Raw genomic sequence first — 122,500 nt, 5'->3', positions numbered from 1 at the left:
CATAGACGTGCATTAATAGATAATTTCGCAAAGCATAAAATTAATGAGATTTCGTTTTGATCGAAAATCAATGCATAATTGTCGATTAAATCACTGAAAAATATAATGCATATATAGTAATTAAAAGCCAATTAATTAGCCCAAACGAAGATGATCAGAAAACAGGGCCAAGCAAATATTTGGGTTGACAAAGAACATCAAGAAGTAGATCATCTATCATCACCATTCAAGGAAATTAAAGCATCCGTTCTAAATTCGTGTTACTATTTGTTTAACAATTACATGTGCATACAGATCAATATTTTGCTCAGTAATTCTTAATTATCAGGTCACCATCAAGCTGGTCTTTTACAAATGGAATACCACCGACAAAAAACATGCAGTTTTCATCAACCCTGCAAGATTGTTGACAACTATCTTACTACTCCAGCATATAACATGGGACATGGTTGATATCATAAATATTCTTATTTCGGTTCTATTCATGATTTAATGTCAAAAACAGTCTACAGAAAATCCAGATGATAACTCCAAATGATAAGAAAGAAGCGCGGATGTATATCCTCTGTGCATTAAAGTGGTAGCAAGTTTCATATATATCTCACCAAATAACCAGAAGGATAAAAAGGTTCCTCAGTACTATCATTAGGCCTACGTACTAATATCGTTTTTCCCCTTTCTAGCTCAGATGATAGGTTTGTGGCTGAAGTATATATGGACAAAGTTTATATTCCATGATTGGAGTTCTTATATATAAGTACTTCCGGCGTTCAGGGGGTGTGTAATTTCACACTCTGAACGCTTTAAGCCTAGCTAGCTACCTCTGTCTTTCGCTCCTTTTTAGTGTGTGCAATTTTTTCTTGCTCCTCTTCATGTAGCGGGATATCAGTCAATCGCCTTGAAACTTTGCAAGTTTGATAGGTTAAAGTTCAGTGACAGATGTGTTCAATCAACTATAGTTAACAAGAACTATATACAAAGCTTTGACGAAGTTGAACTTGTCTGCCATTAATCTTAAATTCTTAATTACTGCTTCTCTAGCCAGCAAATGGAAATCCCAAAATAATTATCCTAACAGAAAACTTGTTATGATCTATGCATGCTTAAAGGCTTTATATGTCTTTTTTTATACTATCTCGATCTACTATTTTTCAGACAGTTAAGTAGGAGAAGTGGCAACTCAAACGATCGAGGGAGACAACTTAAGGGTCCCGTCAGAAGTAATGACACTTGCAGAAATGAAATAACAGACGATCATTTACAGTAACGCAACCATTAAACAAAGTATATTTAGTGCTAGACATATCTGACGTGAACGTGATCCTTGTGTTGAGGTCCTTTCAAGCTTAAAAAACTTTGGAACTGAATTGCCATCAATACATCCATGAAAAATAGGAGAAACGGAAAAAACCTTGAGAAAAGAGATGAAACTTGAAAGCCAAGTACATGATATGCAAATTTGGGTAGATGGATATTCAAGTACATAAAACCATGAGCAAAATATATGCCCAGTTCGACATAGACCATATCTTTTAGCCAGTACATTTTTTTAAATTTCCTCCCTAACACTTTTCCAGTGACAGTCTACTTGCAGTGATACTAGCACTGTTTTCTGAATCAAATGCATATTCTTGATATCCCAGATCCATAATACTGCTTCTGTAAAAGCTAACAGAACACACAGAAACACAGTGTATAATAGCTAGCACCTTTTAGAAATTTAACCCTAAATACGCCAAAACACCCTAGCTAGCTCTTTAAAAGATTCAAGGGAGTACCCATTTTGAAATTTGGCAATTTAAGATGTCTAGCTGAGAGTACGTAGAATCATGGACAATGGGGATTTCTTTATTGGCTTGCACCTGGGGGTGGTAGCTGACCTGGTGGAAACTGTTGACGGGAGCGCTTCCGCTTCTTTTTCTCATAGCTGACCCCTCTTGCTTTTGACTGCAAATCACGAACCTCACGGAGATAGAGCCTAACTGCTCGAGCCCCAAAAGGATTAACTTCAGGCTGCCCTCCGTTCTCTTCAAAGGCGGCTCGGAGGCGTCCGATGAGCGCGTCGAGGCTGCCCCAGGCCTGGCGCAGCGGGCATGGGCAAGGGGCTGGAGGGTTTGGGAGACCATAGAAGGGGCAGATTGGAGTGTGCACTTTGGTTTTGCCAAATTGGTCAAGGTACCTGTTGAAAATAGATAAATCACATAAACTTTGCCGTAGAATTCTAAAGTCTAACAGTAGAGCTTAAACTTTTTGAACCGATTAGTGCTGCTTAATTTATGCTGTACCGGAGGAATTCGAGAACATGGGCACCGCTGCATCTGGAGAGTGAAAGAGGTGGCCGGTGGTTCATCAGGTACTGGCCGAAGGTGTTCCAGTCACGGCGCTTCTGGTTTTCATAGCGGCTGCTTGGAGCAGAAGCTGCTGAAGAAGAGCTTGCGGCAACTAAGGTGTTATTGGTAGTACTAGAATCCGTGATGCCGGTGTTCTCGGAATTAGAACTCTCAGTTAATTCTGGGAGTGAATCCATGGATCTCTTTTGGGTGTGTATTTGGATGGATTTCTTGGATCTTAAGAGTAGCTAGCAGTAGTTTTCTCTTGGAAATTGGGGTGATGTTGTATTTATCGCTTCTACTCTTACATTCAAGCTTTCCACTTCTAGGGTTTTGCTTCTTAGAGCTAGAGGTGATCTTTAGGAGTTTGGAACGAGAGAGAAGGAGATATATATATTAGTTCAGGATCAGAGGAAATGCATATAATATATTTTGCTTTCTTATAGTGGAGAAGTGGATGTGACTAATTTATTCAAGGAAAGAAAAAGAAACAAAGATTCAAGCTCATGGAATCAGTTGTACTGCTGATGGATATTACAAATTTCCATTTATGAAGAAGAGAAAGGAGAAGAGATCAGGGTGAGGGAACGGAGTTGCAAATGTTGAGGCAAAAAGATCATGTGAATATGTGATGACTGATGAGACTGATCGGAAAGTGAAAGGACTTCTCCTGTTTGCCTTCTCTCTCTCTCTCTCTGTGCCCGTCCTTTACTCGGTTTTTCTTTGTTTTAACGATGCTAAGCGTGAAGGGTTTTTAGAATTATTCCTTAATTTTAGTTTGATCTATTGTACTAATTTTCCTTTATCAAGATTGTATATTTTTTTTTTAGTTTTGATTTTAAGATTTTTTGTAATATTTTGCTTGTTTATGTATTAAATATTCATTTTCTATAATTGAGAATTATTAATAAAAATAAGCTAATGCAATATTCTCTTTATTTTTTTAAATAAAAAAATAAAAATAGCAATTCATTTTTCCAACAAGCAACCATATATAATAGGTACAAAAATATCGACAAGAAATCCAACAAATATTTTAATTATAGCTAAAACAATGTTTATAAAAATAAAAATTATACATAGCGATGTGTTATTGTTATGTAATATTCATGACAAAGTAATAATTACTAATATAATAAAACAAACATATTAGAATATGTTTGGAATAAAATGAAATAAAATGTGAATTTTATGAATAGTAATAAGATAGTTTGTGAATAGTAATGAAATAGTTTTGAGATGAGTATTTTTTGAGTTTTGAAAAATGAGAGAAAAAATTGAATAAAAAATATTATAAAATTAAAATATTATTAGAATATAGTTTATAATATTATTTTTGTTTTAAGATTTGAAAATATTGAATTATTTTTTATTTTTTGTTGGAAAGTTTGAAAAAGTTGTAATGATTAATTTTAAAATATTTGTATTTGAATTATGTTTGGAAATGAGATGGGATGAAATTTTTTTTCAAATAAGCCCTTTTAATGTTACTAATATAATCAAATTCTAGAATTTTCAGATCAATTACCTAAAATTCCCATTCAAGTTAAATAAAAAACAGAATAATAATAATAATTCTGCTCATGTATGGGTTACGACCACCGGGGCCACCCCTTGGACAGCCCAAGGGAGGGATGGCCACTTCATGGCGTTAGCCAAGATCGGACTGCCCATGGCAACCTTAATAATCATGTACATATGTATATATATGCCTTGGTTAAAGTGGATTAATGAAACAAATTTGGGGCAATCCCATTGCAATTTGTGTTTCTTTCTCACAGCTAGAAGTAGTGATAATAATATCAAAAAGCCCTTTAAAATTTACATATCATAACTAAATCCAAGTACTCCAAATTCGCAATGAAACCAGTTGGCCATTTCAGATAGACATATAGATAATAGGCCAGGACAGTATGATCAAGCATACCTGGTCCTTTCCAATGGTGATCAGCGAATGAATGAAAGTGCATGGAAACATGACACAGATCGGTCGATCCAGCCTGCTGGAACATCCTTGCGTACACAATTACCAAGCAAACTTTGGATACAGCTTAAGCCATGCAGAAGCAGTACTAGTACTGCTGGGAAGTACATTAATTTTAGGGAAGCAGATTAACGTGGTAATTCTAGCTGAGTTCTGCTAGCTGCTAGCTAGAAGAGATGCATAGATAGCCAGAGGCTAGGAGACCAGCCAAAAGAACAGGTAGCTAGGCAGGGGAGGGGAGGGGACTTAGAAAAATAAAACAAGATGCTTTAGCTAATTAAGGCGCAAATGGTTTTACAATTTACATGAATATTATATGAAAATAGTGTAGCATATATGCACGGTTCTCTAACATTAATACTCATCTAGCATGAAAGTTTGAAACCACTGTTTTTAAGCAGAAAGGTCCTATTTCCTAAGCTAGCTAGCTAGCCCATTTTATGGGCGCCTTATGCTAAGGAATCGCCTTTATTACATTTATATATTCGTAAACCATGCATACACCTAAGTCGAGACTAGAGACAACTAATAAGATAGGGAGGATAGAATATAGAGCACTGACTCCAATTGATTTGGTGTCTCATGAGTAGGAAAATGAGGGGCTAATGACTATATACTCTTGAAAAATTATATCATCCATGATACATATACAAGAGGATTACACGTAAAATTTAAAAAAAAAAAAAAATAAGGAGGAGGGTTAAAGTGATTTACTCATGTATGTTCAATGTTCATATTTATATAATTAATTATTAATTAATAATTCAAATTAAAAACTTTTATATCACACACCATTCACGTAATATAATTTAATTTAAAATATAAATTTTAAAATTTAAATCTTACGGCACTTCTTACCTCCGTTTATTTTTCGTCCATGTAAACATCCCTTGTATTAGGTATTTTTCTTTGCAAAACGCTGGAAAATTAAATCTAGGGAAAAATGAATGGGTGCTTAATATTTCAAGTACCGTATTTGAACATGGGCTTTGTTGATTTGGGCCACTACAAGTTGACGATGCTTAAACTGGGCCTTATGCTCTTCACTATCATGATCAGATTAATGTTTTTTGTTTATACAAGTTTCTTGGTCTCGGGTTACATCATGGTATAAACATGATAGCAACATGCATGCATCAACATGTTTTTTGTTTTTGGTTTTTTGTTTCATGCATGGTGGTTGGTGAATTCTATATGATATTTGAGAAATGAGATGATACGAGCATTTATATATAGTACTGAAATGGTCTGTAAATGATAATAAAATTATTTAAGTTATGTTGTTTTTATGAGACTTTGAAAAAAAAAGAGAAAATTAAATAAACATATTATAAAATTAAAATATTATTAGAATATAATTTTTTAATAGTTTATTTTTTTTCAAGATTTAAAAAAATTATATATTTTTTATATTTTATTTGTAAGTATGAGAAAATTATAATGATTATTTTAAAAAATTATTATTATTTATAAAATATATAATGAGATAAAATTAAATGATATGAAAACTAAACATCCAAAGATAACATTCACAAAAAAGAGAATGAAATGGACGTTGTTGGACATGCACAGTGCATGCATGCAGTATTCGCAAATTGTATGGATGACAATTTTTGTTAGCCCCAATGTCGAAACTTGTCTTTTAGCCCCACAATGGATGCGCTGCACATCTACCCCCAACTGACTGTATTAATTACTATTATAAATAATTATTTTTATATATTTTTTATATATTTTATTAATATAATTGATTATATTAATATTTTTAATAATTAATCAATCACATTAATAAATTATATAAAAAAATATATAAAAATAACTGTACATAAAATTTTTATTAATTTATTAACAAATTCTTTATTTTCTCGTCCCTGTTCATGAACATTTCTACCCATATTCATTATTTCCTAATTTATTATATCACGTCAGGTTAGTTTGTGAGTATATTTTATGAAATATTTTTATGGGTTAGTTTGGTTATATAAAATTAAACTATTTTATCTTTATAATCATTATAATTATTCTAAACTCTTACATAAAATAAAATAAATAATTTCAACCTTTTCAATTTTCAAAAAAAAAAAAAAAAGATTAAAAAAATTATATTATAATAATATTTTATTTAACTTTTAACAAAACATCTAGACATCTAAATTGCTTAACTAGACGGACTAGACATTGCCCATATCTCCTTTAATTGCATCCACTACTCCAATTCTAGACATTAAAAACCCAGTTCAGAAGTAAAATACACTGCTGCGTAAGCTCCCCAAGCTTCTAGTATTACAGACATGGGATAAAAATCTTTTGGGATCAATCTTAATGCAAGAATTTTGACCCTGATTACCTATGAGCACAATTCCAATACCCATTTTGCACTGGTGAGACTGATATGGAGTTATATCCCAATTGGCTTTAACCATATCATCCTTTGGTGCCTCCCACTTTTGAGTGTGTAATTGTCAATTGATGCTGTTGCTATTCTGACTTACATTAAAGCATGAAAATCCTTTAAAGACATCTCTGCTGCTGCAACTAGATGATTAGGATGTTGGGGCTTTCCTTCATGAACCAGCTTGTTCCTACGTAGTCAAATATGCCTTGTTGTAATTGACAAATTATTACGGGTAGCTGGTATATTGTTGAGAACCTTCCACATGAAATTCTTAGCAACATTTTGAGGGTTCAAATTTCAAATTACTTGCCAATCTGTTGTGAAATCCCCATTAATATATATGTGAAGAACTCCCTTTGCAGCGATGCCGAATTTCCAATTGAAGATGATTTGCACTTCCAACATTACTTGTACCACCCCCATATCAGTTTATCTTTCTCCATTTAGAAGGCCTATTTGCAGTTTTAGAATCTCCTTGGCAACCTCGTTCACACATTATTTAAGAGGGAGAAGCTCTTACTCTTTATAATGAACTCCAAATGTGTAGTTGATTAATCCCTTTTTACTATGAGCCCTGTAATAGATTAATCTTGAAGAGCACAAGCTTAGTAAGGAAGTAAGAATTTTGACATCTGATGCAAACGTTTCAAATTCTTTTCTATCAATATGCATAAAATCCTGTCGCTGGCACGACTATTATCTACGAGGAAAAGCAAGACTAATTATTTTCTCCTATTCAACATCCGGCTGGGATTCGCTTTCCGGCACGTAAACAGAATCCTTCGAAAATAAATTATCTCAGTATTATGATGCTGCTAGAGGCTAGAGCACCAGAAGCATTTACTAAACAGTAACACAGTTCCAGTGGTATTTTCTCCCATTTTTCCAGGAGTATTGTACGCACCAACAATAAATGCAGTTCAAATTCACCAAGAAACGGTACCCAATATTCACAAATGTTAACTAGTGTAGGGTTGTTGGTGTTGACTCTACATGCTAGGTATTGCCAAAGAAGCTGCAAAAGGGACAAATGTGTTTTCCAGACCAGTAGTTACATGGCACAATAAGTATCACTAAAGTTGAAACTTTGGTGCAAACAATTGCAAAAGCTGATATTCTGAGCCCACAGCAGAAGACGAGTATATGACATATATAGCATAAACATGGTAGGATATATACAATACAAATACAACACTGATTGAGGACCTAAAAACAACACATCATGCAGGCCAAGCTATGTTATCAGGGAAACTAAAATTAGTACCGTGTCCAAAATCCAGTCCCATTTTGCACATCACCACAAATCCATCACTATCACAAGAACGAAGGATAAGGGAGAAAAAAATAGTTCTATGCTGCAAAGGCCATATATGAAACTAAAGAATGTGTTGGGGAAAAAAGCTCTAAAGGAAAATCTTGAAGAAGAGCAACTGACAAGTATAAAAGTGCAAAACTATATATATATAAAAGAAAACCAACAAAATTTTTCTCTTCATTATTTTCCCTTCCCTGCAACCTCTTCTCGCTGATTACGGAAGTGACTGAGAAGCCGTTGAGCCTGCAAGATAATAAACAAAGTATATTGTCATATTTATTCCACAAATTTAGATCATTCTCACAGAATCACAAAATCTGGACATAATTCATGCATCGAGACATAGTCGCTGGGAATAAACACAGTGTTAACCTGCCTAAGCCAATTCCAGATTTCCTAGATGCAGCAATAAATCAATACCATCAGTAAAATGTTCTGGTTTTCCAAGACATCTTCTGGGCATACAAAATGCTTCCTCTCATGCTTTCCAGCCATTTTTTCTTGCTTTTGCTAGATAAATGCATCATCATATACTGTTAAAGCATCGACATCTTATAAACACGCACAAAGTATTACAGAGCTGATCACATATGCTTGGGCTGTAGGGCTGTTACTCTTAAAAGTGGATATGATTGTTACTAAACTGTAATGTGCTTTTCTTATTTGTTGGTGGTGAGTAGGCACCAACAGCCCTCGATGGCACACCAATTGGTAACAGATGTTCAGACCCTAAGGAAAAAGATTGGAATGCAGAAAATAGAAGAAGCGGTGTACCTTTTCCTTTGCTCTGGGTGTGCCAGACTGAGATAAGGCAACCAAGGGAGGGACAGCGCCTTCTTGCAGCACCAGGGTACAATTCTTGGGATTGTGGAGGCACATTTGCAACAGTATGGAGGCAGCATTTTCCTTTCCCCTCCGAGATCCCGCTTCAACAATCTCAACCAGTAAAGGGATACCCCCTTTCTGATTAATTGCTGAACGCCCCTCCGCTATTGTCGAAAGGTTTGTTAGAAGAGCGACAGCCTTGTCAACCATCCCTGTAGCAGGGTCCATCAACTCAATAAGGTGCTTCACTGCTCCGGCTTGAACTATGCAAGCCTTATTTTCATGAAAAATTGATAGGTTAAACAAAGCAGCAGCAGCATCTTTCTTCCCTCTAAGAGTCCCTGAGCCTAGAAGATCCACCAATGCTTTAACTGCACCAGAACGACCAATTTTTGCCTTGTATTCTTCTAATACAGAGAGGCTGTATAGAGCGGCTGCAGAATTTTGTTTCGCTCCATCATTTCCCGTTTTCAGAACATGGATAAGTGGTTCTATAGCTCCTGATTCAGCAATCATGGCCCTATTGTTTTCATTAATTGATAAATTCAAAAGGGCCGTAACAGCATGTTCCTGGGTTAGCTTCATTTCTGAATACAGCAATGAAAGCAAAGGTGCAATAGCCCCACACTGGCCAATAATGGTGCGATTCTCAATGTTGTGCTTTGTAAGAAGCCGCAACCCTTCTGCAGCTGTAGCTTTCACTTCATTTGATGGCCTCTTAAGGTCTTCAATCAATTTCTTGATATGGGAAATAGTGGTCAATTCATCAGATCCTGAGTCCAAAAATGGGAGCGAGTTTTCTCTGAAGTAATTATGGTTTCTATTCCCTGCTACTTCAACTTTCGTTTGGGAGCTGTCAAATTTCTTTCCTGATAACCAAGGGGTAAATCCCAGTGCATTATAATGAGGAGAAGCAGCAGGAAATTCAGTTGTGATTTCTCCAGACAGTTCATTCACATTTTCATGCTTGTTAAATGTTCTTGATGACTGATCCGTTGATGGAGGCATATAATCAACACTGGAAATGGCCCGTGAGGCCGGTTCATTCCTGTGATGAATATACGACTGATCAGGGGGTGCATGGTCAAAGTTTTCTGTATCCTTGATTTGGAATCCGCCGTTGGATTTCTCCACACCTAATCTATACAAAACCTCACTCTTTTGCTTCTGAAATTCATTTCCAACTTCGGGAGAGGATCTTGATGTCATCTTGCTACTGTGTAAAGAACAAGAGGAACTATCTGTATGAATTAAATCTCGTGGAGATGCATGATCTGATGGTGATGACACTGAGACAAAATTAGTGCGCTCAGAGTTATGAAGTTTTATATTGTTTTCTTCACACCAGTTTGCTATCATGGCTTTTACTGTATAATTGGGAATGAGGTTTGTGTGTGTGAGTGTCTGACGAGTTTTTGGGCAAATAGTCAACCCATTATAAAGCCACTTTTGGATGGAAGACCTGTCGTAGGTTTGACCTGAAGCCACAATTACAGGATCCAACATGAGTTCCAATGATAAAGGACATCGGAAGTATGAAGGGACAAGGACTCCAGTTGTGGCTTCAAACCGTTGAATTTTAACCATGCAATCACGAATGTGGGTGACAAGATTCACTATTTGGAAGAGTTGATCTGATTCCCCTTCCACGTTATTAACCTGGGTATTTATTCTCTCTTTTTCCACAGAAATACTTTCTTTTAGAAGTTCCCGGTTTGTTGTCAAACTAAGGAACTCAGTAATCTTCACCAGATTTTCTGTGCAGGGAACAATATCATCTCTTTCACTTCGAAGAGCCTCTCCTATATATTCCGTTATTCTTTCCAGCTTCAGAAATTGAAGTTCCTGCATACAGTGCTGGAAAAGTACCAGAAATTAGTCTCACAATTGCCCTGAATGATCAAACACGAGTTATATATATATATATATATTTAAACAACACACTTTTGGCAGAAATGCGAAAGTTGTGGAAAAAGAATCAGCAGTACTAGAAAGTTTGTCAACTAAATCAATTTCACATTGGAAACTATACACGAAGGCATATACCTGCACAACAGTTGAACTTAAAGTAGATGGAGATGACTTTGACAATCTATAGAGAAGGTGACAAATCTTGAGCGATGAGCTCCAAATTTTCATCAACAATGGCTCACTCCTCAGAACCTGAGATGTGGGCATTGGATTGATTTAGAATAAAAATACATATAAAAAGTAATAAAAACAAGGAAAAAGAAAAAGAACACACAGAGGCAAAAACTTTATAATGCTCCACCTGATTTAAAGAGCAGATAGAGATAGAATAGAAGTTTTCTTCTTTACTTTACGATATTCTTAATATTCAGATAAATCATAAAATGATTTAGTAAATTCATAGATGAGATTCCTTGAGCATGAGCCAAAAAAGAAGTTTCAGAACTTAAAAACGAGGTATGCCCAAAATATCATACCTGTTAAATAGTGTGTTCCAAGTAGCATTATTCCCCCTTTTTTTTCTGGTGGGGGTGGGGGTGAGGGTGTTAAGACATTACTTACACTGCAAATTTTGCTCATGGTTGGAGACCAGTTTTCCATGAAGTCCCTTGTCTCATTAACAGCCACGTCAAGTTCTTCACATTCTTTATATAGGAATTCATCTGTAGGAATTTTGTAATCAACAATTTCATCGAGAACTGCCTTCAAAAGCTTCAGTACACCAACTAGTTGCCTGTAATCCTTCTGAAGAGGCATAGCTTTCATTGTCTGAGATGAAACTAGATTAATGAATCGAGAAATGTTGTTGATAAGACACGTTACAGATTTTGTGTCCATCTGACCTGTTCTGATAAAAAAATTTAGCAAAATTAAATTAAACAAAAATAAAGAAAATTTATGAACATAAATCACGTTAGAATATCTTGGTAAAAGTAGCTTACAATCATAAGAGTTCCCTTTGGCAACCACTAGATTTGCATTGTTATAACTGGGGCTTGATGATTCTAGAGAAAATAAGGTGCTCTTATTACCTATTATACACACCACAGCATGAAGAATTTCTTTAGACTAGTAACCAACAAGTCAGGCTGTCTTTTCTTTCTTGTATGTTCTTGTAAACAATGATTATCCTTAAACATAGCACACAAGAGCTAAAGAAGACTGTATAATAAATATGGGGATAGAATCATCCGGGATAAAGAAAAGCAGAAAATTGAAGCAGGTTGAATTTCCTGGCAGATCAAAAAACTGCAACATGAAAGAACAAAACGGTGATAAAACAGTTAATACTTAGTTTCACTATGTAAGTATGCCTCATGGTGGGACGCAAGGGGAGCCTACCAAACAGGACAGGGAACGGGAAGCTGAGTGGGTTTAACGAAAGCAGCCTGAAGAGGAGTAGAAAGTAACAGGAGATTTGGATCAAGGTGGAATAGTCTGTATAAAGTTCCCCCATAAGGTACTGGAGAACAAACAAAGAAAAGCTGGTACCCAATGACAATAACCCTGAAGGCAATTTGTGCATAAGAGTGTCTACGCAACAAGCTCTATAGAAAGGCTAAAGCAAAGCGTGAAACTCTTATAGCTAGGGGCTATTGTCTCTGCAATGAGCTTATGATCCAGCCACTATGTCAAGACAACCAAGTTATCCCAGGGGATGACCGCTTAAATGAGAAATTATTTACAGAAGGAAGCATTTCAAAAGCTGCCTCAACCCTGATTCTAACAATGCAAACATCTAGTGCTAGGTGCAGTGCTGCATATTGAGGCAGCTCAGCATACAACTGTAGATTACTTTTGAACTGCAACACTGACATACTAGAACAGACACCAGAAGCATGCACATAACTTAATGATGTAAATTCCAAATGCCATACACATCGGACTTTGAACCATGGAAGCAACCACACATCTTACAATCAAATACTCATTTCCTTAAAAATGCATAATTTTAAAACTTTTCACTTTACCTGGGAAAACAAGAACACTGCTGAATTCAGCCTAAAACAGCTATTTGGATAGACTGGCCATAATCTCCCATTTAGGGGAAATCATTCGAATAATAAAGATTCCAAACATCATATTTTTCTCCTTCAAGCCTTTTCAGCGACAAACTAGACTGTATGTGAATTTGCCGAAAACAACAATTATTGCTTCACACATTACGAGTAGAAAAAGGGGTCACGATCTTATCACACTCCCTTTCTTTGATCAAGTCCTAAAAGTTTTACCCAGAAGAGTTCCATGGCTTAAATCCAATATAAAAAGGGAACACCGAGCTCATTGATCTCCCACCCATTAACATATTCCACAAAGCATTCACATATTTATGACAAAAGCCAACATTTCATTAAAAAAAATCAGAAAGTTAGAAGAGAAGTATACCAGCTTTATTCATGTGGCTTAAGCCTGCAGGTTACAGCATGGACAGAACTTGACGAACCCGAAACTCGAAACTTCATCATGAAAATCCATATACGACTGGTAAAGATGAAGTCTTTGATTACACGTACAGGCTCTTACGCTCTGCAGCTGTTTCCCTCGCTCTCACAAAGCTGCATTAGAGGGGCAGAGACGAGAGAGGAAGGAGAAATCTTTTTTTTTTTTTTTACCTCAACAAACACTACACAATTTTTTATGCAACTACCTTTTAAAACGACTCATGTATCTATATAAAGCGATATTATTTTCATAAATGATTTGATAAAAGAGTAACATTAACAGAATTTATAAAAAAATATATATATATATAAAAATAACAACACATAAAATTTTTATATAAAAAACAAATTAAAATCTTTTCAAGATAATTTCCATTTTATCCTTCTTTTAGTCAGAGACTTCTCGCCTACGTGGTCTGAAAACAAGTCTAAGGCCGGTTTTATTATACCGGATATGATAAGGTATGATAAAAATTAAAAATTAAATAAAATATTATAAAAATTTAATTTTTTAATTTAAATTTTAAAATTTTAAAAATAAATTATTTATTATATTTTATATGAAATTTTTTTAAAAAAAATTATTGTATTAATTTAATAAAAAAACACGCTAACAAGGAGACCAATCAGGATTATAAGTTTGGAGTTACAAATTAAATATTTTAATAACTGAGACTTCTAGGAATGATTGAAATAAAATAGAAAATGAAAAGCTCTTTTCACAGACAATTGGGAGCCATGCCCCCCTTCCCCTCGTAATTGAATTACTCACTATTTCACCCAAAATAATATAAAATGAATAAAACATTTAAAAAAATCGATGGTGAAGAAAATTAAATAAAAATAGCAAAAAAACAGTGAAAGATTACAATATATGAATCTAGCTTTTCAAGGATTTAATATCCTTCATTTCATATTTCTTACGTATGATAAATGATCTTCATCAAGACAGTCTTTTTGTTTTTTATAGGCATAAAATGATAAAGAATATGAAATTATAACACTTTAATTTAAATGATATATTGATGAATTTAGGAATTTAATAAATATTGATATATGAATGAGCTAAAATTCTAAATGAAATCTAAATGGTCATATGTCAAGTTCATGTGCACATATTTTTTAAAGAGATTTTATAAAAATAAATTTATATTTTATGTAGTATGATAAATTTACTTTATAAAAAAAGTAACTTTATAATATGACTAAAAATACTTTCTTTTTATTTATAGAAGAAACTATGCCTAAGAACAAAACCATAGAAGTATAAAAGGAAATCGTACTCACAACAACAAAAGAAAGAATGAAAATTTTTCTTGTAAGTAGAGTTCGTGCACCAATTTACGTACCGATATTAATATGTAACGTATATGTTTAACGAAATGATGTAAATCAAAGATAGAAATAATTTTTATTAGATAAGACATTTTTTTCTTCTCTCAAATATTTTTTAAATAAAACAAATCATCAGTGCGTGAATTGATATACAAATTTATTTATATATAGCAAAACTCAGTGCGTTTTGATCTCCTTCTCCATAAGAAGAACTGTTGTTAGATACTACCAAACCCTAAAAGTAGCCAATTGATTAACAATGTTGTATATAGTCAGCCATCTAACCTTATCCGATTAATGTTGTCCAATAAAAAGGGGAAGCCTTAAGAAAGAAACATGTGATCCATTTCGTTAGCTAGGCCTAATAAATCTTAACATGATCCATGAATCTAATACGAAATTAATGAGTTTGATTTGTTTATTTTAAATGAGTGAGATTGTGATTAATTTATACGTAACCAAAACTCAATTTTACATAACTCGAACATAACATGCGACGTTTAGAGCTATTTTTTTTTTTTTTTCAAATTTCAAATCCAATGCAAATTTAATACAAAATTAGTTAATTATAGCTGAGGGGTATGATCCTTTTAATTAAATGAGTTTAGTTAGAATTGACTTATATATGTTTTACTCCACTTGACACCCTCTATATCTTTTAGATTTACTAATTGAGCATTAGCAAATAGCAAATTACCAATCCCATTTCTCCTATAGACTTCTTGTTCGGTATATGGTAGCATTTTAGGACAAGTTGCAATTAAGATAAGACTGCACATCATATTTTTCACTATCTTCTACTAACTTTTTTTTTTTAAACAAGCATGCTTAATATTAAAGATAATTAAATTGGATACATATTGTCTCAGGGTTGATCTTTTCTACTACTAATATACAGAATATATCTGGAAAGATTATTTAAAGATATTCAACTAGAAAACTAAGTTGGTTGTCACCCATTGCACTACTGAATATGCACGTCAACTTTGAAAACGATGAATTTTGGCTAACTCTCTTCTAATAACTTAACCCAATGGCAATGCATCATCAGTCGTGATCACCTTTTGTATTTGTTGGTAGCCACCCTGATCCCTTCAATGATCAGAAGATAACTCCTTGTTACCCCTTGTGCCATGCTTTGTATTCAATTCCTCAGTAGTAGTCCAATAAATAGATAGTCCATCCCAACAACTCCATTACTCATTCGGGATTTGCTACATACAGTCGGGAAATGCAGTCGGCGTGCAGTCGGCTATACGGAATGAATAAAAAAAAATTATAAAAAAATTATTTTATATTCAGGGGGACCTATATGAATTATAAAAAGTTATAAAAATAATTTTTTTTTTATGTAGGTCCCGTATTAATTTTTTTTTAACAGCTGACTGCACGCCGACTGCATTTCCCGACTGTAAAAATTATTTCTGTACTCATTAATGAGTCGTCTTGGTGTGAGATATGTTAGAAGTAGCATGGAATGCGCCGTTTGAGGTCTCTGTTCATTTATGCAGCTGTGTTCCTACATCAAATAAAATATTGATAGGTTCATATTACGAGACAGAGCTGACCCTTCTCAGTGCCGTACACTCACCCGATCTTCCCAAATATCTTGGCTGGGGCTAGGCAAGCTTTAAAACAAATATTGGCTGGGGCTGGGGCTGGGGCTGGGCAAGCTTCCCAAATATCTTTTTGGTATACCTATTTAGTATTTATTATGGATTCTGACAAAATTGCAAAATTGCAAGCCACAAGTACAATAAAAAGGAGTAGAGGACTCAGTCTCAAGCAGAGGTATTTCTCATTTGGATCATAATTGCAGAACAAAAATGACAATAACCCGGATTTACTTCAGTTTACACCTGCTTAACATCTAAATATTGAAAGTAGACAACTGGTAATGGCTCTGAAACCCATTTCAGCCAATTTGGTGAAACCTGAGTACCAGACCCCTTGAAAGTCTTCAGTTCAGTTTCCTAGCTTTGAAGAATGTCAAAATAGACGTTTTACATAATAAAATCCATGCAACTCTATTAAAGGCTCAGGATTTTTACAAAACAAGATAAACAGGAGCTTTTTCTGAGCTTCTATTTTTGTATTAGAGAGCTCTACGAGCATGCATTACTCAATTGGCAAAGCTGAATTAGTGGGAAGTTTTATTTATGGTACCTAAGGTCCTAAGCTTTGTTTATGGCACCCTGATTAAATTAAGAGTCTCTTCTTCAACTAAACTATAACCTATCCATCTTTTAGTTGATGATCAATTGCCAGCTTAAATCTCACTAGTGTCCTCTAGACGGTTGCATCATCGCACCCCACATCATACTGTTGGCACACCTTCCATTTTTATTGAAATAAAGCAAGAATGATTGACTTCTCAGCAAAATAAAGCAGAAAGATGAACTTGAACAATGGGTCTAGAACTCTACATACAGTTGCTTAAAAACTCAGATATTATACCATAGAACAATAGGTCTAAACTTGAGCAATATAAAATTAGTGAATATGCTGGCCGTTCAAAGGACAGATTCATAGAAGGATACGTTCCCCTTGTGGGGAATGAGACATTAAAGAAAAGGATAGGAGTATAGGACCAAAAGGCTCGGAGTCTAATCAGTGGCTCATACTCCAAGCTTTAAGTTTAGATTTTCTCATTCAAAAAATAAAAATAAAAAAAGTTAAGCTTTTCCAGCTCGGAATGGCTATGAACAGGAAAATGCAGTACAGGACTCGCTTAAAATGGTGACTGCAGAACTAGTGCTCATTCAAGTGTTACTGCAAGTAAAGACAACTTAAAAGATTTAAGTGAGATTCTATGAAGCATGCCATGTGCTGGTTTCACCTGTCTCCTTTGAGATCATGGAAAGTAGGGTCATTGAATGGGCATACATCATTGAAAGTTTGGGACACATTTTGGCATTGCAGGTGGGCATTAAGGCTTCGTTGGAATGTCACCAACTTCATTGCTATGTCACAAAATAAGTAAACATCCAATTTTTTTATTAGCTTTGCATGAACCCCAGTTATTTATCCGAGAACAGTAAAACATGAAATGGCAAATCAGAGTCCTAAGAACCCTCATTTCCAAATGTTTACTGTGGTCAAAATTAGCAAACAAAACAAAGGAAGTGCTGTATGCCAAGTGCCAACATGGTATGGCTGCATCTTTTTCTCGAAATTGTATTGTACAAGAAAAGTTCAATAATCAATGTCATCTTCCAGGTTGGAACATTGGCAAAAATGTGTACGGCATATTACACACAGAGAGAGAGAGAGAGAGAGAGAGAGAGATTACACACCACCGACACCACTTAAACAGAATCGTAAAGGCTACAGATTGCATGGCCAATTTTCATTTAATTGCAGTAACACTGAAAATAACAGCCTTTCCAGAGGAGTTCAATTATAACGTGAGCAGTTCTTGCCATACAGTACCTCCTAAAAAAGACCTTGTTGAAGCCTGTACAATTATGTACGAAGCCCCATTAATGAATGCACAAAGCTCATGAATAATAAAAATATAGATATTGATGTAGAAATCTTGAATGGATCCCAGATCCATCATACTCTCTGCACTTATCAGACAGCATGGAAGCCCTATGACCTGAATTTTTCTTGGGCTCGGCATATGGGGCAAATACCTTTTTTTAGGCCATATTCTCATCCAAACAACACATGCAACCAGCCATATGAGCACATGGTATGGATGCCTTCCCTACACATGACACATGAGGGAAAATTGCCTTCATCTTTCGCATTATTTGTTAAAGAAGCTCCATCCTCTCTGACTGAAACAGACCAGTCCACTGGGCTTGAATCAATGAATGGATAGTGGATTGGTTCCTCGTCCAAAAACTCCTCAGCAATAGTTGGAGCAGATGGAACTGAAGATGAAGGAAAAAATGTAGAAATGCAATTTTTCGTAAGAACAGGGGGAAACAATATCACTTGTTGGCCATGTTCAGTTGAATTGCACACTTGCCACAATATTCCTTTACTATAAGTGAGAACAATTAATAAAATTACGAAATACCATCATCATCCATTACAGACTTCTTATGTGGTCCATTCCTCCTCCTATTTCTTTGCATTTACATTTTTGGGTTTTACAGCTGAGCCCCACCCATTGGGAGTTGCATTCACTGTAGCATCTCCCCCCATCCATTTGTGTTGATTGAGTCAGAGCTGTGGTAGGAAATTTTTTTTATTGAGAGAGAGGAACTGTTTGGTTTCTAGAAAGAGAAACTCCTCATTCTCTCAAGAAAAAACTCATTCGAGTATTTTTGCCGGAGAGGAAATGAAACTCTCACAAGGGCTACATACACCTTTTATAGTTTATATAAGAGTTGATAATAAATAAGTTATTAGAGTACACTCCTTAATAAGTGAAATGAAAATAGTATAATACAAATTATATATCTCTCAAACTGAACAAGTGTTAAGGCTCAATATTTAAAAAATAGAGATTATAAGTTTTTTTATGAATGAATGTTGTAAAGCTTATGGTTGATATGTTATGTTGTAATTTTGAAGATCTCAAATGAGTTATTATAGACATATGAGACTTCTTTTTTTGAATTTTAAAATATTCAAATGTCAAAAGGAGCATTACATATTTTTCAAATATTTCAAATAAAAGTTTTTCCTTTTTGTAATTGTTAAAGACAATATCATTTATTTTTCAAATTTTTAACCAAATCTTCTACCTTTTTCATATATAAAAAATAAAAAATCAATCACTTTTCATGTTTTTAAACATATCATGCAAATGTGAAAGTTTTACATTTTCAAAATTCAAACTTTCAATCATGTTTTGAATATATGAAAGATGACAATTAATCACTTTTTAAAAATCTAAATTTCTAATTTTTATATATATCATGCACATGTAAAAAATATAAATTGATGTTTTGTGAGAAAATATTATTTTTTAGCCTTAATCATTTTTCGAGTTTTGAAAAAAATATATAAAATTACTCTAAAAGCTTTATTTGTAAGCTTGTTCCCTTTCTTATTCATGCTTGATATTTTGTAGTGCTTGGTTCCATTATATTGATAACTTGAGTCTGAGACTTATTTATTATCATCAAAACCATATGCAGATATATATTTATATGATATTTGAAACTTTAGGTTCAACAATGGGTATAATATACGGAGTATTATACAAGAATGGACAATTCCGAGAACATAATTGGCCTAGTTTGGTTACATAAACAATCTTATCTCATTTTATATTATCATTACAACTTTTTCAAATTCTAGGGGTGAGCACGACTTAGTCGAAGTTGGATTCCCCTAAATCCGACTCTGTCTCCAACTTGTGTAAGTTTCGGTCCGACTCCGACTCTGACTTATCAGAGTAGAGTTGAATTTGGGCTTTCAGTTTTGGGCTTATTAAACCTTCATATTTAGCCCATTTTAAAAAATTTAAAATTAAAACTAAATTATAAACTGCTAATTTACTTCTATACTAATATCTAACTTACTTTTTATACTAGACTTATACTATAGTGTCTAATTATATGTTATCATACTATCGTATTACATATTATTTTTAGTTTCTAATTACATGTTATTATACTATCGTATTACATGTTATTATATTATATTAGTATCTAACTTATTTATTATGTCGTCAATTTTTATCTGTTACATAATATATTCTGTCATGTATTACTGTACCTTACAAGTACGTCATGCTAAGTATGTCATCTATTACATGTATGTCAAGTCATGTAATATTCACTGTTGCAAATATGTCATGTTAAATATGTTGTCTATTATATGTTATGCCATGTTACGAAATGTTTTTATCTCAAGTTGGTCATGTATTTCAAGTTATGTTTAAGTCACATTATGTTACGTCAGGGCTTCAGTCCTTTTGTATTCCAGTCACGTTTCATCTTGAGTACATTATGTTTGTGTAGAATACATGGGGCCACAACAACTGTGGAGTATGTATTTAACTACAATTGTGATGCGTAGAATATATGGGGCCACAACAACTGTGGAGTATGTATTTACACGTAGAATACATGGGACCACAACAACTGTGGAGTATGTATTTTTCATGTTAAGTCAAGTTTGTGTAGAATACATGGGGCCACAACAACTGTGGAGTATGTATTTATACGTAGAATACATGGGGCCACAACAACTGTGGAGTATGTATTTACACGTAGAATACATGGGGCCACAACAACTGTGGAGTATGTATTTTTTCATGTTAATTCAAGTTTCAGAGCAAGTTCATGCTAAGTCAAGTTTCAGATCAAATTCATATCAAGTCAAGTTCAGTTCATGTTTCAATTTAAGTTATGTCAATTATACTATGTTGTACGCTAAGTTATGCTTTAATTATTTATGAATTTGATTATGCATTTATGCTTTTACTGTCATGCATGCATCATTAGCTTGTGTGGAAGTTTTTTGTTAACTTACTGAGATTTGTAATCAAATCTCACTTTGGTAGTCCCAACTACCATTCCCCCTGAATGGTAGATCTTGTTACAGGACCTGAAGGAGAATCAGGAGCTGATCAACTAGACACAGTTGACTAAGTGACGGTGCAACGTCAATGTTAATATAGTAGTTAACGTAAATTACTACTTGTACAATGTAGTTGCATCTTTAGTATTTTTTGGATCATAACCATTTTGGACTAGTGTTGTAATCTACTCAATGGGTCTTTATGTATGAAGTATGTTTTAAGCATTTGGGATATTTTCAATTTGGTGCATAGTATTGCTAAAGAAAAAAAAATTATCCGCTGCGAATATTGCATAATGTTAGATGCATGTTAGGAACATCGCATCTTATATGTCATGAACGGGGGCAGGTAACCTTGTGTTGCATGTCTCGACGCTTCAAATGTCCGTCCGATCCCAAACAGAATTTGGGGACGTCACAAGGTGGTATCAGAGCAAATACGTCTCTGGGCAGTAAATCCATATGTCCTTAGGAAATGCACCAAACATTAGGCTTGAAATTTTAGTCGTCAGTAGGCTTGAATTTCTTAAGGTATGAAAGGCAGTATGTGGTTTTTATACATATACTCGTGTGTTTCAAGAAGGGACACATGACTCGTGATAGAATACATCGGAATCCTAAGGGAGATAACAATCAAGAGGATCAGAATTTTCCGATGGATGAAGGATTAGTTGAGGTAAACATAGTTAACGTTGATCTGATTGCAATTGATGGTAGTATTGCATTATTGTTATTTTGGAGTAAGTCAAGTCTTTGGGGTTGGTAAATTGTACATTGTTTGATTCAAACGAGTCATTGTTTCTATTAATTGTGGTAGTGCTTGAGAATTCAGTTTGGAAGCTGAATTGTTACCCTAGTGGTAAGAGTAACAATTTTCATTAGAAATATTATTGTTCATATCAATGTAGATATAGAATACCTTTTAGTAATATGAGAAAGGATATGTAGGATTGATGAATGGTATTCCACATATTTGGAGGATTGTTTTGATTCTGAGAATATGATAGAAATTGTGTTTGGAAGAGTAATTTGATTAGGAGAAGCTTTAGCCTTAGTAGGATTCATTTATGATAATAGTATTACCACGCCGCCAATAAATAATTTCTGGCAAAGCACTATCTTTATGGATACATAGATCGATCTTCTTTTGAAGACTATTATATGGGGAGTAAAATCTTGGTCTTGAGGATTTATGTGAACATTAGGAACAAATCATTTAGAGTTAAAATAATTGATAACTCATGATGGATAGAAGAGTTATGACAATCATAAGAGAGAAAGTCTCAAGTTTAAGTTATTAACTGGTCGGTTATCGAAGTACTACCTAGGAAGATGACTGATTGTTGCGATTATAAAGAAGTAAATTAATCCTAGACCAGTAGAACTCCTTGAGGTTTTTATTAACTTGAAGATTACTGAGAGTTTGGATATGCATGATTAAATGCATATTTATATGAGTTATTGGATCATGTCATATATATGAAAATCCCTGAAAGAAATAAAATGGAGCACATAAAACATCTACCAGAAGATAGAGACATAAATATGAATATTTGTGAAGTATTATTTTATTATCATAAAGCAAAATTACAGAAATTTGAGGCTCTTTGCCTCAATCTTTAAACGCTCTTGCTCTTCAAAAATCTGCATGCCTTTCCTATCTAAAGGAGTAGCCACTCGAAAAGAAGAGTTAAGCAAAGATTTTAAATCTCTGTTCTCTCGCTTTACTGCTTCTATCTTCATGTTGGATTCCATAAGAAGCCTCTGAAGGATAGAAATTTTCTCCTGGAGTTTGTCAACCCCACCAGTCCTGGATTGCAGTCGCTGAGAATATGCGACAATGGCTGATGAGTATCGAGTACCGAGACTCACAAGCTCGTAGATAAGTTCATTATCTGACTTATTAGTCAGATCATTATTGGATTGCATTATAGCACCTACGGAAGAAGCATAAACAACTGGTGAACGAGGTACAGAATACCTCATGTTTTGGTAATGAGAAGATTGCTGAGCCATTGCAAAGTGATTAAGCAGAAAGAGATTGCAGAGTAAGAATGTAGACTAATTTCAGAAAAGTGAAGAAGATGAGATGAGAAAGACGATGAACTGAATAATTCTTTTATAGAGAAAATTATGACGAATCATCTCTCGTGAATCATTTCTCTACAAGAGACAAGAGCAATGTAGTATCATAGCTGCGGTGCATGACAATTACAGAAGAACAAAGTAGTGTCGTAGCTATGCGGCGCCTGACAACTACAGAAGACCTATAAAAATCATGCGCATCAGAGTTGTCTGGTCTAAAACAGAGGGCCACCGACTTAAAAAAAAAATAGAGAGAGAGAGGATAACAGCTTAATTTTGATGAATTCTCTACTAACTTTGGTATTTACAAGAACACTTAAAGTATATCGCCTATGTTTTTCTAAAGAAGAGTTTCGGAAGATTATTTACTTGAAATTTTAAGTTTGGAGAGTGTGTCGATACAACTTGGCCAACCTTGTGGAAAGAAGTATAATATAATTGTTGATTAAAATAAGAGAGTTAAGGAATGACATAATCTCAAAGGTAAATATATACGGGATAGACACCAGGTTGGTAAGCAATACATATTCCTTAACTTGTTATTTCTTACTTACTTCGATTTCGAGGACGAAATCTTTTTTTTAGGAGGGGAGATTGTAACAGCCCGCTAGAAATTCAATTGTGAAATTTCTATTAACTTTAGAAACCTCGTGAAAACCCCATAAGTTTTCACGAATCCAATAATCGTATAGGTTTTTGTCTAATTACATAGTTAGTGTTATTATTTACTATGGTATCAGAAGTGTGTTTTTGATTATTGGAGATAGTTAGAAGTGTCAAAATGTATTATGGTTTGTGCCATTAAACTCGGAGGGTTATTTAAAGTCTTATGGGGCAATAACATTTTTTTAATATTTTCGGACAAAACGTCTGTTCAAAACTGTAGATATTATTGGATAAAAAGAAATATCTTGAGGTAATTTTCATGAATATTATTGGGTAAAAATATTTTGAGTTGATTTTTATAGATATTATTAGATAAAAATATCTTAAGTTGATTTTTGTAGATACTATTGGATAGAATATTATGAGATAATCTTTTATAGATATTTTGGGTAGGAGAAAACTACACTCAACTCTCAACTCCAGCCTCATCTCTTCCATATCTCATCCATAAGTATCTCCAGCCACCTCTCCCCGCGAAATTATCTTCATTTACACTTTCCATTGAAAGAATATCAAACACTCTCTCTCGGACAGCTTTTAAGAGGTCCTTTGCACGCCCATTTCGAAGCTGTTGTAAGTATTTTATCATAAAGTCTCCTTCATATAAGTTGTTCCTTTTTGAGTCTAGTTTACATGGATATCTTATTTGCCCCATTTGAAGATCATTTGGTCAGTCAAATATTATGTAAACTAGAGAAAGGTCATTCTGGGAGATAAACTGGAGAATATGTTATAGTTTGGAGTTTTTGACCAAGCTAATGGATAGATATTGGTCTGAAATTTTTATGGAGTATTGTTAACATGTATATATGACTATTGGTTGAGGATTTTTGCATGATTAAAGGTTTTGATGAAAGATTTTCTTAGATTTAGAAACTTAGAAACTGGAAGAGGAAAAATAGTTTCTGTTTTGAGAAAGTTTAACTCTTTGGTGGTCTAAACCTATTATAATGACTTTGATAATTTTATTGGAGGATCCTAAACATCTTATATACATGTTATATTATTATTTTGAAGATATTTGATGTTAGTTTCAAAGATATGAAATTTTATGCAAAAAGATATTCAGATAAGCCAAAGTGTGGATATTCTTGGCTAAATTTATGTTTTGGTTAATTTCTAACCATGTGATTTTGAATTAGAAGCTTATATATGTTTTAGGACATCTTTTTAAACCATGTAATGGTTTGGTTTGAAGATCATATATTTATAAGTCATAGATCAAGAGATTTATCAAAACCAGTTGAGGAAAAAGTTTCTGCTTTTGGACTAAGTGTAAAACCAGAAACTCCAAATGTTATTTTGTGATTTTGGTGACTTTAGTTTGATGATTAAAGCATAGTTGATGTTAGGATGATATTATGAATATGTTAGAAGTAAGATTTGATTTTTGAAATTCTTGGAGATGTTTTGATTTAAGGTCAAAACTTGTGATTCAAGTGCTTGGATCTTTTTACAAAAAAGTTTGGTGTTAATTATTAGTTTTTTCTAAATGGATGTTTTAAGTATGGTTTTGAACTTAGGATTGGAAGATGTTTGTTGCAAAATTTTGGTTTAAGCATGAGTTTTGAAATTGGAAGGAATTGCAACAAAAATCAAGGGAAATGGCCTATGGATATTTCGGCCATAGTGTGTTCTTCATAGTTGTGTTTTGTTTTAAATTTTTCTGAGTTGATATTTAAGTTTAGGACAAAATTTACATGAGGAATGTAAATTTTAGAAACTTTTGGAGTTAGTATGCAAAATCCTTAAGTTATGGGTAAAACGGTCATTTTCCCACATATAGAGAGTAAAATGAAAATTTTACTCTTTAAGTTAGTATTTTCCATATTTCAAATTATTAGTGATTTAGTTTTAATTTTTAGAATCACTAATTACAGTTTCTCGTGGTTGCACTTGAAGTTTATAAGAAACGCGGAGATCGAGGTAAGTTAGCTTTTAACTTACTAGCAGTCTACTGTATATGTGTGCTAAGTAAAGGAACTACATTGTATGTATGTATGTTATCATATATGTCATGCCATGCCAAGTTATCACGTAATTGTCTATTATACAGAATTTATTATGTCGTCAATTTTTATCTGTTACATAATATATTCTGTCATGTATTACTGTACCTTACAAGTACGTCATGCTAAGTATGCCATCTATTACATGTATGTCAAGTCATGTAATATTCACTATTGCAAATATGTCATGTTAAATATGTTGTCTATTATATGTTATGCCATGTTACGAAATGTTTTTATCTCAAGTTGGTCATGTATTTCAAGTTATGTTCAAGTCACGTTATGTTACGTCAGGGCTTCAGTCCTTTTGTATTCCAGTCACGTTTCATCTTGAGTACATTATGTTTGTGTAGAATACATGGGGCCACAACAACTGTGGAGTATGTATTTAACTACAATTGTGATGCGTAGAATACATGAGGCCACAACAATTGTGGAGTATGTATTTACACGTAGAATACATGGGACCACAACAACTGTGGAGTATGTATTTTTCATGTTAAGTCAAGTTTGTGTAGAATACATGGGGCCACAACAACTGTGGAGTATGTATTTATACGTAGAATACATGGGGCTACAACAACTGTGGAGTATGTATTTACACGTAGAATACATGGGGCCACAACAACTGTGGAGTATGTATTTTTTTCATGTTAATTCAAGTTTCAGAGCAAGTTCATGCTAAGTCAAGTTTCAGATCAAATTCATATCAAGTCAAGTTCAGTTCATGTTTCAATTTAAGTTATGTCAATTATGCTATGTTGTACGCTAAGTTATGCTTTAATTATTTATGAATTTGATTATGCATTTATGCTTTTACTGTCATGCATGCATCATTAGCTTGTGTGGAAGTTTTTTTGTTAACTTACTGAGATTTGTAATCAAATCTCACTTTGGTTGTCCCAACTACCATTCCCCCTGAATGGTAGATCTTGTTACAGGACCTGAAGGAGAATTAGGAGCTGATCAACTAGACACAGTTGACTAAGTGACGGTGCAACGTCAATGTTAATATAGTAGTTAACGTAAATTACTACTTGTACAATGTAATTGCATCTTTAGTATTTTTTGGATCATAACCATTTTGGACTAGTGTTGTAATCTACTCAATGGGTCTTTATATATGAAGTATGTTTTAAGCATTTGGGATATTTTCAATTTGGTGCATAGTATTGCTAAAGGAAAAAAAAATTATCCGCTGCGAATATTGCATAATGTTAGATGCATGTTAGGAACATTACATCTTATATGTCATGAACGGGGGCAGGTAACCTTGTGTTGCATGTCTCGACGCTTCAAATGTCCGTCCGATCCCAAACAGAATTTGGGGGCGTCACACCAGCCCATCAAAAAGCCATTACTAGAGGATAAGAGAGAGAGAGAGAGAGAGAGAGAGAGAGAGAGAGAGAGGATGGAGAAGTAAAGGAAGGCAATGTGGTGTCAGGAGGAAAAGAGAGGAGGGGATATAAAAGATGGATGATGTAACATAAAGTAAGACGAGGCAAGTGATAAAAGGAGAGGGACTTTCAGGGGGCTCTTTTTGGTAGGACATTTTGGCCAGGATTATAGGGAAAGGCTTCTTGAACATCTAAATATGGGTTTAAGCAATGGAGTCGGGAGTAGGAAGAGAGACCTACGGAATTTATAATACAGTGACGATGAGAGACTATGAGAGGCTGTAAATTAAGTTTATTATAGTGGATTCTCCCCTCCCCAAGTCTGTATGGACGTAGGCCAAGTGCTGAACTATGTAACTTTGCGTGTTCATCTCTCTCTACTTTCCCTGCGTTTATTTACTGTTCACCATGTAAATATGCATTGATACGGTATAGTCGCACCGAATCAGTCGTGGGCTAAGACAGTACCGACTTAGGTCCAAAACAACCTCAACGCGATTGGGGATGGATTCCTCTCCCCTTCCATTGCGCCGTTTTTGGACGTCAACACTTTGAGTCAATTTTTATAAAATTAAATTTATCTTGAATTGATTTATATAATTACGTTAATTGATTGAATTTATTTTCTTCTAAATTATACAAGAAGGTCATATTCTGAAGTTTTTTAATTTAGATTCAAAAAGCAAAAAGAAAAGAAACAATATTATAAAATTGTAAGGGTATCATTACCCTTGTGAATAGTAGTGAGATAGTTTGAGTTAAATATTTATTGAGTTTTGGTAAATGAGAGAGAAAAAGAAAAGGAAAAAAATTATAAAATTAAAATATTGTTATAATATAATCTTTTTAATATATTTTTGTTTTAAGATTTGAAAAAGTTAAATTATTTTTTATTTAAAAGTTTGGAAAAATTATGATAATTAGTTTTAAAAAGTTGTAATGGTTAGTTCGAAAGTGTTTATGTTTAAATGATATTTGCAAAGAAAATGTGATAGGATAAGATGAGATGAAAAACTTTTCCAAACATCCCCTTAGGGTTTTGGAGTAAGGGGATGTTTGGAAAATCTCGAAAGCCACAACTTCCGAACATTAATACGAAAATTGAAAAACAAACAAACCCAGCTAAAACTTGTATCTCTGTGTTACACGGCAGACTAGAGTTGTGGGAGGCAACTAGGGTGCCTTCAGCAGCAGAGGAGAAATATAGGGTTAGTGACAATGAAGTGATGAGGTGATTTTAAATAATTTGTGAATATTAATAAAAAAAATAGTGAATAGTTTGTGAATAATAATGAATTATTTGTGAATAGTAGTAAAGTAGTTTGATACTACTTCACTTTCCAAATACAACCGAAATCTGTCGGGAAGAGATTAAAGGGCTATGTTTGGATTTTAACATGAGTTGAGTTGTGAATAATAATATTTTGTGGGTCCCATTAAGATGAGATTAACTTTTCTAGGTTGAGATAAGTTTAACTTTTTAAGTTGAATTGTATAAAGTACGTTGAGATTAGTTTAACTTTTTTACAATAAGTTGAAAAAGTAGTGAGTCTCATTAATAATTGGTTTGAAATGAGTTGAGTTGCTTAAGGTAGTTGGCTGATGGGCTTGGGTTCTTAAACCTTTTTTAGTAGTTTCTTGAGTCCAATAAAGATTTAGGCCCCGTTTGGTTATACAAATAATCTTATCTAATCATTATAATTTTTTTTAAACTCACATACAAAATATAATAAATAATTTAACTTGTTCAAATTTAAAATAAAAATAATATTAAAAAAATTATATTCTAATCAACTTTCATCACATCTCATCCCATTTTTGTAACCAAATGAGGCATTAGTATTTTTTTTTTAAATGAGGCATTAGTATTGGGTTATGTTTCGTATCAATAAGGGATATGTTTGGATGTTGAGATGAGTTGTAAATAAGAGTATTTTGTGAGTTGCATTGAGATGAGTTAAACTTTTTTAGGTCGAGATGGATTCAACTTTTTAGATTGAAATGTATGAAGTATGTTGAGATGAATTTAACTTTTTTTTTTTAAAATTTTTTTATAGAAAGTTGAAAAAGTAGTGAGTCTCATTTATGATTGGTTTGAGAGGAGTTGAGTTTGGTTCAACAACTAAACACAACCTAAGCGCATTCACAATGGTCTCTTCATCCTATCATTTAAAATATATTACCAAAACTCATTTTTTCTATTTTTTATACTTACTTTTACAATACAATTCTGCTACAGGTAATTGAGCGGCGAAATCGTGAGGGAATTGGCTTATGCCATGTCAATTGATATATTAAAAAAAGATAAAACATTACACAGACGAAATGAAACGGAGGGAAGAATTTAGATTTCTCATTTCAGAAGCAAAAGAAGATGGAAGACTAAGGGGAAAATCACGATTAAGATTTGGCGGAAAAACCTTGATAACCAAGAAATGAAATAGTTTGTAACAATTTGTTTGGATGTTGAGAAAATAGTAGAAAATTATGCAATAGTTCGTATTAGTTTGTTTGGTTGTCGAGAAAACAGAAAAAAAATCATAATCGACCGTAATAGTCTGTAATAGTTAGTTTAGTTGCCGAGAAAACAGAAGAAAATGATACAATAGTCCGTAATAGTCTGTTTGGTTGTCGAGAAAACAGAGAAAAATCACAATTGACCTCAAAATTTTTAATAGATGTCGAGAAAACAAAGAAAAATCACAATCAAATATCCTACAAATATGAGATTCGAGACAACAACTAGTAGATCTCGTGCATCTTTATTTGTCGGCATCGTATGGGTGTCTTTGTGTGCATGTGGTTGGAAAAATAAAATGGTTTGACACAAAAGTGATTAGCTTTGCTGAGTTTTGTCGATTATATGTTAACTCGATCGCTTCATTTGTTAAAAATCAAAATGGAAACAAATGGATGAAACAAAAGCAGTGAAATAGAAGAATATTCTAAAAAAGATGAAGGTGAATGATGGAAAAGGAAATGGAAGATGGAAGGGAGCTCTGAAAATGGAGGAAATGGGGATTTCAAGTGGGAAGGTGGAAGACGAAAAGAATTCTGAAATGGGGAAAAGGGCAAAAAACGAAGGGGGAAAAGAACAAACGGCATTGTTTGGTATTTTGTCAAGTGGGATGCGGTTTCCCTGCGGTTTCTTGGTCGGTTGCATATAGATTTTTTCTTCACAATATACCATACATCATCTTATCTAATTTTTCTTTTTATCATTTAAATATTACACTTTTTAATATATTTTATTCATTTCAAATAAAGTTTAAAGTAGAAAGAGAAATGATTAATGAGTACTTCTTGCGGTTAAGAAAAAAGTGAAAAATAGAAAAAGAAATTAATTAAATATTTATACAAATGTGTATAATTATTATAGATGTAGAGGTCATACCGTACCAAACTGAATATTAATGATAAAATAATAAACTTTTTTTTAAGGCAAGCTTGCAAATAATATAGATAAAAAATATTGCAAAACATTAAGGAAGGTCTTTCCCACTATCAATAAGCAAAATACAAAGAGGGATAGTATCTAATGAAATGCTACTAAACAAGGAGTTTGTAGCTGTTCATTGCGCCACTGAATACTCAAGTCGATTTTGAGATCAATCAATTTTTTTAAAGCTCCAGCCACTGTGGGGTTTCAAGAAGGTTGCAATATCATCCGAGATTGAGGATATCTGCCAATACACTTTCACTTCGTTGATAGAGGAAGTAACCAACTATGAGTCACCAATGATGGAGATGAAGGGAGAGTTGTGGTATACTATCATATTGAAAGCGAGCTTAGCCGCTAGTGCTTCTGCAATCACGGGGATTGTAGTGCGGTTTTCCTCAGTCTATATTTCAATCACTACTCCTGTTGAGTCTCTACTTATAGCTAAGGCTAAAGAGAAGGAGTTTCTGATTGCTGCATCAAAGGATATGGAAATTTGATTTGTGGAATGTTTTTGCCAATCTTTTTCCACTTTGGTACTAATATTTTCTTGCCAAGCCTTTAAGTTTTCTTTATAAGAGAGATTCAACTATTGTGATATTTTGTGGATAGATAGCTCTTTTTGCTTATGAACAATATCATTTTGAAGCCTCCAGATAAAATCTAAAAACAGCACAGCAAAGATTTTGAAAGGATGTTCTTCTTGGGAACTGAGACCAAGCTTTTGCTTTGGATTTAAGATGAATTGAAATAAATCCTTCATTGAAAGCACACCTTAGGAAGATAGGTTTAAAGGCCAATCACTTAAACTCTAGAGAATTCTAGAAATGGGGCATTCTATGAAAATGTGAAACAGGTTTCTTCTTTTTCATCACAGAGAGGATAGTTTATGGAAGAAATGTTTGGGATGGATCTTTTAAGGTGATCTCTTGTAAGTAGAATATCCCAAAGAATTTTCCATAAAAGGAGTTTGTGACGATTGTGGATTTTGAGTTTTCAAATTTTCCTCCAAGGGATATCAAAAGTTGTTTCCCTATTTGGGTTAGCAGAATTTGAGGCAATGTGGTGGGCAGTTTTGACAGAGAATCTCCCACTTTGGGTTTTCATCCAAATGAGGCAATCTGGATTACAAGTGGAGTTAGACAGAGAAATTTTTAAGATTTCCTTGATGTTATCTTATTAGAAAAGAGATGTTAAAATTAGAAGATTCTAGCATCTATTGACTTGAATGATCAGATCTGAGACTTTGAGAGAAGATGATGTTTTAGCTATAGGGAGGAGGGGGGAAGGCTTGAAGGTTTCCAAAGATGGAATCCAAGGATCAAGCCAAGCTCTCACAGATATACCATTAGTAATGTTGAAACACATAGCTTTTTCTAGCAAAGGTTTGGTCTTTAGTATTCCTTTCCAGAGGTTTGTGTCGGAAACCTTTGGGAGGGTTTTTTCAAAAACACTAGATTTCAAATATTTTTTTGATAAAAGGTTGTGCCAAATACCATTACTTGGTTGACACATTTCCCATCATGTCTTTGCTAGCAGTGCTAAATTCAGATTCTCCATCAGCCGTAATCCCAGTCCCCCATCTTGCTTTGGTTGGCATATGATTTTCCATGATTTCAGGCAAAGCTTTTGCTTTTGGCCTTTCCCACCATAAATTTTTGAAGCTAGCATTCAGTGTCTTGTAGATGGACTTTGGTAACATGTACGTTGACATTTTGTATGTGGGCATGGTGCTTACTACTGTCCTGATAAGCATTGTTCTATCAACTTGAGAAAGTATTTTTGATTTTCAATCCTCTAGTCTTTTGTTTATTTTCTCTAGCATTTCTTTGTAGTCCTCTTTTTTGGATCGACTAAAATTTGTCAACATTTCCAGATATTTCATTTTTTATGTCGATTCTTTGTATGGTAGATTTGCCAAGATTTTCCTCCTTGTTACTTGACTAGTATTTTGGGTAATGAAGATCGAGGATTTGCTTTGATTGATACGTTGGCCTGACCATGCTTGGTATTTCTCTAGAACGATATTGATAGCTTTGATTGACTTTTTGTTTTGATTTTTCGAAAATAATTAAGTCGTGCAAAAAGAAGGTAAGAAATTTGGGGACAATTTCTACTAATGTTAATGCCGTCTATCTTCCGTTGTGCTTCCGACCTAGCCAATAGTTTTGAGAGAACCTCTGTGCATAGAATGAAGAGGAAAGGTGAAATAGGGTCACCTTACCGGAGACCTCTTTGAGCTTTAAAAAACCCATTTGGGGATCCATTAATAAGAAGAGAGAAGGAAGCCGTTGTAATGCATTCCTTGATGAGATTTATTCAGGCCGAGCTGAACCCTAAAACTTTCATGATGGCAAAAAGAAAACTCCATTCAATGAAATTGAAAAATTTTTCCATATCTAACTTTAAAACCAACTGTCATTTTTTCCCTTTATGATTCTTTAGATGATGAAATATTTGATGAGCAATTATAGAGTTTTCCTTGATATTTCGACCAGGAACAAAGGCTGTTTGGAATGGGGAGATTATGCCTGAGAGAGAAAGTTTTAAACGATTTTCTAGGATTTTTGTGATTACTTTGTAGATGACATTGGTCAGGCTTATAGACCGATAGTGTTGTGAGGAGCTTGGGCTTGCAACCTTTGGAATAAGAGCAATATGAGTATGGTTCATTTGTTTCAAGAGCTTCCCACTTCTAAAGAAATTTCGCACCACCACAATCACATCTATCTTGATGATATGCCAATAATGTTTATAAAAGAGGGATGTCATCCCATCTGGTCCCCGGGCTTTATGGTTTGAGATTTGCTTTAATGCTCCATAAATTTCAAGTTCCAAGGGCAGAGCGGTTAGGAATTCATTTTCAGCCTCTGAAATCTGACTATTGAAAATATGTTCAAGATGCCCAAGGAAAGGAGGATTTGAAGAGGTGTAGATGAATTCAAAATGGTTTATAAAAGTAGATTCAATAATATCCTGATCCATAGTCCAAATACCTGGGCTTATCTTGATTGATTCAGTCACATTTCTTCTTCGACGGATTGTCGTTGACAGATGGTAGTACTTTGTATTCAGGTCAGTTGTGGTGAGCCAACTTATTCTTAATTTTTGTCTCCAAAGAGTTTCTTCATACTTTAATTGTTCTTGTAAATTGAGGTGAAGGAATTTTTCTCTCTACAAGCTCTACTGGTTTGGTAGGTTGCTCTGAAGATTTCTAAGCTCTATTTCAAGTTGTTGAATATTAGTTTGAATTTTTCCGAAATGATTTTGATTCCAAACTTTAAGAGTGTTTTTTGTTTCCTTGATCTTTTTGAAGAGTATGAAAGCTGGGTTCCAATAGAATTGTTGATGCCACACTTCTTGAATGATCACATTATTAAGGGGCTCCCGAGTCCATAATTCTTCAAATTTGAAGGAGGAAAAGTTCTTCCTTATCTTTGTAGCATTGAGTAGGTAGGGGTTATGGTCTCAGGCCACAGAGACTATATGTTGAATGGTTGCTTATGGGAAAAGCAGTCGCCATTGAGTATTTGCGATGATCAAAGAAAGGCTAGATTGTGGCATCGCTTTCCCATTTCGATTGTTTGTCCAGGTAAAGATGGGCCCCGAAAAACCAATGCCTATTAGGCCATGAGAGTCCATTAAGTATTATAAGCCGCCTATTGAAGATGACGTTATTGGCCTTCCTCCATATTTATCTTGTTGGCTTAATAAGTCATTGAAGTCCCCTATGCAAAGCCAATGACAGTAAAGGAACTATGAGTTGAGTCCAAAAGATTCCAAAGATTTACCTTTTGTTTCCATTGAGCCGGTGCATAAACAAAGGTTGTTAATCAATGATGATTTGAAGGATCAAAATAAACCAAAATACAAATAGCATTAGCATTGTTATAAACCGGTTCAATATCCACACTCGGTTGCCATAATAACAAAAGCCCTCATTTTTTTCCCGAGGTAGGTACATTAACAAAATGGTGGAAACCTAGTATATTTACAATAATATGGGTGTTATCATTTGACACTAATGTTTCTGACAAAAAGCTAATATCCAGATTAAACTTATTTATAAAGGCCCTAATACTCCTGATTGCTTTAGGGCAAGCTAAACCCTGCAATTCCATACCAATGATTTCATGGAATATTTGGAAGCATGGTAGAGCCCACCTCGTCAATTTTCTTGGACTTTCTAGACATTGATGCTTTTGATGTAGCTTTGCCATATGGTTTTGATCTTGGATCTTCCTTAGATTTTTTGATTTTTCTTGAGTGCTTCGACTTCATAGACAGTAACAAGATTGCAGCTTCTTTTTCCTCATCACTAGTAGCTTTGATAATGTTGCCTGACTGTGGGTTACCAACCTCAGATGTTTTTGTGCTTTAAACCTCAACGAGCTAGATTCCTGAGCAAGAATAGGAGCCACCCTTTTCTGTGAAGTTTCCAACTCTGAATAAGGAATTAGTGAGAATGAGCTCTCTGGGGGGTGATAGGAAATGTCGTAGGCTAGAAGGCCTTCCTGAAGAGAGGGATTACTTTTTGCCACATAGCGTTTGTTGGGCCTTGGCTTCTTAGGGACAGACTGATGGCTTGAAGTTTCTTAAGAGACACTTAGATTAATTGGGTGATAAGTAATGGAGGGCCTGAAGTATAAATATTTTGGTTTTGAACCCAATGGATTCAACGCGTTGAAGGGTAGGCCATACTTCCATTTGCTACTATGAGATCTGCCATCCAGATGGGCCGTTTTTGCTAGTGCATGTGATGGGCTCTGAAAGACCTCAATATTCCTTTATAGGCCCAGCTTTATAGGACTAATCAATTGTTGCTTTAAGATATTTTCTTCCCCCAGCGAGAAGCCAGCTGGTTTTGTTTGCATAAAAGCTTCGGCACTGGCTTTTAGCTAGCGTTGGACCCATTCTTCCATATTAATAGTTGAAAGGAGAAGCAATTCCTACTGTTTCGTCATTGTAAGCTTACTGTAAAGAGTCTGTGGATCAGTAGATTGAGAGACTTGAGTGTCTTAAGTGATTGATGGGATGTTGTTTGGTGGAGGTGAAATTAAGCCTGAAGTGAATGTGGAAATCCCGGTTGTTGGAGATGAAATTAATTCTTGCAAGGAGCTACTGCAGGCTACAGTAGAGGGAGTTTTGCTTGCTGGCACACCTCTATAATGGGCTGAAGTAAATGGCTGAGACTCCTAGAGTGATCAATCTTCCCCTTGCCCAGTCGTTTTTCAGAAGATAAGGTCTTTAAGATTACTTCCTCCACTTGCATCTGCTTGAGATTTGAACTGAAAAGCTTTAAAATTTGGGTTTGACATGAGCTCAAAGGGTGAAGATACCCTTCTCGGATGTTTATGAGAGGTGGAAATCTTTTGAGTGCTCTGATTCCTTTCTTGATGAAAATCCCAGCTATTCTTTGGTTCTCCTCTAACAAAAGCATTACCTCTAATCAAGAAATTTTCTTCTACAATCATATTTTTTCCTTTTCCAAGCATGTCTGCTATTAGAGAATCTTTCTTTTTTTCATTTAGAGGGGGCATATGGAACATTAGTGCTAACAAACCGAAACCCCCATTCTCTAACATTTCAGAGTTAGAGAGAGAGAGAGTTCTCTTGATTCCTATCTTCTTCTAGAAAGCGATCCATTGGTAGCCTAGGTACTCTTGCTTGATCTCGTTGAATTGGATTAATCGACATGAAGATAGGAGATTCCACACGTAGCCAAGGCCTAAATGGCATCTGTTTTGAGGTGGAATTAAGAGATTTATAGAAGGTTTGTGAATGCCCAATTCTACCACAAGCATAACAAAAGTAAGATAAGCACTCATATTTAAACAAGACCCATGTGTTGAGATTGAAGTCCCTTAGTTCCTAGAGGCCTTGTTTCAAAGGTTTAGTAACATCAATATCCACCTTGATTCAAATAAATTTCTTACTAGCTAGACCAAACAAGAGATCAACATCCACTCCTGGATAAGTTCCGAGAGCACTCCCTATTTTATGAGCATTTTTTTCTATCATATGATTCTCTGTGAGTCCATGAGTTTGAACATGGAAAGGAGATGTATTGAGACTAATATCTCTTCATGTGGATTCTGCAGGACAATTTTTGAGTAAGAGGAAATGTCCCTTGAAGTTCCAAGGGATTTGGCTTAGAATCCTCATTTTATCACCAGCATTTTGGAATGTAAAGAGAAAAAGATTTACATTAAGGTCTTCAATGTGAAACTTGCTGAGGAAGCTCCATGCTGTTCTGAATGAAGCATGTAAGGAAATCATGTTTAGAGGACGAGTAGCAACAATTTTCCCAATGAGAGCCAACTTAGGATCACCATTAGTTGGTTCATTTTTAGGAGATAGATTATCCATCGAAAGAAAGAGCTTCTGTTTGGGAGATCAACTGCTCCATATCCATAGAAGGACGAGAAATAAAAAAAGGAACTTTGTAAATTTTTGGGAGGTTTACAAGCAAACTACTAGGAGATGCTAATAGAACTCTAGGAGAGCAAAGCGGGATGTTTTTGTTGCAGTTGTTAGAAGCGTTTCCTTGGAAATATGGTGTGCAAGATCCATTCTTTTTATAAAATAAAAAACTGTTAGAGCACTGTGTTGAACCCAATGTTTCAAGTTTCATATGATTATAAATCTACATATGGATTTTGATGATAACAAATGAATTCAAAGAATAAAGGAGTTTCAAGCTCAAGTTGTTCACACAATCGAATCAAGCACATCAAAGAACCAAGTATGAGCAAGAAGGAAACAAGTTCACATTAAAGTCATAGAGTAATGTTGTAAATCTCTTAAAATTCGAAATTAGGATTAATACTCAAAATTAATATTTTATCATAAAGCATTAAAATACATTTTCCACATGTGCATGAATATTTTTGAAAATTTTGAAAGATGATTGATTGTCATCTTTTGCATGTGCATGCCTTGATTAAAAGGTTGAACTTTGAAAATATTAAAGATGATTGATTGTCATCTTTCACATGTGTATGTTTTATTTGAATATTTTCAAAAGTGATTGATACTTTTTTAGACTTATACAAAAGGTAGATGATTTTGTTTGAAAAATTTGAAAAGTAAAGTGTGCTCATTTTGTCATATACAAAAAGTAAAAGATTAGGTTTGAATTTTTTGAAAAGGAAAGTGTGCTCATTTTGTCATATGCCAAAAGTAAAAGATTAGGTTTGATTTTTTTGAAAAAGTGAATGATGTTGTCTTTGACAATTGAAAAAGAAGAACTTTTTATTTGAATTTTTTGAAAAAGTGAATGATGTTGTTTTTGACATGTGAATCTTTTTAAATTTGAATATGAAGTCTCATATGCTTATAAATAGATCATTTGAGAGCTTCACATTTACAACACCAAGAGCATACAACATTCATTCAAAGCTTTCATTTTCTCTTTTTTAAGTATTGAGCCTTAATCCTTGTTCATTTTGAGAGATATAGTTTACGCTGTATTGTTCTTATTTCACTCATTGAGGAGTGTTTTCTGATAACTTACCCACTATCAGCTTTTGTATTAGAAAAATGGTGTATATAACCCTTGTGCGTGTAGAAAATATTCTACACGGGGAATAGTTGAATCACCACGTGTAAAGTGATTGCAAGTGTAGAGGGTGTTCTACACGGATCCTTTGTAGCGGTGTTGTTCAAAGGTGTAATAGGTTTCTATCTCCACCTGAAGGAGGTTGAATAGTGAATTTGGCAATCCTCAAGGGGTAGCTTGAGGCGAGGACGTAGGCAGTGAGGCTGAATCTCATTAACATACTGAGTTTGCTTCTCTCTTACCCTTACTCTTTATATTTATTGTTATTTCATATTTTGTTTATATTTTATATTATATATTTGATTTATAATTGTTATTTTTTTAATACAATTCAATTCACCCCCCTCTTGTGTTAGTCATCTGGGCAACACTGGCATTGGATTAGCCAAATGCCAATGCTTTTCATATTTTAAAGAATGTTGATGAAATTAAATCCATATTGAATTAGCTAAACACTTTTTATATGAACTATTAGCTATAGTAAATTCATCTCACATTCTATATATGAAAACAACCATAGCTTCTTCAAACTAGTTTTTTATTATTTCTTGTCTCACATTCATCCCACATTTGATATTATTATATTATATATATGGAATTTCTATGGATGGTACATATGAAATTTTTATTTATATAATATGAGATTTCACTATCTATTAACATATGAGATTATTATATTATAGATTGTTAGATTGTGAAAATAAAAATAAATATGATTGTTGGAGGTTATTGAAGATTATGAAAATAAAATAAAAAAGTATTAAAAAATTAATTAAAGAAATATAAATAATAAAAAATAATAATATTTTATTATTATAGAGAATATGATGGCTAATCTAATGTAAATTTTAAGTGTTGAGTGGTTAGCTAAAAATTAAAAAGTTACATATTCTTCAAATTTTAAAGATTGGAATAGCCAAATCCAATCCAATGCCAATGCTCTTCAAGCACTAGCATTGGATTAGCCATATGCCAGTACTTTTCATATTTTGAAGAATGTTGATGAAATTAAACCCACGTTGAATTAGCTAAACACTTTTTATATGAACTATTAGCTACAGGAAATCCATCCCACATTCCATATATGAAAACAACTATAGTTTCTTCAAACTAGTATTTTATTATTTCTTGTCTCACATTCATTCCACATTTGATATTATTATATTATATATATGGAATTTTTATGGATGGTACATATGAGATTTTTATTTATATAATAAAAATTTTCACCATCTATATACATATGAGATTATTATATTATAGATTGTTGGATTATGAAAATAAAAATAAATATGATTATTGGAAGTTATTAAAGATTATGAAAATAAAATAAAAAAGTATTAAAAAAATTAATTAAAGAAATAAAAATAAAAATAAAAATAAAAATAATATTTTATTATTATAAAAAATATGATAGGTAATTTAATATAAATTTTAAGTATTAGATAATTAACTAAAAGTTAAAAAATTATATATTTTTAAAATTTTAAAGATTAAAATAATCAATCCAATACCAATGGACTTAACTAGCTATTTTAAGCTGTTTCTTTCCAATTTTACAAAAGCACGAGTTTTACATACCCATTGGAAATGCTCTGATTAGACTTCTCAGTCAATTGAATCCTGTTTAGCCCATGTCAGGGCGTCTGTCATTTTTCTTTGTTGCACAGCACAGTAGCTTTCTCTTTTAGAGTTTGTTACAATTCAGGAGCACAAAGCATGCGGGGGAGGATTCCCTCTTCAGGCAAAAAATCAATACAGCAAACCATTTTCTCTCTTTCCCCGTCTCTTTCTCCTTCATGCAAAAAATCAATACAACAAACTATTTTCTCTCTTTCCCTATCTCTCTCTCTCCTTCTCTTACATTCTGCAGGCACTCACCCTCATAGTGAGCTTATTCCTTCTTTACTGATCAGGCGTATAACACTCTGTTTGCGATGGTTTCCCTATCATCGTGGGCCCGGTACATATCCCTCAAGCTTGAGTATTCCGCCTCTCTCATAGAGAAGGTCCCTCACTTCATCTACATTTTTCTCTTGTGATTTTCGCGAATGGGTTTTTGTTCATTTTGATTGATTGCTCTCATTGGAATTAACTTTTTTCGTTAAATATTTATTTGGGTCCCTGTTTATTTTCCGTTTGGTTTTTGTTTGTGGGGTTTGTTCTGAATAGCAAACTAGTTTTCTGTGAATGTTTATAACAATGAAGTGCTATTCAATCTAAAATGGGAAAAGAAGGTGATGGTTTGGGTTCTTATGAATTTTAGATTATAGGCGAAATAGTGGCCCAGTGAAATACACAGACATAAGAGGTGCTATATGAGGGCTTTATCCTTTTAAGTTGTGCTCCGCACTAGATCTAAACCTCAAGTCTGAAAGTTGAGGCATCTTCTTTATGGCTTGCCTCATCTTGTAATCCTGACAAAATTTTTGATCATGTTAGCTAACTTATACTTGTTACAGTGTGGTGTATTCGGGGGTTGGATCCCCGAGGGTTTCATTCCTTCCCCCAGTTGCCTGAAAAAAATTTACTTTTGGACTACACAGAGGGTATACATGGTTAAGTGATGCTTAATATTCTTGATGGGTTTACTGCACCTGTTTTATTTTACTTTTTTTTTTTTTTTTGGAACTTCTTTAATACAAAAAATAAAATAAAAAACTGTTTTCCTTGTAGATTTCCTGACCATATCTGCAATATGATGCAGCGCTTTGAAAGAGGTCAAGTAACATCTGGAGAAGCAATTGATGCTATTTTGAAGAATTTTTTTCTGGGAAAGTTGACATACTTATACTGGACTAGGGGAGAAGAAATGGCTCCGACTATAGGTGCTCCAAGAGGGACTGTTCTTGTCCGGAAATTACTAGCTGCAGACCCAAAGTAACTTCAGCTTTCTTTTACCAAAGAGAACTCTAAACTCAATAATTTTAAACTCAGTTTTTCATAGGGTTTTGTGTTAGGGTTGGATTCTGAATTCTATTTAAGCATAACAAGGCCAGTTTGGCTACCCAAGTTGTTATTTTTGAGTATAAATTATAAGAAATACTCTTTGAGAGAGTTTTCTATCAATTCCTATCATCGTAGGATTGTTTTCTGGGTTATAGAAGAGTTGTGATGTTATTCAATGATTCGACTTCCCAAACACCCACAATACATCAGTTTCCTGCACTTTTGTTTGATGGCATATTTGTTGTTTAACTTCTTTATATCTCTTGTTTGACTTATTTATTGATTTACAGCATATGTGTTTCTGTTTTAGGCATGTTTTCACCGGAGATGTGGTGGTGTTGAGGGACCCCATGAAATCGTATAAATATATAGTCAGAAGATTGGCTGCCATTGAAGGGTGTGCAATGTGCTCTAAGGATGAAAAAGAGGAGCCCTTTGTTCTTGAAAAGAATCAGTGCTGGGTGTTGTCCGATAACGAAAACTTAAAGCCCGAGGTAGATGGGATTTTGTTATCTAATAATTTAATTATTTCCTTGAGACTAATTATTCTTAAAATGCCTGGCGTGAACGGATTATTTGCTTTATTTTTCCTCTAATAACAGGAAGCAAGGGACAGCCGGAACTTTGGTCCAGTTCCCATGACAAACATCGTTGGCAGAGTAATCTATTCTATGCGAACAGCTGTGGATCATGGCCCTGTGCAGAACAGGTTTAAACCTCATTTTACTTTACCCAGTTTTTTTCCTCCTGTTAGAAAAAGTGCTGGTGATGATTGAAAAATATGGGTTCCTCTTACCAGTTCTTCCAGCGTGAGAGAGGATTTATTGGTGTTAGAAATCGAACTAGATGTGGAGGAGATGAGAAGAACTCACCACTTCCAGGTCTAAACTGTTACAATTTGAGGCAAGGACTTGGTCTCTATGTATTTTTTTCCCTCCCTATTTTCATTGTTAGATTACTTTCTGTTTGAGATGCAAGTCAAACTTTAGAGAGTGGATTTTGAATTTGTAACAGTTATCACTTGGGTTCGTGGGCCTTATTTTATTACGAATGGCAAGGGCAAGCTCGAAGCAAGGGAGCTGAGTTGAAGTCAACTAGTTCATTTCACTTCGCTTGAAGGACGGGCTCCAGACGGGCCACTATCTTAGTTTAGGTTTATCTAGCTTTTTACTTTAATAGGCCGGCCCAGTAGCCTACCTAGCCCCTTTGTTTAGACATTAGGACTCTAGCTGTACAATTTACATTTCAGTTATTTGTCGTGTGTTTGTATTTCGGCCCATGGCCATGAATATTTGTACCGCTGGGAACCTTTTGTAAGGTTAACTTTTCCTAATTTCTCTCAACTGCCTTTTCCTTTTGATCGTCAGACATAGAAGGTTGGCATATTCATCACGTTTATTCATGAGCAGGTGTGCCAAAGAGAGCAATCTGGTCTTTCATCCTTCCGAAGCATATGATGCGGCGGGCACTGAATCGAAAGTTGAGCTATATTTGAACTGCCGAAAGTGTGAAAGGAATGAATCTTCATGCATCTGTTCTGGATGTTCTTATATGGCTTTTGCCATTGCGAAGCTTTCAAATGTCACATCTGATTCTATAAAACTGTACCTTATCTTTCAACCCATCTGCCTGCCATAGTCGTTTTTTATGCTCTAAACTCAGTGTCTTCTAAATAGGTCGGGACTTATCACTTGCCCCCATTATAAATAGACAACTGCTGAGGCTTCGATTCAAACGTGCAGAAATCAGGAAAGACCGTCGAGAAATCGTGTATCACGTTTTCGTTCAATAAAACTGGCGTCATTACGTGCGTAAGGAAGAGCACGTTTTTAACGCCTACTGGTAGCATAATCACTCAAATTTAAGGATATAGTTATAAGTGTAATTATATTTATATTGTGCACAATTTATAGTCAAATGGAGGATCTGTATGCAACAATTTGTTGAGAAATAATATTTGTAATTTTAGGATGTATAAATTCTGAACACTTTTTTTAAGAAAATTGAATAAATCTAAAATTCATATGCGGGAGTCCGGGACTTGCATATCTTAAGCAAAGTGCACGTTTGTACTTTTACTTTTTGATAAAAGAAAAATGATATGTATAATCGTGAGTATGCAAGTACCGTGCAATCACTTTAAAAAAAGTGAATAAATATGAGATCTATATGAAGAATTAATTAAATTTTTAATAGTAAATTCATTATTTTTAAAATGACTATATGACACTTGCATAATTCACGATTGTGTGTAATATTCCTCTCAATAAAATGCATTCCAGAAATTTTGAGTACTTAAAAAAAAAAAAATTGAATAAATCTGAACTTCAAATGCGAGAGTTGCATACTCTCTTGATAAAATGCATTCCTGTCCATTCACATCATTTTCAACGAACTTCTGGTCCCAATTCTGTGTTCAAACTACCATGAGTTGTGGAACCTTTTTATGTAATGTTTATTCACATAAAAAAAAAGAATAATTATAAATGTAAATTAATTTAATATCTTTAAATATATTTATTATAAAAGAATTGTAAAAAAATTAGAGGTAATATATATTTATTTGATTTTTATGTCTTCCAATTCTTTGTTATTAACAATCGTACCCATCAAATTGAAAGCATTTTTACAAGTCAACAGATAAAAAAGGAAAATTCTAATAATAATGGCTACATAAAGGAAAACACTAATTACAGCTGGTGGTTCTTGCTGGGGTCATTGTTGGCCAATTTTTATTTTTTATATTTTTTTAATGATTAAAAAAATTGTTTAATATTATTATAAATTTTTTATATATTTTTAAAATATTTTAAAATATTAAAAAATAATTTGAAAAAAAAAAAAAAACAATGACCAACAATAACTCTCAGCGGGAGCTATCAGCGTTGCCTGTAGCACCGTCCCTACAGAAAAAGCATCGTTTGGTACAGAATTGTTTTAACAATAATGCTGCCGCGTTTAACATGTTCGGCCCACAAACTGATAATAGTAGCCACACGTACTGGTACTGTTGTTCTAAGGCCGATAAAGGGGAGAGCAAGAGCCGAAGAAGCTGAAAAAAGAAACAAATACACAATCACAGAGAGAGGAGATTGAGAATGGCGAGTTGTGGTGGTGATGAGGAAGTGAGGAACAAGCAGGTGATATTAAGGGAATACGTGTCTGGTTTTCCAAAGGAGTCGGACATGTCTGTAAGAAGTGTAACCATGAAGCTGAAGGTTCCGGAGGGCTCCAACATGAAAAAGGCGATATTGGTGAAGAATCTTTACTTGTCGTGTGATCCCTATATGCGTATCCGGATGACCAACATTCAGGGTCCTAACCTTTTTAACTCCTTTCCCCTTTCTTCTGTAAGCACACCATCACTACTTTCTCATCTCTTTCGATCTCACCTTTAGCTTTCACTTTCCTTAAGGTGATGCATTTGGAATCCCTCTAGTTTTTGTTTTGTTGTAATGCTTTCAGATTCCTCCTCCGACCCGCCGTGAATTAGTGCATATGTGATCACTCTGTTTAGTTCGTCTGTTCTTTCAACTCTTCTTCTAATCTTCTTATCCATTTTTTTTTTGAAAAAATAATTATTTTCCACGTTGAAAAGGATATCAGTAATCAATATAACATGTCAATTGAGCACAAACCGGTTTAATTAATTTTTAATCATTACTATTTACCAAATTTTAAGATATTTTATTGAGTTCTAAAAAATAGGAAAAAAATGATTATTATAAAGTTAAAAATTATTTGAATACAATTTTTTATTTTGAAATTTATAAAAATTTTATTGATTTTTGTATTTGAGTAATAATTTGGTAATGATTAAATGAAAATTTTGAAAATTTAAAATTAAAAAGTATTTTGTCTAGTGATGTTTAAGAATAAAATTATAAGAAATTTTGAAAATTTTATTCATTAGTTGTCAAAATGCATGAGATCAGGATGCATCTAACTTTTGAACTAGTGTCATGTGATAAATAAGTGCCAGAATTAATATTTGGGAGTTCACGTAGCATAAGAGATGGTAATTAAGAACGGGATAAGCTTAATTTTCCAAATTAAGAACAAAAAAGAAAATATGCTCAATTATAGAAAAAATAGGAAAACATATATTGATGAGACTGGAAATTGTGAAATAACTCAGTTTGTAACGTGTAAGAAGAAGCTTGCAATGATAGATTTTTGTGCTTTGGTCATAACATGCATGATGCAGCCATTAACTGGGTTTGGGGTGGCCAAAGTTTTGGAATCGAGAAACCCAGAATACAAGAAAGGAGACTTGATCTGGGGCACAACCGGATGGGAAGTGTACAGTCTTATCACGGAAACGGGAGCCCTCTTTAAAATCCAGCACACTGATGTACCCCTTTCCTACTATACTGGAATTCTTGGTAAGTTGTCTCTTTTGGCGGATGAATATGTTTTACATACTCAGGACACACTAGATTGAATTGGCGTTGCATGTCAATGAATGCTGCAGATGTGTGCTTTGGTTTTATTTGAGTGAGATTACCTCTCAGTACTTGCGCTCCATAACATGGGTTTTCGTAGTTTTTTCTGCAATTTGTCGACTCTCCTCATATTAGTTGTATCTATCGTCCCTGTAATTGTCTGTGCGTTTGGGTTTTATTGTAGGTATGCCTGGTTTGACTGCTTTTGCCGGTTTCTATGAAATTTGTTCTCCCAAGAAAGGAGAATATGTCTTCATTTCTGCAGCATCCGGTGCAGTTGGTCAGCTGGTTGGGCAATTTGCAAAGCTGATGGGTTGTTATGTTGTTGGAAGTGCTGGAAGTAAAGAAAAGGTTTTGTGTTTCTCTGTTTTGCTTGCTTAATGGTTTAAGCCCCAAGTATTCTTTATTCAATGGCTACCATCTTTGAAAGTTTGCCTTTCATAAAGCAATTTAGTTACATGTCATGGCCATGACAGAATAGTTGAGCTCATCTTGTCACGTGTCATTTGGTTTCTTTATAAATTTTAGAGTCGATCCGAGCCAACTCGTGGACTCTCAGTACAATGGAGAGAGTTTTGTCTGGGAAATACGTGTACTATCCCATCCTGGATTCTTGACACTGGAATGCATGTATTTCCGACATGAATCTTGCCTTTTCCTCTGTTGATCAGAATTCCTTTTTTTTTTGAGATTTTAGTGTCACAATTTTTGTAGTTTTTCTACACTTTTTTGATTTTCTCTGCCCAATGGAATGACTGTAGGGTTTATGGACCACGATGTTTTGGCCACTATGTTACCTGTGTTCCTTACGAAAAATTTGATGGGAAACATTAGGCATATCAAAGATCTTTTTTTTTTTTGAGGAAAACACTTTCATATACTATAGGTGATTATCGGTAGACAGTATTCTTCACAAGGTTTCGAGGTTTTATCTCCCCAATATCTTCCTTTCCCCTCCCTGTCTCTGTTTCAGAAGGGAGTGACCAGATCATTCAATGCCCCTCAAGAAGTAATTTAAATCCTTTATTCTGTTTGTTTTGCTTTGGTTCTGTGCAGGTTGATCTGCTTAAGAACAAGTTTGGATTTGATGGGGCTTTCAATTATAAGGAAGAAAATGACTTGGATGCTGCTTTGAAAAGGTCGGTTCATATGCATCACAGATCACAATTTATCATTCTATAGGTTTAAGAAACATCTGAACATCAGATGGAAATGAAGTTGTTCCATTTTTGCTTCATGTAAATCTATATGTCTATAACCATAAATGGCACGGTACCGATCACCTTAAATGATAATAGAGAAGAAGAAGAATATAACATGAGACGGTAAAAATGTAAAACGCACAATTTCACAATTCTGTTCAATAACTTTACTGCTTTTCTTCTAATGAGGAGTCCTATATCTCTCATGTAACCACTTATGATTATGAAACTGCATCTTCTCGAAGTGATGTAGACATGTGGAAAGAACACACTCATGGAAAATCCTACTAACAATTGAAGATTAAGATTATGATGGCAATTCATAAGATTTGTCTTATAATCTTATTTTTTTGCAATGGTAAATCCTTCTTATAACAGTGATTGTGCTGTATGCATCTAATTTGCAAATAAAATGGAGTACTAAAATGAGGCAGAGTAGGGACGACGAAAGGGAAGGGAGACATAATTCTTTTAGCGAAAGAGGGTCATATTTTTGCATGATAATAGCCAGGCCATACTATACAACCATTAATTATAACTTGTAGCCTGTAGCATTGCTTTCTCGAGCATTTGGTTACTGCCTTTACAATTTATGAGTCACCAGGTTCTTCCCTGAAGGCATTGACATCTACTTTGAGCATGTTGGGGGGAAAATGCTTGATGCTGTGCTCCTTAACATGAGAGACCATGGCAGGATTGCTGTATGTGGAATGATCTCACAATACAATCTTGATCAGCCTGAAGGTGTTCACAACTTGATGTGCATTGTTTATAAGAGGATCCACATAAAAGGATTTGCTGTCTTTGATTACTTTGATCTCTATCCTAAGTTCTTGGATGTAGTGCTACCGTATATCAGACAAGGGAAAATAGTGTATGTGGAGGATATAGCCGAAGGACTTGAGAGTGGCCCGGCAGCTCTGGTAGGGCTCTTCAGTGGCCGCAATGTCGGGAAACAATTAGTTGTGGTTGCTCATGAGTGATCTAGGCTTATTTTTTTTGTCCTTCTGCAACTGTTGTGTTCGGTTTCATGTCCCAAAACTTTTGATATCTAGTGATTCACCTAATTGTGGTATGAGAAAGCTCTGTTTGAAGCCAGAGTCAGGTTTATGGTTTGTCGTCTGTTACAGGAAATGTACCATTTAACTAATGGATGGTACATAATTTTTCATTAAGAAAAGTGTATTCGATAAACCCTACCTAAGTATACTTTATGAATGTGATAAGATCTCTAATACAATGATATCTTTCAAAACACACAGGAAATCAAAATGTTAATATGGACCCTAATGAAGGTTCTATTTATTGTATAATGCTAATTTAGTTACAAATATTTTCTTCTAATAAACCCAACCGTTTATAACTATTTCTCTGTAAATAAGAAGCCTTCACCTCTGTTCAGCCACAATTATCAATTACTTGACACTTAATGAGCAACAAGGTCATGTGCTCTTTCTACTGTTCCCTAACATAGATTTTCCTGACATATGGTTGAGAGAAAGACCCTCTGCATAAGTTAAAAGTCATCTTGGAATAGAATGAATATGTAGGCACTAAGGAACTTCAACTGATCACTGATAATATCTGCCTAAGAAAACCCGGTTAAGTTCGCAATTACTTTGTTTTTAGAACCTTTTCTTTTTCCTTTTTGGTTTTGGGTGTTAATGATTTGGATTACAACTGGTCGGATGGGATGTGTCCCATAAGGAGTTATTTTCCAGAGGATATAGAAAATGGGAAAGAATATTAGAATTCATTCTGCATTAGTGAATAGAGAAGTTAAATCCGACTACAAAATAGAAATTGTGAACAGATTACCAGATTCTCATAGGCTGTACTCTGAGAATCGGTCCCTCATCTGGAAGTTACCAAAGCATGAGACAAAAACTACTGCTACAATATGGACAACTGACTGAGACATTTTGCCTTGTGAAATGTTATATATCAAATCTTGAACAGACATGCAAATTAATAGGCAGGCATATTAAAAGAAAGATGTTGCAACAGATTCCTGAGATTTTATAATCATATTACAAACTCTGCATCAATTGTAAATTTTCATATACAATTCCATTTTTTAAAGGCTTTTATTTACTTTGATCTTCCTATTGTCATATTTTAGGGAAAGGCTTTTATTGTCGAGTCTAAGAGCCGATCGAGCAACCGAGAAACAAAACTACGGGCAGCTTGCATGCATGGCACTAAGATTACATCTTAACATTAAGCTGCAGCCCTCCCCTCAAGAGGAAGACCTTGACCTCGAGCGAACCCAAGTGCTCTCCTGCCTGTTAAGTTTGAGCCTCCTTGCTTCCTCTTTCGAGATTTGGAAGGCATTTGCCAGCACTTCCTCCGGCAAGGCCCTGAAGGCTGAGGTTCTTCCTGCAAGTGGACTAATCATGGCGTTCACATTAGTCTTGAAAGCAACCCACTTGAAACCCTCATCTCTTGCTCGTTTTACAACACCAAAGTTCTGCGGGATTGTCAGGATCTGACCCTCTCTGAGTTCGTCGTCGAACACGGTCTGACATTAGTTGTCGACCACCTGAACCTCGGCGCGACCCCTTATGGCATAAACCACGCTGTGGGCATTCAGGTTCCAGTGTGGAACATACAGAGCATCCGGCATATATACATACGTATATTTTCAGGATTCAGTTTTATGATTCGATTGCCATACATGCAGCACTGACAGTAGCAGAGTTCATTTCTCAATTACCCTGTAGAGAACTCCCCTCTCGGCGCTGAGTTGGAGACATCGGAGGACTGGGAGATTGTGGCTGTTGACGGTGCTGATGCGACCGGCTTCTTCCATGAAGATGTCGGCGCGGGAAGGGTCGCTGATGTTCTCCCTTAGCCTCGCAGCGCAGATAGTCTCCTCAAGACCATTGTCATCACGTCCACCACATCGACCCTATTGGCGCTCGCGTTCCCACTCTCTCTCACGTTCTCTCTCTCACCTCTCCTCTCGCTCCTGCTCATCCCTCGACCATCGCGGCCTGATCACTTGAAGGTCGCCTTCCACTTTCACTATGCCCCTCCTGCTGTCTTCTTGTCGCCCCTGAAGTCTTCTCGCGGTCTCAACATCCACGTTGAAAGCGTCCGCCGAAAACTCCGCATCGAAGCCACTGAATACATTGTTGCCTCAGCCCATCCCACGCTCACCTTCACGCTGCCGTTGTTGCTGGTGGCGATGCTGCTTGTATTGCTGCTGCCCTTGTGGCCGGAATTCGTCATCGGGGTTTCCAGTGAGGTAGAAATTCTATTGCCCGCATACCAAGCAACACAGTAATTAGCACATCCATCCAACTCGCATATATATTATATGCAAATTTTGAAAAAAAAAAAAATACTGAAGACCTCAAGTAAATTAACAGAGACAGACACGGAATTGAGGCATGCATTACTACGACGTGAGCTGCAGAAAATGGCATCATGAGGGATGTGAATTTCTTACTCTCAGGTTCTGGTCAAGCTGATTGCAATGTTATTGGTGTCAAGTAGACTGACTGCAAGGACAGGGCTATCTCCGTCGTTGTAGCACCAATGGGCTACTCCTGCAAGGAATGCAAGGATGTCACCCTCTCGGAAGTGTCGAATCTTCTGATGCCGGTCTTGCTGGAACCTACGGCTCTGGCCTTGTCCTTGTTGAGATAGTCGTTGAGATTCTTCGAATGTTTCAGGACACCCAGGAAATAGAACCCCGGTGATACCCCTACTTGTACACTCAAAAAGTAACCATGCATTACCAATCACGACCACGCACATTGTTTTAATTAAATCGCAGATCATCGCTAGTTTCTGAATTCATGCACCTTTGAGAATGTAGACGAGTTGAGGGGCGTTGCTGTATTGAGGCAAGAGAAGGCCGTTGGGCTCAATGGTACGCCGAACGACGGCCACCCCGGCGCACTGAAATTGCTGGTGGTTGGGGTCCTAGGACTCGATCACACCGGCTTCAGCCTCAATGCGGTTAGTGGGTTATCGAGCCTATTAATTTGGCACTGGCCAAACCTTTGTTGTTGACGTCCACTGCTTTGAGCTAGGCAGCCATTGAAGAGCAGAAGCAGGCAGAGAAAGAAAGAGACGAGTGAGAGAGGCTTGGCCATGGTGAGGTCTGATGGCCGGGGATGGATGCTTTGGGTCTTGATGAGGTGAAGTGGTGGAAATTTATAGGAGAGAAAAGTGGACGAGGGAGAGACGCGCATGAGAAGGTGGGTAAGGAAACTCTCGCCATTCTTCAGCTTGCATGGCTATCACCTCCTGGTTTCTTTACACCTCATTTGGTTCTGTAGAGCGGCAGGTGGCTTTAAGGGACGTAATTCAGAGAAAGAAAGAGAGGTTACTAGAATTATGCAAATTAATAATAACTTTGATCTTATAATTTACCTAGACGCTTACATTGTACGTACGTGGTTAATCGTGTTGTGCTGTAGATAAATAAAAGTTTTAAGATTTCTTATAATTTTGATCTCTCTCATATTTTATACACGTTGAAAAGAAACAAACACACATAATTTTCCCAGCATTTAGTGCTGGCTCTACGCATATCTTGATTTGGTACTATAAATCCACGTATTGAAGCTGTATATTTAATATACCATTTGGAATAGAAAGACGTTGTCGGAATCTTCATCAGAAGTTCACTCAAGAAGGGATAAAAAAGGTGGCAAAGCATGTGCATAAGTTGTTTGGTGAGAATCACATAGTTGGAATATTAGACGGGCATGATATTATTTACAGAGCCGCTTCTAAGCGGTCGGTCTGATTTTAAAGGAATAACAACCCTCCACTTAGAAAATGCCACCTCAGAAATTACATCACAATCATGTTAGACTCGTGCACATGGGATAGGAATTGATTCACACTTCAATTGAGAGAACTTCACTCTATTTCAGCTTAGCCCGACATCGATCCCGACCCTGTGCATCCAGAATTAAAACTGAGCATACCTCCACCGCTAGCATCCACCGCCAACAGTCCACTACCGCTAGTCCATCATTGTCCTCCTTAGCCGATTTCTTCCAAACCGATTACTCCAGATTTCACCCAAGCCGTGCTGATTTTCATGGCTAACATAAAACCTTAACCTAAAAAAAAAAAAAAAGAAGATCATCGGAGAGATGGGCGGGAAGTCATCTTCATCATTCTCAGTCTGTAACATAAAACCTTAATCCTTTTTTTTTTTTTGTCCGTTTGATTTGGTAAGCAACTCATAGAAGCTAAGGGGAGGCAGCTTACGGGAAGGGGTTTTTTTTGGGGGGGGGGGGGGTTTCGTTCTCTGAGGTAGCTTACGGGAAGGGGTGGAGTTTCAGTTTATGGGAAGGGGTGGGGGGTTTCGTTTCAGATCACCGGAAGGGGAGGGGGGTTTCATTCACGAAGGGTAAGGGGAAGGGGGTGCTGCGAAGGGAAGAAAGGGATGGGGTGGGGTGGTCTGTTTTCGTGTCAAACACTTTCTGCTATATCCAGTAAAAATGAACCCCAAGAGAATATAGCAATGAAGGGCCTTACAGAATATATCTCTTCTTGATGATGGACAAGGCACAACACTTTCTTCATTGACAGTGAGGTTTGGGTTTCTTTTTTATTTTTTCTATTTTTATTTTAACACAATAGTACCTTTTTTTTTCAAAGTGGTTTGAGTATTTGGAGCCATTGATGTCAAAAGAGCTTCTCTATTAATTTCCCAGCAACTTGGTCTGTCGGATTGAGATGGTTGCGGTTGAACTTCCAAAATTGTTGGGCAGTGGTGCAAACGGACGGAAGAGATGACCGACCCCTCACAGCGAGCAATGGTCTGTTTTGTAGAAGTGACACTACAAGAACTGAAGGGCACAAGCACCGAGTATTCGGTGTAACAGAGGTTCATATTAATTATAGTGGAAGTCTTACGTGTCTAAATACTAGTGGGTGGCTGTTAAATGGGGAAGGCCAGTCCGACCGGCTAGAAGGAATTCTCTATTATTTATAGAACGGTGCTACGGGAACAGCTGATGACTCCCGTTGGATTCACTGTTAGGTAAATTTTTTTTTTTTAATTTTGTTTTTTTTAAAATCATTTTTAATACTTTTAAATATTTTTAAAAAATTATAATAATATTAAAATTTTTTTTCTTAATCATAAAAAAAAAAAATTAGCCAACGGTAGCTCTAATGTTTTCCTTATTTATATATGTGAGATGATTCAAAACTTCTGACAGTTGTCTCAGTACCGCGATTCCCGATCCTTCTTAGATCGGCGTGTCACTGAGCTCGGCCGCTACCCGGATCGGACCTTCTCACGCGGCGAAATCCTGAACCAGCAGCTCGGCCTCTACCCGGATCGAAGCGGCTAGACGCGATCCCGATCCTCTCTCCTGATCCCGACCCCAACTGGATCTAGCCCTTGATCCCGGTCCCGTCCTCTCTCTCAGGCGTCGAACCGGGAGCACTGGCGGGTCCTTCCGATCCGGGTCAACGGCGACGAAGGGAGCTCGGCCGGGGAAGGCAGGGGTTGAAGGGGGAGGCAGAGGATTGAGAGAGGCGGAGCTCGGTTTGGTGTGTGTGGTCGGCGATACAGATCGGTTTGGCACCGTGATCGTTGGATCTGCCTGTTTCAGGGGGAGGCAGAGGGTTGGGGGAAGCTTCTTGATGAGGGATGGGGTCGAAGTAAGGGGGAGCTTCCTCTTCCTCTCTCTCTGATCGGCGCGTTGGAGGGGGTCGGTGAACTGGTTTTTTCATCTTTGAACCTGGGGCAGCGCCGTATGGCTGCCGCTGGGGGTCCTGGGCCAATAGCGAACGCTGGACGGCAGAGAAATTTTGCGGATATGGTGGCTCAATCCCCTCAGCCATTACCGGAGGTTGAAATTCCATTTCGCCCGGCAAAGGTTGTTGATGGGGAATTTTGTGTGTTTTTTTCCAAAGAGGAAATTGAGAGGTCTGCTGTACCTTTCAAATACTCCATGGTTTTGAAGTTTCTCAAGCAAAGGCCATCACTAGATGTCATCCGTGCCTTCATTCGGAATAGATGGGGCTTAGAGTTTCAACCTGTGATTTCGGCTATGAGAAGAGCTAGAAACGTATTCATTCGGTTCTCTAATGAACCGGATTTTGTCAAGGCTTTTTCGAGGGAAGCAACGGACGTTAATGGAGCTCCTTACCGAGGCTTTCACTGGCACCCAGAATTTGATGAGGAGGCCGAACCATCCCTTGTCCCGGTGTGGGTTTTCCTTCCAGGTTTGCCTCCTAACTTTTACCATGAATCTATGTTGAAAAATATTACTTCTCCTCTTGGGCGTTTTCTACGCCGTGACAATGCCACAAGATGCGCCACCAAGACGGACGGAGCAAGAGTTTGTTTGGAGATGGATGCTGCTGTAGAACCAATCCGAGGAATCTGGATTGGCACGCCCAACCATTGCTCCAGATTGTACGTGAAGATAGAGTGTGAAACACTCCCTGCTTATTGCTCAAATTGTAGAGTCCAAGGCCACAATTTTCAGAAGTGTAAACGGAAAGAGGGGGCCAGGAACATTGGAGCTAAAAAGGGAAAAGAAATGGAGGAAAATAAAAAAATTAGTCAGATTCAGAATTTAATAAATGAAGAAGAAGAAGGTAAAGAAACAGAGTTCTTACCGAAGATGAAATGGGTTGAAATTGGAGGTGCCGGCCCGAGTGGTTTAAAGAGGAATAATACCGTGGGGTTACAAAGGGAAGCAGGAAATTGTATGAAGGAAATGGATGTGGAAAAACCAATTATACAGGCTGAAGACGTAGAGGCCGAAACAGGTGCTAACGAATTAGTGGTGTGGTCGGAAATGGGGGAAGCAGCTAACGGGGAAAATGGTGAAAATAATGAACCAGTTATCATTGACTTGTCGAATTGCCGGACGGAAATGGGGGAGGTAGCTAATCGAAAAAATGGTGAGAATAACTACCCAGTTATTACTGAATTGCTGAACTGCCGAAATACTGAATCAATGAATGCTGAACCAATCCAAGAGACAGAAACTGAAATTCCGAGAATGGGGACCAACTCGGCTACAGGGAAGAAACCTATAACAGAAAAGCCTTTGATGGAAAGAGAAGAGGTGCAAGATCATGCTAACAGGGAGGTAAATACAGTGGAACTGTGGTCGTATGAAAGGGAACAGGAAGTAGTGATGAGAAACACTGAAAATCAAGTAACGAAAGATCAAGGCAATTCTCGTGAAACTCTGAAACTCTCACCGATAGGGGAACAGACTGCAAATTTGCTCATTCGATTAAATGGGGATGCCATTGTGAGTAGTGATGAAATAAGTGTGGAAATGGTGCCGGAAACCAGGCCAGAGGAAATGTTTGTTCAAGAGTCGCAAGATACCGGACAAGGGGACCTATATAATCCCGGAAACATGCAAGACGGTAGGGCCGAAGAAAGTTACTCGGAACCAGAAAATGGAATTGCGGAACATCTGAGTAAAAATAAACAATACCCATCGGACAGTGATGAAACAAAAGAGAAAACTCAAGGAAAGGGTAGAAAAAAACTCAGAAGCTCAACTCGGGTTCCTCGCAAGCCCGTATGCCTGAATCTATGAATTGTAGTCCATTATATTGGAATATCCGGGGACTCAAATCATCTCGGATAAGACTGGGTAAGATGGTCAGAAAGTTGAAATTAAATTTAATTATGCTTGCTGAACCTTTTGCAGATGAGAATAGTTTGGATATGTTGAAAAATACACTGAAGTTTGAACACAGTTTCTCCAATCAGTGTGCTGGTGGGAAACTCTGGGTGCTTTGGGGAGGTGCCTTACATATCACAGTCACTAATGTCAGCTCCCAACACATCACCATTTCTTTGGTTATAAATTCTCAACAATATGTCATATCAGTAGTTTATGCCAGATGTAGTTATTTGGAAAGGCGAGAACTCTGGAGGTCGTTACATTTGGATGCCGTGCAAGATATTCCTTGGCTATGCCTTGGAGATTTCAACATTACTCGCAGGGAGGAGGAGAGAAGAGGCGGGCGACCTCGTTTGAGGATTGCTATGGATGATTTTAATGAGTTTATTGATACTTGTGGACTCATGGAAATGAAGTCAGTAGGAAGTAAATTCTCTTGGTGCAATGGTCAGAAGGGTCTCTCTAGAAGTTGGTCTAAGATTGATAGATGTATGATGAACTCACTGGCTGTCACCTCTTTACCAGATGCCTTTTGCAGGTACTTGGCTCGCACGACTTCGGACCATGCCCCAATGTCGTTTGTCCTAAAATCCCTCCATACTCGGTATGGATCCACCCCATTTAAGTTCCAACAAATGTGGGCCTCTCATGAGAACTTCATAGATGTGGTAAAGAATGCGTGGAACGAGCCAATTTTGCCCAGGGGTATTTTCAGTTTGACTACCAAATTGAAGAAAATGAAAGGGATCTTAAAGGAGTGGAACAGGCGAGTTTTCGGGCACACTGAAACCAACATACAGAATCTAGAGAAGCAGATAGAGGATTTAGAAAACCAACTACAGATTGGTTTTTCGGAATCTGTAGAATCAGAATTGGTAGTTGCTAGAGAAAATCTTGATACATGGCTTCAGAGAGAAGAGATTAGACTAAACCAACAGGCAAAGATTAACTGGACAGAAAAAGGGGAGGCATCGGCACAATTCTTCAGGACCTATGTTTCACGATCCAAGCCTGTAGTTCAAGAGATGCGATGTCGGGATGGTTCACATCTGACCACTCCGGAATCCATTCATTCAGGTGCAGTGGATTTCTTTAGCACATTCCTACAAGCGAGACCTCATAGAGATCTTCCAGATTTGTCGACCTATGTTCAGATAACTATTCTAGAAGAGGAGAATGATAGCCTCCTGAAGTTTCCCTCGATCCAAGAGGTAAAAGAGGCTATGTTTTCCATCCCTGTGGACAGTAGTCCTGGCCCTGATGGGTTTGGCTCAGGATTCTATAGAGTATGTTGGGATTTGGTTGAAGCTGATGTGGTGGCAGCAGTCAGAGACATGTATAGTGGGGTCCCAATGCCAAGATTCTATTCAGCCTCGTACATCGCTCTCATTCCGAAAATGCAACAACCCACAGGTTTTGATAAGTTTCGACCCATAAGTTTGTGCTCGGTCATATACAAGGTATTTGCAAAAATTCTTGTGCGACGGATGTCCCCTATCCTAAGCAGAATTATATCTCCTGAGCAAGGGGCTTTCTTGCCAGGGAGAAGCATCTTTGAAAACATCACTTTGGCCCAAGAAATGATCCATATGATAAACAGAAAGGTCCGTGGGGGAAATGTTCTCATCAAAGTCGACATAGCCAAAGCGTACGATAGTCTTGACTGGGATTTCTTATTACATGTTATGACATCTTTTGGTTTCTCAACCCGGTTCTGTGAATTAATCAGACAATGCATATCGACTCCATGGTTCTCAGTGGTCATGAATGGGTCGGCTAAAGGTTTCTTCCCCAGTGGTCGTGGATTGCGTCAAGGTGACCCTTTGTCCCCTTACTTGTTCATATTAGTTCAAGAAACCTTGTCTCGCTTGATAAAACATAATTTTGAGATGGAGAAAATTGCACCTTACTCCCACCCTCGGGGCACACCCCTGATCTCCCATTTATTTTATGCTGATGATATAGTGGTCTTTGCAAACGGGGGTAGAGCTTCCATGCAAGCCATTTCTGACGTATTTGCCTTGTATGAAAGCTGGTCGGGTCAAGTGGTTAATAAGGAGAAGTCTTCCATTTTTTTCCCCAAGTATGTCAACTCGGTTCGAAAAAGAAATATCCTTCAGTTGACTTCCTTCTCGGAAGGTCTATTTCCGGTTAAGTACCTGGGTGTCCCTCTATTTAGTGGAAGGTTAAAGGTGGCTTATTTTGAGGATTTAATGAACCGTATCCGTGATCGTCTAGAGGGGTGGCAAAATAGGCTCCTATCAGCAGGTGCTCGTCTTCTTTTACTACGCCATGTGGTATCAAGCATTCCGGTCCATCTACTCTCAGTGTTACATACTCCCAAGAAAGTGGTATCCTCGCTAAACAGGATTATGAGTAATTTCTTCTGGGGTATCTCAAATGGCAAACAGAAACGTAAGTGGGTGGCCTGGAAAAAGGTTTGTATGCCGACCAAGGAAGGGGGACTGGGCTTAAGAAAATTTGAAGAAGTTCAGTCTTCACTTTTTATGAAGCTTGCTTGGAATCTGTTATCCAGTGATTCTCTATGGGCAAATTTTTTCAGGAAGAAATACTGTAAAGGAGAACATGTGACATTAGTTGATAACACTAAAGGATCACCTCTCTGGAGGTGTATAATGACCGTGGTTCCGAATATTCTTAATAATGCTTGGTGGCGGGTTAGGGAAGGACAGGTTTCCTTTTGGCGGGATCCTTGGTTAAAGACTGGCCCTTTGGTAGAGTCTTGCGAGATGACTGCACAATCGTCTTTAAGGGTAAGGGAGTGCAGAATACAGAATGGCTGGGATGTGAATTTGCTAATACGTCTGGTGGGGGAAATAAAAGCAGAAGAAATTCTAAATAGCCTAGGGGCACACAAAGAAGGCACTGATGTGCTAGTCTGGAAACCGGCTTTGAATGGGGTCTTTTCATCTAAGTCGGCTTGGGAGTGTATTCGGGTTCACGCGCCAAAATCGGAATGGGCAAACTGGATATGGCACCCCGTCCTTCCCAAGAAGTATTCGATTACAATCTGGAAAGCTTTGAATCATAGCCTTAGTGTGGATGTTCGCATTCGACACCTGGGAATTCCCCTAGCTTCCAGATGCGAGTGTTGTGAGCATAGGAGTATAGAAGATCAAGACCATGTCCTTGCTACAGGGAAGGTTGCTTCAGACGTATGGAGACGCGCTTCTATACTTATGGGCATGCCGTATGATCATAGGAGACCGTGGAAGGCAAATATGGAACTATGGTTTCGCAAAGCATCACTTTCAACCCAAAAAGGTACGCTTCTAGGCATTGTTCCTGTTATTATAACTTGGTCTCTTTGGGTTTGGAGATGTAAAGCTCGTATGGAAGGGAAGATGCAAAATGGGGATCGATTGTGGGGGACTATAAAAGCTGCCTTAGCTTGGGTTGGTTTAAGATTACGCACCAGCAAAAGGTTTAGTGATGGGGATGACAAAGTTTTACGTAACCTTGGTATCCCGATGAAAGTGGGACATAATACATCACCTTGTTTGGTGAAATGGAACAAGCCAAATGTGGGGTGGGCTAAACTTAATGTGGATGGGAGCTCTTTGGGCAATCCGGGTCAGATGGGCGCTGGTGGCATAATTCGTGATGATAAGGGTCGTATGATGTGGGCCTACGCAAAAGAGATGGAGGTTGGGACTAATAATGAAGCCGAACTACGAGCGTTGTATTATGGGCTAAAATATTGTAAGGATTTAGCACTTGAGAAAATAGAGATTGAAGTGGACTCTTTGTTAGTTGCAAATTGGTTGAGAGGAGGGAGATGTAGCATATGGTACCTTGAGGACTACTGGGAAGAAATACAGGGCATTCTAAATACATTGGTATTTAAGGTGATGCATGTTTTTAGAGAAGGTAATGCAGGGGCAGATTTTCTGGCCCGCTTGGCTTCGGAAAAGAAATCTGGAACTTGGGATAATTTCAACGATGTTCCTCACATACTAAAAGGAATATTAAAAGTAGACAAAATGGGTCTGTATGCACTCAGAAAATAAAATACGGATCTTTTTTTGGCTTTCTTTGTTGTATGGTTCTGGCTTTAGCTTAATATATCTTTTTTACACTTGGGTTTTGGGTGCTTCTTGTAGCCCCCCAAGTGTTTGCTTTGTTCTAAAAAAAAAAAAAAAAAAAAAAAAAAAAAAAAAAAAAAAAAGATTCAAAACTTCTGAGCCGACTCAAATCATTGTACTGTATTGACACATCAGCATTTATTATAATATAAATAAAAATTGTAAGTAAAACATCTTCCAAGCCAAATAAATAAATAAAAATTGTTTGAAAAACAGAACCGGCACGAGGACAGCTCCAGTTACCAAGGGACACTGGCACACTGATGTCGCTGTCAAGCGTTTTGAATTTGAGTGGAGCAATAATCTCAGAGGCCCAGATGCCGGATAGCAGGTTATGCATAGCAAACGAAAGCACATTAGTTCAGTGCGGAAGGAAGAGAAAAAATGGGGAGGCTTTATCCACCGAGTCCACGCATTCTCTCTCTTCTTCTCCTCCTCTTTTTTTCTAGCTTTTCAGCTTCGTCAGAAGCTACGGTAACAGCGACAAGGCTGGCTCAGAAGGGAAGGCCTGGGTTTCTCTACACAAGAACTAGAGGAAGATGCACTCCCCTGTAAGATCTCTCTTTCAAACCAAAACAATCTGTCTTGTAGATAGCGAGTCTTTACCACCATGTATATTTGTACGCATTTTTTGAATAGATACTTTCACATACCTCCGTATGTATATTTAGAATATATTTAGAAGACATTTTTTCAAGGTACCCAGAAGGGGATTTCTTGAAAACACGACTCTGATGGAATCGTCCGAGTTCGACGTAACAACTCGGAGTCGTTTGGTTCAAGAACATTTGAGTAAAAAAAAAAAACACATTTTTATTCATGAAAGAAAATGGGGTGCATATAGTTTTACCGAGTCAAAAGTCTCGGCGGGGTGGACTTCGATCTGACTCCGGTAGTTGTGGCGGCGTGGATGACCATATATTGCAGGTACTGGAGCAGCAGGAATGAGGCGTGGCCGAGGATGGTCCCACAGGAAGCAACAGTGTCTAAGGTGTTCGGATGGAGGGCGAGTGAACGCTACAGATCTGATCTGACTCTGTTGGAAGCAACAGCGAGAAAAGACAAGGAGAACGCTTTCCACAGGTTGTTGAAGCAGGGGACTGCATCACTGCTCAATTCATATGCCAGAAAGGGTTTTCCTTACTCGGCTTGGGAGATTAAGACTTTGGTTTTACAAGCAATGGTGTCGGAAGAGGCTGCAGCTCGTCAAGCTCAAGGGTTCTCAGTTGCCAATGAGGCCTGTAGCTAGTGTGTGATTAAACCCATGTTTCTGTCTGTGTTTTGTGCCTTGAGAAGCCTTTGTTTGGTTCTGTGAATTAATGGACAAAGCAACTAAACCCTTCAGCGATTTTTATTTTATTTTTGGTATCTAGTGTTTGGTGTTGGTCTGTCTATATTTTGTGATTCCGGCATTGGCGATAGTGGAGATCTTGTATCAAATCAAGCAGTGCAGTGCGTACCAAAATTTCCAATATACTGTTAATGATTAAGTTGCATGGATACAGACTATACAGTCATTGATCCAAAGTCTAGAACAGTCGTGAAAAAACAAATTAAAAATTCTGAAATCACAGCATTGAACCACACAAGTTAAAAAGGAGGTAAAAAAGGACCACATTTTATTCATTTTATTGAAGGCTGCCTTCATGCATGTTTGTACTATACTACACAAGTTTCCTCAAGATGTTAAACAGCCTTCTCCATTCTTACAAGAAGGGCTAGCTCTTAATAGTGGCCCAAGGACTACTAGTTAGGGGTGTTCATCCGGACCTAGATTTTAAAAATTGGGCGGATAATCGGATTCAATCTAGATGTCTAGAATGAAACTGGATATTCGGTTTTTTTGCTTTTTTCTTTTTAAAATGCGGATATTCGGATTGAATCTGGGTTTTGTAATACATTTATTTTAGGGGTGTTAATCAGGATTGGATTTTTTTTTTCTTGGATCCAAAACCCGGAAACCGGGTGGATAATCGCCCGAATTACATCCGGGCGGGCAAGAAATAATTCTTACCCACCCGGACCCGGTTACAGATCCGATTTTATAACTGGATATCCGTAATCGGTTTTAATTTTAAAAACAAAACAAAACAAACCTAACCTAACACTTCACATTTAGTACTCACACCTTTACAGAGACCTCAACGATCATCTCACCCCCCGATTGCTGAAACCCTAACTCTTGCTCACAGTTGGATCCATCGCCGCTGGTGACTAGAGTGGCTGCCGTTCGATAATGTTACTTTCTTCTCCCAAATTTTTCTCGTTATTTGGGATGTTCTCTCTCTCTCTCTCTCTCTCTCTCTCTCTCTCTCTCTCTCTCTATGTTTGTATATTAGTTTCCTCTGTCGTGGCCCACTCTGGCTAGATCTAAGTTTTAGTGTTTCTATATCACTTTCCTCTCTTGTTGGCTATTGCCCACTTTAGCTAGATCTGAGTTCGTATTTATAAATTTGAGTTTATGTGTAGATCTATAAAAAGTAAAGGATTTCTGCAGTTGGAGCTACGAGCTTTTGCTTGGGATGTGAGTGTTTACTCAATTAATCTCTCTAGATGCTGTGATTATGTTTATTAAACTTTTGTTTTCTCTTCTTTTTGGTTTAGATCTGGGTTTGGTTTTTTCCCTAATCTCTAGTCTATTTTTAAAAGTTTTTTAAAAAAATAACTTACAGAACAAAATAAATAAAAATGCAAAATAGGTAATATTGTTGTTACATCACATTGCAAAATATAAATTTATAAAGAAAAAAATAAATAATAATGCATCACTGTTATAAACTATCTTGAATTGTATGACCACATTTATTTAGTCGTCAAATGCATAGTGCATAGTGCTAGCATAGTATTAGCATAGTGAGTTAGCCGACATATGCCTAGTGCATAGTGCTAGCATAGTGCTAGTATAGTGAGCTAGCATAGTCCCATTTGTACGCTTATATATATCGTTGAATTCTTTAAGAAATTCATAAGTTTGATAACAGATCAATAAGAGAATCTCTTCTCTCGTTCTCTCTCAATCTCTTGAAACTCTCTCTCTCTTTTCATTTAGTTCATAACACATTATCAGCATGATGCATTTTTCCACAGCCTACCAAGCCACCTACCAGGCCAACTCTACCTACTCCAGCACTCATCTCTCTTTGGCCAGCTGGAATACTATTGTAGTGGTGCGTAAGCCACACCAAACACCTGCAAGCCATCGGCATACTCTTAGATCTTCAAAAGTTCGTGCACTTAATGGTGACCTTCAATTCTTAGATCTCTGTCTAGAGAGATCCACGATTTATAGTTGCGAGACCGTGAACGAGAAACGGGAGGATGAGCATGAGCCGATCTTGGTCGTTGATTTCAAAGATTAAGGATCAAACCAACAGATCTAGCATCTATGCCATCTCCGGCTACTCGACCACGGAGACCTAGCTCCGAACCATCTTGGCCCGTCCAGTTCTTCTTTCCAGATGCACCGGTTATGCTGGACCGCATCACGTGTCTCCTCGCCAACTACTCTGTCCTCAGCTAAACCCAAACCCAAAAGCAAGACCGAAGGCCGGGGCTCATCTGCAGAAGTAGAAGAATATCTAGAGAGAGAGAGAGATGGCTTTGTAGTGGGTAATACTAATGTACCTAGTGGCTTTAGGAGAGTTTTCGATTGTGATCCCGCTTCAGGTCGTGGCGAACATAGCTTAAGTCGCTATCGACGAGAAAGGGCCGTTCGCGCAGGATTGGGTCACCTGGAAGCAGGTGTTCTTGCTGGTCGATATGGTTTGCTGCTGCGTGGTGTTGCTCCTTATCGTGTGGTCGATAAAGAACCTGCCAAGATCTAAGCCTGATGGTGTCCGAAGGGAGCACAATAGTAAATCTATCGCAAAGGGAAGTAATTTCAAAGGTAGGTCGGTAAGGGGAAAGCGCCGTCCCTGACAAAGACAAAGACTAGTGGAAGGAGACAAGTTCTTGGGATTCGGAACTAGTGTCGGCAGTTGGATCTTTTTCTAAACTAGAGACTGCGGCAAAATAAAAAAAAATTTTTTTTTAATGATTTAGCATGCCATAATTGACTAACAAATTCCATTAGGTTGGCATGTTATATTTAACTAATAATTTCTATTAATTTTTCCTACATGAGAAAAAACAAAAAGTCAAAAGCGTGGGGCTTGTTGGCAATATTTTAAAAATAAAACATAAAATAAAAATAATGAAAGAGAAGGAGACTTGCATCGGCCACCTCTGAAGCTTGTGCCAAAACGAGCAGGACCCACGCCTCGCAAGCTATATTCTTATTTTCAATTCCGTGCTAAACATTTCAGTTTCATGTGCTGCTATTTTTCTTTCTGACATGTTTACTTGATAGGTTATGATTATTGAGGCGCTGGATAAGTTAGACTTTTCTTGAAAGTTTTTGAGTAAAAGGTGGAGTTGATAACACACGCAAAAAAAAAAAAAAAAAAAAAAAAAAGCTTTCACATGATAAAGTCTAGAGACAGCTGCACGAGATTATGTTGGAAACAAATTATGAACTTCAAGTAAGTTTTTAATATATTATTTATAATTACTGAGGTGAATATTTATGATTATATTCATTATTATTATTTGATAAATTCTATGTTTATTTACATAGTTCAGATACAAGTTTTATTTATTCTTTTTATACTTATTATGAATTATTGATATAATTTATCTGAGCATGGAAATGGAGCATCCCTGAAGGATCGCCCTAAAATATTATGATTTATGCACCTGAAGTTGCATAATTGAAATTGTGGAAAGAATATATATTTGAATGAACATTTCGAATGTGATCCTGAAGTAGCAATATCGAGTATGCTCCTGAAGTAGTAATATAAAATACAAACGTTCACAATATATTCTAAATTTATATCTAGTCTTTCAGTGACTGAGCAAAATAATGAGTTTTTGATAAGAATCATTAGTCACGTCTTACTAGATCTGTATCATTCTTTGAAGTGAATGATAATGAATTTATATCATTCTATTCCCTGAAGTGAAAAGAATGATGCGTTTCATTCAAAGAAACTAAGAGATTGAACGTGATAATGAATATCTTTTCGGGCCAGAAGCTCGTATTGGAAAAGCTGTAACCTTTCTCTTTGAGATAATATTATACAAATTATTGAATCAAATATTATGATGTATTAAAAGGTGATATGATTCAAAATATTTGTATCCTTTAATGGTTATCTTGATCATCTAAAATCAATTACAAAAAATCGAATGATTTTCATATGGACGTCCATAAAAGAACCAGAAGATTCTTTTACTATAAAGTCTTACCACCAGAAGTGGAAAGAAAAATTTGCCAGAAGCAAATAAGATGAAATAATTCGACGTTATCTTGATTATCATATGTGAACCAGAAGTTCAGATGATAATTAAATTTTGGATGCAATAAGATAAAAATGTCTCATATTCTAGCTGTTAAAATCCCAGCGAGAATTGAAGTCTCTGTAGGACAATTAAGAAATTCAGCAGTCTAAAGACATGTTTAAAGGCATGTGAGACGTATTGATATAAAAGATAGAGCATCTCAAAAGAGAAAAGCACAAATAATTTGGTACTCCTGAAGAGGCCATACCCACAAAACAAGCAATAAAGTCCATCCAAATTTTCTGTATAAAATTATCCTATATAAACTCTTAAAGAGTATAAATCTCCTGAAGAGTGCCTCCTGAAGAGGTTTTTCATGAAAATGTCTTCTATTGAAGAGGGACAGGTACCTGAAAATAACGAGATCTCGTTACATTTCATGAATAATGGAGAAATTATGGATAGAAATAAAATCGTTATCGATAACGTATTTCCATATGAGATGACAATTAACATTACCAGAAGTAATGATGAAAGTGAATCAAGAACCGTCGAAGAATACGACGTAAAATATTGGCCAAATTTGAAAGAAACAATTCCTGCAGAATTGATTCACTAGTAAAATATGATGCATCAGGACTTGAAGTCCAAACACCTAAAGAGGTGATGCTTGTTGAATGTCAGTGGGTATTTATAGAAAGGAAATAAAAATGTGATATATAAATCACGAGTCAGTTTCTCAATTCCTACAGAATTGATATCACTAAGTAAAATATGATAAATATGGACTTAAAGTCTAAACACCTAAAGAGGTGATTTTTGTTAAATATCAGTGGATATTTATATACATGATATAAAAAGCCTGAAACTTTTAATATGAAAATGTGATATAGAAATCACAAGTTAGTTTTTCGAAGAAACAATATTGATATGATTTTAAAGTGGTTGAAATCATATTGAGATTTTTATTAGTTTGAAAGTTACCGAGAGTTTGGATATGTATGATTAACTGCATATTTATATGGATCATTGGATCATGATATATATATGAAAATCCCTGAATGATAGAAAATGTCTGAAGCTTCTAATATGAATACATCTGGAAATATGTATTCTATCAAGTTTCAAAGATCCTTATATGATCTAAAGCAATCCAAACGCAAATGGAAACAAGCTATTATTGCAGTTTATATATATGATTTAAATGTCATTGAGACTCCAGAAGAGCTCATAAAAACTGCACATATTTGAAATATAAATCTGAAACTCTTGCGGCTTCAAGGGGAAGATGGATGATATTATTAGTCATGAAATACCATCTTTTAATACAATTAGTATTTCAGATTCATATTATGGGTTTGATATAAAGTGTGCATTATTAAAGAAGAAATAAAAGGGAGCACACAGAACATTTACTAAAAGATAGAAACACAAATATGAATATTTGTGAAATATTATTTTATTATCTTGAAGCAAGAATTACAAAAATTTGAGACACTTTGCCTCATTCTTCAAACGCTCTTGTTCTTCAAAAATCTGCATGACATCCCTATCTAAAGGGGTGGGCAATCGAAAAGAAGATTTAAGCAAGGATTTTAAATTCCTATTCTCTTTCTTTATTGATTCTATCTTCATGTTGGACTCTAGAGGAAGTCGCTGAAGTATAGCAATATTCTCGTGGAGATTGTCAACTCCACAAGTTCTGGATTGCAGTCGCTGAGAAAATGCGACAATGGATGATGAGTATCGGGTACCGAGACTCACAAGCTCATAGATAGCTTCATTATCTGACCTACGAGTCAGATCATTATATTGCATGATAGCACCTGTGGTAGAAGCAGGAACAACTGATGAAGGAGGTGCAGAATACCTCATATATTGACCCTGAGAAGATTGCTGAGCCATTGCAGAGAGAGATTACAGGATAAGAATGCAGAAAGAGATTGCAAAGTAAAAATGCAGTATGATTACAGAAAAGTGAAGAAGATGAGATGCGAATGAAGATGAGCTGAATATCTCTTTTATAGAGAAAATTATGATACAACATCTCTCGTGAAGCAAGAGAAAAGAGATGGAATATAGCTTCATAGCTCTGCGGCGTCTGACAGCACGCCTGACACCTACAGAAGAGTTGAAAATCCGCGGTACTTGTCTGATATTAAAAGGCTGGCCACCATTTTTTTATTGAAAAATGAGGTTAGCGGTTTAATGTTGATGAATTCTCCACTAACTGTATTATTTATAAGAACTCCAGAAGAGTACAACTACAGAAGAGTAGTGATGAGTAGAAAGATCCAGTTGTGATTATTTTATCAACATGGATCAAGTTCATAGTTAGTTGGATGTACAGATGCAAGTTATCTTTCAGATACACACAAGAAGATCATTGCAATTCATGAGAAGAAAGTTGAAATTGATATCAAGAAAGTATGGTCAAGTAAAAATCTGGCAGATTTATTCACTAAAGCATTACTAATTGCAACATTTAAGAAGATTATGCAGAACATTGGAATGCGGAGGTTTGAAGACCTGTTATCATACACTTTTCAGGGGAAGTAATGTCTTGAAAACTTGTGCTGATTGTACTCTTTTTCTTCGCTAAGGTTTTATCCCACTGGGTTTTCCTTTGCAAGGTTTTAATGAGGCAATCCTAAAGCACTCGGCGATACACATGAATACTGTACTCTTTTTCCTTCGCCATTGGTTTTTTCCCACAGGATTTTTCCTTGGCAAGGTTTTAACGAGGCATATTCTTTAAATATGATCATCCAAAGGGGAAGTGTTATAAACTATCTTGAATTGTATGACCACATTTATCTAGTCGTCAAATGCATAGTGCATAGTGCTAGCATAGTACTAGCATAGTGAGTTAGCCGACATATGCATAGTGCATAGTGCTAGCATAGTGAGCTAGCATAGTCCCCTTTGTACGCCTATATATATCGTTGAATTCTTTAAGAAATTCATAAGTTTGATAACAGATTAATAAGAGAATCTCTTCTCTCGTTCTCTCCCAATCTCTTGAAACTCTCTCTCTCTTTTCATTTAGTTCATAACAATCACAACTAATTAAACTAATACAATATCACTACTTTTAACCGATAAAAAAAATAAAAATAAATAAACAATGTCACTACTCTTCACATCTTCAATCTGAAATTGGGATAATTGCACAAGGGAACTGTTTTGATATAAGCACCTGCCAAATCATGTGTTGATATAAGAAAATTAATATGGTGCAGTTTTACCGATAACACATATTACAAATAGATGAAACAATTAGGAATTGCAAATATTAAATCATGCCTATTGAAGAATTATTAGTACCCAAACTGCATCATTATGGAGATCTTCAAGTCTGCATAGTGCATCGAGGGTATAGAAATCCTTTTTCCAGTCATTCCAAGGTACTCACCTGCAAGTCTACATAGTTGTTAAACAGTCTAAAAAAGTATGGAGACAATGACGACTATGCCTCTGCATTTCTTGATTGTTTGCCTTTGCTTTTACTCATGACCACTTCAAAAATAGCCAACCCTTCTCATGCTTTTTACATGATCCCATAATAAGATTAAAGATTGAAGAAAGGGATCGTTTCCAGTAAAATAAAAAGGAACATATGCTTTTAACAACAAAAAGCATACCAACTGATCCTTCTCCTGGACTCTGAGCAACTATATGTGCATACCCAACATCCGGGAACAAGCCAATTCCGTTTTCTGGCAGAGCAAGAAGAGTCCTGTGAAATGCATCAACACAAGATTAAAGTGAAAGAAGTTAAAATGACAGTATGGTACAGTTGGTAATACTAATACTACATTACCTCTCTATAATGACACAAACATACCTCTATTATGATCCGGTAGCAGCCATGACATAACCAAAGATGCATCAAGTATACATCTAAAGAAGCTTTCACACTAGAGCCACACATTGTTTTCAAGTTTTGATAATTACGACAGGCATCGAATCCAGATACAAGCACTAGTTCAACATATGATCAAAAGCTCTTTTATCAAAGATCGTGATATTTAAAAGTGGGAAACAACTCAAATTGCAAAAGATATGCTTGATAATGCAGCCATCCATCTAGTTTCAGTGTTAGTTTAACAAAGTTCACAATGTTCTCAAGTTTAACAAAGCTCACAATGTTCTCAATCTGGATGATATATAATTAAAAGGACACAACAATTAATATAGACATCCATTCCTGCATTGACCACGAATGGTTACCCTCAAAACCTTAGTTAACTCTTGAAAACCAAAACAAACCCTGAAATTGAAATAAAAATATGAACGGAAAAGAGATTAAAGCCAAATAAAATTCTGGAGATAGTAGGAAAAACAAAAGATGATGGTTGAAAACCAAAACTAACCCTGAAACTGAAATAAAAATATGAACGGAAAAGAGATTAAAGCCAAATAAAATTCCGGAGATAGTAAGAAAAACAAAAGATGATGGTTAAAAAATGTGTGAAATAAACTATCCACATGGGACTCTTAACTTTCTTATCAAAAGCATCAACTGTTTGACTTCCTCTTCTATTTTACGTGTTTTCAAACACAGTTGCTTAGATCACTATAGAATCAATATAAACTGGGGAAAAAAACTGGAGTATGTGCTAGGTTTCTGATCATATTTCTCCAAACCCAGATCCAAACTAAAAGGAAGGAAAAGAAATTTAATGAACGCAGTGGAGAAATAGAGAACTTCAGATTCTCGACATACAACGTCCAGATAAACTAATAGCAAGAAAAAAATCGAAAATAGACTAGAGATTAGGGAAAAAACCAAACCCAGATCTAAACCAAAAAGAAGAGAAAAAAAAAAGTTTAATAAACACAATCACAGCATCTAGAGAGATTAATGGAGTAAAAACTCACATCCCAAACAAAAGCTCGTAGCTCCAACTGCAGAAATCCTCTACTTTTTATAGATCTACACATAAACTTAAATCTATAAATAAGAACTCAGATCTAGCGAAAGTGGGCAACGGCCAACGAGAGAGGAAAGTGATATAGAAATACTAAAACTCAGATCTAGCCAAAGTGGGCAACGACAGGGAAACTGATATAAAAACATAGAGAGAGAGAGAGAGAGAGAGAGAGAGAGAGAGAGAGAGAGAGAGAGAGAGAGAGAGAGAGAGAGAGAGAGAGTGAGTGAGTGACGCTCCCAAATTCCGTTTGGGATCAAACGAATATTTGAAGCGTCGAGACATCAACACAAGGTTACCTGCCTCCGTCCATGACATATAAGATGCAATGTTCCTAACATGCACCTAACATTATGCAATATTCGTAGCGGATAATTTTTTTCTTTAGCAATACTATGCACCAAATTGAAAATATCCCAAATACTTAAAACATACTTCATACATAAAGATCCATTGAACAACTAAGATCACAACACTAGTCCAAAATGGTTATTCCAAAAAGTACTAGAGATGTAACTCCATCGTACAAGTAGTAATTTACATTAACTACTATATTAACATTGATGTCGCACCGTTGTTTAGTCAACTGTATCTAGATGATTAGCTCCTAATTCTCCTTCAGGTCCTGTAACAAGATCTACCATTCGGAGGAAATGGTAGTTGGGACTACCAAAATAAGATTTGATTACAAATCTCACTAAATTAACAAAAAACTTTCACGCAAGCTAATGATGCATGGATGACAGTAAAAGCATAAATGCATAATCAAATTCATAAGTAATTAAAGCATAACTTGACGTACAACATAGCATAATTGACATAACTTAAATTGAAACATGAACTGAACTTGACTTGACATAAACTTGATCTGAAACTTGACTTAACATGAACTTGTTCTGAAACTTGACTTAACATGAAAAATACATACTCCACAGTTGTTGTGGCCCCATGTATTCTACGTGTAAATACATACTCTACAGTTATTTTGGCCCCATGTATTCTACACAAACTTGACTTAATATGAAAAATACATACTCCACAGTTGTTGTGGCCCCATGTATTCTACACATCACAATGCAGTTAAATACATACTCCACAGTTGTTGTGGCTCCATGTATTCTACACATCACAATGCAGTTAAATACATACTCCACAGTTGTTGTGACCCCATGTATTCTACGTGTAAATACATACTCCACAGTTGTTGTGGCCCCATGTATTCTACACGTCACAATTGCTGTGTCTCACGTAGTGTATGCATCACAATTGCTGTGACCCCATACTTCGTGTGCCACAGATGTTGTGGACCCCACGAAACTGAATGTACTCAAGATGAAACGTGACTGGAGTACGAAAGGACTGAAGTCCTGACGTAACATAACGTGACTTGAACATAAGTTGAAATACATGACCAACTTGAGATAGAAACATTTCGTAACATGGCATAACATATAATAGACAACATATTTAATATGACATACTTGCAACAGTGAATATTACATGACTTGACATACATGTAATAGATGGCATCCTTAACATGACGTACTTGTAATGTATAGCAATACATGACAGAATATATTATGTAACAGTTTTCATATACATGACAGAATATATTATGTAACAGATAAAAACCGATGACAGAATAAATTCTATATAACAGACAATTATGTTATAACTTGGTATGACATGACATATATGATAATACACATATATATACACTGTAGTTCATTTACTTAGCACACATACATAGTAGACTGCTAGTAAGTTAAAAGCTAACTTACCTCGATCTCCGCATTTCTTATAAAACCTTAAGCGCGATCACGAAGAACTGTAATTAGTGATTCTAAAAGTTAGTATTAAATCACTAATAAATTAAAATATGAAAAATACTAACTTAAAGAGTAAAATTTCTATTTTACTCTATGCATGTAGGAAAATGATCGTTTTACCCATAACTTAAAGATTTTGCATACTAATTACAGATGTCACCAAAATTTACATACCTCATATAAATTTTATCCCCAATTCAAATATCAATTTAGAAAAATTTAAAACTAATCACAACTATTAAAACTCCATAGGGCCGAAATTCTCATATGCTATTTCCATTGATTTTTGTTTTCTAACTTGTTTTGATCAACCTTTTGATCTATGACTTATAAATATGTGATCTTCAAACCAAACCATTACATGGTTTAAAAAGATGTCCTAAAACATATATAAGCTTCTAATTCAAGATCACATGGTTAGAAATTAACCAAAACATAAATTTAGCCAAGAACATCCACACTTTGGCTTATCTGAATATCTCTTTGCATAAAATTTCATATCTTTAAAAATAACATCAAATATCTTCAAAATACTAATATAACATGTATATAAGATGCTTAGGATCCTCCAATAAAATTATCAAAGTTATTGGAATAGGTTTAGACCACCAAAGAGTTAAACTTTCTCAAAACAGAAACTGTTTTTCCTCTTCTAGTTTCTAAGTTTCTAAATCTAAGAAAATCTTTCATCAAAACCTTTAATCATGCAAAACTCCTCAACCAATAGTCATATATACATGTTAACAATACTCCATAAAAATTTCAGACCAATATCTATCTATTAGCTTGGTCAAAAACTCCAAATTATAACATATTCTCCAGTTTATCTTCTAGAATGACCTTTCTATAGTTTACATAATATTTGACTAACCAAATAATATTCAAATGGGACAAATAAGATATCCACGTAAATTAGACTAAAAAAGGAACAACTTATATGAAGGAGACTTTATGATAAAACACTTACAAAAGTTTCGAAATGGGTGTGCAAAAGAACTCCTAAAAGCTGTTCGAGAGAGAGTGTTTGGTATTCTTTTAATGGAAAGTGTAAATGAGATCATTTCATGGGGAGGGGTGACTGGAGATTCTTATGTATAAGATATGGAAAAGATGAGGCTGGAGTGAGAGTTAAGTGTAGGACTCTCTTACCCAATAATATCCACGAAATTAGTTTAAAATATTTTTATCCAATAATATCCATAAAATTAGCTTAAAATATTTTTATCCAAAAATATATATAAAAATTAGCTCAAGATATTTTTATCCAATAATATCTACAGTTTTGAACAGACGTTTCATCCGAAAATATGAAAAAATGTTATTACGCCATAAGACCTTAATTAACCCTCCGAGTCTAATGACACAAACCATAATACATTTAGACACTTCTAACTATCTCCAATAATCAAAAACATACTTCTGATATCATAATGAGTAATAACACTAACTATTTAGTTAGACTAAAACTTATATGATTAATGGATTTGTGAAAACTTATAGAGTTTTCACGAGATTCCTAAAGTCAATAGAAATTCCACAATTGAATTTCTAGCGGGCTGTTACAGAGAGAACATATCGAATAGCGAGAAAAATTTGGGAGAAGAAAGTAACATTACCGGATGGCAGCCACTCTAGTCAAAGGCGGCGATAGATCCAACTGTGAGCAAGAGTTAGGGTTTCGGCAATCGGGGGGGTGAGAGGATCGTCGAGGTCTCCGTAAGGGTGTGACTGCTTAATGTGAAGTGTTAGGTTAGGTTTGTTTTGTTTTGTTTTTAAAATTAAAACCGGTTACTCTTCAAAAAAATTAAAATTTAAAACCGGTTACGGATATCCGGTTCTAAAACCGGATTCAACAGGTTTCCGAGTTTCGGATTCGGACCGAAAAAAAAAAAAAAATTCGGCTCGGATGAGGACCCCTACTACTAGTGCCATTACTAAAAGAAACATAAGAAAATTACATAACCCTAGCTCCTTAATTAAGAAGATCGGCTGGAGGATAAAAGGAAACTCTGGTGGCCTTTGGTGCGCTTCAAGTTCTGGGCTTCTCTAGAGGACATTTGGAATGAGTTTGTGGGGACATCTATAGGCATGGCCCTGATGACCAAGGTGTAGCCTGCCATGGGGCTCTTCATTAGCTGGCCGGAAGTCTTGATCGTCACATATTCGAAGTCATTGTGTCCGGCCCTGGCTGTAGTCGCATAGAACTAAGGGATTCCAAACGCATCTCCACGCTTAACCCTCTCATGATCTCATCAAACACATTGTCCCTATTGTCGTCCACAATCTGAACTCGGGCCTCACCCCTTAGCACGCAGACAACTCTATTGTCTGTCATCGACCAATGCGATGTGTACAATGCATTCTGCAACATTGAAGACTTGCAGTACGTATTAGATTAATGTTTTCTCATCATATAAATATTTTTCTCAACTTAATTTTAAGATTCAGAGTCCATTTGAATTACCGGGAAAATATGGCCTTTCTCTGCACTCATGTCAAGGTGTTGAAGGATTGGAAGCGTGTGCTGGTTCACGATGTTTACTCTTCCGACTTGCTTGGAGAAAACGTCAAGTTCGGTTTGGGTGTCCAGGTTGTGTCTAATTCTTTCATTATAGAGAGTTTCTTCCAACCCATTAACTAGCCGTCTCTACCCTTTTTGTATGTCTTCGTCAGGTCTCATCATGCGGCGCATTCGTTTTGGCACTTGACGATGAGGCCCAGCCGATTATCGTCTTCCTGCAATCTATCTCCTAGCGATAGTTTCCGAAATATTGTAGGCTTTAGCTAGCAGTTCCTCAGTAAATCCACTGAATATGTTCTGGAAGTTAACTCTCTGTTCATGCCTACCCCTTGGCCGTGTTGTTCTTGGCTTTCTTCCTGAGGGCTACCCCTTTGGCCACGTTGCCCATCCCTTGGCTCCCCATCGGCGAGCAAGAATGACTGTGAGACCAAAAGAAAGTTAGCTGTTTAAAAATGGATTCTGATTCTCTAAATTTCTGGCCGAACTCAAAGCCGGCTTGAAACAAACACAGTATCATTTTATATCATTCGAGCGAACTTATTGCGTAATAAATGCTAATTAAACATTGTAGGATGCACTTAAGAGACTAAACATGATAGATGATCCTGTCTTCCAAACTCTGCGGTCTGGATATATCTTATTCCAGAGCATGTTTCATCATTGTAAGCAAAATCCAAATTCCAAAAATAAAAGGTAAAAGTTTATAATGCATCTAATAATAGAATTATGGAACCATATTTTTGTCATCACATCTGTCAGTAAAAATCTTAAAGAAATATGGACTAGAAATCCAAGTAAACATACAAGGCATACATGATTTCTAAGGTACATATATACATGACAAGGGTAGATAAATGAGATGGTGTTATGGAGTAATGGGTTACCCTGAATCGACAGTCAAGCTGGTTAGCATGGTTGCTAAGGTCCATGACAGTAAAGGCAATGAGCTGTTCATTGCCATCATTACACCAGCAGGAATGGCCATGATGTCGCCCCGGTGAATCTAGTGCCCCTTTTGTTGCTGGTTTGCTCTTCTTGATCTCCTCCACCTTGCAGCTGTCCCATCTGGCTGCTCCAGCATCTTGATAAATCCTGTGATGTCTCTTACTAATATTAGTCTCTGCACATCTTGGGCAGGTTAACCCCATCAAACATTCACCTGCATGTGACAATATAATATTTCATACATTGAAATTAATACTATGCCTGCACATTCAAGAAAATATAATACCCAGATAGATCAATCGACAAATTAGTATGTTTCTGGTCCAAATTATACATTAAACTTGACATGCATATAAGATTTGGAGCTCTTTTCAGGGTGAGTAACCTTGTTCAATGTAAACCACATTCGGGGCTAGCTGGAAGCTAGGCAAAGTGAGTGAATTAGGTTGCACAGTCTGCCTTTTCGCTGCAACTGCAGCACATTGGAACTCGTCCTCAGATTCCTCCCACAGCTCAGTACGACCACCTTCCGAGTCAGCTACGCGGATTGGCTTCAGAGTCCTCAGTCTCTGGAGCCGACATTGCTGAGATGAGCCTCTGCAGGCAGTGGGGTTTGTTTCCTCAGAAGAAGCATAAACTAGCAGAGAGAGCACCAGTGCTAGAAAAATCTTAGTTGCAATGGATGAAAGCTAGCACAAAGCAAATTGAGAAGAGATGCATATGGTGAAAAAAGTTGAGCCATTTTATAGCGTGGAGGATTTGGAGGTTAGTGTAAAGGTTGTGAGCTGGGTAGCAATTACACAAGGTTGGTTGGTTGGTTGGTTTTGTATGAAGATCATGTCCTTTTCTTAGACTAATTTGTGCCACCTTGCACGGTTGCAGATGCCATGCAACTTGGTTGTTGTGAGAATCATAGACGTGGTAGTGCATTGTGGTGTTGCGGAAGAGCCTTTATTTATACTAGGGCTGTGCTCCGATTCCGACTCCGTCGGAATCGGAATTTCGACTTCCGACTCAGACTTTTGTCGGAGTCGAAATCGAGCTCCGATTCCGATTCCGAGAGGAATCGGAGTTCGATTCCGTTCGGAATTCCGAATTTCGATTACTGTTGGTAGTCGGATTTCCGATTGGGGCCGGAATTCCAACTTCCGACTTTAATTCCGACTCGGCCAACTTGATACGTTTTATCTTTTTCTTTTTTTAAAAAAAAAAATTTATTTTATCCTTATTTTCAAAGCTTGAAAATTATATAAAAGCTTGAACACGTTAAAGCGTATAATTAATTAATGAATTAATTAATTTTCCTGGTATAACGAGTATTATGGACAATATTTTCAATGCAAAAGGTCAAATATATTTGAGCACGTTAGACTGCATAATTAATTATTATACATAAATCAGAAAGTCCTAAACAATTAATAATAGGAATAACAACCTATTTCAAAGTTTGATTAAACAGTCCATAAGAATAAACATTTTGATTCAACTAAAATAAAAAACATCATTTGCACTTTGCAGCATCGTACTTGGTCATTTAAAGTACCTGAAATTAAGATAAAAAAGTATTCAATCAATAAATATAACTAAATATTGATACAGAAAATTGAACACAATAAAAGTAAAATTTAATTACCATTAATACCAATAAAGATTAAGTTAATTTTGACATCAACTTATCTTTATCCATACTCCATCATTCATCGGCAACTATACTGGGGTTCACAATTACATCTGTGAAATGATAAAAAAATATAAATTAAATAAATTTTTGAAATCATAAAAACAATTAAAATAATCAATAATAAAAAAACAAGTAAAATAAGGTTACCATCTTCAAGCCTATAGCTCTCATCATCAATGCCCATGCTATCTAGTCCAAGGGGTGTATCACTGATCCAGTTCTATGTGCAAACGAGGGCCTCCACGGTTGACGGTGACAAAGAACTCCGAAAAGCATCCAAGACTCGACCTCCAGTGCTAAATGCCGACTCAGATGCAACCGTCGTAATAGGAATGGCTAGCACATCTCGGGCAATACGGGAAAGGATTGGATACTTAATGGAATTAGCTTTCCACCAAATGCATATCTCAAATGCAGGATTAGGTACCTCGACATCTTCCATAAAATACCGTTCAACTTCTGAAGTACACCCCATAATATTCTTCGATGCAACGAGCTGATGATACTCGTTCATGATGTCGTAATTCCTACGGCATTGAGGCAATGTGTCAGTCGGGCTAAAGTCATCAGAGGGAGGTGTCGGAGTCACGTGTGAGGTACCCGCTGAAGATGAAGGTTGTCCACTATTTTTGTAGTGGTTTTACAAGTCATCGAGATCAGTTTTCAGCGCTGTAATAAACAATGCAACCTTCATTGCCCCGAGGACGGAATTTGCCCAATATTTTATCACGGCCAACTTGATTCGGGGGTCAAGGATCACAGCTACAAAGAGTAATCTATTTATTTTCTCAATTTGCCCCCAATATTTATTATATTTAGACAACATCCTCTGAGCCATAGCAGATAACAGTCCGCTAGGGTCATCGCAACCATCTTCCAAGTGGTGGTGTAGTGTCGAGATCTGACTGAACCACAAGTTTGCAGTCGTGTATGCGGATCCAGATATTTTCATTGTAATATCATAAAAAATCTACAAAAATGTGACAAAGAATCCTACACTCATCCAATCATGTGTGTCCGGCGGACCGAGCCCCTTTCCTGCAGGCTCCAGCAAAGCATACCGCAGACCCCCATCTTCCACCTCCATCTGCTCAAACACTTTTTGGTACCTCTGTGCCACATCCAACATCATGTATGTAGAGTTCCATCGAGTGGGAACGTCCAAGCACATCGTCCGAGAATGTTTTATCCCAAGTTGTTCTTCTACTGCCCCGAATTTTTTCAGCCTTTGCAGGGAAGCCCTCACATACCGCACAATGTTGCGGACTTTTGTAATGGAATCGTCAACCTCTTTTAACCCCTTAGTCACAATCAAGTTGATTATGTGAGCACAACAACGAATATGGATAAACTCATGGTCCCGGATGACATCATCTCTCACTCTCGTATTCCGCTTGAACCATTCAATTGCAGTATCATTAGCACTGGCATTGTCAACTGTAATGCATAAAACCTTCTGAATTCCCCAATCTTTCAAGCAATCATCCATCGCTGCCCCAATTGATGCACCCTTATGATCATTTATTTCTTTGAATCCAATAATCCGTTTTTTTTAAGTCCATGAACTGTCTATGTAGTGTGCTGTAATACACATGTATGAAACATTCTGTATAGACGTCCATGTGTCAGTCGTAAATGAGACTCTCTGGCCGGTCGTCACAAACATTTGTCTCATCTCAGCCTTCTCTTTCAAATGCATTTTCATACAATCTCGCATCACTGTATACAGTGACGGCAATGAGAATCGTGGCTCAATAAGCTTGATAAACGATCGAAACCCTCTTTTCTCAACTGTAGTAAAAGGCATCTCATCTTGAATGATCATCTGGGCAAGCACATCTCTCAACATCTTCTCACTGTATTGAGGGATGACCATTTTCTTGGATTGCGTACCATCAGTTGCAGTAGAAGTTTCATAACTTAGCGTTGTCTGATCTCGGGCCGACAATCCTTTCGCTATCTTATACCTCTGGCAACTATTTAGATGTGATATCAAACCAGCAGTGCCTTGTTTCTTTGAATGACATGCAACTTCTGTGCCACAATGATTGCAAGCTGCGTGCTGCTCCGAGGGATCACCGTCAACCTTTGTGAAATGTTCCCACGTCCACGACCTTTTTTTATTTGATCGTGGACGTGGTGGTCTGGTCCTTGCGGATGAAGGTGGTGGTACATTCGGCTCATCCCCAAGCCCCATCTCCTCCTCATTATTAAATATATCCTCATCTTCTATGTTTATCGGGAGTGGAAATCGACTACTTGCACATGAAGTTTGTGTTCTGGAAGTGGGTCTGGATCTCGGTGCTAGGGACGAAATTGTGGCATCCTGATCTTGTTCTGGCATCCCATATGGTTCTTCCTCCATAGCTTGAAATCTGACACATTTAGTTCCAAAAATTAAAGTAGTTTATTAAATAAAATCAAGAATCAATATTATAAGAAAGAGTAAAAACAAGGGACTGAATATGAATAGGAGCTTAAGTTTCAGTTAAGAAGCAATTAAGGGAGATGAGGAGAGCAGAACAAAAGCACACAAGAAGAAGAACATTAACGCCACCAATATAAAAATATTTTAACTAAGAAGAGAAAAAGAAAAAACAATATTTAAAAAAAAAATATAGACAATACAATATAATTTATCTTCCATAATCCTTATTATCACCAAATACTAAATAGTTAATGTTTTTCCAAATAATACCAGTTTTTAAATATTAAGCTTGTTGACGCACTAATAATGTATTGCCACCATGTAATGTGCTAAATTCCTAGAAACTGTGTACCACTGTGATGAACATGAATACCCTTGATATCTATAGAAATTTTGTGCAGCCCCTCTTGTCACACTACATTCTTTATATTCTTGTCCGTCTATGTATTTTTAATGATAAGCAAGTCTGAGTTCAAATAGATATAATGTCAAGATACACTTCTCTTCTTATCTTCATGTATCTAAGAAGACTTCAAAATGGTCAATTCCTAAAACTCTTTATCCCAAGTACAATAGGCCATTGTGGCAACAAACACTTATTTTCCCCATACTTGTTCTTGGTCTTTACCTGCAGACTTTGTTTTTAGTTGAAGGCAAATATTTTCCTCAAACATCTCTATAGAACTAAATAGGAACAGCCTTATTCCCATCAAAACTTACAGCTGTAATGCCTCATGCATCTAAGGTGTCTAATGTCTATGTTGCCTCAATGATTGTGATGTGGCATGCTAAGGTTTTCAAAAAGCAGGGACAGACGGCAACCGCCCAAAGGCTTGATGACGGATGTTGTCATAGTACATGCCTCTAGATAATTGTAATTGATATTTGGCAAGTTCTTTCCAGCGACTTTTATCAAAGTGGATATAGGTCTGTGATGCTTGACCTATGCCAATTTCTTGGCATAATTTGAAAGTGTGAAACATCACCCTCTGCTTTTTTGCCTAGTGTCCTAAAGGATTTGGCTAGTCCATGGTTCCTTTGGGCCATGCAGGTGGTAGTTTGTCAGGCTAGATTGAAGTAATTTAAAACACCAAACAAGGGATATTAGGAATCATAGTAAAACACATGGAGTGCGTGTCATTACCCTAGTTTGGTATTTTATACAACGTCATATTCCTTCAAGATAAGAAGCCTATATCATATGAGTCAACATCTTACTTTCATGTATTGTTCATGATTTCCTTGTATCTACTGCTGCTTCTAGCTAGGTTTGCATATGTATTTTTTGTGGGCACTGGATGTTTCGGTTGATCTAGTAGGTTAGGAGAAATAGCTGTGCGTTTCACCACTAAAATATGTATAGTATGTTGCAATCAATTAGGACATTGACTCAAAGTATACTCTTACATTGACTCAAAGTATACTCTTATGTTATTAACTTATTATCACCAAATATAGCCTTGAATTGCAGCATAGACAAAGTGAAAGAAAATGGCTCAATGCACCAATACAAAGAAGAGTTTCCAGTCAACAACATTGGATTCAGCTGGGAGGTGATCAGAAGGGTTATTTGTGAGGGTTATTTGTGATATTTCTTTGTGACATTTCCACAAACACGTAGGCCGTAGCCTTCAAACTCTATCCAACTAACACACCGGCTGAAAAAGACCATCATCCTCCTCAATACATTCACGGCCAACGTAGAAAACAGAACATCCAATTTCCAATTTCCAATTATCAAATACATCCGGCTCAAAAATTTGGAGTAAATACACAATGCAAAAATATATATTTACCTCTTGTATTATCTTGGTTCCAAGTGGTGGTACTGCGGCGACTCGGCGACGATGACCTGACGCCAATTTACGGCGGACTGGTGTACGATGGGGGGCTGTGGCAGCTGAGGTCAGTGAGCCGTGAGCGTGAGGGGAGAGTGGGAGAAATGGTTGAGTCAGGTCGAATGGTCGAGGACTCCGAGTGAGAAATGGGTTATGGCCCTCGCGCAGGGCCGGAGGCCATTAAGCCGTGACTCAAAGTTCAAATGGTGTTGTTCTCATTTAAATGGAACGACGTCGTTCAAAGTTACATGTCAACAAAAACCAGATGCAAAACGGCGTCATTTTGCATTTGTTTTTTTTTTTAAAAAGTCGGAATCAGAATCGGAATTCGGAACCTGTGGTTTACCGATTCCGATTCCGACTCCGACTTCCAAACCCTCCGATTCCGTCGGAGTCGGAATTGGAGCGGAAGTCGACCAGAATCGAGCACTTCGGAATTTTGCACACCCCTAATTTATACCAAACATTTGTCATGGTTCTTCTGAGAATCAGTGGGCCGGTACTATGGCAGAAATACCTCTAAAATTATATATCAAAAAAGAAAAACGAAGAGGAGGATAAAAAGAAAACAAGAGAATAAATTAGCAAAAAGATGAACAAATACACGTAGGAAAGAGCGAGAGATTAGAGAAATGGTATTTACTATCATGAAGTGCGCATAGCCTCTTTGAAAAAACTGAGTAAATACAAATCTATGTGAAAAAAAGAATTAATTTTTAATAGTAAATCTTACTCTTTTTCAAAATAATTATGCAGTACTTACATACTCTATCACTGTATATAGTAAAATTATATATATATTTTTTAATTTTTTCTTAATGGCTAAGGATGTTAAAAAAATACTTAAAAGAAAATGATAAAAAAATTAAAAAAAATCTTAATATCTTATAAGTAGTAAATAGGTAGTGATAGGGTAGCATTAATGAGATTGAACCTTGTAGTGACAGAGAGGTCACTTTTAGAGTATTGGCAATGATCTAGTTATTGTCAAGTCTAAAATTTAACTAAAACTAGAGCTTTTGACTAAAGTTAAAACCAATTGAGATTTTAATCTACATTGGATTATCTATCCCAAAGTGAAAATAATAATAAAATATTATATATTTTAATAATAATTATTTATTTATTTTTAATATTTTGCAAATATACTATATATTAATTAATAATTTAATTTTTATTTAAAATTATTGTTTCCCAACTATTTTTCTCTCAACCTAATTATCCAACAAATACTTATGAAAATGTTTTTGGAGTAAAATATTATTTTAGAGATAAATAGTGACTAATCAAATTTGAAAAAATATATAAAATTACTGTAACTCAAAACTTGACCTTCAGCTACTCCAAATGCAGACTACTTTTGGCATAGTTAATCAAAATTTGACAAGCCAAAAGCCAATACTTGTGCTCTAAGAACGAGTAGGCGTTCATTGCAAAGGAGCGGTAGGGTATAGTAATCGAGTGCGTATTCTCCATTTCTACTCTTTACCTGGTAGAGGTACATTTTTTCAAAAGATAATCACCTGCCGTAGTTAAACCTTATTTTTTACAAGAGACATCAAGTTCCATCAGAAGCTATGGAACTTCACGTGTGTGTATTTATATATTTATATATATGCATGCATCACCATCGGCACGCCAATATGATAATATTGCAATTTGGCTACGTGTTTTCAACATTCTCTCTCTCTCTCTCTCTCTCTCTCTCTCTCTCTCTCTCTCTCTCTCTCTCTTGTTTTTTTTTTTTGTTTTTGAGTTTACATATACATATATAGAAGTATGACCCTTACAGCTACAAATATTCTCCACAAGGGGTAGAAAGAGTAAAACACGATCATCAGTCAGATAAACGAATGCTTCTTAGCATACATACATACACATCTGGTGCTCTCACGCTTCAAGGATTCAATCTCGACTAAATGAAGCTTACATACATACACAGAGAGTTCACACATTCGTGCAATAACAAGGATTCATTCTCGACTAAATGGAGCTTAAAGTAAGAGCACAAGCAAAAAACAGTGACTGGTTTGCTATAATAGTGTACTTGGAGCAGGAAGTTTGCTATAATAGTGTGATTGCATTATAAAGCAGCTTCGAGTAAATCCAGCTTGCAGCAGAAAGAAAGCTTCATGGCTTGTAGCAAGAAGCTCATGGAACATTTGAAACTAGTGTAAGAAGTCCTTCATTGGATCATCATGATGTACTTTCTTCATCCTGTATGCCTCCATATCCTCAAGTGTAACCTGCAATTGATTAAATAATTATGACAATCTACTAGAAATCCACCCATACAATCTAGCACCAGTTTATAACACGAAGTTCAGCATTCAATTCAGATGCTGGTTCAACCATGGAAATTGAACGATCTTACCTCATCATTCCATCTAACATTGTATTTGCGCTTTCTCTCATCTCTCTCTTCTCTCCTCCTTCCATCCTCCTGTCCAAGCCACATAATTTTTAGTCAACAATAATGTACATGGGGAACACTTCCAATAAACTGATCTTAACTAAAAATCTAAAAATATATAACTAAAGGTTAGGCCAGTTCAAATATAAATTCACAGGCAGCTCTTGACCTGTCTAGAGCTAGATTGCTCCTAATCTTTTATATTCCACTTCTTCTAAGAAACAATTCAAGTTTTAAGGTGTGAATAGCATTGAGTGTAGATTTTTTTTTTTTTTTTAAATTACATTAAATGCAGAAGTTACAAACACCAAGACCCATACCACCCGAGATTGTTGGCAAAGCTGTAAAGAATAATAAGAGCAAGATGAAAATAATAGTTATTGAACGTCAGGCCTTCATTCACCTTTTTAAGTGCTTCAGCCAGTAACTTCTCATCCAAAACCAAGTCATCTGGGACATCAGTTCCCCAAGTAGCAAGCCTTTTCTCCTCCACCGGTGAAGGTATCTCTGTTGTAATGTTTCATAATACAATGTCAAGTTAAATAAATATAGACTAAAGCCATATAAGCAGCAATAATAAACTATAAAAAATTAATATATACGCTTTCTTATTTATTTATTTATTGGTAAATAAGTTTTTTTAATTTATAATCAACACATAAGCTTCCTATTTCCATAAAAATAGGACCCAGAAAAATGACTGGAACTGAACACACCTTCAGTAGCTTCCTTACGAGCAATATTAGCCTTCATAAGATCTGTTGCAGCCTCAGAAGCTTCTATTCCAGCAGCACCAGTGCAGTAGCTGTTTCGGATCGTTTGCTTGCAGCACTTGTAACCCCACTGATGATCCATCCACCATGAACCCCAAACACTTGTATGGTTGTTGATGAAAACATCTTCTTCATACTTGCTTCTTGGAAGTGCTTTCTCCTGTGAATAGAATGAGGCAAGAACACATAAGCAGGAAGTAAAACATCAAAGATTGACCTCCTTTGGCATTGTTTATGCATTAATAGTTTTACAGTCTAATGTTTACAAAAAAAAAAAAAATCATTCATGTACAAGATACATGTACACCAATCAATGTATTTTGTCTCAGTGGAAACAACCATATAACATCACAAAGGAGCAATATCAGCTCCTGGGAATCTAATAACAATGCGCATTAGATTATAATCCCTCAATACTCTACATAGTAACCTAGTCCAAAAACCCCCCAACTCTTCTTTTCGAACATTGATTGCAAAATTAGGAGTTATAACTATGCATTGGGATAGATCCCCCCCCCCCCCCCCCCCCCCCCCCCAAAAAAAAAAAAAGCACAACAAAACCCCAAAAAAAAGGAACATATATGAAGTATGAAGTCTGGAAACGTTTATCAATTCAATATACTGTTTTAGCCACTCCCGCTCTTCCAACTGGTCCTATTTTTCTTCCACCACAACAACATTACTGCTGCTCAGCTTTGAAGGGTTGCCTCTTAACGATAAAAAAGAGTAAACCATTGATATAAACCATACCTGCCCTTTTATGATCCTGCCAGCACGATCATATTCAACTTCTCTTTCACTTTGTCCTAGTAGAAGCTCCATCGGAATGTCTTCTTCAGTAGCCGCATTTCCATACTTCTCCAATATGGTGTCTTTTGTTTGGGACTTCAGTTTCTCCTTAATGACCTTATAATTCTTATAAAGCAACTCAGCTTGGGATGGAGCCGCTTGCATATGAATGTCTTGCCCCTTATCAAATGCTTCCCAGGCATGGATGTTGAGCTGCTTGAACTCCAAAGCTTCACCACTATTCCTATGTTGGTTATCTCCCTATAACATACAAAGGTTAAAAAATAAAAGATAAAAGTGAGATTAATACATAATATAACCTTGCAAATTGCAAAAAAAAAATATCTGATCTTCAAGATCACTTACCCCATAGAACTTCTCATTCGGATCTGCATCTGGAAGAGGATCTTCACGCATAGACCGTGTTTTGGGATCATAGTGCGCAGAGTTGACATCAAGATTTAAAAGATATTTTGCCGTGTCCTCCCGAATACGCAAGTTCCTGCAAACTATATACTTCAGTATACATACAACCTCCAACCCGTAAGGGTGAATATATCAACCCCATAGTTGTAAAGCAAAGGCAGCCATGGAAGAGCTTATGTTTTCTGATTAAAAAAAAAAACACACTTTTTTCCTGCGGTTGGATGGCATTAAATAAGTGGCAACAGAAGGGAGCTCTCACCTCACAGTTCCAGTACTCCCACCGCCTGTTGTGCGTACACGCTTTTCAACCTTTGCAAAGTCCATTTGCTTGCTCTCATCAACCTTGGCTTCATCCACCCTGAGATCATCTTCATCATCATCCTCATCGCTTACCTCAGCCTCACCATTTTGGTTATTGTTTTTCTCAAGTTTCTTAAGCTGTTGATCTTTCAGGTATTTCCTTCGAGCTTCATCCCTTGCTTCATATCTCTCAATGACATAGGCATAGGTGGATGCATCATATCCATTCCAACGGTCCCGTTTACCATCATAGTCAAGCTCAAAGGTCTCTATTTTTTCATCAGGTGCAATGTGTTTGTTTGTCCACTTTGCTCCCACTTTCCGGGGTCTTTCCATACATGCCTTTGCATCATGTGTCATGGATCCACAGCTGTTACGAATCATTTCAAAATAATTATCCTGACTGTGCAATCGAGAAAATAAATAAAAACCTAGGTTTCTTTGTAGTTGGCAAGAAGGGCAGGGGGTACACGGGCTAAAAACCACAGTTTATTGCATTACAGCCAACTGGAACTAGGCAAGGTATTGCTAGTCTATGGTGTCGTTCTTTTTCTTTTCCTTTTTTTTTTTTTTTTGGGCTAGTAATTACTAGGATGGCAAGGAGGCGGTTGTGATGAAGGGAGAGGGAGAGGGAGAGGGAGGGAAAGAGGAAGAGATCACTCACTTTTCACATGCACCCTTCCTGTACTTATCAGCCTGATAAATTTTGGCACCTCTGTCATACCATGACTTGGTGTAATTCGGATCTGACTTCCACTTCCTTTGATGTTTTAAACTCTACAAAACAAAATAATAATAAGATTAATATTAATATTAATATTAATAATGACGCTTCAATTTCTCCAGATATATATGTGGAACTAAATGATAAATCAAGAAGGAATGTACTTACAGGTCTCTCAGCGTTGAGATACCAAGGTGCAGATGACATATACTGGGGAATGTGAGGGTTGATCTCTTTTCCATCCTCGTCAACCTCAGCTGGTGCAAGCCCAGCTTTACGCGCCTCTTCCAATTCAATTTGCTTACGATGGTCCTCCCTAGACTTGAAAGCAACTGCAAGCCCCAACATACCACAAAAATAATTATTGGAAGAGTAAAAATGTTTAACGGTCAAGGAAGAGGAAGGACAACACTTCACAGATGTGGGGACTAGACCAAAATACATTCGCCAGACAAGACAACAAACCTTTTCTCCAAGCACCACTACAATTAAATTTCCCCCACCAACAAAAAACAACTAAAGGAATCCCTAAAAGTGTTACCTTGGGAACCAATCTAGCAAAACGGCCAAATCCCAACTCAGAGACGCAACATAAGGTTCATATGTATCAATATGCGAATTAAGAAACGGAAGCCCCAGGTGATCCCAGAAGATTTTCAAAATCATAGTACGTAAAAGGAAAATAGGGCAAACTAGATTTTCGTGAGGAAAAGAGCAATAGCGGAATTTAAAAGAAACAGTACCTGAAGCGGTCGCCATGTTTGGCCCAGGTAGATCCTAACACCCCAAGCTCGCTCTTCGGTTTCAGGAATCCGTAATCTGCAATCAGAAACCCTAGAAATTTAGAGAAGGATATGGTCCTGTGGAGAGATAATATTCGAAGCCACGACAATATGCGAGTCGGTGAGGCGGTTCTGCTCCATTTATTTCTTATATTTGCATCAAAACGACCACGTTTTCTTTTATGTTTAATCCTATTAGTGTGATGTAATTAAATGGACGGAATATCTCGTATTTAAAAAATATAGTTATAAATATAATTATGTATTAATTTATGTATTAATATAATATAGTTGATTAAAAAGTAAATTTTATTAAAAATAATATTAATTTAAATTTTAAATATAAATAAATTAATATTAATACACACGCGATTATATTTATACCTAACAAAACTCTTTTCTTTTACATCCAGCAAGTGAAAACCCAACACATAGTAGATTTATGGTAGTTACGGTGGATGGGTATCCAGTTAAACCTCCTCCCCCTTTTCCCTTCTCCCCTCTCTTTCCTCTTCTCTCCAGAGTCCTTCTACCCGGAAGCCATTTTCATCTTCTCCCCCGAAGCCCTTCTTCTCCCTTGAAGCTATTTTCTTCTCAGCATCACTCCGATTCGAAGGCTTTCTTCTCCCCCGAAGCCATTTTTTCTCTGATTCGAAGCCATTTTCTCAATCCATACTCACCCAAAGAAAATAGAAGAAAGGAAATAAATTAGGCAAAAATAGGAGCGGGCCAGGATGGATGAGCATGACTGATTTCCTGAGTTTCGAAGCATTGGCAATCTTTAGTTTTACTTCTCAATATAAAATAGCATGCAGAAGTTGGTGGGTTCAATATCATTTCTTTTACAGAGATTTCAGCCTTTCCAGTACTTTATAGATTTTTTTTTCACCTGTTCTCGTTTATGGGCTATCCTTTATATGAGATCCATGAGGCGTGAGCAAGGACAAGGGCAAATTCTGAGAACCAAAATGAAGAATAACTAGGATCCCATATTTTCTCACCATCCAAACAACAATATATTTTCTTAGCATCCAAGTAGAAAAAAAATTCTTCGCATCCAAACAGAAACAACATTTTCTCAGCATCCAAACGACGCATTTAAAGCCAATAAAATCATCAGAAACGTAAATAAACATCCAAATGGGAATACCCTCACCCATACCTCGTCGATGGCCACAAATCTCTCGGTTGAGGGGAGCAACAATTGGAGATTTGTTAAGGGGAAGAGCAGATCACGGGGTTTTTGGTGTTTGTGGTGTTTGGGGGGCGGGTGGCGGCGGGGGGAGAAAGATGGAGAGAGAGAGCGACGGAGGTTGGGGGGAAAGATCAGAACTATAAAAATAAAAAATAATCACCTGTGTACGAGTCTATGTTGTAATTTGCAACATTTCCTACGTGGCAGCTTGTGATTTGCTGGTGTGATTGAAGCTAATTACCCGACCGGTCTGAAGTGGCTCTCTTAAATGCAACACGGATCTTACACATGATAAATCGGGTTGGGCTTACACCACTACAACTTTAAGCCCAATAGGTTTTCTGTTCTCATATTTCATATATTTTCTTCTTTTTTGGATTTTTGATGATATCTAAAATTTTAAATTATAATAAATATGATCCTACTTGGGGGTTGTTTGGTGATAAATTTCATCTAATCACATTTCAACTTCTCTCATTTCATTTCATTCCTAAACATCATTTAAATACAAATATTTTCAATTTCCAATCTTAAATCTTCTCAAATTTTTAGATAAAACACAAAAAATGATTCAAAATGTTTAAATTTTAAAATAAAAATAATATTATAACTTTTTAATATTCTTTATTCAATTTTTCTCTTCTTTCCCAAAATCTAATAAAATATCATATCTCAAACTATTTCATTACTGAGAAATGATAGTATACTGCCCTAAGTGTACCGCTCCAAATGACCACTCATCAATTCTATTTTTTTAATTTCTTTTTACTTAATAATTAAAGAAGTGACTATTAGTATATTGATTTTTTTTATATTTTTTTTAAAATATTTTAAAATGATAAAAAAATGAATAAAAAAAATTTAAAAAGTGATTTTAGCTTAGCAGCCACTTGCAGCGGTCAACTGCAAGCGGCATATATAGTAGCAGTGCTCTTTCATTATTATTCATAAATTATTTTATTACTATTTATAAATTCTCATCTCATTTCATTCTCAATAACATCTCCTTAGTCTTTCAATATTTTAATTGCTTCTTATTATTATTACTATTGGGGATAAAGTCTAATAAGTGTAAATTGATCCACTGTAATAAAGAGTGAAGACATAAAGCTGTGATTTGATTAGGCTCAAGACAATGAGGCAAGTCAGATTAAAAACCAATAAAAAAATTTAGTCACAAAAAAATTATATAAAAATAAATTTACAAACTGATGTGATTTGATGTTATACGTCAGATTATAAAGTTATTTTTATTATAAAGTAGATCTAACAAATTTTATGAAACCACACCATTTTGATCACTTTAGCATGCATCTTGGTCACCTTCTTCTTCTCCTTAATTTCTTTTTCCATAATAACCATTATACAAGAGAATAAAAAAATATGAAAGCTTATACGTACTATATATACTAAAGATCATTTTATATCTCCAAGACTTATGGATCGACGTATGGTTAATACCGAACACTTGTGATCCATTTTATCCTTCTTTTCTATTTATTTTATAGCGCATGCCAAGGATGTACACCACAAGGACCTTCAACCACGCATCAAAGCATATTCAACTTCTGGTCACCTCTAGCTAGCCCGAGACAGACATCGACAATTACCAATATTTGCACTTAAGTATTATCTTTAGGCTGACTTTGACAGTGGGCCGCAAGCAATTTGGAATTCAAATACAATTTCAATTCTAAGCACATTGATCAGAAGATCGCTCCATCAGTGTATACGTAGCTAGTAACTTATCCAATTTTCCATTCAATATTTGCTCAATCTAGGAATCCAAAGATTTCAAACAGTTGTAAAAGGTTTATCAAATCAAATTAATGTTTTTTAAGTGTTATAAACTATATTGAATTGTATGACCACATTTATCTAGTCGTCAAATACATAGTGCATAGTGCTAGCATAGTACTAGCATAGTGAGTTGGTCGACATATGCATAGTGCATAGTGCTAGCATAGTACTAGCATAGTGAGTTGGCCGACATATGCATAGTGCATAGTGTTAGCATAGTACTAGCATAGTGAGTTGGCCGACATATGCATAATGCATAGTGCTAGCATAGTCCCCTTTGTACGCCTATATATATCGTTGAATTCTTTAATAAATTCATAAGTTTCATAACCTTTCTGAGCTCTATCTCTTTCTCTCTCCTTTTAAAAGTTTTATAATATGTTATGACTCTCTCTTTTCTATGACTTCATAACACGTTATCAGCACGAAAGTTCTGACGATTTTGAAGCTAGTAGTCCTCTACTTCAAGTAAGTTTTTCAATATATTTTTATATTCCTGATTTATATATGTAAAAAATGTCAAATCTTACAAAATTGGAATTCGTTGCTCTTGACATTTTTGAAAAAAATTATTTATCTTGGATCCTTGATACTGAGATCCATCTGGATGCGATGAACCTGGGAGATACAATTAAAGAAGGAAATCAAGGGTCCCTGCAGGACCGTGCTAAAGCAATGATTTTCCTTCGGCACTATCTTCATGAAAAATTAAAAACTGAGTATCTAACGGTGAAAGATCCACTTATTTTGTGGAATGATTTAAGGGAGAGATATGAACACCAGAAAACTGTAATCCTCCCAAAAGCTCATCATAATTGGATGCACCTGAGGTTGCAAGACTTCAAGAGTGTTAGTGAGTATAACTCTGCACTCTTTAAAATTAGCTCGCTATTGAAATTATGTGGTGAAAAAGTCACTGATGATGACTTGTTAGAGAAGGCATATACTACTTTTCATGCCTCGAATGTGCTCCTGCAGCAGCAATATCGAGAGCGAAAGTTCAAAAAATATTCTGAACTTATATCTTGTCTTCTATTAGCTGAGCAAAATAATGAGCTTTTGTTAAGAAATCACCAGTCACGTCCTACTGGTTCTATATCATTCCCTGAAGTGAATGGTACTAGATTTACATCATTCCCAGAAGCGAATGGTGCATCTTTTCAAAGAAAACGAGGGCGTGGACGTGGTAGGAAAAACTATGGAAGTGGAGGTCCTAAAAGTGACTATACTAAAAGGGACAATAATAAATATACACCGTACCACCAGAAGTGATTCAACTCAGAGAAGGGAAAAGGTCCCCAAAACAAATTTTTAAAGAAAGATGAAGATGGATGCCATAGATGTGGTATGACTGGACATTGGGCTCGTATCTGTCGTACAGATAAGCACTTGGTTGACTTATACCAATCTTCTATAAAAGAAAAAACAAAGAAATTTGAAACAAATTTTACTGAACCATCATATGCTTTAGATTCTATAGATGGAGAAGATATTACAAGTCTTGATGTTTCTGATTTCTTTGAGGATTCTAGTGGTAGAGTTGATCATGAAAGTGTTCCTTTTTAATTAATGTATTTCCTTTATCTTATTATAAAATATTTTTATATTCTGCAATGTTTTGTAGTAATGAAAGTTTTATTTATTCTTTTATACTTATTGATGATATGATTTATCTGAGAATGGAAATAGAGCATCCCTGAAGGATCGCCCTAAATCAATAATTTTATTGAGTATCTCATATGAGTGATACTTGTACCAAAAACTCATTATGATTTATGCACCTGAAGTAGCAATATCGAGTATGCTCCTGAAGTAGCAATATGAAATGCAAACGTTCACAATATATTCTAAATCTGTATCAGTGACTGAGCAAAATAATGAGCTTTTGATAAGAATCATTATTCATGTCTTACCAGATCTACATCCTTCCCTGAAGTGAATGATAATGAATTTATATCATTCTATTCCCTGAAGTGAAAAGAATGATGCGTTTCATTCAAAGAAAATAAGAGATTGGACGTGATAATGAATATCTTTTTGGGCCAGAAGCTCGTATTGGAAAAACTGTAAGCTTTCTCTTTGAGATGATATTATACAAATTATTGAATCAAATATTATGATGCATCAAAAGGTTATATGATTTAAAATATTTGTATCTTTTCATGGTTATCTTGATCATCCAAAATCAATTACGATAAGTCGAATGATTTTCATATGGACGTCCATAAAAGAACCAGAAGATTCTTTTACTATAAAGTTTGACCACCAGAAATGAAAAGAAAAATTTGCTTGAAGCAAATAAGATGAAATTATTCGACGTTATCTTGATTATCATATGTGAACCAGAAGTTCAGATGATAATTAAATTTTGGATACAATAAGATAAAAATGTCTCATATTCTAGCTGCTAAAATTCCAGCAAGGATTGAAGTCCCTGTAGGACAATTAAGAAATTCAGCAGTCTAAAAATATGTATAAAGGCATGTGAGACTTATCGATACAAAAGATAGATTATCTCAAAAGAGAAAGGCACAAATAATTTGGTGCTCCTGAAGAGGCCATACCCACAAAACAAGTAATAAAATCCATCCAAATTCTCTGTATAAAATTCTCCTATATAAACTCTTGAAGAGTGCCTCCTGAAGAGGTTTTTCATAAAAATGTCTTCCCTTGAAGAGGGACAGGTACCTGAAAATAACGAGATCTCGTTACATTTCATGAATAATGGAGAAATTATGGATAGAAATAAAATCGTTGTCGACAATGTATTTCCATATGAGATGGCAATTGACATTACCAGAAGTAATGATGAAAGTGAATCAAAAATCGTCGAAGAATACGACGTAAAATATTGACCAAATTTGAAAGAAACAATTCCTGCAGAATTGATTCACTAGTAAAATATGATGCATTGAGACTTATAGTCCAAACACCTAAAGAGGTGATGCTTGTTGAATGTCAGTGGGTATTTATGAAAAGGAAATAAAAATGTGATATATAAATCACGAGTCAGTTTCTCAATTCCAGCAAAATTGATATCACTAAGTAAAATGTGATAAATATGGACTTGAAATCCAAACACCTAAAGAGGTGATTTTTGTTAAATATCAGTGGATATTTATATACATGATATAAAAAGCCTGAAACTTTTAATATGAAAATGTGATATAGAAATCACAAGTTAGTTTCTCGAAGAAACAATATTGATATGATTTTAAAGTGGTTGAAATCATATTGAGATTTTTATTAGCTTGAAAGTTACCGAGAGTTTGGATATGCATGGTTAACTGCATATTTATATAGATCATCGGATCATGATATATATATGAAAATTCCTGAATGACAGAAAATGTCTGAAGCTTCTAATATGAATACATCTGGAAATATGTATTCTATCAAGTTTCAAAGATCCTTATATGATCTAAAGCAATCCAAACGCAAATGAAAACAAGCTATTATTGCAGTTTATATATATGATTTAAATGTCATTGAGGCTCCAGAAGAGCTCATAAAAATTGCACATATTTGAAATATAAATCTGAAACCCTTGCAGCTTCAAGGGGAAGATGGATGATGTTATTAGTCATGAAATACCATCTTTTAATACAATTAGTATTTCAGATTCATATTATGGGTTTGATATGAAGTGTGCATTATTAAAGAAGAAATAAAAGGGAGCACACAGAACATCTACCAAAAGATAGAAACACAAATATGAATATTTGTGAAATATTATTTTATTATCTTGAAGCAAGAATTACAAAAATTTGAGACACTTTGCCTCATTCTTCAAACGCTCTTGTTTTTCAAGAATCTGCATAGCATCCCTATCTAAAAGGGTGGGCAATCGAAAAGAAGATTTAAGCAAGGATTTTAAATTCCTATTCTCTTTCTTTTTTGATTCTATCTTCATGTTGGACTCCAGAAGAAGTCGCTGAAGTATAGCAATATTCTCGTGGAGATTGTCAACTCCACAAGTTTTGGATTGCAGTCGCTGAGAAAATGCGACAATGAATGATGAGTATCGGGTACCGAGACTCACAAGCTCATAGATAGCTTTATTATCTGACCTACGAGTCAGATCATTATATTGCATGATAGAACCTGTGGTAGAAGCAGGAACAGCTGATGAACGAGGTGCAGAATACCTCATATATTGACCCTGAGAAGATTGCTGAGCCATTGCAGAGAGAGATTGCAAGATAAGAATGCAGAAATAGATTGCAGAGTAAAAATGTAGTATGATTACAGAAAAGTGAAGAAGATGAGATGCGAATGAAAATGAACTGAATATTTCTTTTATAAAGAAAATTATGATACAGCATCTCTCGTGAAGCAAGAGAAAAGAGATGGAATATAGCTTCATAGCTCTGCGGCGTCTGACAGCACGCCTGACAGCTGCGGTGCCTGACAGCACGCCTGACACCTACAGAGGAGTTGAAAATCCGCGATGCTTGTCTGATCTTAAAAGGCTGGCCACCGTTTTTATTAAAAAATGAGGTTAGCGGTTTAATGTTGATGAATTCTCCACTAACGATATTATTTACAAGAACTCCAGAAGAATACAACTCCAGAAGAGTAGTGATAAGCAGAAAGATCCAGTTGTGATTATTTTATCAACATGGATCAAGTCCACAGTTAGTTGGATGTACAGATGCAAGTTATCTTTCAGATACAGACAAGAAGATCATTGCAATTCATGAGAAGAAAGTTGAAATTGATATCAAGAAGGTACGGTCAAGTAAAAATCTGGCAGATTTATTCACTAAAGCATTACCAACTGCAACATTTAAGAAGATTATGCAGAACATTGGAATGCAGAGGTTTGAAGACCTGTTATCATGCACTTTTCAGGGGAAGTAATGTCTTGAAGACTTGTGCTGATTGTACTCTTTTTCCTTCGCTAAGGTTTTATCCCACTGGGTTTTCCTTTGCAAAGTTTTAATGAGGCAATCCTAAAGCACTCGGCGATACACATGAATACTGTACTCTTTTTCCTTCGCCAGTGGTTTTTTCCCACAGGGTTTTTCCTTGGCAAGGTTTTAACGAGGTATATTCTTTAAATATGGTCATCCAAAGGGGAAGTGTTATAAACTATATTGAATTGTATGACCACATTTATCTAGTCGTCAAATGCATAGTGCATAGTGCTAGCATAGTACTAGCATAGTGAGTTGGTCGACATATGCATAGTGGATAATACTAGCATAGTACTAGCATATAGTACTAGCATAGTACTAGCATAGTGAGTTGCCCAATATATGCATAGTGCATAGTGCTAGCATAGTACTAGCATAGTGAGTTGGCCGATATATGCATAGTGCATAGTGCTAGCATAGTCCCCTTTGTACGTTTATATATATCGTTGAATTTTTTAAGAAATTCATAAGTTTCATAACCTTTCTGAGCTCTATCTCCTTCTCTCTCCTTTTAAAAGTTTTATAATACGTTATGACTCTCTCTTTTCTATGACTTCATAACATTAAGTACTTATTTCAAATTACTTAGTATTTATTACAACCAATATAATCTTACTCATTTTTATCCAAAATTTCTCAAAAAAAAAAAAAAAAACACAAAATATGTTTATCAAATAGATATTTGTGCTTCCCAAATCATGCTAGTTTAAATATGGAATAGAATAGTGCTATATTTACTTATAATTTTATGTATAAGACTCATTTTGTCAATTTTATTTTAAAATTTAGATTTTATAATTTTTAGCATGTTAATAGCTTATATGTGGAGAAGTTGTAAATTTTTCTTAAATATAATTAACATTACTTTTTCTATATTAATATGACATATTTCCAGTAATTATTTTTATTAACTTAAAATATGTCGCATGGTGGGTACACGAATGATTGACGGTGCCAAACTTAGAATAAGGAAAAGAATTATTACTTTTTAATCATGTTCAACAGTCTAATCAAAGAAAAAATAAATAAAAGAATTTACCATCTGAATGCTTTATCTTGGTTTTTTTTATTAAGGTGAAATCATTTTCCCAGTCTTTGAACTCCAACAGTATACAGCAATGTTGTATGGCCTGCTACTTTTCTAGCAGCAGCCACAACTTTAACCTCAATTATTTCCCACAAAAAACAACATTATCCCTTTCTTTTTTCAAGTGTAATAATGGTGAGTCCAACTATTCAATGTCTCTGTAGGCTGTAACAAAAATCCATGCTTCAAGTTGATGTGATTTGGGTTTTCTCTCTCTTTTTACTCAACGACCCGTGTTCAACATGTTCTTTTGAGTATTAAAAGAGGCTAATTAATTAATAAAGGACCATCTCATGGTATCCTCTTGCCGACCACGTAGACCGACGTTGTACTATTGTTTAGCGTATCTGTGCTTCAAAAAGATGGTGCTTCCATTACGTTGTCCAAGTGTCGGAGTTTACAAAGAAAGTTCACGAAGAAAAAGTTTAAAAATTGAGGTGATCGATCTATTCCGATAAGAGGAAGTTCGCATTTAACTTATTTGTATAAAGTCACGACAATTTATAAACTATCATTTTTCTAATTTGTTGAAAAGTTTTATTTCTATTTTAAATTTTAAAAAAATATTAGAATTGTCAGATATCAATTATAGAAAGAACTAGTGGTCAATTTATACGTATAAGAAAAATCCAGTTTATGATCTCTTGAACTAGCTTTTGAGGTTGAGAGAGGCTTAAGACTGACCAACACTAATATTAGAGTCTAGATTTACCAACAATTTCAGACCCAATAGTTCGCAGGAGAAATAGATTGTCGCTGCTTTGACTTAAGGCCCAATATGTGAGGGGAAGATTATTAGAGTTGTCCCACATCAGTTGTAGAATGGGCTGGTGGTCAATTTATAAGTATGAGGAAAAACTTCATCTCTTGAACTAGTTTTTGAGATTAAGAAAGACCCAAATCACCTAACAAAAATATAGTACAAACATGCACAAGGATGATTAAAGAAAGACTTTTGTTACGTACAAACGAATTTACATAATAATTTGCGTACCAATGCTAATACATGTATTTATATTCAAAATTTAAATTTATATTATTTTTAATAAGAGTTTTGCTACATACAAATAAAGTCATGTACTAATCTGCGTATCAATATTGATTCCTTTATACTTAAATTTTAAATTAGCACTATTTTCAATAAAATCTACTTTTTATCCAATCACAATAAATTAGTGCACATATTAGTATATAATTATACTTATAACTAAACTTGTTCTTTTAATAAAATTTACTTTCTGATTAATCACAATAGATAAGTGTCCATATTGGTGAATAAAATTGTTTATAACTAGATTTTTCCTTAAAAGAAATTAAAATATGAACAATCTTTTACGTGTCAGTACCAAGAGGATCAGTGGAGTTCGATCTGTAGTCTCTGGCACAATTTACACATGATGCAGTACTGTCTTTGGATTAGTTACAACGTACTCCTGCCCGTCACCATCATTTTTCGCTGTCTTCTAATTAGTTTAAAGCAAGCCATGCCAAAGAAAAGAACAACGAGTTTTTCTTTTTTGTCCTCATTTTTTATTTGAATCGGCATGAGAATGATCAGACACGAAAGTAAGTTGGTAAGTCTGAATCTGATCTGGAATCCACTGCTTTAAGTATGTGGAATCCACTGCTTACTATATTAGAATATTCTGAGACTCAGAATCATTGGTTTCACATGAATATATTGTTAAAGTAAGTTTTATAATGAAGATGAATCTATATAAAATGGTGAATTTAGTGATATTTAATGTTGCCGACGCTAATCACCATCTTCACAATTGTTCTTGTCAAGCAATGATCATTGGTGCGACTCACGAACATAATGGTTTACGGAGTAGTACATGAGGGAAAGCATTAACATTATCATATGCATGCAGGGGGAGCTAGATAGTGTTATCAAGATTGAATGAGAGATATTAAGGTGAGAGGGAATGCATAGAGATAAAGTTGAGGATTGTAAGTTCGCTGTATTGGTGGGATCGATGAGAAAGGTGGCAGATGGAACTACGTACATTAAAATTGAAGGAACTTAAGTTAACAAATATATATGCATCCTAGAGTTGTACATGACTATAGCCATGTACGTGCGGGTGGTCCTCCATCGATCCGTGCATGGATCAATATATTTTCTTTCTCCGAGCATGATGTAGATGTTTTCGTGATCATCTTTTCTTGGTATTTCTCGTTTCTTTACATAATGCAAGGAGAGGACAATGAATGGTAAACGTGCTATTACAACCACTGAAACACAAGCAGACATCTTGGATTAATTCTGCTGATATTCTGTCATGTTGCTGTTTGACTATCGAGTCTCTGTCTCTAAAGAATATAGTGGTCCACAATAAATCCAAAATTCAATATCTGTCATATTGAACATATAAATTCTTCTGTTCCAAGGCTCAACAAACTTGACATCCATTTCCCACATGAAAAATTATAAAAAAGTATGAAAAAATAAAATTACAACCAAACATGACTTTGGTCAAAATTCTGGTAAATCTGGCAATTCCCCCGCCCTTGGGAAAAGGTTGAACCAAAAATCCATGCTATCGTGCATGTTTGAACCAAACGCATGGACAGGCTCCATTAATGTCCCTATTGGAGAAAATGGAAGTTGAACTTCTTGATCAAGATGATCACCACCAACTGCAGCAGAAAAATCATTCACCTCCCCCGAATCTTCTGTCCACAACACCTCTGACCAGAAATTCTCATCCATTTCCGGGAAGTTTCCTGGGGATTCGGCTTTCAGGTACCCACTGTTGTCGCTGTTAATGTCAGCCATGGTGATCGTGGATGACAAGTCACTTGAACATTCTTGTGGGGAGACTGGTCTATGTTCTGGGCTCTCAGATGCTGCATCATGACTTGGAAAATTCATGGGTTCTAGTTCATTAATTTTAGCCACGTGAGAGTATTCGAACGTATTGGTGGCCGGAGCACAACTTCTTTTGGCCGCTGCTGGGGTACTGTCTTGGTGTTGTTTGACGAGCCTCTTTTTCAAGTGGGTGTGCCAAACATTTTTTATCTCATTGTCTGTTCGTCCTGGTAGCCTAGCTGCAATTGCCGACCATCTGAAAGCAAACAAAGTAGAATCACGATCAGGATTCGTGCTCAGTTAACAATGTTATAATCCTGTTTTCCAGCAATTAAAAAGGATTCAAATTAATTTTTGCCATTTTTTATGTCATCACATCATATATATTATTTGGGAGTATCTTTTTCATCAACACGTGATTTTCTGTAGAAGCACATGACAGTGTCACAAGCAGGAATCTTTTCATCCCCACATGTTTCATAAACCAAAATAAAAAAGAGAGAGAGAGGCTGCTGTGAGTTGCGTCCCCCAATTTCCATCTCTAGATGCTAAAAACAGTGGCTAGATGCTAGAAACTATTGAAGCTAGCAAGTCTGAATGCAAATGATCAGTAAAGTTTAAACAACAAGCCATTGCTTCCATGCAAATTCAAGCTTAAATTCTATGATTTTGAGGTTAGAAAGTTTCTTTCCATGAACTACCTGAACCCAGAAAAAGAAAAAGAAAAAAAAAAGAGAGACAAAATGGAAGAGTGGCCAGGGATCGATTAGTCTATGTATACCGACCTATTGCCTAACATTTCGTGTAAATTTATGATTGTATCCTCTTCTTCTCTGCTAAAATTTCCTCTTTTGATGTCTGGTCTCAGGTAATTTGTCCACCGGAGCCTGCAACTCTTTCCACACCTCAGTAAACCTGGAAAAGAAAGCGAAAGATTCAAAACTACTGCATGCATTAATTAATACGCATCATATTGATTAGAAAAAGAACTAAGCTAGCTCCTAGATTAAAAAAAATCGTTTTGAAGCGGTCTGCAAATGAATTACCAGCTTGTTTTGGAAGTGCTCGCCAATTTCCATGGCCGTAGCGTTGAACGTAAGTGATCAGAATCTGATCTTCTTCAGGGGTCCAAGGACCTTTCTTCAACCCCATCTTCTCACAGCATGGAGCTCTCACCATTTTTTCTTTATTAATTGTTGTGTTTTCAGAAAGTTAAGCGACTTCGTGATATCTGGCTAGATATTGCTTCAGTGGATGGGAACTCAAAGCTCAGCATTTTGGTGAGGCCACTAAGGGCTATATATACACACGCACACAAAAAGACAAAAGCACGCCGGCGCCGGTCGCTTAAAGCGTGCCGATACGAAATAGTCCAAAGAGTACCACAATTTCCAGGAAATCTCTCTCTCTCTCTCTTCATATATGTGGGTCAGGGTATGTCGCAATTTTATTGGCTGGATGGCCGTCAAATAAAACGTGCGGATCTGGCTGGGAAGAGCAAGGGTAATGGTTCCAGTTCATGAACCTTGCATGCAAGTTGAGTTCAACTGGTCATAAAACAGCTAGCAGTACATGGTCACTTTGGGCTGCTTTTGTACGTGGGGTTGAGTAAAATTGAGTTCAGATGGAAGTTAAGAAATTAAATAAAATATTATTATTTTAAAATTTAAAAGAAATTAAATTATTTATTATATTTTATGTTAAAATTTAAAAAAATTATAATAATTATATGATATGAGTTTGTGTCTCCCTTATTTTAAATAGATGAAACTGTACATTTTTTAGCTTTCATATATAGTATTCTTGTATTAAGCATCCATTATCCAGGAGTGTGTATAAATTTTCTATCCGAAGCATGAGGAGAGATAGATGTAGGATTCTCCTACATTTATATTGTTCGTGTGAGCTTTCGGGCAGTATGAACTCTATATAAATCTTTAATGTTTTATTTATCTAGATTTCTAAGTTAGAATATCTAATTTGGACAAAAAATTTAGACAGTATTTCCATATAATCTATACTCATGCATTCAAATTCTACAAGAAAACTGCTCAATTCATGTTGTCAGTTATTTATTGTGAAAATTAAACTAATTACTTATGTTTGACTAGTTGATTCTCGTTGCATATAATTCGTCACAAATGATAATTTTTTTTGTAAAATTATAGAGATCATCTCTAATAATTTGTCTGAAGTATCGGATGGACAAACTCGAAAAGAGATTAATATAACGTATGAGACTCATATATATATATATATATATTATACAAACTGAAAATTCATATGAATAACATTAATTAATATTGTAGAGTAATCTATGTAAATCTTGCCAAACATAAGTTGAAGAAATGGATGATTATACTTGTAAATATATATTTTCTAATCTTATTTGGGTCAAACCTTTGATATATATATATATATATATATATATATGAGCAATACTATATATAGTCGTGGAATTGTAAATGCTGCACAATTGTTTTAAAAAAGAGTGAAGTTCATGATTAAAAAGTTAGTTTTTTTTTCCATGTGGGTCTCATATTAATTCATTTTTTCAAAATGACTGCACGTCGCTTATACAACCACGACAAATATCATTTATATATATATATATTTCATTTTCAGAGCAATTCTTATATGTATTTGGCAGTATATGGAATTAGTATGTAATTAAAGTGAAGGGGGGTCAAAGAAAGGGGCTAGTGCCTCTGGGTAGGCAAAAACAAATGATCTCGCCTTCATGTCTGCAACGTGTGTTAAAAAAAAATATATCTTTTTTTTGGTTTCATGAGTTCAGACTGTTCAGTCAATAAAGGATAAAGATTGAACATGCAAGTCAACACGGTGTGACTTTTTATCAGCTTCTGAATGCAACGTCGGTTGACATCTCTTCGAATATTGACGATCAAGCCAACTTTTTATTTGAGTCCTCTATTTCAAATTTGCTAGATATTTATGAAATTGCTTTATTTAAAAAATTTAAGGTAAAAGAAGATATAAATTTAATTATTTATATCATATTTTTAACACACTTTTTATATATGAGCTAAACTTTTTTTTAATGAATGAGTCTAATAAGTCGAATATTTAATTAATTGAGTAAAATGTAGAGTTAGAGTTCGAACTCAGAAGTTCTACTCTAATATCATGTAAAACCACAACATATTCTTAAAATTTAACGGATACAAACTAGAACAAACTATCTACATACAGAGTAGATTGCTAGAATTTATGGCTCTAACTTCTCCATAAAATTGTCTACTTGTTAAGATTCAAGTATACCACACAGTTTATGTGCTAGGTAAACCATGCATGTATATATTGTCTCTTGGACACCCACCTGATCTTCAAAAGTAAGTTTTACACAAGTGTTTGTATCATTTGGTATCAAAGCCAGGTACCACCATACATGAGATACGATAAGGTGTAGCTAATTTATAGGATCAATTCAGTTGACACCTAGCTTGTAATTGAGTTTTGAAAGGAGCGATATAGAGGCTAGATTAGATTATTTTGGTATTATATATAGATATAGTACTAAGTCATTGAATATTGATAGGTGATTGATGCTGCCAAAAGAGAAAAATTTACCATCCGGTCGTCAGTATATCCTAGATATCATGCATGAATATCGATTACACTGCATGATGGTATATATATAAACTCTTAGGCCACATTGCAAGCTGGTTTGAAGCTCAAGTTCTTCTCAAGGGTTTGTCTCCCGACATCATGTAGAACATATCTGTCAATGTATAATTGTATACATTGTCGCTTCCTTATTAAGTTCAATGGTGGACTTTGAAATCCTGTTCTGTATAGCATCATTGTTTGAAGTTTCCAGCAATGGACTATATGATTATGAGAGTTGAGTTTTGAGCTTTGAGCTCTGTTTATGGGTAGAATTTCAAGAAATGTAGTCACATCAAGTTCTAGAACTAAGAAATTACCCTTGAATTAAGCCACTAAAATGATGTATTAGTGGGAACAAAAGGCCACTAAACTTCATCATCAGTGGCTTCAGCACCACACAAATTCTCCTTAAAAATTACATTTTGTAACATTAATGCAAGATCTTCAAATATGGTAGGATCGGGTAAATTAACATTATTAGTAGTAGTGTAGTGGCCGTATACTTCAACGCCTTTGAATTGGGGCATATTATATGACTTAAAACCATATTTATTTATTTGATAATTACCTAAAATCCATTGATGATTTCACCATGGGGAAGAAAAGTTCTGAATATATAATTAAGTAGCTAGTCAACATAGAAATATAATTAATTAATTAAGAACAAAATCAAACGCTAAGACATTTGGGCCTTAATTAAGCTTGGATTTCCTTGCTAATGATGTCACTAATTTGGTGAAAATTTGTATAATCTTTTGTTTTTTTCCTATTAAAAGCGCCAGCTTAAATAATGATGTATAAAGAAATCGGTTCAGTTCCCAATCCTACACAAAAGTACAATATATAAATGATCTTTGTAGTCGTAAAGTGTAGAAGCACTACATAATCTTTTTGAAAAAAATGAATAAATATAGGATACATATGAAAAAATTTGATTTTTTTAATAAAAGACACAACTTTATTTATTTTTTCTAAAAGAATTGCACGACGCTTGCATACACAACAACTATATTTAGCATTATATACTCTAAATATATATATATATATATAGCAAGATCATCAAGAATTAAGTTTTGAATAATACTAAATATAGTTTTAATTAGGATGTAGTTACTTTTACACACTCTATTAATATAACTGGTATTCTGCTCTCAACCGTTTTTCTCTCGAAAGCGTTTTGAGGAGTAGCGAATGAAGTACTTTCTGTTACAACGGAGGAGGGTGAAAGTATCTATTCACGGTGGTGGATAGAGTGGAGGTATGGAGTAGAGATGGGCGCGTATGAAACTTTCTGAGGAGGAAATCTGTCGGATCGTGGTGAGTAAGGGGGAGAAGAAATGGGGGAAGGACAAAAAAGTACAGAGTATTGTTGGTAGAATCTGGTCTGAGAGGCGGATTGTAAGGGAGGTAGTGAGGACTACAATGGAGAAAATATGGAAGGTAGGGAAGCCATTAGAGGTCAAAGAGATTGGAGTGAACTGTTATGTGATTACTTACGTTAAAACTAGTGATAAGAGGAAGGTTATGGAAGACTGTCCATGGCTATTCGATAACTTTGTTTTTGTGCTGAAGGATTTTGATGGGAGTATTCAAGTGAGTAAAATGGATTTTGAACATGAATTCTTTTGGATCCAGATGCACAACCTGCCACTGGGATCTATGAATGAGGAAATGGGAGTGCAGATTGGGAATACAGTTGGGAAGGTCTCTGTAGTAGATGTACAGGAAGATGGACTGGCTTGGGGGAAAATGTTGCGAGTCAAGGTTGAATGTGAAGTGAAGAAACCTGTGGCTCGAGGGAGAACAATGTAGATAGATGGGAAGAAGTGCTGGATTCCATTTCAGTACGAGAAATTACCAAGAATTTGTTTTAATTGTGGTAAAATGGTCCACGGGAAAGGGGAATGCACAGAGGTGGATGTGCTGGATAAACCATATGGACCATGGCTTAGAGCAACTGCCGTATTTCGGAAGAAACATGTAAGGAAAGGAGACCAAAGTAAGGAGGAGGGGGTTGGAGATTCTTTTGAAGACCGGAGTTCATCTGTGGGTTGAGAGGGGAGCTCGGGAGTGGGAAAGAGTGAGATGGGAATGGATGAGGGAAAAGTATGGAGAGTGTAGTGGTAGAGGTAAGGGACAAATTACTGGATCATTTGAGTTTGGAAATCCTGTAGGAAAGGGGGGCAGACCATGTGTTTGTGCTAATGCAGTAGTGAATTATGTAGCTCTGTGTCCTTTGGAATTGGACGTAGATGTAGCAGGGGTGAGGTTGAGAGGGGAGGTGATTGTGGAAGAAGGTAGGGAAAAAATAAATAAATAAAAAAAAAAAGTAGTTGGAAGAGGAGGGCAAGCGAGATAACTGATAGGCAGGGTAACATCCAGCCAGTTTTGGGATTGAAGTGGTCCATTGAGGAATTGGAGGGGAACAAGGAAGGAAAAGAGGGGGATGGTGAAGGAATGGAGGTTGGGAAAAAGGTTAGAAAGGAAGAGGGAGGGGAGATCATTGGAAAAGAGGTAGTGGCGGTGGCTGCTGGGCAGCCCCGCCAAACATTATGAATCTCCTCAGTTGGAACTGTCAAGGGCTTGGGAACCCTTGAACAGTTCAGGACCTTTGCCTCATGGTGGAGGAAAAGCAGCCCAAGTTGGTGTTCGTTATTGAAGTTAAGGTGAAAGGGAGTAGGGTAGAAGGTTTAAAAAACAGGTTGAAAATGGAAGGTTGTTTGGTGGTGGATCCAGAGGGGAGGACAAGAGGCTTAGCTTTGTTTTGGAAAAAAGAAAATGAAGTGGAAGTTTTGAATTATTCTCAGTGGCATGTCAATGCACGGATTAGGTATGAAGATACAAAGGAGGAGTGATATTTTATAAGGTTCTATGGATATCCTGAAACAGGGAAAAGACACTTGTCATGGGATTTGTTAACTAGTTTGAATCCAAAGGGCCAGTTACCATGGTGTGTAGTGGGGGATTTTAACGAGATAACAAGCCAAGAGGAGAAAAGAGGTGGTAGACAGAGAGCTGAAGCACAAATGGGTAGATTTTGTGAGGTCTTAGTGAATAATGGCTTGTTTGATGCAAGTTTCTGTGGTTACCCATTTACTTGGAGTAACTCCTTTACTGAGGATAGGCTGGATAGGTGTGTGGTGAATAATAGATGGAGGGAAGTGTTCGGGGAGGTAAGGGTGGAAGGGTTACCAGCTAGAACTTCTAACCATGCACCATTGCTGGTGTCTATGAAGGAATCGAGTGCAAAGAAGTCTAGAAGAGGATTCTCTTTTAAATTTGAGGCTAGCTGGCTCAAAGAGGAGGGGTTTGGAGATGTGGTGAAGCTAGTCTGGGATAGAAGTCAAAAGCATACTGATCCTGTGATAAGAGTCCAGCAACTATTAAAAAGATGTAGTGGGGGATTGGTTAAATGGTATAAAGGGAAAGATAGAAATAGGCTGAGGAATATAGCTCAGCTTACAAAGGAAATAAAAGAGTTGAATGAAGAAGAGGGACTGCAGAATTATGAGAAGCTGAAGAGAAAAAAGAAAGAAGTGGGAATCTTGCTGGAACAGGAAGACACAAAGTGGAAACAAAGGGCTAAGAAGGATTGGTATAGGCTAATGGACAAAAACACGAAATACTTTCATGCTTGTGCCAATCAAAGAAGGAGTAGGAATCAAATAAGGTCAATAGTGGACTCTCGGGACAGCTTATTGAATGTTCAGGGAGATATTAAGAAAGCTTTTGAAAGGCATTATTCTGGGGTCTATAAAACTGCTGAGCCAAGAAGAGAGGAGATTGATAGCTGTTTGAGGGCAATGGACCGAAGAGTTTCATACTCCATGAATGAGAAGCTGCAGAAGGAGTTCACCAGAGCAGAAGTTGAGATAGCTTTGAAAATGATAGGGCCACTGAAGTCCCCAGGACCAGATGGCTTTGGGGCTAGCTTCTTTCAACAATCTTGGAATATTATAGGAGATGATGTGTGTGAGGCAGCCCTTACAGTTCTCAATGGTGATGGTAAGCTACATCTCCTCAACCATACTTATGTGGCCTTGATCCCTAAAATAAAAGAGCCTAGATCTGTCAATGACTATAGGCCAATAAGTTTATGCAATGTGATGTACAAGATCATTGCAAAAACTTTGGCCAATAGATTGAAAGGGGTGCTTGATGAGGTTGTTTCTAAGTGTCAAAGTGCTTTCATTCTTGGAAGGCTTATAACTGACAATATAATAGCTGCCTATGAAGTTTTGCACACTATGAAAACTAGGCAGAAGGGTAGAGTGGGTAGTTTGGCCATGAAGTTAGATATTTCTAAAGCCTATGATAGGGTGGAGTGGGTTTTTTTAAAATCTGTTATGGAGAGGTTGGGCTTTGGAGAGAGGTGGGTGAAGTTGATTATGGATTCTATAACGACAGTATCTTATGCAATTATGATTAATGGCCATACGGGGGATACTATCATTCCAACTAGGGGATTAAGATAAGGGGATCCTTTGTCCCCTTCCTTATTTCTGCTGTGTGCTGAGGGTTTGAGTTCAATGATCAATGAGGTAGTCCAGCTAAAGGAATTAAAGGGGGTCAGTGTTGTAAGGGGTGGTACCAAAATTTTCCATCCTTTTTGCTGACGATTGCATTATTTTTGGGAGGGCTAATTGGACTGAATGGAGGAAAATTTGTAGTATCCTTGAGAAGTATGAAGGGGCATCAGCTCAGGGTCTGAATAAACAAAAAACCACTTTGTTTTTCAGTCAGAATGTGCATCAAGCTATCAAAAACAGAATAGTGCAGGAGTTGGGAGCTAGAGTACAATCTGACTGTGAGAAATATTTGGGCTTACTTGCTATGGTAGGGAGGTCTAAATATAATACTTTTAGAATAATAAAGGATAGAGTATGGGAGAGTGTGTATAACTGGAAGAATAAGTTTTTGTCTCCAGCAGAGAAGGAAATATTGTTGAAAGCAGTTGCTCAATCAATTCCAAATTATCATATGAATGTGTTTAAACTGCCAAAGAGGATTTGCAAGGAAATGGCTGCTTTAATGGCGAGATTCTGGTGGGGCTTTAAACAAAATGACAAGAAGATACAGTGGTGCAGTTGGAGTAAGATGGGTAGATCAAAAAAGGAAGGGGGATTGGGCTTTAAGGAATTTGACAGCTTTAATAATGCCCTGCTAGCTAAACAATGTTGGAGGGTGTCGACACTCCCTCAGACCATGGCATCAGTGGTGCTCAAAGAGAAGTATTTCAGATATGTTGATATGCTTAAAGCTAATCTAGGCCAGAGACCCTCACTTATATGGAGGAGCTTGTGGGGTTCATTGAGTTTATTGAGAAAGGGTCTGGTATGGAGAGTTGGAAATGGGCTTAATATAAGGATCTGGAGAGATAAGTGGGTCCTGAGACCTTCTTCATTCAGTATTCAATCCCCTGTTAAAGGGCTTCATGTAGATGCTAAAGTGAGGGAATTAATGGTGGAGGAGGGTGGAGAGTGGAATGAGGAAGTGGTGAGAAACACTCTGAGTGTTGAGGATGCAAATTTGGTGTGTAAAGTCCCATTGAGTCACACAGGCAGGCAAGATAAGTTGATTTGGGCTCATACAAAAAATGGTATCTATAGTTTAAGGAGTGCATATTACCTGGGGATGAACTGGAAAAAGGAGCTTAAAGGGGATGTCTCAAAAAGGAAAGAAGAAGGGTGGAAAGTGCTGTGGCAGTTAAAGATACCAGGCGTTGTCAAAATGTTTATGTGGAAGGCTCTTACTGATAGTCTACCTACCAGGAAAAATCTTCTGAAGAGAAGGATAATTGTGAATTCAAGCTGTCCTATATGGGAATCTGAAGAGGAGTCTATTGGTCATGCTATTTGGAATTGTGTGAGTGCTTCTGATGTGTGGAATGAGATAGAGAGCCCTGTACAGAAATGGGGATGCAGTGAAAGGGACCTCTTTGTAGTCTAGGCAAAAATGGTGGAGAACTTGTCACAGGAGCAGTTGGAGTTGGTGGCAACTGTAATGAGAAAGATTTGGTTGAAAAGAAATCAGTTTATTTTTTAGAATGCTTTTACTGATCCTAAAGTCCTCTTCAAGCAGGCTGTTGATAGTCTAGTAGAGTTTCAACTGGCACAAGTAGCAAAAGGTAAAGGGCAAAGCAGTAGAAGTAGTGCAGTGGGGAGGAACGTGTGCAGATGGCAGAAACCTGCACCTAATTCAGTGAAAGCTAATTGGGATGCGGCATTAAAAGAAAAGGAAGGGAAGATGGGAATGGGAGTAATAATCAGGGATGAGGAGGGTGAGGTCCTAGCTTCACTATGTGGCTCGAGGAAATGGGTGTCTAAACCAGATACAGCAGAGATGCAGGCACTTTGGAGAGCTTTAAAACTATGTGCAGAGTTGAACTTTGTAAATGTAGTGTTTGAAGGGGATGCCTTTGGTATTGTCAAAGCAGTGAATGGAAGGGAGGAGAATTGGGAATGGAATGGACAGATAATTGAAGATATTAGAGAAATTTTGAAGAACAGACCCAATTGGGTAGTACAACATACATACAGAGAATGTAATAATGCAGCACACAGTTTAGCGAGATATTCTTTGAATGTAAATGATGAGAGTGTCTGGATAGAAAGTGTACCTGAGGAGATAGTGAAAACTATCATTCAGGATAAACTTTGTTCTATTTGATAGTGAATACAGAAATGACGTTCCTTTTTGAACCTCCTCTTCCTTTCAAAAAAAAAAAAAAAAAATTAGGATGTGAAATCCCACGTATTGTCTTTAAATGTGACTAACTTCATCGTTCCCTCCTTTAATCTCGATCGATCCCGTTAGTAATGTTCTGTTATTGATTTTCGACGCCAATATTTATGCAATATATATGTGTGTGTGTGTGCACGTCTCAATTTACTATTGTCTCCAATATTTCTTGGGAATTTAGAGCTTAATTAATCATAGATTATTCACATGAATTAAACGTACGTAATTAACAATGAAATTAATTTGGAGGCTACATAAATGGCCAAATTGTATCAGTAATTTGTATTCACTTATTTTATACTCAAATCTCTCACCCTAATAGATATAGAGCAATTGCAACTACTAATTTCTTCAATTTGAATGAATATCAAACCCCTCATGATGATAACTTATATATATTGAAAAATTCGTGGTTCTAACCCAATACAACACCTAGAGGGGGTGAATAGGTGTGATTTAATTTTAATGCACTATTTTAAAATGTTGTCAAACAACACTCAATCAATGAAACAATTCACATAAGAATAATCAATACAACAATTTGGTTGCAAAGTGGAAACTCATTTGAAGAACATTTTCAAAATCAAAATCTACTTTGGGTGTAGTCACTATCTAAAATCTACTATAGAAATTTAGTTTGTTACAACCAATTTCGAAATACTCACAAGATGTGATGCCCACAAATTCCACGTACGGACACAGGAAAATCGAGACGTCCAGATGATGACAACACGGGTCACCACCCTATTGCCAAGTGCCAATTGTGTGTATATGCAATAAGTGTGCAAAAGAAAACACGCAGCGGATAAACAAGTCATATAACTAAGTACCAGAATTTTTCTTTGTTTAAATACAAATCCGTTCAAAACATACATAATAAAATATAACGAGATACAAATATTGTTTCAAACCAAACTACAAAGCATAACTTCCAAATCAATACTTCGGCGGAGCCGTCTCCTCTGGCTCAGCCTCCTCCTCCTCCTCGATCTCTGCACCAAAATTTACAGTACCAAAAATAGTGTCGCAAGTAAGTAAAGATCCAAATGCCATAAGATAAAAACACATTAAAATTCAAACAATATGCATGAAAGAATGCAAATGCACATATTCCATAAAACTACATTTTTCCACGCACCATTTTGGCCCAAAACATATCCTTTAAACATAACATCGCCATTATCCCCGATAATGACCTAAAAACCAAACCGTCATAGCGCTGTAGGCGGGAATCACAAGCGGGACTCTACCACCATCCCTGCTCACCACCGTCCCTACGCGTGCACCGTAGGCGGGAATCATAGGCGGAATTCTACCACCGTCCTTACTTACCACCATCCATATGCATGCACCGTAGGCGGGAATTACAGACGGGATTCTACCACCGTCTCTGCTTACCACCATCCCTACAAATGCCTCTGACTCGAACCAGTCAGTCCAACCTTTCACATATACTATAAATCATTTCTCGCTTACAAGTCCAATTTCCATTTTACAAACACATGTACATGCATGCAACTATACGAAAACCCGGTTTTTCCTTTTTTTAAACATGAACATGCGTGCACTATACAATGCAATCATCAAGACACAAATATCTCCAACAAAAATCAACATTAACCAAACAACTCCGTTCTCAATCCATCCGACCCCCGAACTCCTCGGACTCAGTCCGGAATCAACCAACCAGTCTAATAATTTATTGTAAGAGAAAAAATATATTTAAATCTAAAATAGAGTTTGAAAAATACTTACAGCGTTATAAGATATTTTTTGAAAGCTCACGACATTGCAAACGACGGAGAAAAAGTAACGTAACAATGTATTTTACACTGTGGCCGTGGGTTATAAATTACCCACTTTTGAACGCGGACAAACTAAGACACGAAATTGATAAGGAATGACCTAGGGATGTTTATGAAGCTAACGGAAGTGAGCTTTGGCTATGGGTAACGGTGAAAATGGCGGTGGAAGTGCCAAAAGGGGTTGCGACTTAGATGTGCTGTAGGGGGTGATCGGCGATACGGATGGGGCTGGAAATTGGTGGGGTGGTGCACCGGCCGGAGGGGAGTCGGACGGTAGTGGCTGTGTCAACCACATCTGCCGGCGGCGGTGGTTCTAGGCTGAGGACCGATTGGCGACGGGAGAGAGGAGGGAGAGTTGTGTGTTCGCGGGGAAGAAGGAAAAAGAAGAAGAAAAGAAAGAAAGAAGGAAAAGAAGAAAAGGAAAAGGAAAAAAAGGAAAAAGGGAAAAAGAAAAAAAAAAAGAGAAAAGAAAAGATGGAGAAAGAAAATCAGGTTCAATTCTCACTTTCGGAATCTAAAAACTGACTCGACGAAAATGATTTTAAAAACCATAAAACGACTAAAATAAATTAAACACCACATCAATTAAAATAAAACCAATTAAAATACAATAATTTAAAATAAAAGAACTAATATATTAATTAAATTAAAAACACTCATTCAATGAAAATACACGTAAAAACGGGTAGGGCTGTAATCGAGCCGAGTCGAGCCGAGCTTTGGCTTGCCGAACTCGAGCTTGAGCTCGAGCCCGAGCTCGAGATTTTTTTTTAATTCTTTGTTCGAGCTCGACTCGATAAGTTGAAATCTCAACTCGAGCTCGAGTTCGTTCCACAAACGAGTTCGAGTCGAGTCGAGCTCGAGCTCGAGCTCGAGCTTGAACTTGAATTATTTTTTTTAATAAGATTTAATAATTAATAAATTAAATAAATAAATAAAAAAGAATTAATATTGAATTTATATAATTAACAAGTAGAACCTCTATTAAATTATAAAATTTTAAAAAATTTATAAATAATTAATATCTAACTAGTTGATATTTATCCAAAATAACAATATATTATATGCCTACATATATTATTAATACATACACTTAATATGATAGAATATATCTATTTCATATTTGGTTTCCAGATACTAGTATATGAAATTATTAAATTTTATTAACTAATTATTATACAAATTATAAAATATACCTATGAAGTATATTTACTATATAGACATAAGTAATTAGAATACATATTATATATTTAATTATAAAAGTGGTATGCTTATATTATTAGCTAATACATATATACATGCATAGGTGTATGTATATATTTATTAATATATGAATGAGTTTTAATCGAGTCGAACTAACGAGTCGACTCGAGCATAAACGAGCGAGCCTAAACGAGCCTTAGTCGAGTCGAGTCGAGTTTTGTCGAGTATGTGTCATTTACAAATCGAGTGAGCATCTGCTTTAACGAACGAGTTTTTTTTTTTTTTTTCACGAGTCGAGTTCGATTCGAGTTTAACCAAGCGAGTACCGAGCGAGCTATCGAACAGACTGGTTCATTTACAGCCATAAAAACGGGGTATCACACAAGACCCTTGTAATAGCTAAATCTGGCTTACAACATCACTAGTGAGCCACTCGATCTCTGCACGCATGCAATTTCGGAACTCCGACCTTTCTATAGTATCAGCACGAAAACTTCTCAATCTCTGCTTCAACAGTAGCTCCAGAATCCCTTCCGGCCAAAGAACATTCACACCAAATGATTTAGCAGTAGTTGACATCAAGCACAGTAAGATGAAGATCTGGTTTCAAGATAAAATTAGAGGTGTAAGAATAAATCGACAAACCAGAAAACCAACCTGGAATGGATTGGGCCGTTTGGTTCAATCCAGTTTTCAATCGGTTTGGTTTGGAATCTGTTCTTTCATTTTAAAAACCTATCAAATCTAGTTTGGAATCGGTTTTATATTTTTCAACACCGAACCGGACAAGATCAGACTGGTTCACATATTATATATATTTTATTAATTTTTAATATTATATATAATATATTTTATATATACTGTATATAATTATGTATGAAATAATATATTATAATTTATAACATAATATTTTAATCTTAAAAATGAATATTTATTTGATTATATGTTTTAAATATAAAAAATATATATTAAATACATTTTATTGCCTCATAAATTCTCAATATATTTCTTTTGATAAATACATTAGTAATACTAATATACTTAATATATTAAACCCGAAAAACAGGACTGGAATCGGTAAAACCGGACATACCGGTTTAGGAGGTAACCAGTGCATAATCGGTTTTCAAAAATACAAAACCAGTGCATACCGGTTTGATCCTAGATTTTATCTAAAACCGGACTGAACCGAAACTATTACACCCCTAGATAAAATGAAAGTATATGGAGTGGAATCTTTCTCTATATCTTTTGTTTTGTGGGCGCTTGCCAATTGAAGAAATAAACAAGCTTCCTTTTATAGTATATGCATGGAACATGTCAAGCACAAGTTATATTGAAGAGTCGCTAGAGCTATGAGTTGAGTAGGTGTCGAGCAAACTCTGTCTGAGTAACTGATTGAGTGCCACGTCAAGTGAGTGTTGAGTGAATTAACTCTTTGGCTAGGTTACGCTTGAGGGCTATGTCGAGCGAGTGTTGAGCCAACTTTTTGTTTGAACGTCCGCTTGAACGCTATGTCGAGCATGTGTCGAGCAAATTGTCTGTATGAGCGTCGCTTGAGCGCCATATTGAGTGAAGTACTCTCAATATGTGTTTCGTTCGAGCCATTATGTTCAGCTAACTTTAATCCCTTTTCATTTTATCCCACTTAACATTGTTACAACACAAATTAACATAGGTTGTCACACGAACATGCCAATACACGTATTTTACACTAACATATAATATATATATACATAGAGAGAGAGAGAGAGAGAGAGAGAGAGAGAGAGAGAGAGAGAGAGAGAGAGAGAGACTTTGAACATAAAAAATTGGAAGAATTAAACTACATTATAAATTATTTATTATTCTTGGTGACGTGATGATATATATATTGAATTGCAGAATTCGTAGCATGGATTAATGGCCATTAAGGAGAAACTTTTATAAGCTGGCTTCTAAGGGAATGTGATCTAATTCGGCCTCTATATATCTGCTTAATTAATTAAATTTCAAGGACGGGTATTATTCAAAGCTTAATTAAAAGGAACAGAGACGTGATAGAAAAGATCATGAATGATCTACGTACGCATAGTAAGCAAATCTTGACCTGCTTTGCTAGGGATCGATGGAGATAGCTACATTAATTAATATAATAGTTTTCTTTAAATAAAAGAAAGCTAGCCTTCCTTCCTTCTTTCCTTTTGAAGATTTTAGCATCAGTGGGTTTTTAACACCTTTTTCAACTAAAGTTAGTCAATCTACATGAATCCATCACCTTTCCGACACTTATTATATATACGGCCCCAGCCATCAGCTCCCGATCAAAGAAAAGTAGCAAAGAAAATACTTTTCTTGACATTGCTTTTAATTACTACTACACTTAATTATAATATATATATATATACAGAGAGAGAGAGAGAGAGAGAGAGAGAGAGAGAGAGAGAGAGAGAGAGAGAGAGAGAGAGAGAGAGAGAGAGAGAGAGAGAGAGAGATCATGTATGTTTGAACGATGATCCTTAACCGATCGATCGAGCTGATCATGCATGAACAATTCCAAATGCATGCATCTTGTATAAATTGAACTCGATCAAACTTGATATATATAAAGTACTGTCTGATAAATAAATAAATCTAAATAAAATTTAGATTTGTTTATTTTAACGAGACAAACCCATATATCGTGTGTGTGTGTATATATATATATATAAGATAATTTCACAAGATATAATATAAATAAGAATATAAAAATTCATGATATATATATATATATCGCTAGCTTCCTACAAATGAAAGATTAATTTTCAATTTAAATTTCATACATTCATATGTATATATATGTGTGTGTGTGTGAGATACATGTGCGTAACTAAATCAAAATAATTATATTAATCTTAACCTAATGAAGTAATTAATTATCAATTATGGGCCTAGCTTCATGTCATCAGTACGTACGTAGTACGCGTAATGAGTTGCATTATTTCATATAAGAAAATAATAAATAATTAACTAAAGTACCGTTTATGAAAAACACGAATTTATTAAAACATAAGTACTGAAGTGAACGTGAGCATAAAATATAGAGTTCTTTTATAGAGCAGCCTACATCGCACACGTGATGTGGCTTTTTTTTTTTTTTTTTGTCAAATATTAAAACGAGCGTTTTTGTTCCACTCTTATTTGAAATTTTCTTCAGTTCTCCCAGTTTGAAATTTTCCCCAGCTTCGGCGCGCGTCAAATGCATGTTCATGTGTGCTCAGCCATGCCGGCGTCCTCTTTTGTATTCTCTCTAAACCACCGACGAAAGCTTCATCGCCGCCAATGAGTTGTTCTTTATTCACTTTTTACAGATCGACAATGCATCTAGCTCAGTTTTCTCTCGCAAGGTATTGTCCAAAATCGCAAGGGAAATCAAATGAGAGGGTTTCATCCAAACTGAGAACTGTGATGTGGCGCCTAGACCGGGTTCACCACATCATGTGTGCGGTGTAGGAAATTTAAACCGGCTGTCGAGTAGAGTTTCTCTAAAAATATAACAAAAGATAAACTCGAACTCCATGTATACTCGTATCAAAATTTAATATTAAAAAAAATATCCTCATAAGATCTTATGCTTAATTAAGAAGGCTTTTTTTACTAGCCGGGCGATCTGGTTTTATGTGTGTATATGTATATTATCACGTTGCTTTTTAGAACTTACAATATATATATAATAATATATATATATTTATGGAAGAAAATGCTGCTGTGCCGCTCCATTTGTACCGTTACACTGAACCGTTGGGATTTTTTTCTTTAATTTAATGATTAAGAAAGTTATTTTAAATGTATTAATATATTTCTTTTATTTAATAATTAAGAAAGTGATAAATAATTATAAAAATAAAATTAATAAAAAACAACTAGACCGTACATCCAGCTGTATATTCCAAACGACATAGTAGCCACATCTTGTATAGATTTTAGTTAGAAAGAGAACAAAATAGCGATCTAGAGATGATAAAAGATTCCATCTCCGGCCCGGTGCCGATACTAAACGACAATGACATGCCCGTAGCTTAAAGGATTTATGCTATTTTTCTGTTTCTTTAGGCACACATTTGAATGCATCTCTAATTAATTAGTGGTTTTGATCAACTTTCTAATTAATTGTTTATCAATTGCATTTAGGCACCAAAGCCACGTGATGATATTGATCTTGTACTAATCGCCACCTTCAAACGTACAACCTTATTAAATATGAATAATGTTAGATATAATTTTAAATATAATTTCTCATAAAATATTGAACTGTATGTCTCTATCGATACCATGAAAATTATAACATTTTTCGAAAAAAGATTGTCTATATATATATTTTGTTTAGGTTGTGTTCTAAGTTGAAACGTTTCATATATATCTACTTTCCTTATGGCCGCTGATCTACATACATATCTAGCTGAGTTTTATTTCAAAAGGTGAACAAAAATGATGCCTAATTGCCTATATTCTTGTTGTTTGAAAATGGATCTATATGGCTGGCCCTGTCCGCAATACCAACAACAACAATATCAACAAAACTTTGGCCTGAAATTAGGACTGTCAGTTAATCTCTCTCTCTCTCTCTCTCTCTCTCTCTCTCTCTCTCTCTCTCTCTCTCTCTCTCTCAATATAAATATAATATAATAGTATCATATTTGGGCAATGAATATGCTCGTTAAAAGATTAAAAAAATAATAATTTTCAACTAAAGTGAGCTTGAAGATCTACTACTGAAAGTTATATATAGTCCATGAAAGCTATATTATATATATATATATATATATATATAAGAGTTTTATTCAAACTCAATAATATTCTGTACACACATATGTCTATATGTTTATACTAGTTCAATTATCAGAACTGCTTTTGACTGGCATTTGTTGGTTTCACCCTCATTAACAAAAACCAATAAAAAGATGTCATCTCAGCATTACATAAGATAACACGATGAAGTTTACTATATATGATTTTTACTAGAATGAAATACCCTACTAAAGAAATTTTCTTCCCTTCCCTCTGCCTCTCATACATACTTGATGAGTTGTGCCATTGTTAGACGACCACTACCAGCTCCATTTCTTGTTGTCGCCACCAGCAGACGACAGACCACCTAGTTCAACTTCTAGCCAATCCGTTGCTGACCCACCTAGTCTGTCATCCAGCCACCTAGTCTGGACGACAGACTAGTGTAAAAGATTCAAATGGGATGGATAAAGGATTCAAATGCTTTTTTCTCCCCCTGTACTGATGCTCCCACTTGCATGTTAAATCCATTAGAAATATTTTAGTTGTGGTTCATATGAAGTATTCTCATACGTACTGTCGTGGGTTTGTTATTCTTTTATGATAAAAGATATATAGACATGTGAAACCAGGCCAATTTTTCAGCTTTTCAACTATGATAGAGGTGGGGGGGACCAGAAACATGTTAAGGCTATCTACAAGAATAAAGTTGAATGAATCCATTGTTGTTTTCTATTAGTTACTTGCTAATGCTCTGCCTTTTCTATTGACTTAGAGATGCATGTGTTCCCTTTGCTACTAAAGGACACTAATATACAAATAACCTTCAGGTATTGGGAATTTGCTTAGAGGAGAGGGGTGAGGGATCTGGGTTTCAAGAGAGGGGGGTTTGGAAAATTGTGTGTTGTGCGGTCACATCCTTTGGCCATGGATGGGCTACTAGGTAGTAAATAATTAGAGGCTGTTTTTAGCCCTTGATCAGTCTGAACGGTTAGAAGATTTTTCCTTCAATTATATCATTTAATTAACGAGTATAGTGGGATATGAATACCTCTAGATTTCATGATGACCATAAGTCTATTTAAGCATTGCATGGATTAAGGGTTCTCACTTCGAGGTAAAGTTGCTAGTTAGGGTAATCATTCTCTGTCAAATTATCCATTAAGCTGCAATGGAAAAAGGTACGTACGTTTCTAGCTTATATTTTATTATTATTTATTATCATGAATCATAAAAATTTGAAGATCTAAATTATATTAATATTTCATGTTAAAATACTTAACAATATATTCTTACAAGATTATTTTGAAAGCGCCTAACTCCCTGCAACATGTGGTCCCTAAGAAGCAGAAATATCAACCTTTTTAAACATATATATAAATAAAATTGGATCATATGATCATATGGTGTGAAAGAGTTTGGTCGATGATGATATATATGATTATGTTCAATATAAAACAGACTCCAACAACATTATAGTTTGAAGGATTCCATCATTTTAGAAAGACTTGGATGCAAATAGTCCCAAAGTGACAAAGTCTATGTTCAATACCTTGACTTTTAATTGTGCTACAATGGGAATGATAAAGCCCATGATTGTTACCAGTAACCACCATTGAAACTGGATACTCAAGTTCTAAACTCTTATAATGACTTCGATCGGCTGGTATACTTGAACAAAAATGCACGTGTGTTTACATATAAAATTTCCTGACATTGCGAGTAAATTTATATTGATTATAAGAATTTTATTACGTATAAGTAAAGTTGCGTATTAATCTGTATATTAATACGGATTCTTTTATATATATTCAAAATTTAAATTAATACTATTTTTAATACAATCTACTTTTTAAATAATTATATTGAATTGATGTATATATTAATGTACAGTTATACTTGTAGTTAGATTTTCTTCAAAGTATATGACGGGAAGACAAAGGATCCATTCAAAAAGATGGTGTTGCTTAAATGTCCTGGTCATACCCTAATTATTAAGCACACTGATAGTCATATATGATCATCGATCATCGATCTTGTTCTTTGAGTCAGCCCACTTTAGCCGCAATAGTTGTTAGGTCGCCTGCACTTTTATCATTCCAGATTATTATGCATTATGACTTATCATTTTCTGATATTCCACTCAAAAGTGCGCTGTATTGACCTGAAACTACAGATCTAAACCCTCACCAAGAAATTTGAAGGAAGAGAGAACTTTGGAGGTAATAAAACTTGGAGAGATAGAGGACTCTTTTCATCCATATAATACTATTAAATATTATTAGTACAATTCAAACCTTAATTTAATTACCAATCCATCATTTTCTGCGCAATTTGCGGGAAAAATGCTTTTATTTTTATTTTTATTTTGTTTATAGCCTAATGGTGAAATTTGAAAAAGATGTTTTCTTTTTCTCAATTATTAATTATTTTTTTCCAATTATAGCCATTTAACGCAAAATTATCAATGATGTCGTATACCAAAAGTAGTAGCAAAGTTATTACTTTAAAACACTACAACAGAATGGAGTTTTTCCGGCAACGTCAAATCGTCGGGAAAACCATTAAAATTCCCGCTATATACATATCTCAGCGATTATGAAATTGCCGGATGTTCGCTGGTACTATTCTTCCACTTCAGATATACCATGGCGAAAACTAAAAATTGCTGTAAAAAGATCACTCTTTGGCAGCGATTTTTGTATCGCTGCCATATAGTTTCAAAACCGTAAAGTGATATTCCAGCGATTAAACAACCGCTGCCAAATGATTTGGCAGTCATTTGGCAGCGGTTTTTTAATTGCTGCCATATCCAGTCCTGGTTTCAAAATGACATCGCAGCGATACAAAAATCGCTGCCATATTATTTGGCAGCGATGGCTTAGTCGCTGCCTTATAATATCCATCGTTTCCAAAACATATGGCAGCGATACAAAAATTGCAGCCATATGATTTGGCAGTGCTTTTGTAATCGCTGCCAAATATCTTTCCATTTTACAAAATGATATGGTAGCGATAGAAAAATCGCTGCCATATTATTTGGCAGAGGTTTCTTAATCGCTGCTATATAATATCCATCTTTTCCAAATGATATGGCAGCGAAATCATTGCTAAATAATATGGCAGCGATTTTTTAGTCGCTGTCATATATCTTTCTTGTTCCAAAAGTATATGGTAGCGATACAAAAATCGCTGCCATATTATTTAGCAACGATTTCTTAGTCGCTTCCATATATCTTTTCATTTTACAAAATGATATGGCAGCGATACAAAAATCGCTGCCATAGAATTTGACAGCAGTTTCTTAATTGCTGCCATATAATACGCATGGTTTCCAAATCATATGGCAACGATTTTTGAGTCGCTGCCATATCTTGTCCTGTTTCAAAAGCATATGGCAGCGATACAAAAATCGCTGCTATATGATTTGGCAGCGATTTCTTAGTCGCTGCCATATCGTTTCCTGTTTAAAAACCATATGGCAGCGATTAAAAAATCACTGCCATATGATTTATTAATCGCTACCAAAGAATTTGGCACCGCTTTTCTTATATGGGAAACGTTAGAATTCTGTAGTTTTTTAAAACTATTGACGGCGATTAAAAAATTACTGGAGAAATCTGAAAATTGAATTTTATATAACCTAGTAACATAGTATTCTTAATGGGTTACTAGGTCTCATTTATACTTCCTCCATTCGTCCAAATGCACCTGATAGATATGATCATTTAATTTTCCATACATCAATAAAAATATCGTTAACCATTTCTATTCAATTCAAAAATTTCTCAATGCGTCAAATGAATACCAACAATCATATAATATCTTTTTACATTGGGTGGTGCATTATACAAATCATATCAATTACAAACTGAGCTACTAATTATATAAAAGATAAATATCATTAGTATAAGTTATTTGAAGACTCTACTCTCACTAAAACCAACAGTTACCAAGTAAAACATCTCATATTAGTTCAGGACTTTTCACCAACAGTCCCATCCACAGTTCTACATATCACTTTTACAAAGAAAGATGGTGAACACGAAGACCCGGCTAGTAAATGGTTTTATTAGATCATTAATTTTGCGGGGATTTTTAACTCGCCGGAAAAATACACTTTTGCCAACGATATTTTTTGAATCGCCGGAATATTCTCGATTTCTTGTAGTGAAAGCTATATAGAAATGATATTCTTTAATTGTATAATTAAAGATGAGAAGTACGGCTATAACTACGAAAAAATTCTAGAAATATAAAATTATATAAATTTATATGATACGTTAGACCTATTTTACAATAAAAGTAATTGTACAATATAACGTACCATGTCATTTATTAGTAAATTTTTAAAAAATCTTTTTGTGATTAAAACATTTCTCATTAAAGATGAAAGAAGATTAATCATCTTTCTTGATCTTTAAAGTTTCATGACTTTTTGTATTGTTATAAATTTTTTGTGATATTCTAACATGTGATGACTTGTCTCAATCAAAGTAATTAAAACGATGATAGTGTTGTTTTGAAAATATAGCAAGAAAAATAAATTAAAACAAGAAATCAATCATACAATACAAAATTTATATGTATAGACAACGTGCTCATGTTTACGGAATTGCATGTAGTGGATCTTATTATCTTAAAGAATAACAAAATATACTTTGGGGCGAAATATATTGTTCCAGATAGTCATATTGTTCATCAATTACATATTTATATGATTGTACGGTGAAAACTCTAATTTCACAATTATTCGGTTATTCGCTCAAGCAAACTCTTTGTTTGACCTTCACTAGAGCAACTTGTTCCACGAACGTCAAGCAAACTTTCTATTTGGTGATTTTTGAGTCACAAACCAAGTCAAAGATTTTTTCTATTAAAAATTCACCAAAAAATTGTAATGAATTGTTAAAGATCTAACTATTGATTTAAAAATTTTAGGACTCTTGAATATTTATTTGGTTAAGTCTTTAACCCTCATGATCATAACATGAATCTTTATCAAATCAAATAATTAAATCAGGCCCTCATAATAATAAACCAGGCTCCATAAACCCAACACTTGCTGTATATGATTCTGTATTAATCACTCATGATATATTTTCAAATCGAAACTGTAACAATTTTTTATTTTATTTTACCTCTTTAATCCACGTTTGTATGCTCCAAATCACATACCTATTACCTTGAGGTTTCTAATTCGTTCACTGTGTGATGGAAAAGTTGAGAGAGTTGATCATTTAATTTACTGAATGAGTTAGGACG

At 35.8% G+C, this 122,500-nt stretch overlaps 8 protein-coding genes and 1 pseudogene across 14 annotated transcripts; 4 read left to right on the top strand and 5 right to left on the bottom strand.

Moving 5' to 3' along the window:
* Positions 1–1,425: 1,425 nt before the first annotated feature.
* On the bottom strand, positions 1,426–3,035 carry LOC122306642 (protein LIGHT-DEPENDENT SHORT HYPOCOTYLS 3-like). Its single transcript, XM_043119083.1, has 2 exons — positions 2,286–3,035; positions 1,426–2,179 (listed from the first exon to the last, which is right to left on the bottom strand). Exons 1-2 carry the CDS (start codon positions 2,525–2,527, stop codon positions 1,849–1,851), a joined length of 573 nt encoding a protein of 190 aa, XP_042975017.1. The 5' UTR covers positions 2,528–3,035; the 3' UTR covers positions 1,426–1,848.
* Positions 3,036–7,842: 4,807 nt separating this feature from the next.
* Positions 7,843–13,436, bottom strand: LOC122306881 (U-box domain-containing protein 3-like). 5 transcript variants are annotated; one of them, XM_043119430.1, is made up of 6 exons: positions 13,206–13,436; positions 11,762–11,851; positions 11,382–11,667; positions 10,896–11,012; positions 8,799–10,706; positions 7,843–8,267 (listed from the first exon to the last, which is right to left on the bottom strand). In XM_043119430.1, the coding sequence occupies exons 3-6, from the start codon at positions 11,655–11,657 to the stop codon at positions 8,205–8,207; spliced, it is 2,364 nt and encodes a 787-aa protein (XP_042975364.1). In that variant the 5' UTR covers positions 11,658–11,667; positions 11,762–11,851; positions 13,206–13,436; the 3' UTR covers positions 7,843–8,204. The 5 variants fall into 5 exon arrangements, with proteins under 5 accessions (XP_042975364.1, XP_042975359.1, XP_042975362.1 ...); XM_043119425.1 differs by having other exon boundaries at positions 11,382–11,662; XM_043119428.1 differs by lacking the exon at positions 11,762–11,851.
* Positions 13,437–39,862: 26,426 nt separating this feature from the next.
* LOC122306871 (mitochondrial inner membrane protease subunit 1-like) lies at positions 39,863–42,534 on the top strand. Of its 2 annotated transcripts, none has more exons than XM_043119409.1 (6): positions 39,863–40,251; positions 40,919–41,122; positions 41,502–41,685; positions 41,794–41,900; positions 41,991–42,094; positions 42,206–42,534. In XM_043119409.1, the coding sequence occupies exons 2-5, from the start codon at positions 40,941–40,943 to the stop codon at positions 42,076–42,078; spliced, it is 561 nt and encodes a 186-aa protein (XP_042975343.1). In that variant the 5' UTR covers positions 39,863–40,251; positions 40,919–40,940; the 3' UTR covers positions 42,079–42,094; positions 42,206–42,534. The 2 variants fall into 2 exon arrangements, with proteins under 2 accessions (XP_042975343.1, XP_042975342.1); XM_043119408.1 differs by having other exon boundaries at positions 39,868–40,251; positions 40,950–41,122.
* A 1,639-nt stretch (positions 42,535–44,173) lies between these two features.
* Positions 44,174–48,032, top strand: LOC122306043 (2-alkenal reductase (NADP(+)-dependent)-like). The gene is made up of 5 exons (XM_043118380.1): positions 44,174–44,541; positions 45,399–45,576; positions 45,821–45,987; positions 46,693–46,775; positions 47,443–48,032. The coding sequence occupies exons 1-5, from the start codon at positions 44,290–44,292 to the stop codon at positions 47,819–47,821; spliced, it is 1,059 nt and encodes a 352-aa protein (XP_042974314.1). The 5' UTR covers positions 44,174–44,289; the 3' UTR covers positions 47,822–48,032.
* Positions 48,033–48,834: 802 nt separating this feature from the next.
* LOC122306044 lies at positions 48,835–51,001 on the bottom strand (annotated as a pseudogene).
* Positions 51,002–59,845: 8,844 nt separating this feature from the next.
* On the top strand, positions 59,846–60,948 carry LOC122306927. The gene is made up of 2 exons (XM_043119500.1): positions 59,846–60,140; positions 60,517–60,948. Exons 1-2 carry the CDS (start codon positions 59,974–59,976, stop codon positions 60,836–60,838), a joined length of 489 nt encoding a protein of 162 aa, XP_042975434.1. The 5' UTR covers positions 59,846–59,973; the 3' UTR covers positions 60,839–60,948.
* Positions 60,949–82,902: 21,954 nt separating this feature from the next.
* On the bottom strand, positions 82,903–88,602 carry LOC122308539 (pre-mRNA-splicing factor SLU7-A). 2 transcript variants are annotated; one of them, XM_043121915.1, is made up of 11 exons: positions 88,457–88,602; positions 87,256–87,331; positions 86,681–86,844; positions 86,453–86,565; positions 85,748–86,158; positions 85,429–85,564; positions 85,024–85,323; positions 84,217–84,433; positions 83,904–84,007; positions 83,462–83,530; positions 82,903–83,333 (listed from the first exon to the last, which is right to left on the bottom strand). In XM_043121915.1, the coding sequence occupies exons 2-11, from the start codon at positions 87,269–87,271 to the stop codon at positions 83,256–83,258; spliced, it is 1,608 nt and encodes a 535-aa protein (XP_042977849.1). In that variant the 5' UTR covers positions 87,272–87,331; positions 88,457–88,602; the 3' UTR covers positions 82,903–83,255. The 2 variants fall into 2 exon arrangements, with proteins under 2 accessions (XP_042977849.1, XP_042977850.1); XM_043121916.1 differs by lacking the exon at positions 88,457–88,602 and adding an exon at positions 87,702–87,852.
* A 10,032-nt stretch (positions 88,603–98,634) lies between these two features.
* On the bottom strand, positions 98,635–100,391 carry LOC122306840 (transcription factor MYB4-like). Its single transcript, XM_043119359.1, has 3 exons — positions 100,157–100,391; positions 99,896–100,025; positions 98,635–99,366 (listed from the first exon to the last, which is right to left on the bottom strand). The coding sequence occupies exons 1-3, from the start codon at positions 100,287–100,289 to the stop codon at positions 98,775–98,777; spliced, it is 855 nt and encodes a 284-aa protein (XP_042975293.1). The 5' UTR covers positions 100,290–100,391; the 3' UTR covers positions 98,635–98,774.
* Positions 100,392–108,695: 8,304 nt separating this feature from the next.
* LOC122306539 lies at positions 108,696–109,409 on the top strand. The gene is made up of 2 exons (XM_043118965.1): positions 108,696–108,740; positions 108,822–109,409. The coding sequence occupies exons 1-2, from the start codon at positions 108,696–108,698 to the stop codon at positions 109,407–109,409; spliced, it is 633 nt and encodes a 210-aa protein (XP_042974899.1).
* Positions 109,410–122,500: the final 13,091 nt, after the last annotated feature.

This window comes from Carya illinoinensis, chromosome 4, assembly GCF_018687715.1.
Source record: "Carya illinoinensis cultivar Pawnee chromosome 4, C.illinoinensisPawnee_v1, whole genome shotgun sequence".
In the NCBI taxonomy this organism is placed as follows: domain Eukaryota; kingdom Viridiplantae; phylum Streptophyta; class Magnoliopsida; order Fagales; family Juglandaceae; genus Carya; species Carya illinoinensis.
Note: the sequence above shows the minus strand (reverse complement) of the source record. Positions and strands in the feature narration are given on the sequence as shown.

Coding starts and splice junctions, on each gene's coding strand:
- LOC122306642 (XM_043119083.1), bottom strand. CDS start 2,527: ATGGATTCACTCCCAGAATTAACTGAGAGTTCTAATTCCGAGAACACC. Junction 2,180..2,285: donor CATGTTCTCGAATTCCTCCG/GTACAGCATAAA, acceptor TATTTTCAACAG/GTACCTTGACCAATTTGGCA.
- LOC122306881 (XM_043119425.1), bottom strand. Junction 11,013..11,381: donor CCATGAGCAAAATTTGCAGT/GTAAGTAATGTC, acceptor CCCACATCTCAG/GTTCTGAGGAGTGAGCCATT. Junction 8,268..8,798: donor CACCCAGAGCAAAGGAAAAG/GTACACCGCTTC, acceptor ATTATCTTGCAG/GCTCAACGGCTTCTCAGTCA.
- LOC122306871 (XM_043119408.1), top strand. CDS start 40,180: ATGGTTTCCCTATCATCGTGGGCCCGGTACATATCCCTCAAGCTTGAG. Junction 41,123..41,501: donor TTACTAGCTGCAGACCCAAA/GTAACTTCAGCT, acceptor TTTCTGTTTTAG/GCATGTTTTCACCGGAGATG. Junction 41,901..41,990: donor CATGGCCCTGTGCAGAACAG/GTTTAAACCTCA, acceptor TCCTCTTACCAG/TTCTTCCAGCGTGAGAGAGG.
- LOC122306043 (XM_043118380.1), top strand. CDS start 44,290: ATGGCGAGTTGTGGTGGTGATGAGGAAGTGAGGAACAAGCAGGTGATA. Junction 45,577..45,820: donor CTACTATACTGGAATTCTTG/GTAAGTTGTCTC, acceptor GTTTTATTGTAG/GTATGCCTGGTTTGACTGCT. Junction 45,988..46,692: donor GTGCTGGAAGTAAAGAAAAG/GTTTTGTGTTTC, acceptor GGTTCTGTGCAG/GTTGATCTGCTTAAGAACAA.
- LOC122306927 (XM_043119500.1), top strand. CDS start 59,974: ATGGGGAGGCTTTATCCACCGAGTCCACGCATTCTCTCTCTTCTTCTC. Junction 60,141..60,516: donor AGAGGAAGATGCACTCCCCT/GTAAGATCTCTC, acceptor CATATATTGCAG/GTACTGGAGCAGCAGGAATG.
- LOC122308539 (XM_043121915.1), bottom strand. Junction 86,566..86,680: donor ATCTCAACGCTGAGAGACCT/GTAAGTACATTC, acceptor TTTGTTTTGTAG/AGTTTAAAACATCAAAGGAA. Junction 85,324..85,428: donor CGAATGAGAAGTTCTATGGG/GTAAGTGATCTT, acceptor TGTATGTTATAG/GGAGATAACCAACATAGGAA.
- LOC122306840 (XM_043119359.1), bottom strand. CDS start 100,289: ATGGTGAGAGCTCCATGCTGTGAGAAGATGGGGTTGAAGAAAGGTCCT. Junction 100,026..100,156: donor AGCACTTCCAAAACAAGCTG/GTAATTCATTTG, acceptor TTTCTTTTCCAG/GTTTACTGAGGTGTGGAAAG. Junction 99,367..99,895: donor CACGAAATGTTAGGCAATAG/GTCGGTATACAT, acceptor GTTTGCTTTCAG/ATGGTCGGCAATTGCAGCTA.
- LOC122306539 (XM_043118965.1), top strand. CDS start 108,696: ATGGTGGAGAACTTGTCACAGGAGCAGTTGGAGTTGGTGGCAACT. Junction 108,741..108,821: donor AGTTGGAGTTGGTGGCAACT/GTAATGAGAAAG, acceptor CTCTTCAAGCAG/GCTGTTGATAGTCTAGTAGA.